The sequence below is a fragment of the Vitis riparia genome, chromosome 6, assembly GCF_004353265.1.
Source record: "Vitis riparia cultivar Riparia Gloire de Montpellier isolate 1030 chromosome 6, EGFV_Vit.rip_1.0, whole genome shotgun sequence".
Lineage (NCBI taxonomy): Eukaryota > Viridiplantae > Streptophyta > Magnoliopsida > Vitales > Vitaceae > Vitis > Vitis riparia.
In genome coordinates, this window is record NC_048436.1 from 15,631,839 (window position 1) to 15,735,831 (window position 103,993).

At 34.4% G+C, this 103,993-nt stretch overlaps 10 protein-coding genes across 14 annotated transcripts; 4 read left to right on the top strand and 6 right to left on the bottom strand.

Annotated features, from left to right (window-relative positions):
- The first annotated feature begins 20,965 nt into the window (after positions 1 to 20,965).
- LOC117915711 (vacuolar cation/proton exchanger 3-like) lies at positions 20,966 to 24,189 on the top strand. The gene is made up of 11 exons (XM_034831346.1): positions 20,966 to 21,329; positions 21,490 to 21,557; positions 21,664 to 21,692; positions 21,964 to 22,160; positions 22,256 to 22,468; positions 22,586 to 22,705; positions 22,836 to 22,952; positions 23,038 to 23,091; positions 23,178 to 23,294; positions 23,393 to 23,486; positions 23,582 to 24,189. Exons 1-11 carry the CDS (start codon positions 21,060 to 21,062, stop codon positions 23,641 to 23,643), a joined length of 1,341 nt encoding a protein of 446 aa, XP_034687237.1. The 5' UTR covers positions 20,966 to 21,059; the 3' UTR covers positions 23,644 to 24,189.
- Positions 24,190 to 26,252: 2,063 nt separating this feature from the next.
- On the top strand, positions 26,253 to 27,670 carry LOC117916078 ((S)-8-oxocitronellyl enol synthase CYC2). Its single transcript, XM_034831899.1, has one exon. It carries the CDS (start codon positions 26,308 to 26,310, stop codon positions 27,430 to 27,432), a length of 1,125 nt encoding a protein of 374 aa, XP_034687790.1. The 5' UTR covers positions 26,253 to 26,307; the 3' UTR covers positions 27,433 to 27,670.
- Positions 27,671 to 27,695: 25 nt separating this feature from the next.
- Positions 27,696 to 41,940, bottom strand: LOC117916074 (ABC transporter G family member 31). Of its 3 annotated transcripts, XM_034831894.1 has the most exons (24): positions 41,582 to 41,940; positions 41,086 to 41,206; positions 40,708 to 40,796; positions 40,477 to 40,561; positions 37,412 to 37,574; positions 36,426 to 36,502; positions 36,203 to 36,347; positions 35,228 to 35,529; positions 34,877 to 35,158; positions 33,931 to 34,247; positions 33,665 to 33,825; positions 33,489 to 33,592; positions 33,177 to 33,333; positions 32,997 to 33,044; positions 32,735 to 32,847; positions 32,307 to 32,639; positions 31,917 to 32,207; positions 31,736 to 31,819; positions 30,746 to 30,879; positions 30,398 to 30,625; positions 29,592 to 29,763; positions 29,414 to 29,501; positions 28,540 to 28,706; positions 27,696 to 28,211 (listed from the first exon to the last, which is right to left on the bottom strand). In XM_034831894.1, the coding sequence occupies exons 1-24, from the start codon at positions 41,905 to 41,907 to the stop codon at positions 27,945 to 27,947; spliced, it is 4,254 nt and encodes a 1,417-aa protein (XP_034687785.1). In that variant the 5' UTR covers positions 41,908 to 41,940; the 3' UTR covers positions 27,696 to 27,944. The 3 variants fall into 3 exon arrangements, with proteins under 3 accessions (XP_034687785.1, XP_034687784.1, XP_034687783.1); XM_034831893.1 differs by having other exon boundaries at positions 33,000 to 33,044; positions 33,665 to 34,247; XM_034831892.1 differs by having other exon boundaries at positions 33,665 to 34,247.
- Positions 41,941 to 54,745: 12,805 nt separating this feature from the next.
- Positions 54,746 to 60,342, bottom strand: LOC117916075 (protein DAMAGED DNA-BINDING 2). The gene is made up of 11 exons (XM_034831896.1): positions 59,899 to 60,342; positions 59,716 to 59,806; positions 59,249 to 59,376; positions 58,872 to 58,994; positions 58,672 to 58,760; positions 58,421 to 58,541; positions 57,632 to 57,723; positions 56,924 to 57,053; positions 56,435 to 56,683; positions 56,142 to 56,338; positions 54,746 to 55,373 (listed from the first exon to the last, which is right to left on the bottom strand). Exons 1-11 carry the CDS (start codon positions 60,130 to 60,132, stop codon positions 55,148 to 55,150), a joined length of 1,680 nt encoding a protein of 559 aa, XP_034687787.1. The 5' UTR covers positions 60,133 to 60,342; the 3' UTR covers positions 54,746 to 55,147.
- Positions 60,343 to 60,452: 110 nt separating this feature from the next.
- On the top strand, positions 60,453 to 62,961 carry LOC117916079 (dehydrodolichyl diphosphate synthase 2). The gene is made up of 3 exons (XM_034831900.1): positions 60,453 to 60,932; positions 61,032 to 61,099; positions 62,237 to 62,961. Exons 1-3 carry the CDS (start codon positions 60,510 to 60,512, stop codon positions 62,679 to 62,681), a joined length of 936 nt encoding a protein of 311 aa, XP_034687791.1. The 5' UTR covers positions 60,453 to 60,509; the 3' UTR covers positions 62,682 to 62,961.
- A 55-nt stretch (positions 62,962 to 63,016) lies between these two features.
- On the top strand, positions 63,017 to 67,579 carry LOC117916080 (E3 ubiquitin-protein ligase AIRP2). 2 transcript variants are annotated; one of them, XM_034831902.1, is made up of 6 exons: positions 63,017 to 63,101; positions 63,634 to 63,699; positions 65,938 to 66,088; positions 66,219 to 66,285; positions 66,432 to 66,669; positions 67,251 to 67,579. In XM_034831902.1, the coding sequence occupies exons 3-6, from the start codon at positions 65,981 to 65,983 to the stop codon at positions 67,459 to 67,461; spliced, it is 624 nt and encodes a 207-aa protein (XP_034687793.1). In that variant the 5' UTR covers positions 63,017 to 63,101; positions 63,634 to 63,699; positions 65,938 to 65,980; the 3' UTR covers positions 67,462 to 67,579. The 2 variants fall into 2 exon arrangements, with proteins under 2 accessions (XP_034687793.1, XP_034687792.1); XM_034831901.1 differs by lacking the exons at positions 63,017 to 63,101; positions 63,634 to 63,699 and adding an exon at positions 64,596 to 65,097.
- A 137-nt stretch (positions 67,580 to 67,716) lies between these two features.
- LOC117916077 (ammonium transporter 1 member 3) lies at positions 67,717 to 69,469 on the bottom strand. Its single transcript, XM_034831898.1, has one exon. The coding sequence runs from the start codon at positions 69,304 to 69,306 to the stop codon at positions 67,909 to 67,911; it is 1,398 nt and encodes a 465-aa protein (XP_034687789.1). The 5' UTR covers positions 69,307 to 69,469; the 3' UTR covers positions 67,717 to 67,908.
- Positions 69,470 to 69,964: 495 nt separating this feature from the next.
- Positions 69,965 to 75,266, bottom strand: LOC117916076 (non-specific phospholipase C1). The gene is made up of 3 exons (XM_034831897.1): positions 74,026 to 75,266; positions 71,211 to 71,387; positions 69,965 to 70,627 (listed from the first exon to the last, which is right to left on the bottom strand). Exons 1-3 carry the CDS (start codon positions 75,122 to 75,124, stop codon positions 70,305 to 70,307), a joined length of 1,599 nt encoding a protein of 532 aa, XP_034687788.1. The 5' UTR covers positions 75,125 to 75,266; the 3' UTR covers positions 69,965 to 70,304.
- Positions 75,267 to 75,802: 536 nt separating this feature from the next.
- LOC117916376 (villin-1) lies at positions 75,803 to 91,886 on the bottom strand. 2 transcript variants are annotated; one of them, XM_034832340.1, is made up of 23 exons: positions 91,441 to 91,884; positions 91,102 to 91,197; positions 90,440 to 90,539; positions 90,121 to 90,189; positions 87,333 to 87,569; positions 86,824 to 87,001; positions 86,615 to 86,747; positions 86,031 to 86,196; positions 84,838 to 84,988; positions 84,629 to 84,714; positions 84,379 to 84,534; positions 84,209 to 84,277; positions 82,189 to 82,257; positions 81,924 to 82,061; positions 81,104 to 81,232; positions 80,844 to 80,991; positions 80,683 to 80,693; positions 79,226 to 79,366; positions 78,599 to 78,724; positions 78,083 to 78,145; positions 77,185 to 77,404; positions 76,411 to 76,592; positions 75,803 to 76,171 (listed from the first exon to the last, which is right to left on the bottom strand). In XM_034832340.1, the coding sequence occupies exons 2-23, from the start codon at positions 91,140 to 91,142 to the stop codon at positions 76,058 to 76,060; spliced, it is 2,727 nt and encodes a 908-aa protein (XP_034688231.1). In that variant the 5' UTR covers positions 91,143 to 91,197; positions 91,441 to 91,884; the 3' UTR covers positions 75,803 to 76,057. The 2 variants fall into 2 exon arrangements, with proteins under 2 accessions (XP_034688231.1, XP_034688232.1); XM_034832341.1 differs by lacking the exon at positions 78,083 to 78,145 and having other exon boundaries at positions 91,441 to 91,886.
- Positions 91,887 to 99,847: 7,961 nt separating this feature from the next.
- Positions 99,848 to 101,872, bottom strand: LOC117915659 (2-methylbutanal oxime monooxygenase-like). The gene is made up of 2 exons (XM_034831282.1): positions 100,795 to 101,872; positions 99,848 to 100,669 (listed from the first exon to the last, which is right to left on the bottom strand). The coding sequence occupies exons 1-2, from the start codon at positions 101,737 to 101,739 to the stop codon at positions 100,040 to 100,042; spliced, it is 1,575 nt and encodes a 524-aa protein (XP_034687173.1). The 5' UTR covers positions 101,740 to 101,872; the 3' UTR covers positions 99,848 to 100,039.
- Between the last annotated feature and the right edge of the window lie 2,121 nt (positions 101,873 to 103,993).

Below are 103,993 nucleotides of genomic sequence, written 5' to 3' on the forward strand. Positions count from 1 at the left end.
GAAAGTTTTTTTTGTTACTTAGTATTAGAACCTAATGAGTAAATATAAATCAATAATAATTCAATCCAAACCCAGTTACTAAAGTTTGATGGAAAAAATAATTTTAAAATTTGGAGGATTTTTGCATTTATTGTTTGAGTATCAAGATATTTGGGTAGTCGTAAATCCAAATTTGTGATACAATTTGATGAAAGAAAGATGTGAAGCTTTGTCTTTGCATCTATCAATTATTAAAATTACTTATTTTTGGAAGAAAAAAAAAATTTGAAAATGCAACTACAACATAAGGTGCATGAGATATTATTGGAGCTAATATATATGGTTAACCCAAAGGTTCTTCTAATTTTGTTTTGATGATAATAAATCATGATTAAGTTATTAATTGGTTTGAATTATAAAGAATTTTAGGTGTTAATTTGGAAATTTATCAAATGATCAGAAACATATGTAAGATGAATGCATGAGTGCACTTAGGATTTACATATCATTTCATACATATTTGAAAAACTCGGTTTATGCTTTAAATTTATATTTCCATCAAAATCCAAGATCTATTAAATGAACCTTAGGCAAAACGTTTCAAAATTGATATATAATTTTACCTAAAGACCTTGCCTAAGTGATATAAGCAAAAAGACCAGAAAATATAGGTTTTCGGGCAAAAAATGATGAACTGGTTGAGGCATTGGCCAAACCGGCTCAACCGATTAGGGTATCGGTTGATCAGTTACCCCTTCCCGGTTGAGGTTCGGTCAAGAGATGCAAAAAACACACTCTTTCTCCCAGTAGCATTTCTTTCCCGATCGAGGGTAATAGTCACCTGCCAAGCATTAAATGCTCAAACGACTAGTGAATGGGTCGACTCCCAGCTTGATTGGTCGAGGCTACTTTTTGGTTTTTTTGGTTCCGATGTTAGAAACCTATAAATAGAGAGCTTTACTTTATTTATGAGCAAAAGAATACTTGCATTTATTTGTTTACCTACTTGTTCTTACCTTAAAAACTCATTTTTTTCTTGGTGCATTAAATTTTCATTTGCATATTTTTTAGTGCACATTTGTGATTCATCTTAGCCTTGAGTTGTATTTGAGTCATTGTTGAGCTAGATTAAGAGACTTAAACTTATTATTTGAGTGATAAAGTCTTCAAGTGAGTTGAGACTTAAAGAAATTGTGTAAGAGTCCATTGGAACTGGAATCAAAGTGTAAAGGTGATTAGAAGTTTGGTTGAACCTTCAAGTTAGTGGAACCCTCACTCGATTAGGAGCTTGAGGAGAGTGGACGTAGGTAAGGAAGTGTCAAACCATTATAAGATCTGAGTTTGATTTCTTTAACCTTATCTCTTTATATTTGCTCATCTTGTACTTAAATTTGTTGTGTTTAAAAATAATTTTTTAAATCCCAATTCACCCCCCTTTTGGGTGTTTTTCTCTTTAAAGATTAACCTTTATTTTCTTTTTTATATATTTATATAATATGATTTTTGCGATATAGAAAGCTCATATATCCTAATTATGGATTTAACATATATTTTGAGTTTAATTTCAAGTTTTAAACATGAAAATGATGCAATATGAATTTGATATTTAAGACTTGTGGAATATGAGAAGACCTAATTAAGGGCAAAAAGAGTGTCATAGGCATGAAAGATAAGCAATCAATGTTATGGAGAGAGTTAAAGAGCAAAAAAAAATATAAAAAAGAAGGTTGAAGGCTATAACTTAAAGTTTGACATAAGAATTGGAATTCAAAATCTAATAGTAATACATATATTTACTTTGAGGTGAATTCTTGGGTACTTATTGATATCATTTTGGGTTAAGCTATATATCTTTTTAAAGTTCAGGAAATCAAAGAGTCCAACGCTCTAAACGATCTATATCAAAGCTAAAATGAAGAAGTTATGATCGGTTGAAATCAACTAGGCAAAATAGACACATATTTCAAATTCAAAATTCTCAAAATATTGTTGATTTGAAGATGTTGGTACATTAAAATATATAGTTTAAGATTAACAATTTTATTCTATTCATTCTTGCTTAGGATTAATTTAGACTATGTGTAGACCCCTGTGAAGGTGAGGGCCCGGAGGAGAGTTTTAACTTCATTTTTTTCATTTTTCCATTGCATCTTTTTTTAAAGAGTGGGGGCCCCCCCTCTCTAAGCATGGAACCCGGCTACCTTGGACGTTTGGTGAAGGAGAGTGGGCAGCCATGCTGGTAGGTGAACGAAGCCATGCTGTTGACTGATGAACAGGGAAGCAAGTAGTGACTTGCTGAGGAGAACAAAGAGAGATTTTTATCGGGGCAGAGAAGAGAGAGAGGAGGAGATATTTTCGAGGGAGGAGAGCAGGTGCTAGCTTTCCGGATCTGGGCAGGAAAAAAAGGAGAACAGAGAAAGATTTTTATCTAAAGGGGGAGGGCAGGCAACGGAAGAAGAAAGAGGCAGGGGAAGCACCTTGAAAGAAGAAGACTCAGGTATCATTTCTATAGGCTGGTTCTTCCATATTCATGCCATTTTTATTGCATTTTCTATGCATGAGGAGGTCTTTGTTTTGATGTCTAAATGTACGTATTGATGATTTTCATCTACTTTTATGGAATTTGAGCTCCCTTGCATCGACTCTATGTTTGATCTCTAACCCGTTCAATGAGCTTTGTTTTTGGATTTATATGCGGCACTGACGACCATGCCTGGTTTTCTTTTGGAAATCTATTTGAAATTCATTATGCCCACAGCTCTATCCAGCTTCCTCATTGTTCACCTATTCTTTAAACCCATCACTTACCACTTTTGCATGGCCACGCATGGCCATGCATGGCTGCATCTTGCTCATCCCACGCTCATGCCCATTTCTTCCCATCCATATTCATACCCATGTAAACGAAGCTCCATGCAAATGCCATGAGACACCCAGTCATGATGTTTTTAAGCATGTCGTGAGTCTCTTGCTGCCTTTTAGGAAGTGGAATGAGGCTCTACATGGTGATTTGTGTGTTGTCGAGTGTACATGGGCTACGGGCTGTTGCTTTAATGGAGAAATGGGGCTTCGTTCTCTGTCTTCCAGAAGAGGCCACTCACTAAGGACATAAGAAAGTTTAAATAAACTATGATGAAAAGTCAATGGTGGCATGGTATTTCTCATAAGTGGCAGGCACTTCAAGTTTTCTTTTTGAATAAATTAGTGACTGTTGCATGCCCAGTTGTGGTCTCATGTGGTGGATTTTATTATTATTTTTCTTATTACTATTTTTACCCTTTTTTTGTTTTTGTTTTTTTTTTTTTACGTGTCACGTTTGGTGTCAAATGTCTTATTTCCGTAAATTCTTTTTAAATGATTCTTAAAATCCCGATTTCACGAAAAATCCCATTTCTATTCCAATTTTCAAATAATCGCTAAAAATTTCATTCTCAAATAATTTTCTGAAATTCCGATTTTTCAATTTAATTTTTAAATTTTCGTTTTTCTTTCTAAATAATTCTTTAAAATTTCCAACTTCCGAATTTAATTTCCAATTCCAAAAGTTCCAATATTCACATTAATTTATTTAATCATTATTATCTCATTTATTTATTCTAAAATTCCATTTTAAAATCAATTCTTTGAAATTTCTGACTTTCGATTTTAATTTCCAATTCCAAAAATTCAAATATTCACATTAATTTGTTTAATCATTATTACTTTATTTATTTATTCTAAAACTCCAAAAATTTTCGACTTTCAAATTTAATTTCTAATTTCAAAAATTCCAATATTCCCATTCATTTATTTTATAATTATTTTCATCTTTATTATTTTTTTTCATTTATTTATTTATTTTAAAATTCCATTTTTAAACTTTTTTTTCCCCAAAAACCCTAATTTCCGAACTTAATTTTCAGATTCCAAAATTTCAATTCCCTTCAAATTTAATTCCCGAAATTCTTATTCCTAACTCCCAAAATCCCAATTTTCTTTAAATAACTTTCGAGACTCCAATTTTTCAAATGAATTTCAAAAATCCGATTTTCTCTCAAATAGCTTAATTCCATTCTGGTTTTCAAACAATTTTCTGCTCCTCTTGTCTTTAATAAGCAGGAACGAATTTTCCGTAATTCCGAATAATGGAATTTATGGGATTAATTCATGCAATATAAATCGGGCTTTGGTGGGGGCCCAACATATGTGATTTCCTTATGATTGATTGATTGTTTGCTTGATTTAATTGCCATGCATGATCGATTTTATTCTGCTCTATGACATGCTCGAAATTATTCTTTAATGCTAACCTCACTTCTTGATAGTGTTTTATGGATCACTGCCCAGGTACGCATCCACACCCGCTCGGGTCATTTTCTGTATGCATGTTTAGATTCTCACATGTGCATGATCACTCTGAGTATTCATTGATTCCCTCATCAATTGCCATGATTGCTTCATTTTATTAGTAGAGACCCAACTTTAGGGACTTAAAGGGGTGCTACGGTTTTTACCGTACCTTCCCGATAAGTAACCTGACCCCCGAACCCGATCCGGTTTTTCTTTTTTATTTTGTCTACCCTTTTAAAAATAAAACAAAAATAAGTGGCGACTCCAAGTCATTTTTGAATAAATAAAATCATAATTTTTCAAATAAAAATCGAGCTTGTCATCGAGTGGGGAAACGCATGAGCCGAAATGCGGGGTCCACAAAATGGCGACTCCACTAGGGATCTGTAGAGGGTCAAGCTTGAACTTAGGATGAAGCAAACGTGGCGATTGATGAGTCGATTAGTGAGTACCTGTCTCTTGATTGCACATGGGGAGTTTTTGATGCATGCTTGGATATTGTGTTGTGACATTGATATGATTGATTATCTTGATTGGGACTTAGGATGTCGTTTTTTTTTTTCCGCGCTTCACTACTAGATTAGTTTGGTACATTGACATGCCGATTATCATAGATTGCTCATCTTGTTTTGCTTGGTATAGCGATTCTATTTCTTCCTGATTATTCTGCTCACTACACATACATAGACTCACTATTGTACATCGTTTGACTTGCCATGATTGTTTTGATCGCCTTGCACATATGGATTCGTTATTGTATATCGTTTGATTTGACATGTCGATTCTTTGGCTTATATATTCTCTTGATCGTCTTTGAGCATGATATTTGTATCACTTTTTCATCCGATTGTCATATCTTGTATGTGTGCATGAGTGATATATCTTGTACTCTGCCTGACTGCATGTCGCATGACTGCCCTTCTTTTGCTTGATTGCATGCTGCTTGTCTATGTGGGTCGCACTTCTATCCCCTTACCTCCCAATCTCTTGGTTTTCGGTCATTCTTTTCATCCTGGTTCTCACTATTGCAAGTGTGAGACCTTCTGTGTGCTTGCTCTCTAACCGAGCCAGAGATTAGGAGTAGGGTCTAGCGACGGGCTATATCGATGTACGAGAGCATTCTGGAGGAGAGCGACACTTTGATGTCAATTGGAGTCCGATCATTGAAGACCTGTATAACCTTGAGCTAGGTTTCATGGATAGTTGTGCGACCAGTGTGTTTCCTCTTCTGCTTAAGATTCCTAGGGTTTTCGGATGCACCCACACCACTCACTGTGCACTTTAGTCGATTACTGAGCGTTGAGAGTTTCAAGAGATTTCACCATAAGACCCCCCCTGAGATGTCGAGGTAGTGCATGTGTGGAGATGATGACCACCTTGCATGGAAGCGCCCCGTCTCTTCGGAGGCGTGCAGAGGGTTGCGTACCGCGGGAAGGTACGATTGCTGCTGCTAGGGATATTGTAAAGTCCACTCATATCCATTTAGAGCCACCTTGACCTCGTAGGTTGAGCCATAGATCCTTCGATTAGGACTCCCTCCCTATACGTGGGTGCATCTGAGGGCCTTCAGAGCCTCTTTAGTTACAGTTCGGATCCGATATTCCCTCCTTTTAGTCTCCAGTTGAGAGTGCTCGGAGATCGGTATGAGTTTGAGTATCGGTTGGATCACCTTTCGTCTCGTCGCTCTAGATTATGCTTTTTACTCGAGGAGTTTATCATGTTTTCTCCCTAGGGCTTTCGTTCTCATTTCTTGGCTCGACCCCCCCTCTTCACTTGGTTGTCACTCACTCGATACTTTGGGATATGTTCATTGATCATCTTTTTACACTGTGCGCTCATCACGGGCTCAGTACCTCATCATTTGTTTGATCCTTGATTCAATTTTTGACTCGATGCTCATATTTTCATTACGGAAAGGTGAAAGGCACGTTTTCATGTTCACACTTTTTTTCGAGAGAGTCGCCTTGATCACCTTATTATTTTTCTCTTATGGAGCTCGAGTTGAAGATTGATTCAAGGATATGTGGTTATAGATGGAGTATTGATCTCGTGATAGCGTGTTTTTTTTTTTCACACCTCTTTTATCTCGGATTATCGATAGGAATTCTCTGGTCACATTTGTAGCCATCTCACAGTGGACATCTTTATGACTCTAGAGTTCTCGTCATATATCCAGATTTTGGATTGCCATCACAGGATCGTATTTCATATGATGTATTGTGTTTTTGATTTGAGACATATTTTCACTTATGCATCATGATCACTTTGGCCTGACCTATCAAGGAGGATATTGAGCCTATTGACCTAGGATTAGGAGATCGACCTAGGGAGTTCGAGACTGTGACCCATTTCACCTTTCGTTCAGAGCAGTACCATATCCATATCCATATCCTGACTTTTCAGACTTGATGACTTATCCATTTCGGACTTGACATGACACCATCCCCTGATACCACTATATGACCTAGTCATCCTCGTTCTCCTTAGCATATTACGTTACCATTGCCTACTCTTTCCATCATTTCCTTGATCTGATCGGGTAGTGTCCGAGATGGTTTGACATGAGATGAGCTCTAGAAGATGATAGATGGATTATGATGAGAGAGTGGCTTGATTGCTTGATGATATTGTTGAGACAGAGGGGTTATCATGGATCATCCAGATTTGAGTCATTGCACATGACTTCAGAGAGTCAGGATGATTAGAGATGGTGATTTTATGAGACGGTGGCGAGTGGCTTATGATGATGGAGTGAGGTGATTATCAGAGGACATTGACGGTTATCACAGAGCATCAGTGAGAGCTTTCGCATGATTTCAGAAGAGTCGCCACGACTATGTTGGATGGATGCCAGTCTTTAGTATTGGCCATGTGAGATCTCGAAAGCACGATGTTTGAGGTTTTGGTCAAAGGATGGGTGACCATCATTTCATGAGCCTATTTACTTTATCACCCTCACATATAGAGTTATCCGTTGCTAGCCCTTTGAGCCTCACACGAGCACATAACCTTTTCTTTCATCACCTCATTTACCTATTACACCGGGTTGGGGACCCTGTAGTGCTTGCATGCTATGATGGGATACGTCATGAGTTCCAGACCTGATATACATATTCAGGCCTCATTCTTCACTCTTCACTGTGATATTTTCCACTTGGACATCATTTCATCATTTTTTTTTTTCTGATATCACATATCGCCACTTGTGATATTCGTTCTCTGCCCTTTCTTTCATTATTGCTTACTCGACATTATCCGTGTTTCACCTTGAGTGGTAGTTTTCACACGTCACTGCATGGAGGATTGTCACGTTCCTCCCCCGTTCGCCTTATGGGCAGTGGTTCAGAGATGTTATTTTGAGAGGTTATTTTGAGAGGTTGTCTTGTTAGTGAGGATTCATGTTACATTCGTATGTGGAGAGGGTTTGATTATTTGGGTATGTATTTTCATGGGTTTGATCATTTGGGCATGTATTTTCATGGGAGTTCATTCATTATTGATCAGAGTATGCGTAAAAAAAAAAAATGCATTGTTCATTTTCTCATTCTCCATTGGGCATGTGTATGGACGTGTCGGTCTGCTTCATTGAGTTCATGTGTTAGAGAGAGTTCGTATGAGAGCTTATTTCTGGGATTTCATCTTGATGTATATTTTGGGTGAGAGTATGAGTCATCCATTCGATTTTTGTGAGAGAGACGAGCGACTTTTCTTTAGTATCTCTGGATCCTTGTTCTATCCATCATTCCATCTATTTCGGATGTGATTGCTTTCTATGCTTTGATGCAGGTTGACCATCACTCATTTTTCTATCTCTTTGTTTTCTTGTATCCTTATTTTATCCCTCCATTCCACTCTACCTCATCTGATCTCATTCTTTTCTCATTATGCTTTATGTCTGACTTGGGATTGGTACACACACATCATACTCGTTCATTCGATGTGACCACTCATTTATCATCATTTTTCGTGTGGGGACCCTTAGGTCCGGGACTCATGACGTTTTCTACACATTGCATCTCATGCACGAGGGGTATGGGGGATTATATCATTGGGATCTTTGAGCCTAGTTTCCTTTCTTTTCTTTCACCCTATTACCTTGGCCTACGTTACGTCCCGTGTCTGAAGACCACCCTGAGGCCATTACTTCACACATTGTGTTTGACAGCTCACACGTGGGCAATACTTGAGCTTGGTCGGAGATTATTTCTCGATGCATGATGGATGAGGAGTCGAGGTGATGGATTACACTAGGGCATACCCCTCTTATCAGTGATGGATTTTTGGAGGCGCCGTTATCTGCACTGGGGCATACCCCCCTCATCGATGACGTTTTCTTTCGGGATGATGCTTTACACTGAGGCATAGTCAGTTTGTTTCTTCTCGTGGATTATGATAGATTAGCAGTTGTGGGATGACCCTACACTGGGGGCGTAGTCGTTTCAGAGAGCGCTTTTATTATAGATACAGTCACTCTACTTATTGATGGTTGATTTTTGAGATCACGATTTATTTTGAGGCATAACCCTCTCATCGGTGATGGACTTTGATTTATCTTGGAGCATAGTCATTTCAGATGGTTTATACCGGGGCATAGCCAGTTCATTCGTACTCATAGAGCTCGAGGATTCTGATTCATATGGATTATGTTGAGATGTTTCCATTTTTGGCGTCAGGAGTGGAGATCGATTGATTTATTGATATGCACTATGCGTGGTCCTTTTCAGCAGTTGTTGACTTGGATGCATTGATTTACACTGGGGCATAGCCGGGATGGAGGCATTTTTCATTGGAGCATAGCCACCCTATTTGGATCCTTTACACTGGGGCATGTCCATCTTTTGGAGGGAGATCAGATTGGTTCTTGACATTGGAGCATCTGACGAGTGATATGGAGATCATTGGATTATTTCATGTCATCCTCATTGCATACTGGGGCATAGCCGCCTAGTTGGATGTTTTGACATCGAGATTTGACTTCCTGTTTATGATTACTGCTTTTCGATGGATTATGGAGCTCTTGATACCTCGGGTTTAGTCTTCTCGGCATACTTGGATGATCTCGGATACATACCTTTCATCTCATACTCAGTTATTTCACCCTGGATACTTTCATGCCTCCTATCATACCAGAGCCTGATCATCACCTTCTTTTATCCTACACATCCCACCGTGACACATGACCTCACCATTTTCTAGATTATGAGGAGATGTAGATCAATCCTCGATCACCTTGGTTGTGTTTTCATGCATCTTTTGGACTTTAGGTTCAACATCTTCCATGATAGCAGGGCTTGACAGATTGCCGATTTATTAGTGATGATGTTTTCATTTTGATAGTTGGCATGTTGAGTATTGTTTTGTTTACTCTTTGCATTTTGAGCACTGATCACTATTGTTGTTATTCACCAGTTAGTTTTGTTTTGTCAGCATGGTGTCACGATATATGGTCCTGTTTGGCATTACCTATCTGAGGTTGGACATTTTCATTACATGATGGATGAACATATTTCATAGTACAGTAGTTTTGAGGCATTTTGCATCTCTGTCTGTCCATCATGGCATATTGGGGCATACCCCCTCCGCTCAGAGCACCAGACCTTTCAGTAGGATTCATTCACCTTCTGATCCAACTATTAACCCCTGCGAGTTGCATACTGGGGCATACCCTCCTTCCCTGGATCACTAGACCTTCCATAGGTTTCATTCACTTTTCGATCTAGTTGTTGACACCTGTGAGTCACATACTGGGGCATACCCCCTTCCCTGAGAACACCGGACCTTTCACAGGTTTCATTCACCTTCTGATTCAATTATTAACCCCTGCGAGTTGCATACTGGGGCATACCCTCCTTCTCTGGGATCATCGAACCTTTCACAGACCTCATCATCTTTTCGATCTAGTTGTTGACCCCTGTGAGTCACATACTGGGGCATATCTCCCTTCCCTAGGATCATTGGACCTTTCATAGGTCTCATTCACTTTTTGGTCTAGTTGTTGACCCTCACCGTTACATACTGGGGCATACCCTCCTTTTCTAGCCTTCTTTAGGATCATCGGACCTTTCACTTGCTTCATTATCTTTTAACCTAGTTGTCGATCCTCATGAGTTGTCATACTTGGGCATATCCCCTCCTTCTGAATTTGCTTGCATCGTTATCCTGGATATCCTTTGGCTTTGTGCCACTTGATTAGATCACCATCATGTCAGTTTAGTTTTTGGGCCGCACCTATATCGATCAGCCATCTCTTTGTCATGACAGTTCAGTTTCTGAGACCGCACCTATATCGATCGGTCATTATCATGTCTGTTTGTGTTTCTGGGACCGCACCTATATCGATTGACCATCTCCTTGTCATGTCAGTTCAGTTTCTGGGACCGCACCTATATCGATCGGTTATTATCGTGTCAGTTTGAGTCGGGGCCGCACCTATATCGATCGGCCATCTCCTTGTCATGACAGTTCAGTTTCTGGGACCACACCTATATCGATCGGTCATTATCGTGTCAGTCTGAGTCGAGGCCGCACCTATATCGATCGACCATCTCATTGTCATGTCAGTTCAGTTTCTCGGACTGCACCTATATCGATCGGTCATTATCGTGTCAGTTTGAGTCGGGGCCGCACCTATATTGATCGGTCATCTCATTGTCATGTCAGTTCAGTTTCTAGGACCGCACCTATATCGATCAGTCATTATCGTGTCAGTTTGAGTCGGGACCGCACCTATATCGATCGGCCATCTCCTTGTCATGACAGTTTAGTTTCTGGGACCACACCTATATCGATCGGTCATTGTCGTGTCAGTCTGAGTCGGGGCCGCACCTATATCGATCGGCCATCTCCTTGTCATGACAGTTCAGTTTCTAGGACCGCACCTATATCGATCGGTTATTGTCGTGTCAGTCTGAGTCGGGGCCGCACCCATATCGATCGACCATCTCATTGTCATGTCAGTTCAGTTTCTGGGACCGCGCCTATATCGATCGGTCATTATCGTGTTAGTTTGAGTCGGGGCCGCACCTATATTGATCGGTCATCTCATTGTCATGTCAGTTCAGTTTCTAGGACCGCACCTATATCGATCAGTCATTATCGTGTCAGTTTGAGTCGGGACCGCACCTATATCGATCGGCCATCTCCTTGTCATGACAGTTCAGTTTCTGGGACCACACCTATATCGATCGGTCATTGTCGTGTCAGTCTGAGTCGGGGCCGCACCTATATCGATCGGCCATCTCCTTGTCATGACAGTTCAGTTTCTAGGACCGCACCTATATCGATCGGTTATTATCGTGTCAGTTTGAGTCGGGGCCGCACCTATATCGATCGACCATCTCCTTGTCATGTTTGTTTGTGTTTCTGGGACCGCACCTATATTGATCGGTCATCATCTTATCAGTTCGAGTCGGGGCCGCACCTATATCGATCGACCATCTCCTTGTCATGTCAGTTCAGTTTCTGGGACCGCACCTATATCGATCGGTCATTTTCATTCATCGTGTCAGTTCGAGTTCTGTTTGAGTCGGGGCCGCACCCATATCGATCAGCCATTTTCCTATCAGTTTGTGTTTAGTTTGAGTCGGGACCACACCCATATAGATCGGTCATTCATTCTTCCTATCAGGTCAGTTCAACGTCCAGGTCTTTGTTTCAGTTTGACATTCAGAGTCACTTTCCTCACCTGGCTACTCTGGAGCTTATTGCTTATTCATCAAGCTCTTCTAGATTTCCCCTTTCACTACACATGGCATAGTCCTTTGAGATCACGAGACGTACTTTTGTCATGTTGTTAGGCATTCTACACCTATCATTCTCATGTAGGTCACATAGGGAGTCTCCTTTGGACACATTCTTTCTCGTACTTTAAGGTGGTTCGACCGTTACTCATCTTTGACATCGATCTTTGAGTCACTCTCGGAGACGTTTTAGAGGGAGTCTGGGTCCTTAGTGTGACTTCAGAGACATTTTGAGATATCATTTTCCTTTAGGGTTAGAGCATTTGTTCATTTGTTGGCTTGAGTGAGTTCTGGTTTCACTCGTGTCCTTTTGGAGGTCTCCTTTGTTCTTCGGTAGAGTTCACTTCATTCCACTCACTATTCACACTTTCTTTTCACTTCAGTGTTCATATTCCTTACACTCGTGAACTCTACCGAAGAGAGACATATTTGTAGACCCCTATGAAGGTGAGGGCCCGGGGGAGAGTTTTAACTTCATTTTTTTCATTTTTCCATTGCATCTTTTTTTTAAAGAGTGGGAGGGCCCCCTCTCTAGGCATGGAACCCGACTACCTTGGACGTTTGGCGAAGGAGAGTGGGCAGCCATGCTGGTAGGTGAACAAAGCCATGCTGCTGATTGATGAACAGGGAAGCAAGTAGTGACTTGCTGAGGAGAACAAAGAGAGATTTTTATCGGGGCAGAGAAGAGAGAGATGAGGAGATATTTTCGAGGGAGGAGAGCAGGTGCTAGCTTTCCGGATCTGGGCAGGAAAAAAAGGAGAACAGAGAAAGATTTTTATCTAAGGGGGGAGGGCAGGCAACGAAAGAAGAAAGAGGCAGGGGAAGCACCTTGAAAGAAGAAGACTCAGGTATCATTTCTATAGGCTGGTTCTTCCATATTCATGCCATTTTTATTGCATTTTCTATGCATGAGGAGGTCTTTGTTTTGATGTCTGAATGTACGTATTGATGATTTTCATCTACTTTTATGGAATTTGAGCTCCCTTACATCGACTCTATGTTTGATCTCTAACCCGTTCAATGAGCTCTGTTTTTGGATTTATATGCGGCACTGACGACCATGCCTGGTTTTCTTTTGGAAATCTGTTTGAAATTCATTATGCCCACAGCTCTATCCAGCTTCCTCATTGTTCACCTATCCTTTAAACCCATCACTTACCACTTTTGCATGGCCATGCATGGCTGCATCTTGCTCATCCCACGCTCATGCCCATTTCTTCCCATCCATATTCATACCCATGTAAACGAAGCTCCATGCAAATGCCATGAGACACCCAGTCATGATGTTTTTAAGCATGTCGCGAGTTTCTTGCTGCCTTTTAGGAAGTGGAATGAGGCTCTACATGGTGATTTGTGTGCTGCCGAGTGTACATGGGCTGCGGGCTGTTGCTTTAATGGAGAAATGGGGCTTCGTTCTCTGTCTTCCAGAAGAGGCCACTCACTAAGGACATAAGAAAGTTTAAATAAACTATGATGAAAAGTCAATGGTGGCATGGTATTTCTCATAAGTGGCAGGCACTTCAAGTTTTCTTTTTGAATAAATTAGTGACTGTTGCATGCCCAGTTGTGGTCTCATGTGGTGGATTTTATTATTATTTTTCTTATTACTATTTTTACCCTTTTTTTGTTTTTTTTTTTTTTTTTTTACGTGTCACGTTTGGTGTCAAATGTCTTATTTCCGTAAATTCTTTTTAAATGATTCTTAAAATCCCGATTTCACGAAAAATCCCATTTCTATTCCAATTTTCAAATAATCGCTAAAATTTCATTCTCAAATAATTTTCTGAAATTCCGATTTTTCAATTTAATTTTTAAATTTTCGTTTTTCTTTCTAAATAATTCTTTAAAATTTCCAACTTCCGAATTTAATTTCCAATTCCAAAAGTTCCAATATTCACATTAATTTATTTAATCATTATTATCTCATTTATTTATTCTAAAATTCCATTTTAAAATCAATTCTTTGAAATTTCTGACTTTCGATTTTAATTTCCAATTCCAAAAATTCAAATATTCACATTAATTTGTTTAATCATTATTACTTTATTTATTTATTCTAAAACTCCAAAAATTTTCGACTTTCAAATTTAATTTCTAATTTCAAAAATTCCAATATTCCCATTCATTTATTTAATAATTATTTTCATCTTTATTATTATTTTTTTCATTTATTTATTTATTTTAAAATTTCATTTTTAAACTTTTTTTTTTCCCAAAAACCCTAATTTTCGAACTTAATTTTCAGATTCCAAAATTCCAATTCCCTTCAAATTTAATTCCTGAAATTCTTATTCCTAACTCCCAAAATCCCAATTTTCTTTAAATAACTTTCAAGACTCCAATTTTTCAAATGAATTTCAAAAATCCGATTTTCTCTCAAATAGCTTAATTCCATTCTGGTCTTCAAACAATTTTCTGCTCCTCTTGTCTTTAATAAGTAGGAACGAATTTTCCGTAATTCCGAATAATGGAATTTATGGGATTAATTCATGCAATATAAATCAGGCTTTGGTGGGGGCCCAACATATGTGATTTCCTTATGATTGATTGATTGATTGTTTGCTTGATTTAATTGCCATGCATGATCAATTTTATTATACTCTATGACATGCTCGAAATTATTCCTTAATTGTGCGCTAACCTCACTTCTTGATAGCGCTTTATGGATCATTGCCCAGGTACGCATCCACACCCGCTCGGGTCATTTTCTGTATGCATGTTTAGATTCTCACATGTGCATGATCACTCTGAGTATTCATTGATTCCTTCATCAATTGCCATGATTGCTTCATTTTATTAGTAGAGACCCAACTTTAGGGACTTAAAGGGGTGCTACGGTTTTTACCGTAGCTTCCCGATAAGTAACCTGACCCCTGAACTCGATCCGGTTTTTCGTAGACCACATTTTCCAAATAAGGAGTTACGCTTAGGGTTTTTCTTTCTTATTTTGTTTACCCTTTTAAAAATAAAACAAAAATAAGTGGCGACTCCAAGTCATTTTTGAATAAATAAAATCATAATTTTTCAAATAAAAATCGAGCTTGCCATCGAGTGGGGAAACGTATGAGCCGAAATGCGGGGTCCACACTGTGATATACCCTATATTAAAGATTAGAAGTTAATATATGATCAATTTGCATAAGTATAGAAATGCTTAAAAAAGGCAAACTGGTATTTGATAACACATGGTTTGGACTAAGGTTTTTAAAGCCAAGCTCATTTTTAAAAAATCTCCTCAAACACTCGCATAGAGATCCCAATCTTAATTCGTGAATAATTTAATTTCCATATCTTAATAGATTTTATTTTAAAAATCTTAATTTGAGTACACTAGGTATTTGACCCTACAAATATCATACTAAAAATGATTTTGAGCTTTGGATCCGAATATTGAGATAACTTAATTTGGCATCCCATTCTCAAAACTCTCAAAAATAAATTCATGATTTATTTTTTATTGATATATTTAAGTTATATATATTATTTAGTGGTATATATGATTGAGGGTGGGGAATAGGATCCTATCCCTGCCCTGGTTCAAGTATGTTTAACTTTTCATATCTTCTGCTTTGATCTCGATTATCATGCCCTTATCCCTGTCCTATAAAAAGCTTTTAGGAAATTGGTTTACCTAACATTTTGGCATCACAAAGTCTTGGTTGTTGAAAGACGTGTGACATGTGTGGCTCTCTCCATGTGCTAAGATGGGTGTTGCCAAGCATGATCTTGCTTGTGCATCACTTGACCCAATTTTCTAACTCTCAGAAAATTGTTTTCCATATGGTGATTTGGATTGTGAGATGAGAAAACAAAATGGAATACTTTCATATGTGGGCCCACAAAAAGAAAAAAAAAAAAAAAAAAGATATTTTGACATGGTTGGATGATCAAATGTGATTAAAAAAAAAAATGGTTACAAAAATTCTTGCTCTCCCTCTCAAATAGGATCGAACTCTGATTTTTTCTTTCTTCTTAAAAATGAAATCCGAAATCATAAGCGGGTTAAAACACATCAAGGGCCCTTGACATCTCCTATGGAGCGAATAGGATTGATTCAAAGTTTAGAATCTACCAGAGATATCATAACTAAAACTTTGAAATTGTGCTTGGGCAATTGTACGAGTCGAACCAAATGGAGAGTAGGGAGACCTCAACAAGAGGGGAAAAGCAATTTAGAGAAAAAGGCAGCAAAAGGAAGGGCAAGGTACAAAAGAACCAGACAGGATTACAAAAGAAAAGCCTAACAACTAAAAGGGCAAGTATTACATACTTGCATTAGGTTTTCAGCCAGACTCAACTAGGAAAACACAATGCTACACCTTCATCTCTGCAGTGCCACTGAACTTCAAGCTGGCCTAAAACAGGAGGAGCTTTCAAAAGGAAGGGATGCTTTGACTTCAACACTAACAGAAGAGAGAAAAGAAAATCAAAGCCTCAACCTACATCCAAGCAGAAGATGATCAGTAATGCAAAGAACCCCATTCTTATTTCTCTCCACCCACAAGACAGAAACATTAGGCACTTATATTATGTGGCAATGCTATATGCCTTCACACAACAAGACCTGGAAAGAAAGAAAAACAGAAAATAAGTTCCTGGACTATGGATTACTGTAATTTATCTTAGTCATAGGTATATATATATATATAAACTCTGACTAGCTTCCTTGTAATTGGTAGTATTAGGCGGTTCTCGAGTCAATAATAATTACAAGGTATCAAAGGTGACGGAGGCTAAGTAGCAGGTGCGTTGTGGAAGAGGATGCCACTGAATTAGTCTCATTTCCTCAACAGATTTAATTAATTTGAAGCAGGCACTACTCCCATTATTTTATTTTCTTCCTTCTTGCTGTTTGTCTTATGGTTATGATTGTTTTTGTCTTCCTCTCTTCCACCCATTTTTTCCCCTCATCATTTCTCATCAAAAGCTTGAGCTAAGTTGTTGAGCAGTTCCATTTTCTGTCATTTTCTTAGCAAAACCATGATGGCCAATAAAGACACAAAAAACTTAACCTCAAGCTATATCAGTAGTGCAAAAATAAAGAGAGGAAACCATATAAAATAATCAGAAAAACAAGCACCTCTCCTTCAAATCTCTGAAACAAGAGCCACTTCTGTTGAAGATCAATGTGTATGGGTCCAGTTGACTCTGACTCATTACAGAAGAAGATACCATATCCGATCTTTGTCCCTCTCCTGCATAGATATTAGCAGTACTGTTTTAGCCTCTGCCAATCAAACCCACTACCTTTGAACTCCTCAAAACTTTCAGATTTTTCATCCTATGGAGCCCAACAAAACATTAAAATCAACCCATGATCAGATCTTATACACGGAAAGAGACATGGATGAACCTCTAGCTATCATTTTCTTGGGGCTGCTGCAGCAAAAAATCATTCTGAGATGCTACTTTACCCAAACAAATAGCTGGTTTTTCTACTTTTTTTTTCCCAAGTTGATTAATAGAATTGTTTCCTCCAGAACCTGAATATGAATTGGGGAAACTGTAAGATCATCAAATAATGAAAAAATAAATAAAAATTCCAATGTCATACAACTATACAAGTTGAGGTACAAGATTTTAATTTGATGAAAATGACTCAATTTTATTGCTTGATGTGTATCATGAAAGCTTCATTCCAACTTCCCACTAACCACTTATGAAAACCAAAATATAACAAATAAACTAGAAAATATATCATTCATCTAACAACCCCAAAATGATTTTAATCTACATTATTTATAAATTGGGTAAAGACTACTTGGTCTTCTACAACAAAATGTGGTAATTAAACAAATTAATGTCTTTAGTTTTATAAATAATTAAAATTTATAACACTTCATGTCAAGCATGGCTCACAACACATTGAAGCAATGAATTAAAAATGGTTTGTTTGGCCTCATTAATCCTTAATTCTAGACATGGTTTATCCAGAGTCCTCCCTCATATGATATTTTTTGTTTATTCTCTCGTAAAATACATTCGATCATTTATTATTGTACGTAAATATCGTCTATTCAAAGTCATTAAAGCTTTAAAAAGCGTTGTGGAGAAGTTACCGCTCATATATTAATATCAAAAACTTCTCCTTGGATCATATGATACAAACATGCATGTTCCCCCAACTTTATTAACATCAACTTCTCAATCTTAAATCTAGTCTTGATACATTTTTATTATGATTAACTATCTTGTAAACCTCCTTCAATAGTCCAAGACTATGTCAAGCCTATGTTAAGGGGAAATGATTAGTGGGATTAGAGGCAGCGTATCCAATAAGGAATGAGCCCTGTTGGGGCTTGTAAGGTTGCTAACTGTATGAGTTTTGGAAGGAGGTGGAGAGCAACAGTGGAGTGTGAGGAAACTTCTTCCAACCTTCTTACTTATTAGAAAGTCAGACCAATCAGATTTCTCTTCTCCTCTTCTACTTCTTGTCCTTTTTCTCAAATTAAATCCCCATAAAAATGCCAACCGTCTGATTCTCTCCTGGGAATGCCCTGAAAATTCCAGGAAATTTCTAACTTTTTTTTTAGAGTAGAATATGCTCCTTCCTCAACTCTCATTTCTTCTGTTGTTTTGATTATCACTTGGAAGTACAACTACGAAATGATGTATTGAATCTTGTCAGAACAAAGAGAAAATCATTTGGATATACCTAGTTTTGATTTTCTCTAGCTTCGACCCTTGGAATAAGGCTATTGGGCCACACCCACTGCAACAAAAACTCTATTTTCCTAAGATTTTATGTGAAATTAATTTAATTGAGTATAAAAAGAAAAAAGGAAAAAGAATTAATTCACTTGAGAAGTGATTCTAAAGTTTAATGTTGATGGCCCAAATGCTCCAGTTGGAAGAAGATATTTTTTCAGAAAATTTATGTAAATATAAATAAAATAAAATAAAAATTAGATGTTGGGTCTTAATCTTTTGGCTTTATTATTTTGAATTTGGTTGTATAAATGCAAGTGTATGCAAGTCATGGCCATTGGAGTTAGCCAAATGTCAACTCCTGAAATAATTGGTAATAATTACTATCATATATTCAAAACATATAACATGACCAAGTTTTTTGTATTTTTTATTTTGGATAATGTGGACGAAGTGCTACTGTTCATGTAATAGTTCTTAATATTAAAGTATTATTTAAAAGAAATATATTGAAGAGGTATCACTGTTTTGCCCTTGTATTCAATCCATTATTTATCAAAGATTAAAAAGGGTGTTATCTTGTTTAATTTAAATGAAGTGGTTGGTATTGTTTGTAGAACACTTTTCTTCTAAAAATACTTAAATTGTAGAGAATAATAGAAATTGAAATTGGTGAATTAATTTTAAAGTGATGGTTTTACTCGCACTGTTTTGAACAAAAGTATTTTTTCTAAAAGCATTTTTAAGAGAATTAATTGTCTAGTATTTCTTTAGAAAATATTACAAGTGATCCCTAATATGATTTTTCAATTTTTTTTAAATTTTATTAAACACTTATTTTTAAAAACATTTCACAATGTTTTTATTCAAAGTATTTTTAGTTAAAATATTTTTTCTAAATATGTTTTTAGAAGAATCACTTGTCAATTTTTTTTTAAAAAAACATTATAAGTGATTTTTTGGATTTTTAAAAGCATTTTTAAAATTTTATGAAACACTTATTTTTTGAAAAAAAAAAAATCTTAAAATCATTATCAAACAAACTTTTATACTAATTCATGAACCATTTATCTTAAGATTAAATTATTAAAAATGAAAATACACTTATAAAAATAACTTAAAATGATGTCTCGTAGTGTTTTTATTAAAAGTGTTTTCTCTTAAAATGTTTTTAAAAGAATCACTTATAAAATGTTTTTTCAAAGCACTACAAATATTTTTTTTAATATTATAAGTAATTTTTCAGATTTTAAAAGATGTTTTCTAAATTTTACCAAATACTTATTTATTTTTCATAAATACTTTTTAAAATTAAAATCACTCCCTAAAATCAATAACAAATCAACCCTTTAAAAATCTCTTTAGCACTTGCTGAAAAATATATATAAAGGAAAAACCTTTATGATAGAAACAACCTTTTTACTTAGGATTTTTTAAAATAAACTTTTTATTTTATTTTTTTATTTCTTGTGGCTTGAAGTAGAAGTTGAAACTGAAAAAGTAATATTAGTATGGAAATTAAAAGTTTCATCATATCAAATAATTTTTCACTTCAATTAAAAAGGTCTTAACAAACATTATCTATATATTAAACATCTTTTAAAGTTAGAAGCACTTTCCTAAACGTTTTAACAGAAATTACTTGTATGTTAAACATCTTTTAAAGTTAGAAGCACTTTCCTAAACGTTTTAACAGAGATTACTTGTATGTTAAACATCTTTTAAAGTTAGAAGAACTTTCCTAAAGTTGCCTAAGCAACAAAAAAAAGCTCATATTAGGTTTACAGTTATGTTTTTACCTTCTTAGAAATCAATCCAAATTAGGAAAATTTAACTTTACCTATCCTCAACAGTGTTTTAAATGATTAAAAAAAAATAGTCTTCAAATAATCATGTCAAATAATGCTTTGAAAGCAATTCATTTCATCAAAAGGGTCATAAAAATTGTACCACTTGTACATGATGTCATATTAGATGGTAGTAACCATGATCTGTACAAGTTATTAACCCATTTAGGAATGAATTAACCTTATTCAGAAGTGATAACAAGTGATTTGAGTTATGGTTTCCGTTAGACTTAATCACAGATGATGAAAAACGGCCACAACTTAGGTAATTTCACCATGCATTAAATCTCAAGTATGTGTTAGCCTCATTGAAGAAAGCGTACAACGAGTGAAGATTCCAGGAAACTGCCTAGACTCACTCACCAACCTTGTCCTATATATGTATAACCTCCTGCCTAACCTTCCATAGTGGACAGAGAAAGAGAAAAGATCACACTTGCTTCCTCGCACAAGCTTCCCACTTCCATAGGGGAAGAAGAAGAAGAGGAGGAGGAAGAAGAAGAGGAAGCCACTGTCAATGGATTCACAAGAGGTATGGAACTTGGAGAATGGTGAGGTAAAGGGGTTGAGCAACAAGGATGGACCACATTTAATAAGAAACGCCCACACCATGTCCTCTTCATCCTTACGTAAGAGGTCGGATCCGATGCTTCTCCCCAAGGTTAGATGCCGAGTCCTCAGACAATTCCTCAACAATCTTCAAGAGGTCATCCTTGGGACCAAGCTTTGTCTGCTCTTCCCAGCCATTCCTTTAGCAGTCTTAGCGAAGTGTTACCAATTTGGAAGAGTAAGTTCCATTTCTTTTTTTGATCAATTCCGGCCGGGAAACAAGGGTTGTTGCCTTGGTGGTCGATTTTCCAAATTTTCCTTTAATTTGATGCAAGTTTTCTTTCTTCTTTCTGTTTGATTTTACGTTTTTTTTTTTCTCTCTTTTTGACGTCAAACAGCCTTGGATTTTTGCTCTGAGTTTAATGGGGCTGACACCGCTAGCTGAACGTGTCAGCTTTCTAACTGAGTGAGTCTGCATGTTTATCAGAAGAAGTTCATTCATAAAGTGTGACATCTCAGTATCTTTTTCTGACACTTTCTTCTTTTTCATTTTCCTATCTTACAAAACCCAGACAGATAGCATACTTCACTGGTCCAACAGGTATTTTATTTATTTTTTGAATTTCACCCCTTTATATATTTGGTCTATTGGAGGTAGTGGATGAGCTAGTGGCCTTGAGAAATTGCCACATGGTAGTAGAAAATAGAGCACATAGTGCAGTTTGGCAAAGCCATTTGTGTCTATAACACGAAAGGTGGTGGTGGGGTACGGGTGCGGTGGTGGGTGGGTGGTTGGGCGGTGGATCAAATGCAAAACATATAGCTTACTTGTATTTTGAAATTTGATTTTGGGTTTGGATTTGGATTTGCAGTTGGAGGACTTCTCAATGCAACATGTGGTAATGCAACAGAACTGATAATAGCCCTATTTGCCCTTCACCAAAAGAAAATCCTTGTGTTGAAATACTCTCTTCTGGGTTCCATTCTCTCCAACCTCCTCCTTGTTCTTGGGACCTCTCTCTTGTTTGGAGGCTTGGCTAACCTAAAAAAGGAGCAACTTTATGATAGAGTAAGAACACCCATTAATTAGTTCTCTCTTCAGCTAAGTATCTGTAATTACATATACATACATTGAAAAATGATAATTTTTCTTTCAACAAACAGAAACAAGCTGATGTGAACTCGCTGCTTCTACTGCTGGGATTGCTATGCCATGTGCTTCCTTTGATGTTCAAATACGCTGCATGGACAGACACATTCACGGCCATTTCCACTCTTCAGTTCTCAAGAGCCAGCAGCATTTTGATGCTTACAACATATGTTGCATACCTCATCTTCCAGCTCAAAACCCACCGCCAACTTTTCGAATCACAAGAGGTGATCAATTCTTAATACAAACAAGTTTTCATCACTGCAGATTGTTGAACACTAAACCCTAGGAGTGTGTTATGTGTATATATGTAGCTAACTGATTTAGGGTTATGAAATGATCAGGAAGATGAAGATGGTGATGATGAAAAGGCTCTGATTGGATTCTGGAGTGCATTTAGCTGGTTGGTTGGCATGACAGTTATCATAGCACTGTTATCTGAGTATGTTGTGGGCACAATTGAGGTACATAGGTCTTCGAATCTTCCTTAACAATTCTATTTCTTCTCAGCATAAATCTATATTGTTCTTAATTATCAGAGATACCTATAACTCTATATTAGTTAACATGCATTTCCATCGTCATCTCAATTAGGCTGCCTCGGATTCCTGGGGCGTTTCTGTTAGCTTTATCAGCATTATTTTGCTGCCAATAGTGGGAAATGCTGCAGAACATGCTGGGTCAATCATATTTGCTTTCAAAAACAAGTTGGTATGTCGTTAAACTATAAAAATATTCCACTTTTTAGGTTAAGCTGCATTCGTTTTGCCTCAAAATTATTCTGGGTATTGTGTAGGACATATCTTTGGGGGTTGCTTTGGGGTCTGCAACACAGATTTCCATGTTTGTGGTGAGATTTTGAAGAAACCATACTAAAAAATCCATGGTTCTTATTCAGTATTCTGATTAATTATACTTAAATCATTATCTTTTCAGGTTCCACTCTGTGTGATCGTGGCTTGGATCATGGGGGTTGCTATGGATCTTGATTTCAGTCTCCTTGAAACCGGCTCTCTCGCCTTCGCCATCATTATCACAGCCTTCGCTTTGCAGGTTAATTTTTTCATAACCTAATCTCCCTTTTCATGTGCAATTCCATGGCACCTTCTTCCTCCTACTCGACCCCACTACAAATTTTGTGTTATTTTCAGGATGGAACTTCACATTACATGAAAGGAGTGGTTCTTTCTCTTTGCTACATAGTAATAGCTGCATGCTTTTTTGTTCATAAAAATCCAAGTATCCGTAAGTCCCTTACCAGCAAACTCCTACACTAGGGAATTCAGATTCACTTGTTTGTACTAATAACTAATCCTAAGTTTGGGAAATTTTGGTGATAGATCAATCAACTACTGACAGCTTGAGAGTGGTCCAATCATCGACCGGAGTCCTGACTGCTTAACAGGCTTGGCTTGGCCTTTGCAGTTCTCCATGAAATAAAGAATGCTGCATCAAGCAGATTCATTTGTTTTTTATTCATTGAAATAGGCATCTGCAATTGAGAAGTACTGGAAAATTGTTTACATCCATTTTGATTTAAGGTGTAGTAAGAGAGCACAAGTTAATTATAGTGCAGAAGCCATCAAAATGGAGAGGGTATGGTATGTAGAAGATGGGAACCCTTGGAGAGTTGGAGAAAAAAAAACACAGAACTTCCCATTGAAGATGTTTGTATATAACCCTCTGTTTATATGTATTAATTGTCTTTGTAATTGGGTTTTTGCTTTTGGTGGTGGCAAAGAGAGCCCTCTGGATTTTCTCTGTGGCTGGTTTTTAGTTTGGATGTATGCTAAGAGTTGAGGTTAATCTGTAACTTTTGCTGAGCCAGAGAAGTTGCCATTACTTCATCTAATGTAATTATAGCCAATAATGTAAAGCTCTGTGGACACCCAGAGCTTTACTCCTCTACTAAATAAAATCTCTCAACCATTAATGGAGCTTTATTGCATTCTCCTCTTTGAAGTTTTTGACTTGTTTCCTTCTCCACTTCAAAAATAAATAAATAAATAAATAACATAAAGATATTTAATTACAAGTTATGTAAGCAAATATATGGAGTATTCGTCTCATGCCCCATTAACAAGTCATCTAATTTTTTGGGCAAATATTTATAGGAATGGAGTTGTTCATTACATGTGTCCATGGAAAAACTTGAATCAATGAAAAGTGTGCAAATGAAAATAAGACTAGATTTACTTTTAGGAGTTATGGATTGATAGGATGCTTGGCAAAACAATTTAATAACTTAATATGAATTAATAATATGATTTAAATTATTAAATAAAATATATATGTGTGGTGAAATAACTTAATTAATGTCAGTAACTTAAAATTATAAACAAATTTTAAGTATTAAATTAAAATAATTAACTTATTCAAAATTATTAATCTTTTTTATTCTATTTGCCCACATCTAGTGGAACTTCATATTCTTGAGTTATTTTATGCGTTTATAAAACTTATAATATGAATAAATTTATTATTTAAAATTAATGACAATAAATGTTAATTAAATTTAATGAAGATGGATATCATAATATGCTAATTTGATTTTTTTTTAAAGTTATTTTTATAAAAAAAATCTTAATATTCAAGTAATGAGTTTTAAGTCAAGAACTTAAAGATAATTCAAATTTAAATCAACTTAAATAATTAAATATTAAGTTTTATTGACCATTATAAATTAATAGAACACAAGAGCTCTAATTGAAGGGGTAGGTTTAACTTGAGTGTCTTTAGGCCTATTTCCAATTGGTGGTTAAAAATGGTTTTATGTTTTAAAAAGTTTTTAATTTCAAAAACATGTTTTACAATCTTTTATTTGGAAAGGGTTTTGAAGTTTTATTTTGAAATTAAGGTGGTTCTAAAAAAAGAAATTTGATTAAGAGTGCATTAATTTGACAATATATTTTTTTTCTAAGTGTTCTTAATGAAAGAGTTTTATTTAAAAGTATTTTTATAAGAATCCTCTATTAACTACCTTTTTAAAACCTTACAAGTGATTTTATAACTAATTAAATTTCTAAATTTAATGAAATACCTAATTTTTATTTTTTATTTTTTTGTCTAGAAATACTTTTTAAAATGCTATCAAACTTACTCTAACTTGTTTGATTTTCAACAAATAAATTATCCCTTGTTTATATTGGATAGTAAACTTCAATCGGGAACTTTCTAAATATTATAATTAAATTTAATTTTTAAAAAGTTAGGGAGTATATTTTATTTTTAAGTAATTATTTTTTATTTCTATTTTAGAGTTGATAAGTCTTATAAGGTTTCTATATTTTATTATTAAAAGTTTCTACAAAATGTAAGCATATGGAAATAGTAATATTTGAAAAAGAGAATAATGGAGTACAATAAAGTTTTAATTTTTCTTAATTTTATCTTCCTTTGTAATTATTTGTAGTCTTTTGTTAACGAAACTAGTTCAATAAATTGGTATTAACTATCAAAGCTCCCACCCTCGTGTTCAACAAATTGTAATTTTTATATTAAGTTTTTTGAAATAAAAATATTCTTAAAGATTACTTTTAGAACTACAAGGAAAAATAGGCCATAGGGTCTTTATACCCCCATACCTATATCACGGATCCATGATTTGTGGTTTGCATGAAGGGGAACGTGTCTTAGTACCCTACATGCAGGACATCCATTCTTATTATAATCGCTACACATACCCTAACGCCAGCACAGGAACGGCTGGTCAGCAGCACAACAGCCTTTTAACTACTGTGGGCTGTCCTAATTCAACGATAAACAGGAATATAAAAAGGAGAGCATTTTTAAATAAGAATTCCACCCATCTTTGTGACAGCTAGCCGCCTGCATCTTGCCATTAAATTATTAACTTAGGAGGCCAAGGTTCGTCCATTCCCAGAAATTCTCTCTCAAAACAAGGCCATTCTTGCTGCTATTTTTTATTTTATTTTTTTTGGGTAGTAGGTGTTGAACCCCTTTAAAAGACTGTTAGAGGATCACATTGCTACACACAAATACACATCCTCTTCTACATGGCCTGGAACTGATCAAGCCTAAGTATCTGAGGTGTTTTTTTGTGTTAATGGCCCTTGAAGCAGCCGGGGCTAACCATGTTGCCATCATCTTCGGAGTTACTGGGCTTGTTGGGAAGGAACTGGCCAGGATCCTAGCGTCGAAAAAGACATGGAAAGTTTATGGAGTGGCGCGGAAACCCGGGATCATATCCTTCCGGGATCAACATCCCGACTGCCATTTCATCTCATGTGACCTGCTAAACCCTTTGGAGGCTCAACAGAAGTTCTCTTCGCTACGAGACGTGACCCATGTGTTTTGGGTCACTTGGGCTAGCCAGTTTCCACTGGATAGCGAAGAGTGTTGTGAGCAGAACAAGGCCATGATGGGGAATGCCTTGAATGCTCTACTCCCCGTAGCCGAGAAGTTAAGGCATGTTTCCCTTCAGACAGGGACTAAGCATTATGTATCGCTGCAAGGGCCTTTTGATAAAGGAGAGGTTTGTTACTATGATGAGGAGAGCCCAAGAGCGAGCGGAGGTAATAATTTTTACTACGCTCTTGAGGATCTGCTCAGGGAGAGACTCGCTGGTAAGGTGGCTTGGTCGGTGCACCGGCCTGGTCTGATAATGGGCAGTTCTCAGAGGACTCTGTTCAACTTCATGGGCAGTTTGTGTGTGTACGGAGCCATTTGTAAGCATCTGAATCTTCCCTTTGTGTTTGGAGGGACAAGGGAGAGTTGGGAAGAGGCTTACGTTGATGGCTCCGATGCCCGGTTAGTAGCGGAACAGCACATTTGGGCAGCCACCAATGAGGAAATATACCCCACCGATGGCCAAGCGTTCAACGCCATCAATGGTACGGGTTTCACTTGGAAGGAGATATGGCCGGCTGTTGGATTGAAGCTGGGTGTGGAAGTTCCTCAAGACATGTTCTCGGAGGAGTTTTCGTTGTTGGAAGCCATGGCCGACAAGGAAGGAGTTTGGAAAGAGATTGTTTTGAAAGCGGGGCTGCTTCAGACAGAGATGAGAGACCTGGCTAATTGGGCATTCATGGACATGTTGTTCCGGTGCCCTGTGAAAATGCTGGGAACCCGAGACAAAGCCGATGGGCTTGGTTTCACAGTGAGGTATCAGACACTGGATTCAATCTTGTATTGGATAGATTTCATGAGAAAAGAGAAACTGATACCTTAGAGAGTTTAGACATGCATTTGGACAGAAAGGAAAAGGAAAGTGTGCTGCACAACAAACTTAAAAGTAATGTGGACAGGATGCCTTGTTTTCCGCACAAGCGCCTCCTCTTTTCCCCTCAATGGTGGGATGTGATAGGAGTTAACTGTATTACGTGATTAGCTAGCCAGTATCATTGTCCTTCTGTGTATTCGATATTTGAATATTGTGATTGTGGATGGCTCAGCTCCAACCAATATTATCCCCAGAAGCAACAAGAAAGAAAATGCAATAAAAGAAATCAAATTTATTGCGGTGATGATGGAACAGAGTTGTTAACTCTCACGGTGAATCCAATTGCGTTACACAAGATGCAGCAAAAAACTCACTACTACTGTATTAATTAAATTTCTAACGCTATCCCAACATCCGATATCTCCTTGAAGCTACAACAACATCATATTCTCTACCAGCTAGCAATCGACTTCCTTTTACTATGATGACGGTGTATTCGAGATATGAGAGGAGCTTCCAATCTATCTTTTCTGGAAGTTGAGAACCTTGACAGAGATGGCAAAGACACTAAAGAATAAGACAGAAAAGCAGATAAGCACAACTGCTGAAACTCCGATCATTCCAGGACCAAAGCCAAGCCGGTCATTCAAATACTTATTCACGGCACCCTTAAATCCAGGTCCTATTGTTATCTCTGTCACATCACCAAGTTGAGAGCTGATAATTCCCCGTAGCGTCCATGCAACTGGGCAGATGTAGTAGAACCAGATCCACCATCCCGGGATACGCTGAAAAAAGTAATGAATAAGATCACGTAAGTTTGGTCAATAGAGAAAAACAATTAATTCTTCAAAAAATTCATCATCTACATTTAAATGGGGTATGCAGCCAGGCTGTCGAAACTCGTGGTCTGTGGTCTGTTCAATAGTTTGAGCAGAGTACTGCTGGTGTGGCCATTGATTCAAGCAATGACAATTAAATTAAATAGTTTGTGTTATATACAATCATTTTTATTAGGATCTGGAAGGAGGCCTGCCTGTTGCTTGAAACAGTTGTTGATTTAGACCAGGTTCCCAAGCCATGATTTGGTGTATGAAGAAAAAAAAAATTACTTACTGGTTTGGGAATAAGAAAGCCTGAGAGGAGATTCCATAATGAGTAAAAGGCAGAAGAAACTACGGCTGCCAATTGTTGATTTGGTGTGAGGCCAACAGCCATCATCCCGTAAAAGGTGAAGTAGGAGAAGGTGAGGAACATGAACACAAGATATAGAAAAAATTTTCCTGTAACACAAATTTAACAAATGGCATTAGAATAACCAGATGTGCTTCCTTCATTATAACTTACTATCTTACAGAGGAAAAAAAGAAAAGAAAAGAAAAGAAAAAGAAAACATTGTTAGACATCAATAATCATTCTTCTAAGAAATTGCATGCATAGGTGGTATTAGAGTCTCAAATGAAGTTTGAACATATGGAAAAAGGAAATGGTGTTCTTTGCTTCTGCTTAAGATGGAATACCATGGAGAAAGGCTAATGAAATTTCCAGATTATAAATCTTGCCACATCCTTTTATTTAAATTTCCATCCATATCTAATCTCTATTATATAAAGTTGCATATTTCTGTGCAAAAATAAAGTGTACTCCAAAGCAAAAACTGAAAAGACATTTATCAAGCAATAAGAAGCTAATAAAACTTTTCCTGTCAAAAACCATGTCACTCTCCAGGTTGCATTATCTTAAACAGGCTGAGACTTCCCTAGTAACTGAGCAAAGGGATTTCAACTTCCGTTTGAAGGTTAGTGTACATTCTAAGATTTTTGAGAATGCCACAAGATTTTTCCTATAAGCTTCTTTTGAAACAATTTCTCAGGATAATATCATATTGTCACTAGCATTGATCGTGCGCAAAGAACAACACAGTAAAGAGAAACAGTCACAAATATGAAACCAATGTGCCACAAAGCAGGTCAAGAGTTTAGAATCTTACTGGCTGTCCTTTCAAAGTTGATCATGAAAAACGTTATGACTCCAAAAACTATTGTCTGCAATATCGTGTATGGAATCTCCACAAGACCCTGTTGACACAGAAATAAAAGTAATCCATCACCTCCACTGCCTATAAGAAATGTAATTAGCCAAATTTTATGCATTGTGAAGACGATTACCTGTGCTGCTGCATAAGGAAAAGGAGAGTACATTCCAGCTGCTCTCTCTCTATAGAAAACCGTTCTCTCAACTGAAACTATTGGCTGTACTGAAGCAGAATTATTAACTCCGACAAACAAGCATGAAGCATAAAGAGCTCCCATAACCATAACTAAACTTTGCGTTGAATCCCTGCAGAACATTTATATATTGAAAGTTAACATATCAAGAAAAAGAAGACTATGAAAATCTAGTTTAAATGTAATACTCATAAACCATTGGCACGGTTAGCTGTCTTAAAGAAAGTATAAGCATTCTATATATATTTTTAACCAATGGTACCAAGGTAAAAGCTAGAACTAACCTTGGGATAGTTTAGCCATGACTAGGACCAAGGTCCAATATCCAGATAAAACAATGCTATGAGCAAGAAATTTCTTACTTTTCTAATACATAACATTGCTGAAGCAGGTCTCCTTAAGTGCTATATATGAATACGTCTTATCTTAGTAGTTAATGTCTGGTTCCAAAAAGCAAAATGTTTAAAATCATGCACTGGAGACCTAGGATTCAGTCATGTAAAAGCTTATAGATTCCAAGTGACTGATATGATTCTTCTGCCTGACTAAAGTACATTTTCAGAGATAGAAGGTCAATGACTTATCAACTCTGAGAGAAAGAGGAACAAAAGAAAATTTATACAAAAAAAACTCTTACTTGAAAGAGCAAGAAACAATGGATAACAGACTGCAACTGAGAAGAATCTAAATGTAAACATTGTTTCAGAGTTGATCCCCAAAGGCGATAGAGGACAAAGGAATATTACCTTTTGGAACCAACATCCCAAAAAACTGAACCAAATATCAGCGCACTTATTGTACTAAATAATATCTTGACAGCATTGTACTCTGGACTCCTCCAATACACAAGATTTTGTTTCCAAAGGCAAGTCCGGAATTGGGTTATGGCATCTTGTGAATACGTGGTAGGAAAATGCAATGGCTCAGAGCCAGGAGGTGGAACACTGAAACTCTTAATGGCAGCTTCGACCTCCCTGCAACAAGGAGGTTAAGACATTCAGTCTTGCATATTAAAAAGGAAAATAGATGTCATAAGCAACCAAGAACACAGAAAAATCAGCAGGAAGTTGCTAGCATGGATCACAACACGTCACCTGAAATTCTCGGAATTTCTGTACAAGTCTGCAAAGTCTTCACCAATTCTCTCCTCAGCAGCTGGTGTAGTGATCTCAAGCATCCAAGTTGCTGGATTGTAACCATCAGGAATAGGAGGGATTCCACTAATTCCCTGTGCAAGGAAAAGGCAAATGAGACAAGTTTCTCATCCATAAACAATAAAATGAAATAAGTCATTCATCTGGCCATTAAATAAATTATTAAAATTATTGAATTTCCATCAAATATCTATACAGTAGTGACAAGGAATACGCAGGAAAACCTGCAGTTTTGCAATTATGCACATTGCTAAGTTCAACTAACATAAACACTCTAAAAGTAGAATTACTGCTAGTAAGATAAAATTTTGCAACAGAAAGATCAGCCTGATACCATGACGTGGAAAATTTACTGCAAAATGCTAAATCAAATTTCTGCATATATACCAAAATTCATCTATTTGTGCATGATACCCTTTGTCACATTCATGCAGAAAGTGCATATTAAGACAGAACACTCAATACTTCAATTTTCTTAATGGTGATTGTATCTACATATCAACAAGACTTCCCTACCAGCTCCTCTCAGTGCAACCTGTACATTTTGTGTGTTCTGCAGCCTTTCTTCTTTAATATTTACAGAGTTTTTCTCTGAACAATACCTAGGAGACCCAGCCTCATACCTGTTATTTATTTATTTATTTATTTATTTCTCTAAGTGGTGCATTGGCCAACTGAATGAGAATAAACATGCATAAAGAACTATGGTATGACTGCATTAGGTCTATTTTAACGCTGTTCTTGTGAATTCAAAGATATCGCATCATCATGGTAAGATGTCTAGAAAGGTGGCTTGTAAATTGCAAGCCTCATAGAATACTCAGGGCTTGAGGGTACAACTTTAGTTTCAGTTAATTAATGATCTTTCTTCTCTGCGACAAGAAGGATCGCAATGAATGAAGAACTGAATTAAGGTAAACGCAATGATACCTGAAAATAGTCTATCAGATTCTGTGATTGGTTGCCAAGCTTCCCTCCATAGATAACTCGCCCTCCTCGTTTCATGAGAAGTAGCTGCATGTTGAAGCCTCAGTTACGCCTTGAAAAATTATCATATATTATCTAGTTCTCAAAATAGTGTCAGATGGTTCAAGAAAAGTGATCTGCTAACCGCATCAAATGCTTCAAATATATCAATACTTGGTTGATGAATGGTGCAGACTACTGTTCTTCCAGTATCAACTGTATTACGAACAGTTCGCATCACAATGGCTGCTGCTCTTGCATCAAGTCCAGATGTGGGTTCATCCATAAAGATTATAGAAGGATTTGCAACAAGCTCTACTGCAATTGTTAATCGTTTCCTTTGCTCGGTTGATAAACCAGTACTACCAGGCATTCCAACCAAAGCATGCCTTAGAACATCAAGCTCTATTAGGTTCATCACTTGGTCGACAAACTCCTGAAGTTCATGGTAGTAAATTAATGTCAAGAATAAAGAGAAACAAGTAAACAGGGATATATATATATATATAAAATTAAGAGTTGTGCAGTAACTAACAAGTTTTTGCTCCTTGCTGACTTCTTTTGGAAGGCGGAGAACGGCAGAGAACCAGAGGGACTCCTCAACTGTTACTTGAGGAGAATGTATATCATTTTGTTCAACATAACCAGAAACTCTGGCAAAAGTGCGCTGCTGTTTGGGATAGCCGGATATCATAATATCCCCTTCTATATATCCACCAGTTTTCCTACCAGCAAGCACATCCATCAAAGTGGTCTTCCCGGCACCACTTGACCCAACTAATGCCGTAAGAACACCCGGTGAAAATATTCCACTGACATTTGACAATAGTTGCAACCTCTTTTCTGGTATACCTTTTGCCGTCATTTCCTGGGGAACTCAGAAGAAATATCTTGTTTATATTAGTTGATAGCTAGAAATTATAAAGAGAAAAAGAAAGAAAGAAAACAAAATCTCAAACACACCTTCGGCATATCAACAAAGTAATTGACATTATGGAAAGTCATTGTCAATGGTTGAAATGGGAGACTCATTCCCTTCTTTTTACTTCCTTCCTCAGCAGCTTTCGGTTTACCTCCTACCGTAAAATCAGGTGATAATTCATGTGAGAAAGGTATTTGTATAACTATTTTCTTTCCTTTTATAAGATATTCGGTTATCAGATCTTTTATGACGTATTTATAGAATATTTCAAAGAGAAGGGGGAAAAGAAAAGGAATGACTGCCCACCATCCTCGTCATCAGTTCGAAGCACTGCCTGGGCTGATGTAAGAGCTGTGATCGATGAGCAGAAGAAAAAGACACTTAGTTTCATTAATACTTGAAATACTGAACAAGGATTTAAATAAGAGTTCAGCAACAAACTTAAACATGAGTAAGCAAAACACGAAAGTTTTTCAGACTCACGGTTGAGGTAAGCCAAGGCCAAAGTCAACAAGTAATTGAAAAGAACCGAGTAAGCTAGTAAAACGCAAACTCCAAGCCAATACCAGTAATCATGAGTGGGTAACTTATGCGCCTGAAGAACGTTATGCCCGATTGTGTCATTTGAAAGAACAGATCTCTGCAAAATGGCAGTTTTTCACACTGTAAGTATAATTGTTAATATTCATTCACAATATCGTTACGAAGATATGTCTTGTGGTTGTCATAGATCATTGAAATATATGAAATAATGGAGAACCGATTGAAGTACATTCATTAACATAAAGAGCACACCTTCATCCACCTTGTGGCAGTGAATTCATTTACAGAAATTCCACGTTGCCCGTAGGACAGCGGTGACAGCCAAAAAGCCCAAACCCACCATTTCTTAATCAAGGCTGAAAGAAGAAAATCCAATCACTAAAGATAACCTAATTAAAGACTATCAAATGAAAATTACTGAAGCCTACCTTTTGGAATAAGGAATCCACCCAACAAGAGTACAACTAGCAGCGCAAATGAGCAAACTGTATTGGCAACAATCATATCTCGTGCAGAAGCAGCCATCACCCTGAAGAGACCCAGTGCCATTTGGTGCGTTGAAAAGAGTACAAACAAGAAACGAAAAAACCTGAAAACATTCAAGAGAAGATAATGAGAAAAAAGGGAAATTAAGAAAGAAAAGTGGGAAATATGACTAAGAGCTACAAGGATAAAGTGGATAAACAGGTGATACCTCCCAGCAGATGGAGCGAAACCGACTGGATAGTACACAACACAAGACCATATAACAGACTCAATAACAGAGTAAGGTAAACGAAGGATCCAACTAGCCACAGACCATGCCCATGCAGGATGAAAATAGTTATCTCTTTGCTTGTAAAAGATTGGGAGTCGTGCTATCATAATGGGTAACTCAGAAAATCCATTGAACATCATGTGCACCAGCCCGAAAAACAGGCAAGAAAGGTACAGTTCTCCATCTGCCTCATTTCTTGGATGTATTCTTGTTCGCAAATACATCGTGCATGTGATTAATCCAACAAATGCAACCTTCAAAGAAAAACAGAAATATGTGAACTAGAACACTGATGAAACTTCAAAGAAAAATTTTAAGATGACAGACAATACAGGTTCTATGCACTTTGAGCAGATTTCCAAAACATTCATCAAATGTCTTTTCAAAGAATTAACAACATTTCAGATTTCACAGAGCAAATATAAAATATCCATATCAAGTACCAGGTACATAAGAAATTTTAGAGTTTTTGTAGTAGGGAATAAAGCTGAAAAGTTTATCCATGTATACACGGTTAAAGAGTCTATTGTAAGCAGAAGGAAACTAGCATAGTTGACCTAGAAAAGCAGGAAACTGAGAAGGATTACTTATACAATAAAAGGAGAGAGAAGAGGATTAATTAGCAAATAAAAGGAGAAAACAATGTTGTAGAAACTCCCTAGGAAAACTAGTTGACTGGAAAAAAATCATACCATGTCATCAAAAAGTTCATAATCGGTTTCCCATTTTCATCCCTTACGATTACCATTATAATGTTTCTTCCATATGCTCCCCAGAAGAGCATGGAGAACCTTAATAATTAACAACAGATTGAAGGTCGAGAAAGAAGCCCAGCGAAAAAAGGACAATAAAAGAAGCAAAGAAGTTACATGGAAGAGCTTACCTGGCATGTTCTAAAAATATAAAGAAAACGATGCCTGCTGAGCAGTAAAAGTTCTCGGGCAAAGCATGCTCTAAACAGCTCTGATTTTGATGTTGCAAACCGTGTCTTGGACAGAGCTGCGGGATGGCTGTCAGATTTATTAAATGGAGTAGAAAGAGTGGATTGCATAGACGATCCAAATCTGGAAGCCTTAAATGCTTCTGCAATTTTTGGAACAGGAAGGTAAACATATGGCCTTGAAGGATCAGACCAGTACTGTTCTTGATCCTTTTTAGAGGTGACCTGGAAATATAACAGTTAGGTGAGAACCTGACAAAACATCAAATTAAAGAGTATCTCTAAGAAAAATACCTCTTGAAGAAAATCAGCAACACCCTTACGGGGCGGTAATCGAAAACCTAATGACTCAAAAAACTCTAACACTTCCGCTCGGGGACCTTGATACACAATGTGTCCTTCTGATAATAGCAACAGATCATCAAACAGATCAAACGTTTCTGGGGCAGGCTGAAGCAGAGCCATTAGCACCGTGCTGTCCATTTGATGAACAAAATTCCCAATGCATTTAACAATTTGGAATGTTGTAGAGCTATCAAGCCCAGTAGATATTTCATCCATAAAAAGGGTTTTCCTCGGGCCTACAATCATTTCACCTACAAAAAAGGCCAAAAGTTTATAATTTGATGACAGCATATACCACCGATCTCAAATAATTGAAATTTCTGTCTTTCTCAATTTAAACTAAACCCTACAAACCATATATTCATTTAAGAGGGCTTGTTTTGGGCCCATTAGATTGTGGTATGGACAGTGTCGTGTGTCTCTATCAGGGGCACCTACATGGGTCTGCCATACCCATAGTAATGCATGGTACTAATGACTCAGTAATGATGGCTCTTTGTTTTTATGTTATTGTGACATGATTCCTTCTTTAGTTGTGGGTATTCTGGGAGCTATTCATGCGCAATGGATCTTGATGTTGCTCAAGGAACTGACATGTTCAATCAGTTGGGGCAAGCTTCTCTAATTTAGATGCATAAAAACGATCCAGTCTGTTAGGATATGAGTCCGTAATGTAAACCAGGCTACTAAAAACCAACAGGATTTGCATAAATTTCAGCATTTAGAATATAGGAATAACTGGCAACAATTAATCAAAATTTTTGCTCTGTTATTCCAATAAATTCCAACTAAACGTAGAATAATTCCCTCCTAGTCCTCAAAGCTAATCATGGACAATTATTACAATCTAAAGTGAAAATTATAAGTGGTATCAAATCGACGAACTCCATGGATGAATAAATATTAGTTGAGTGAGAGAAAGACCTGTTGTAACTCTTCTTTTTTGACCACCTGAAACGCCCCTAAGCATATCATTACCGACTATCGTCTCTGAGCATACATCAAGACCAAGCACTTTCAAGACATAATCTGTGGAAATACTGTGGCTTCTACCACCAAAAGCTGATGCCTGTGCAATTAAATTTGTTTCAAGAATATAATTAGATGAGAGAGAGAGAGAGAGAGTAGGTGAGTTTAAAATGATAACCTTCATAAAAGCATCAATTTCTGGACTTGGACGAATGTCTCTTTCCTTCTCCAAACGGGCAAGATCAGTCATATATCCTACAAATAAAATGAGAAAACCAATAAAAGGAATTCGAAAGTAAATCTTAGTGTGTGTATTGTAGTTATAAACTCAACATGAATACACAAAATATTTACACATGTTAGCCAGAGACAATCAAGCAAAATGTGCTCAAGAGAAGGAAAGAACTTTCAAACATCCAGCATTTATATGAAAAGTTTAAGCAGCAATGTGATGTTAAATACCAATTAAAAACCACTAAAAGAACCTTATGGAATGGCATTCAAACGTAGATCACATTAAACAACATAAGAAAATTGCACAGAAGCTCTACATCATGTTTAGAAATAAGTACTTGTCTGAAAAGGTCCAGTTGGGAAAAATTCCCCAAGATCTTTTCTCTCAATGAATGGTATTCACTCTCAAATTCTAACTACTCAAATCCCTTTATTTTCATTAAAAAAAACTTATATCATGTTTCTAAAAATTGAGCAAAAGAAAACATCCCATATAGCTTCAGAATCGAAGTCATGAAGACAAACTCGGGGGAAATGGTAAACCCTGATGGAAATTGAGTGAAGTGGGAAAGAGCTAGGGGTTTTAGTAAACTGGAGCGGGCTTAAGATCTATTATAAACCTGTTCACAACATGTTTACAACTGGTCCGAGTATATTCATAAAGGAAGGAACAGCTTCACTGCCAAAATGTCTTCCCACATGCAATTAATATAACTTCTTGAGTGCAGTAACATTGTATAATCATTTGTCTCTCCAGTGAAACCAAAAGTTATTATCAGGACCATAACATAGCCCCAATATGTTGAAAAACAACACTGAAAATATATGAGACTCAAAATTTGATAATAAAAAATAAAACAAATTGTGACACAAAATCAAATTATAATTTAATTAAAGCTTTTACATAATAAAAAAGTTGAAGAAACAAACCTGCAAAACCTTCATTTGCACCTTGGCATCTCGCCGCAAAGTCCAAAGTTTCACGTACTGTTAGCTCGGCAATGTGATTGTCTGTTTGGCTCGTGTATGCAGATGTCCTTTGAATGCAAAATTCATTAAATGTATGGCCATTGTATGTAATTCTTCCACTTTTCTGAAACCATAATGCTAAATTAGTATTAAGAGGGAGCATAAGATGGGAATAGTCTGCTTTCATTAAAATATCCACTTTTCTTAAATTGAAGTTTTATTAAGAGGAACCCAACTCTGGCAATCAGTGGCCATTTTAAGGAAAGAAAATTACCTGTATGTTGGTATTCCAACGGTTGTCTAGCATCTATTTTCCTATGCTACTTTGTTACAATGGCAATGCACCCTGATAAAGAATAATTTGGTACTTATTTTTGTAGTATTAAGTGAGTATTTGGTAAACTAACTTAATAATTTAAAGTGATTTAATAACTTAATTTAAGTCATTAAAAATAAATTAAGTATGTTTGGTAAAATAACTTAATCGCATAACTTAAAATTAAAAATAACTTTTAAGTAATAAATAAAAATAATTAATTTATTCTTAAATCTACAGTTTCATTTTACTTTTTTTTTTATCACATATTGCCCTAATTATAATTTATAAGGATAAATATATCAATTTTATCAAACAACGATAATTCTTAAACTAAAAATTAAGTAATAAGTTTTAAGTTAACGTCCTAAGTTTAATTTAACTTAAAGTTAATTTAAGTTATTAAGAAATAAATATTAAATTTTATCAAACATCTACTAAAAATAAATTTTAAATTTAAGCTTTTTTGGTTTTGTCATTTCAGAATATATATTCTACATAAGCTTGAAGGTAATACCTCATTTGGGCCCTTCAACCATTTGTCAGGAATTATCCTTGATTTTGGTTGTCGGACTAATTTTGACTTATTCTAAATTCATAGTCAATTCTTCGGAATTTATATCTACCTAGATTGTGTGTATTTAACTTGTGTTAAGATCATGTTTGGATGGTTAAATATAACATGAGATAGAATAACATATTTTATTCCATATTTATTGGTAATTGCATATTTATATGTAATAACATATTGTAATCACATATACCATATACATATTTTATTGGTCATAGGATGGAAAAAGTTATCTATTATTTATTTTATTTTATGTTTAACTAAATATAGGATAGAATAAGTAGTGGAAAATATTATTCTTCCTCTTTTTATATCTCTCTTATACCGTATATGTTAATTCTACATTGAAATTAAAAAATTAAATATTTAGTTAAAAATGAAGAATTAAAAAATATTTATAAAATATATTATAAAGGAATACTAATATATATATATATATATATATATATATATATATATAATATAAAAGGAAATGTTTTGTACAATAAAAACTCAAATTTATAAAATATAAATTTCAAGTAACTATATAAAAATAAATAGTATTTTATACACTTTTTGATCAAATGTGCTACTTTTTAATGATATAAGAATTATCCTTAATCATCCTAAATACTAACTTTTAACATGTGAATACATGAAACTTAAATTATTTTTAAAAGGTTTCTATTTTGTAATTATTTTTACATGAATGTATAAAAACACATTTTTTTTCTACATATAAAATATTTTTACATATAAAAATATATAATATAATTTTTTTTTATTTATTAACCTTCACCTGTTTTGTAATAAATTTTTATTAGGTAAAAAAAAATGAAAAATAGGTTTTGACTCACTAATATGAAAATATATAGAAAAAAGAACTTCAAATTTTTTAAATTAGTATTATTTTCATCTATTTGAAATTTATGTACTTTTTAATAAGTCATCTAATTATTCTCTAAAATGTCCATTTTATTTATCATATCATCAACATCAATTGATAACTAAATTCTTTAACGAAAATATTTCCCTTCTTTTCAGATCATTTATTTATTTATTCATTTATTATTATTATTATTATTATTATTATTATTATTATTATTATTTGAGATTTTTTTTCCTCTAGAAATAAATACCTCTTAGAGGAAAAATTGAGACTTTTTTTTTTTTCCATGAACAAACATCCCATGAGGTAGTTTGAAGAGCATGACGTTAGAAGTAGTGAAAAGAAAATCCAAATAAAATAATAATAATAATAAAAGGAAGGGAAACATTTATGTGAAGGAGTTTAATTGTTAATTGATATTTGATATTGATGACATGATAACGGCAAAGAATATTTAAGGAATAATAAGATGATTAATTAAAAAATACATATATTTTAAATTATTTTTAAATGATTGAAGATAATATTTATTTTAAAAAAAATTTTATATATTTTTATATTAATGAATTAAAACTCACTTTTCCCAAAAAAAAAAAAAAAGGGAGAATTATGTTTTGGGGGTAGATGGGCCCCAAAATTAATAAAAGGTCCATATAACTCTTAAAATTGAGTTGAAGGATATGAAATAGTAACGGACAAATATACCCTTTAACAACACATATAAAATATTTTATAAAATTAAGTTAAATAAATTTTTTTCAATATTTTTTTTTTCAAAAATACTAAATTAAATAAAAGTGGTTTTCAAAAATATTAAATTAAATAAAACTATTTAAAAAAAATATTAAAATAAATAATTTTTTTAAATATTAAATTAAATAAATTTATTTAAAAAATATTAAATTAAATAAAAGTATTTTTTAAAAATATTAAATTACATAAAAGTATTTTTAAAAAATATTAAATTAAATAAAAATATTTTTAAAAAATATTAAATTAAATAAAAGTATTTTTCAAAAATATTAATTTTTTTTCTCAAAATTGGAAATACTGAAGGATAATATCCTTCAACTCAATTTCCATACTTTCATTGAGTCTTGAGCTCAATTTGAAGAGTTACACGGATCTTTTGTTAATTTGGGGGCCCATCTACCCCAAAACATAATTCTCCCAAAAAAATATTGAGAGACCACATTTAATATGGTTGTAAAATAGGTAGGTATTGAAACCTACATTATGTTCTGGTTAATATAATTGTACCAATAACTCACCTTTAAGTTACCAGCCAGCTTCCCTGAAAGAGCTAAAAGCAAGGTGGATTTCCCAGCGCCTGGAGGCCCCAAGAGCAATGTCATCCTGACAAGACAGATGATATGAATTATAAATTTATAACCTAAACGATCATTGATCCAAAAGACACTTCAACTTTTAACGAAAAATGTTAGTAAGTGATCTCGTGTATTCTGAATTCATGATGACTATAGGGTGAATAATTATATTACCTTCCTGGTTTGACAACACCACTGATGCTGTTCAAGATGGTTAAGGAATATCTCTTAGGACGAAAAAGCCCCACAGTGGTAAGAAGATTCTGATGGAAATAAAAAAATATATATAATTAATTAAATAATAATTACATCATATGCTTAAATTGCGTTTGAAGTTATTTTAAAAAGTGTTTCCAATCTTTCTATTACTTAAAAAGTTTTTATTTTTTAAAATCCCCATCAAACATAATTTTGAAAAAGTTTTTTATATTTTTAATATTTGAAATTTTTTATTATTTAAAATACTAAAAAAACTAGAAACGTTTTCTAAAATTATCCCAAAAAGCATTCTTAAAGAAATCACAAATGAGTGGAGAATGAGAATGTTCTGACCTCCATGAGGTTAAGAGTAAAATTCACCAAAGTAGGCAAAGCTCTTGAGCCGGTTTGCACATCCGCCGAGATATGCAAATCCTCAAACCTTACTTCAACCTTAGGCACCTCCAGTCCAACCCTTTTTTGAGATTCAAAGTGAAAACAAATCCATTAGATAAAGAAAAATGATAATCGAATAAAGATTACATAACCTGTAGATTAAAATCGCGATGCCTATCAATCTCATCCTTCTGGATAAACGAGAGAAAACAGAAGGTTTTGTTTCACCATGTTTTCTGAAATTTATTTTTAAAAGTGAAAAACAAGAAACAGTTTTTTAAAAATAAGTTTTAGAGAATATGGTCGGTCTATGTCTTCCTTTTGTTTTTTAAAAACTATAAAAATAATTCTTATTTATTTTCTTCAAAAAAAAAAAAAAAACTGTTTTTAAATCGTTCGCGCTCTTCATCTCCATTCCTTCACCTACGCACTCTCATCGCTTTCACGGTCTTACCTATCCAACCGCTCCTTGATGGCGGAGAGCAACTTGAAGTTATCCTGCTCGGTGGTGGCGAAAGCCTTCTTCACCACCAGTTGCCGATTCAACCGATCGAGCTTCCTCACATCAATCGTGTCCGTCCTTTGTTCTCCCTCCGCCTCCGAGGCCGACCTCTTCATCAGCGCAAAGTTTGTCCTCTTCTGCGACGGCAACCTCAAGATCGCCTCCCACATCAGCTCATCCTCGTCCGCCTCCACTTCCTCTCTCCTCGACCGCGAGAAACTGTCGTTCCTCGACCCCATCTCGAACTCGAAGTACTCGCTCCCGTTCGAAGCCGCCATGGTTTCTCTCTGGCGCTCTCTCTCACAGGAAACTCTCTCTGATCAGGGAGTCTGGATATAAAAGTAGTGGGAAGGGGGTCTGACTCTCAGCTATTTAGGCTGAGGACACGGATGAGACGCGCTGGCTGATGTCCCGCGAATTTTGAAGATGTGTGGATTGACGAAATTGTCCCTCTCTAGTTATACTTACGTTGTAACACTCTCCTCCCCGATAGACTGGTCAGCAACCGTCTTCATTTGTCCTCTTCTCTCGCTCACACTCTTTTCTCTTGTGGTCTCTCCATGGACACGTGTCAAACAAGGGTCATTTGGGTCTTCGATTGTCAAATGCAAATGCAAATATTTTTCTAAATTCTTTCTTTTCTTCTGTGTTTTTTTTCCTAAAATTTTGGTTTTATTTATATATTTTTATGCGGAAATTTGTTACTAACAAAGTGAACCACGTAAAATTCGGGTAAATTGATTGTTTTTAATATTAATTTTTTTAATTTAATGGTTAAAAGTAGAAATAGCTTTTAAGGTTGTTTTTAGGTAGAAGCAAAATTATAATTATAATTTAAAGTATACAAAACGTCAATCGGGGCAAAATCGTCAATTCATACATGAGTTTGCATTGAGAATTAATTAATTTGATTTTGACCTTTAGAGTCATCGATTCTTAGAATCGCTTTTAATCCAAAAAGCGTTTTTAAATAAAAATAAAATATTTGATAAAATTTAAAAAAAATGAAAAAAAATGAAAAATCAAATGTGTTTAATAATAATGTTAAGAAGTGTTTTTAATTTTTTTTAATATTTGAAAAATAAAAATTTTTAAATATTAAAAAATTAATAAATATTTTATAAAATTATTACTAAACACATTTTTAATTATTTTATTTAATATTTATACCAGTATTTTAAAAAGAGTTTTTATAAAGTAAATATTCACTTCTTTTTTTTCCCTCAAACTCCTTTAAGGATTTTATTACTTATTTATCATTAACTTTAAATTTTATTATTTTATTAAAATTGTATTTTTGTTGATATAATAAGTAAATGTTTTTTTTTTTTACCAAAAAAAATAGATATTAATTTTGATTTTGAGATTTTATCATTTAATATGATATTTACGAAATTTTTATTCATGTAAATATTTTAAGCAGGTCTAGAGAGTAAAAATTCTTTTTTTTTTCATAAAAATTCTCTTTAAAATTTTATTACTTATTTTATTTACATCACATTAACTTTATATTTTATCATTTTATCAAATTTGTGTTTTATTGATACTATGAGTAAATGTTTAATTTGTTTTTTTTTTTTCTTTTTTTCCTTTTTTTAGAAACCTTCTTTAAAATTTACCAAAACATCACTAGATCACGTGTCTTGTAAAGATGGACATCAAATGCTAAAGCCTTTGCCAAATATCATTGGATCACACGTGTTTTGTAAATATCACATCAAATGCTAAATCTTTATAATATAAAGTTACTGAAACGTTGAATAATCATGGTATCAAAAAAGTTGGATAAACAGTCAATCAAACAAACCATGATATTATTAGTAAACCAGCTATTTCGCCGATATATCCTTGATATATAGGATATCTATCGATAGTGATATAAAATTCGGATTCAACTAATATTTTAAAGTGTAAGCATAGATTGAAAGATCGGTTTTTATGCATGATATTTCGCCGATATATCAGAGGTCCCGAAAAGATATTGAGCACAGATTATCGAACAAGAGGAATTTAAAAAAAAACATTGAAAAAATCATCGAAATATTGACGATATATCAGTTCAGAATGATAAAATTGAAAAAATCATCGCGCAATATATCAGTTTGGAATGATAAATTGGCCAAAAATCGTGAGTGGAGGGAGCAGCGAAGGAAGCCTGTCAAAATACAAGAGATATATTGATGATATATCGGATATATTGGCTCGATATATTTGGGAAATATCATTTTTTTGAAAGTTTTTAAAATATATATATATATATTTATAATTTATTTATTTATTTTTATTTTAAATCTATATTATCATTTTATTTTTAACTATTTTTTATATTTATCTCATTAATACTATTTTTAAAAATTACTATTACTTCATTTTTTTTATCCGTTTAATTTTATTTAATTTTAAATGTTTTATTTTAAAATATTAAAAATATAATTTTACTCAAAAATTGCTATAATATAAAAAAATTAATGAAGTCCTGATATTCTATAAATTAAAATTAATTTAATAAGATAAATTAGTAATAATTTTAATTATTTAAATAAATTAATTTTAATAGAAAAATTATCACTTGTAATAAATTTTTAGGAATCAAATCTCAAATAAAATATTTTATATCAATCAATTTAAATTTTCATTTAAAATGTAATAAAATATGTTTTAATAAAAGTATTTTAATTTTTAAAATAAATGAATATAAATATATTAAAGGAATTTATGCTAATTTTTTATAAAATTTTGATAAATATTATATGTACGATTAAAGATAATATTTATCAATTTTTTATAAAAAATTAGTATTACTTATTTTTTTATTTTTATTTTTATTTTTTGATTTTTTTCATGTATTCTTGTGAATTTTGAATAATTTTTCTCTTATTAATATTTATTTGATATTTTTTAGTGGCGATGTATAACTGTATTTATGGATATTTTAATCATTAAGCTTATGGTGATAACAAACTCATGGGGGCGAGACTACTGACATGGAAGAAACTGGTAGGTCCACGTCTCACCCACGTAAGACGGTAAGAGTTTGAGGCACACAAACCAGATGCCTAAATGTCCCCATTCTCCACCATTCCTATGTCTGGCCCTTGTACCCATGTTGCCTTGTTGAATGCCTTCTGGGTTCATCGAACCAACATATTAATATTATTTTATAAATATTATTTTTAGTTTTTCTTTTTTAATGGTAAATTTAATTTATAATAAAAAATTATATGCCATATGCCGTAAGGATAGATAATGTTAAAAGTTATATTTATTCTTTGTATTTCTTAAAAAAAAAAAATGCATATCCAAAATTTTAAAATATTATTCTATATTTCTAGATATTTTATCTATATTTCACTAATTTTTCATGTTTCAATCAATCAGATTATTTCACCATTTTTTCATGTTTCAATTGATATTTTCGGATATTTTACCGATATTTCATTGATTTTTTTTTTGTTAAATAAATTAATCCTAATGATTTTATTTTTACATTTAATTTAATTTATTATCATTATTTATTTGATAACATTAAATATATTTAAATTAAAATATATCATAATTTTAATATTAAATTTATTTTAAAATTGGACATGTTATAATGATATTATTGTAAAATAATATATAATGTAACTTAATAATAAATGTACATTTATAAAATTTATATTTTTTTTATGGACATAGAAGATATTATTATCATATATGACAAATTATATATATCAAAATTTTTAAAAATAAATAACTTTAAAATATCTATTTTTATTTCTTATATAACATTTTAGAATTTTTCTAAATATTTTTAGAATTTTTATTAACTTTTATATTATCATATTTTGTGTCAAAATATTTACCTAAATATCTCTGATATATTCATAAAATTGAAATACCAATATATCCGTAGTTACCAATATTTTCATCCTTAATTATATAAAATTTATATATTATTAAAATTGATAAAATATTAAAATTATATATAAATAAATAAAAATTTTTAATTATTTATTTTTATTCACATTTCATTAAACCATTTGATTCATATTTCTTAATTTTATAATTTTATCATTTGGTTTGTATGTAAAATCCTAGAGGGATAATTATAATTAAGGGCTACTTCAACCAGATAATGGATTTAAGGTCTAAATATTTAATATAATTGATGCTAAGAATATGAAATTTGAAAGACAAAAGTACCTTGATGAAGGAAAATTGGAAAAGTGAATGGGTTTGTGGCCCCACCCTTCTTTAACTTTTATATATTTTTTTATTTTTTTATTTATTTACTTTTACTCTTTTACTCTTCCTTTTGATCTCTAAGTATCACGTTTATTTTACTTTTTTAATTTCTTTTCTAAAATATTTTAATATTTTTTTATTTTACTTTTTATTAAAAAAATTTGAGGAAAGCACAATATCTTTTTAATTTTTAATTTTTTAATTTAATTTAATTTTTATATTTTATAATTGAATAAGTTAAATGTTAAGTAAAAACAAATATTTTCTATAATTTGAATTTATTTTTAATTTCATTTTCTCATTTTATTTTATTATTAATAATATAACATTTTAGTAATTTTGTTAAAAGTAATTAATAAAACTTTCATTAAAATTTAATATTAATAATAACATTTAAAAAATGTAATTTTCATATATTTGAAAGAGAGCAATAACAGTTTATATATATAGATTTTTTTGTATATATTTTAGAATTTTCATACAATATATATTGTTATTATATGAAATAAAAAACCATGTTGAAATCATTTAAAAAAATAATTTAAAGTTATATATTGAAATAAACTTTTCGAATCAAGATTTCATTTTGCACGTTGGCTTAAAAATTTTTAAGATTTTAAAAAATAAATCACTAGAGAATAAAAGCCTAAAGAAAAAAAAAAAACAAAACAACTAGGGTGCATTGTAGATGATACAACATAGTCACAATATAAATTCATTCTATACAATTTCCATGTATTTGGATGGTTTAAGCATTATATATATAAATCATATCCTTTAACTTAATTATAAATATTTGTTAACTTTTGGATTGGATTTTATATCTTTTATGGACCTTAGATCCATTATTGGTTTTATTTGTCCCTAAAGCATAATTGTCTTAATTCTAAATAATTTTTATATACTATTGTACAGTTTACTATGAAACCCATAAACTCCTTAAAAAAAAAAAAAGGAAAAAGGGAAAAAAGAAAAAAAGAAAAAAAGAAAAAAAACACATTTGAAGATGAAAATAAATCCATAAATAAAGTGGATGAAGGAGAAGGTAGAAAAAAATAAATCCAAAGTATTGAAAAATCTTTTATCTCATGTTGTTAAAGATCCAAAGAAATATAAATAATTTAGATATTTATCCTTAATTTAATTATTAATATTTATTTATTTATTATTAGTTTGAATTATAGTAGACTATAGAGTTTTAATTAGAGTAAAAGTCAATTATTAGTTTGAATTAGAATAGGAGATATAGTTTGAATTATAACAGAAATCAATTATATTTGTATGTAAATATTCATGATCAAAAGGATGTTATTTCTACATTTACAAAAAGAATTAGATGTTATTTTTTTTATTTAATTCTATCAATAATCAAAAGGATTCAGGTTTTGGCTTGGCCTCCATAGGCTTGGGAAACCTCCTTACTTTTGCCTCTTGCATACCACCACATAACATGGTTTTGTAAATTAAACTTAAATATATAGGATAATTGATAATGAAAGTTGGATAATTGGAAATATAAGACCATCTTCTATTCTAAATTTTGAGAGTAAATTGGAAATATTATAAGTTTTTAAAAAATATTATAAAAAAATAATAAGAATATAGAAAATACTTTAAGAACTTCTATATTAAAGATAAATACACAATACTTAGAAATTAAAAAAAAAATTGAGAAAATGGTTTTCCATCTGTCAAACATAATAATTAACTATTATTTTAAAAAATGTTGTCAAATAATTAATAATATTCCTTTTAATCTCAAAGAGTTTCTAATAAAAGTAAAAGAAAATAAAAAGTATAAGAAATTTTTACTTTATAAATATTAAATACAGATTCAGGACATTTATATATACTATAGTTGAATACGTGTGGTGCACTAATGTCAATGATGTTGGTTTCACAATTCAAATACTACTTATATTTATTTTTATATTCACCATAACTTTGGAGATAAAATTCATAAAATATTTATGATTTAATATTTCAAAGAAAAACTATTTAGTTTATTATGTTAGATAAAAGTTGAATTCACATATGAATTTATTTTTATTTTTTATAGTGATCAACAATTTTTAATTCAAATAAATTTTTTTAACTCAAAATTATTATGGTAACTCTAGCAAATTTGAAGAATTTCATTTAATGTTTGAAAAGATTTTTTTAAGAGTAATAATTTTTTTTTTTCATTATGTTTAATAAAAGCCCACATGTGAATTTATTATTGATACTCATTTTACTTCTAGTCTTTTGCTTATTACTATTGCAAAATTTTTATCATGGTAATTCTAAAGATCAAATTTTTAAATATTAACAATTTAATATTTGAAAATTAATTTGAGTTATTAATTTTTAACAATTAATAATGATTGGTATCATATTTTTTAATCATTCTCAATGAAATCACTTTTTTTTTTTTATTATTCTAATAAGAATTTTGAATTTTATTTATTCTTAATAATTATTTGAAAATTAAATTTACAAGTTGTATGGTGAATCCCTTGGATAGAAAGAAATAACGTCTTTAAAGACAATGAGTGAATTATTTTTTACTAATGAAATAATTTAAATTAATTTTAAGAGTTGTCTATATATATTTATTATTAAAAAATAATAAGTTAATGGTAAGTTATTTACTTTAAACAATTTATAAATAACTTAAAATTAAATAAAATAATATATAAGATGAAAATTTTAAAATATGATATTAATTAATATATATAATACTTGTAAATAAATAAATCAAAGGACAATTGTGTTTTAGACTCGGTTGGGCCCAAAAATTAAGATTTGGCTCATAAAAGTTACATAATTGATGAGAAGGATATAAAATGTGAAAAGACCAATATACCCTTCAAAACTATTTTAAGTATTTTCTATCACAATGTTTGATAAAAAAATTTATCTTAATTTTTTTTAATAATTATTTTAAAATTTTATTATTTTTAGAAAACTATTTAAATATATATATATATATATATATATTCAAAAAATATATTATTTTAAAAAATATATTATTTAAAAATAATAATTTTGACATGTTTTTAGTTATTTTTTACATACATAGTTTTAAATATATATATATATATATATATATTTCAAGATGTTTGATTTTTAAATAATAATAATTTATTTTTATTTTTTTGGAAAAGGGTGTATTTTTTTTTTCAAATCACTAAATTAAATTAAATTTTATTGAGATTTACAAAATGAATAAAATTTAAATAAATTTTTTTTTCATAATTAATAAAGGTCTGTAAACCCCTTTTGAAGTGAGGAGGGTCCGGGAAGAACTTTTTTCTCCTTTTCATGACATTTGTGGAAGAAAGGGGGGGACCTCCATGCACGAGAGAACCCGGACATGCAATTGGCTAGAGGCAAGGCTGCCCATGAGGGTGGTTGGGAGCTCCCATACTTGCTGATGAGGGAATATGAGAGTGGGTTAGGGAGGAGATATTTTTTGGAGGAAAAAAAGGATAGCGGAAGGGGGGGGGGGGGGGGGGGGGGGGTTGGTTTTTCTGGAGGAAAAAAAGAAAAACGAGCCTGGAGAAAGGAAGAGAGGAAACGCAAGAGAAGGAGAAGGGAGACCGCTCAGGTTAGATTACTTTTGTATCCTAGGTTCTCCATTTTTTTTTATTCATTTTGTTCTATTTTCAGGCATATCTCACTTCTTCCTGATATTTAGATGTTTCCGGATTATTTAACGCGTTAAATTTGCTCCTCATTTCATGAATTGCTTGGTCCCTGTTTTGGTTCCCATACGAATTATATGATAGCCATGCATGTTGCCACCTTTTCTCTCTCTTTCGCTTCCTCTTCCTTCTCCTCTCCATGCATCTTCTCTCTGGTGGCACGAAGCATGCAGCGTTTCCAGGCGGAGGGGCAAGTTGAAGGAGATGATGCCTTGGGCTTGCCCATGATGAGAATTGATTTGGGCTTAAGTTAAAGCACCCAGCCCAAGTTGATGTTAAGATGATGCCTTGAGCTTGCCCATGATGAGAATTGATTTGGGCTTAAGTTGGAGCCCAGGCCCAAGCTTTGATGGTGATGGTGCCTTGGGCTTAAGTTGGAGCCCAGACCCAAGATTTTATGGTGATGGTGTCTTGGGCTTAAGTTGGAGCCCAACCCAAGTTGCTGATGAAAGGCCCCTTTGCTCCCTATGCTAGCCATCTCCATGGCCCAAGTCCATGTTTGAGTTAGCCCATTTGGCTACATTATGTCTAAACAAGTTTTTAAATCTCTAACCTTAGTAAATTATTAACTTATTCATGCTTTTTTATTATTATTATTTATTCTTATTTTTATCTTATTTTATCTTCACCAATTTAGTTAGCTCAACTTAAAGATAATTAAAAGATAAATTATTATTGTTAATTATATTTTTATCTTGGAGTTTACACTATTCAATTTCACTAGTTTAAACATTATGATTGTCAACTATTATTATTATTTCGTACGTATCTATTTATCATCTTTTAAAATCTCACCCATCAAAGTTAAATTCTAATTCATCAAAAACTCCACATCTTAATCTAATCTTTCGATAATTCGTTTAAATCTCATTTTCATCAATCAAGAATTATTATCACATATTATCTAACTATTTAAAGTCTAGAGCTTTCAAAGAAATCAGGTGTCTTAATAATTAGTTCAAATCTCATTATCATCCATTAGAGTTAGTATCCCATATTTATTTACTACTTTAAAATCCAACCCTTCAGAAATCCGATGTCCTAACTTAATTTTCAAACCCCTAAAAATTCCACTATTTTTTTTATTCCGTTTTAAATGATTATTTTCGTTAATTAGTATTATCATCCTATGTTAGTTTATTTACCCAAAATCCAATCTTTTTAAAAGATCCAACGTCATAATTTAATTTTCAATCCTAAAATTCTACTATTTGTCTAAATGTTACTTTCTTTAATTTGAATTAGTATCCTATATTCATTTACTTATTTAAAGTCTAATCCTTCGAAAATCCCACGTCTTAACTTAATTTTTCAATAATTCGTTTAAATCTTATTTTCATAAATCGAATCTTTATCCCGTATTTATTAGTTATCCGAAGTCTAACTTCAAATATTCGTTTAAAACTTATGTTCATTAATTGGAATTATTATCTTATATTCATCTATCCATCTAGCCTAAAACTTCAAAAATCCTCTGTCTTAATTTAGTTTTTCAGTAATTCATTTAAATCTTATTTTTATCAATCAGGATTATTATCTCATATTCATCTATTTATTTAAAACCTAGTTCTTCAAAAATCTCTTGTCTTAATTCAATTTTTCAATCCTAAAAATTCTACAATTTGTCTAAATTTTATCCTCATCAATTAGAATCATTATTCCATATCTATTCAAAGTCCAATCTTCCGAAAACCGTGTCTTAATTCAATTTTCAATCCCAAAAATTCCAGTATTAGTCTAAATGTCATTTTTGTTAATTAGGATTCTTGTTTCATACCTATTTATTTATATAAGGTCCAATTCTTCAAAAATCCAATTTCTAAATTAAAACTTCAATCCCAAAAATTCTACTATCCATCTTTATTCTCTTAAATATTATTCTCGTTAATTAGTATTATAATCTCATACCTACCTATTTATTCAAAGTCATATCCTTTAAAAATCCAACGCCCTAATTCAAATTCTTAATTAGAAAAATTCCACTATTCTTTTTTTATTCGTTTAAACATTATTTTTGCTAATTAGTATCATTATTCCATATTTATTTATTTATTTATTTCAATCATTAAAATTCAATTCTTCAAAACCGGATTTCCAAATTTAACCTTGAGACTAAAAAATTCCACCATTCACTTTTATTCATTCAAATATCATCTTTGTTATCATTGTTATAAATTCCACGTTTACTTATTTATTTTTTCTAAAAATTCCAATAATTAGAGTCCAATTATTCAAAGATCCGACTTTCAAACTTAATTTTCAAAATCCCACTATTCACTTTCATCCGTTCAAATATCACTTTCGTCAAAATCCGATTTTCCAATTTAATTTTTAATCTCACAAACCCCACTATTAACTATTCATCCGTCCAAATATCGTTTCGATTAATTAATAACATTGTTCCATATTTACCCATTTATTTCTCTTAAAAATCTAAATCATTAAAGTCTAATTCTTCAAAATTCCAATTTCTAAATTTAGCTATATAAAATTCCAAGTGTCCTATCTCCGAACTTAATTTTCAGTTCCTAATGTTCCGATTACCGTATTTATCCAGTCACTCATTTGTTATCATCATTATTTTTATTACCATTTTATTTGTTCATTTCTAAAAAGTCCGCCTTCAAATGATTTTCGAGATTTCCAATTTTCATAAATCAACTTTCATAATTTCTACTTCTCAATTAATTTACGATTCTGATCTCTTTCAAAATTCAACTCCCAAAGTCTCAATTTTTGCAACTTAATATTTCTTTAAAATCCCAAACCCTTAAATCGTTTTCAAAATTCCAACCTCTTTCAAATTCAATTTCTAAAAATTCTCATTCTCACATTCAATCTCTAAAAGTCTAATCTCCAAATAAACTCTAAAACTCCAATTTTCTAGTGATCTTCGAGATTCCAATTTTTCAATTAAATTTCAAAAATCTAATTTTTCAATTAAATTTCAAAAATCTAATTTTCTCCTGAATAGTTTTAATTCCGCTCTGGCTTTCAAACAATCTTCTGCTTCTCTTGACTTTAATAAGCAAGAACGAATTTTTCGTAATTTTGAATAATGGAATTTATGAGATTAATTCATACAATATAAATTGGGCTTTGGTGGGGGCCCAACATATGTGATTTCCTTATGATTCATTGATTGTTTGTTTGATTTAATTGTCATGCATGATTGATTTTATTCTGCTCTATGACATGCTCGAAATTATTCCTTAATTGTGTGTTAACCTCACTTCTTGATAGTGCTTTATGGATCACTGCCCAGGTACGCATCCACATCTGCTCAGGTCATTCTCTGTATGCATGTTTAGATTCTCACATGTGCATGATCACTCTGAGTATTCATTGATTCTCTCATCAATTGTCATGATTGCTTCATTTTATTAGTAGAGACCCGACTTTAGGGACTTAGAGGGGTGCTACGGTCTTTACAGTACCTTCCCGATAAGTAACCTGACCCCCGAGCCTAATTCGGTTTTTCACAGACCACATTTTCCAAAATAAGGAGTCACACTTAGGGTTTTATTTCTTATTTTGTTTACCCTTTTAAAAATAAAACAAAAATAAGTGGGACTCCAAGTCATTTTCTTAATCTATAAAAACCATTTTTCAAATTAAAATCGAGCTCACCATCGAGTGGAAAACGCATGAGTCGAAATGCGGGGTCCATAAGGTCATTTTTGAAAAGATAAAAAATTCATATCATTCTTCTTAATTTTCACACTTTTTCTAAGTCTTAGGTTTAAATGGTGAACTTATATGAACCAAAATTTAATTTTTTGGTCCAACTAGGTCCAAAACACAATTCTCCCATAAATCAAATATATTATATTAAAGTATAATATATTGTAATATATTATAATAATAATATAAGAATGTCTTTTACATTTCTTTAAATAATTTTTATTTTTTTATAATTAAGTGATTAACTTAGTTTCTATATCTATCTTATGGGTCATCTATATATATATATATATATATATTAAATTATCTAAACTTTTAGGTTCATTACTATTTCATTTTCATTTAAAGACTATAAATTGAAATTATTTTGAAAATTCTATATATATGAAATAAAAAAATATTTTGGTCTCCATTTTAAAATTAATTATCTATAAAAATTTGCTATCTCCATAATATATCAATAATTTAGTTAAAATTTTGATATTCATCAATAAATGTATCAAATATAATAATATATTAACCTATAATATTATATTAACAGATAATAAATGGTAATATATTATAATAATAGATGTTAAATTGTAATATATTATAATAAGATAAGATTATCTTTTAATTTTTTTTAAAATTTATATATATATTTTTTACAATTTTCTAGACTTTTAGTCATAAATTTATTATGATAACTTTAAAAACTTAAAATATTAAAAATTAATGTATCATTACCTTTTTTTTTTAAGGTAACATGAATAGTTGAATTTATTATTTTAAATATACAAAAATTTTAAAAATTATATTTTAATTGATTAAATAAGATAATTTAAATTAAATTTGGAAGTTTTAAGAGTAGTTTATGGATAAATTATTTTCAAACATTTTAAATTTAACTAAACACCTATTTTTTTTTTTTTTTAGTTTTTTTACTACTTCAAATAAATTTTTTAGAATCATTATCTAAATCAAGTTTTTCTATTTCAAAAAAAAAAAATAATGATAATTTCTTTAAAAGATAAATTTTAACAAAGAATGAATCATTATATCAATCAAGTTTTTATTTATTTATTTTTTAAATAATGATAATTTTTCTTGTAAAGAAATAATATCTAAATTAATTTATAAATTATCCAAAAACATTATCTGAATTAAATATATATAATAATGATAATATATAAACGCATATAATAAAAATGATAAAACTATATATATATATACATATATATATCACTTTTTTAAAAAAGAATTTAATAACAAATGACATATTTTTAATATTATCTTAATGAAAAATTAAAAAAAAAAAATGTAAAATCTTATTTGTTTCTTCTTAAAGGCATTAACCAAACTGATGTAAATTTTTTTTTTATTGAATTTAAAAAAGAATTTTAAAAATGGAAGAATAATAAAATATAATAAAACTTATTTAAAGGTTCTCAGACATTTTCGAAGCCCAAGGATGACTTTGGCAAGGTGGAACTTCTGGGAAAGAAAAAAGTTGATTTAATATGAAAAAAAGGTTGCGTGAAGGAGAAAAGTTATTCTAACTAAAAGTAGAGAGAGAGAGACAGAGAGGATTCTATCCAACAAGCTAAAGAACTATTATACAATTTAAAAGACTATCTTGACAACCCGCAGTACGTGTGAACAAGACCCTGAAACAGAAAGTGCTGAATAAATAAAATGGAAAAAGGAGAAAAGAAAGAGAGTGAGAGAAGTCCAAAAGGCCACATGTTCCGTCTGCTGCTTCCATCCATGATGAAGAAGAGTAAGCTTCCAGCCAAAAAAAACAAAATGGGCAGAGCAAGGTTTCTATCTGTACAAAAGGTTGGCAAATCCAGGCTCTCTAAATGTGAGCCCCAAAACAGATGGTGTAGGAGGCCGATGTATGATCTTGGAAATGAGTTAGGCATTTGTGTTCATTAGCTTAGCGTTTCGTTCTAAGACTTTTGGGAGTTGGTTTTGATCCGAGTTTCTTTGACTTGAAGTTTTTACCCTTGGAGCTGAATGTGCCATCGTCAGAATCATTGTCACTATCAACACCCCCAAATTTCCGTCTGCTTTTCTTCTCACTTCCACAAAGAACAATCTTCTTTTCATCCTTCTGTTGTACAGGCTCAGACTTGTCCTTGGGCCTCCAGATGAAAAGAGACCTGAGAGAATGAAATTGGTGAACTACATATTTGAACCCATATCAACAAATGAAAGAAGCAGTTGCCATGTAGGGGAACAGACAGCCAAACACACTCTCTATTACTGGCCTAATATGCCATATCGTACATGTCTGGCACAGACTTCACTCCTACAGAGCCCATCATTGTGTTAACTGGGAAAAAAGGATGAAAAATAAGGCCCTGTTGATAGCCACTAGGTTCCGGTGCACTACTAAACCAAGACCTCTAATTAAACTCTCATAAAAAATATTTTTCTTTTCCAACTACAGGGGTTCCACACAGATCTTTTCTTTTTGCTTGAATTTTCTACCATAGTTCATTATCAAAAGCTTGGTTAGATAATAAATTGTGGAGGTATATAATACAAGGTTATTAACAGGAACCAGAAGGAAAAGAAACAATCTAATTCAAGGTGCCTAAAGAAAAACACTGTTCTTTGGAGTAGCAGTTACCTACCAAAACAGACAATATGGAGAAATTAGAACCAGGGTTAAATTCAAATTTATAATGGCTTTTAGGGAAGATGGGAAGATGATTGGCAAAGTCTTTTCTAAAAGGAGTGTCTGCTAAGTGCTTTCTTAAATTGGTTGAAAAGATTATTTGGCTTCAGTTCTTCTAAAAAGACACATCTGCTAAATGCATTCTTAAATAGCATGAGAAATGGTAAAGTTCTGAAATTCAAATGGCAGCCCCAAATCAAACTTTTGACACCATCATGGGATAAGTTGAGGTGAGCAGAGTTCAAACCTTGAACTGCCAGATGCCAGAACATCATCTCGTGGATGTAGCTTGTTCACAGGACTGATAGTTGTGATGTTTGGATCCATGACCTCAGCAACCAGTTGCCCAGTGCTGATGTCTATGAAATCAATGGGATGCAAGGCAGCTCCATTATAATTTTCACTTATGTAACGACCAACAACCACAAGGGACTCCGCCGGGTCCTGCATCAGAAAGCATATAAGAAGATTTGAAACAAAAATAGAAGCACTCAAAAAATTTAAAAATAAATATTTTTAACACAACATAAACAGCATTACCTTTGGATCCCATTCAGCACGAAAAGGAGTCAAATGTCGATTGAAATCATGACTATGTACAATTTCTCTACTTGGGGAGTTCAAATTGCCAAAGATAGAATCCCATACACGAATACGGTTATCTTGAGATGTAGTAAGAATTTTGCAACCGGACTGCGGAGAGAAATATGCAGCATTAACAACACGGCCATGTGGAAGGTTGTGAAGAGAAGATCCAGCTTCTAATCGCCGCATATCCCATATACGAGCCTGAGAAGGAAAACCATTCCATGTTTATGACTGTTGTAAACAACAAACTAAAAAGAACAGTGTTACAGGATGACATGCCACTTGAGCTTGTCTTCATACAATCTATTGATTTTCTTCAAACCAACAATAGTAACAAAGACAATTACTCCAGTATTAGTAATGGTATCAGTAACAGTTACTCAACAGTTACAACATCAGTGGCAAGAAATTCAAATAGCTAAGCAAATTATGAAAGCTTACAAAGTGATCATTGCCACAACTCAAAAGAAGCTCTGGTTGAAGAGGATTGCAGTGAAGCCCAACGACTTTGCTACCTTTCTTATGGATCAAAATAGCCTCCCCAGTTTGGTTGTTGGAGCGGGTATCCACCCTATACATGCCACAAGAGCAGAATTTAACCAAATTTGTTTTTAGTACATGTTCTGTTAAGCTGTAGTAAGTTGCTTGCAGTAGACAGATTATAAGTTCTACATGTCAGTTCTAAACGTCTAGCACAGCAGTGTACTATGACGACAAACAAACAAGGACTATATGATCTTCTAATCATCCTATTAGAATAAAGTTGTTAAAATTTGGGCCACAAGCATTATTCATACAGAAGGAATTAGATGATCAGAATTACCTAGAAATGATCTTGGCTTATCTCATCCCCCAATATTGGCCTATCAATTAAATAATTCAAGTGCAGACATTTCCTTAGAACAGTTGATTAGTTACCTACATACCATTTATTTCACTTAGTGTATATTTCTGATTGTTCCAATACCATTTCTGTAAGCATGCATGATAGAAGATAAACTTTGCACAGGGGAATTGTTATAAATGGTAACAATTGGTTAGTAAGTGGGTAAACGTTGTGATACTGCCAGTATCTTTTGTTTCTTAATTTCTTCTTTCAATATACCACTTCATTTGTAATAATAAGTCTTCAGCAAGAGAAATACTTACAAGTAGAGAAATCCAAAGTTATCTGCAACAAGCACAAGACCTTTCTCTGAGTTAATATCCATGCCATAGAGCATCCTCCAAGTGCTTGGGCCCTAGAGGCAAACCATATTGTAAGTCATACTAGGATGAAAAATGTCAATATCAGTTCATTGTATAAACATTAAACTTTTGCATCCTCCCACCCCAATGATTGCAAGTAATGCAACTAATAGGAAGAAATATAGGTTAAGATTAAATAATTCAATATTTCAGATATGCTGAGATTCATTAAAAAATAATGTACTTTTAGCACACAAGGATTCAAAAACTAAGTCAGTCCACAAATTTTACATAAAGATTCAAATGACTCAATTAATATAATTGAATAAAGGGGGGCGGACATACTGCACAAATGGTAGGCTAATTATCTAAACAGATAGGATTGGAATTTCACCCTCCACATGACATGGGGAGTTGTTAACTTTCTATCTGATCCTCAGTTTTAAACAGACTTCTAATGGCTGAATACAATAAGTGATAACCCAGTGATATTTTTTGAAAAAGAAAAGGTAATACTGCTTCAAAGTTCTGAAACTCCTTATCTTAATACAATAGCACAAGGTACTTGAAGAATCATGATTTGGGAGTTTTATGCAGCATAAAATTTTAGAGAACCACAAATTTGATGGAAAGTCTGATCTAAGAGCTGATTGAGTGGTTGAAAATCATTTGAGGCACTTGATAATTTGAATATCACACCACAAGGCAGACTTTATGAACATTTATAAGAAAGATGAGGATGAGAATTACCTCCCACCCATTAGGGTTAAGGTTCATCAAAGATGATGAAATTCCAGTCTCCAAGTCTGTGCAACTGATGGTTCCATCTGAGGATGCAGCATATATTGTTTCATCATTTGTTGGTTTGAACCTGCAAGAATTTAAATAATGATCACCCTTCTGCCTGAGGAATTAGATACAGATACATATCGATTTTCATCCAGAGATGCATACAAACAAATAGATGTAAAAGGCCATAACATGATAAGGAACTAACTCACCTCATGTTATTAAGTATACAGTGGTGTATGTTTCCATAAACTGTCTTTTCATGAACTTTATTGTAATCCCAGATTCCAAGTTGCCCTTTCTTTTAAAATGAAACAGAAACGAGAGAGCAAGTGTCAATATCAAGAAACATACACCCTTAGCCAACAAATACCTGAATCAATTGTTTGCATATAAGCTAGAGGAAATTGACCTTGTCTCCTGATAAAAGAATGTTATTGTTTGTTGGGTGGAACTCCAGGCATGTGACCCGCCTACTGTGATATCTAATAACTGCACAATCCACTTGATCGGGGATGATAAAGGCCGTTCTGATCTATTGACAGGTAACAATGAAGAAATATATACATCTCAGTCAACATAACAGAATCTCCACAGTAGATCACTATATGATGGTACAGCATTGTGAAGATTCAAAAAGCTCCAGAATAGCACAAACATCAAACAAATAACTCATCTTCATAGTTAACATGTACTGATATCTTAAACATAAGAAACACCCTTTTCAATAAAATAACAAAAAAATATCTGCTACCACATAAATAAGCATGATAGACAGGGTGGGCTTACCGCAGGAATATCAGGTTGAAGCTGCCGTCTGAAAACATAATCCAAAGAACTCCTAGTATTTCTATTGGGTGCTGGGATGACACCATGCTCAGTTGCCACTTTGTGTGGGCAAGTCATTGTAGTGTGGCCTTCAATTCCCAAAACCAACATAGCAAAACACGTAATTAACTTCAATTTTTTTTTGATAGGTAATAATTAACATCACACAATCTAAAAAAAAAAAAAAATACTAAAAAAGAAGTGAAAGGAAGAAATAAGTTCAATTCAATTCATTAACAAATCCAACCATCGGCATACAATACAGAAAGGAAATTGAAAAAAAACCAAGCAAAAGCATTATGCCAAGCAACTCGTGTGTGTTAACAAAATCTGGCAGCATTTCGTTGTATCATCATCAATGCAATTAAATACCCAATAAATTCAATTCAGCCCGTAGATAAAACACAACGAAACCGTACAAAAATTACCAGGCATCTTGCAGAGAAAGCAGGGCTTCATTGGGCAGTCTATGTAAGTAGCTCCCTTGAATCCTGCTTCATGACCCTTTCGCTTGCATACCTACACCACCATAATCATGGGGAAAAAAACGAATAAAAAATGCCAAAAAAATTCAAATCCGAAAGGGCAAAGAAAAACAGGGGTAGCCTTACTTTGCAGACTTTCGTGAGAGCAATAGTGATGGGCACTCTCTCTTTCTTCTTTGAACCCAAACCCTCTTCCACGTTCTCTCCATTTTCAACTTCTGCAAGTTCTTCACTCTCTTCTTCTTCTTGCACTTCTGGTTCTGGGTCCTCCTCTTCTTCTGATGATGAACTTTTTTCAGACTCCGTATCTCTCTCAATTACAACTCTAGGAAAAGACCCTCTTCTTGTCCGCGGAGCCATTTCCAGGAACGGAAAAACCAGCGACGAAGTCAGACTAACGCCGTTGAAATCACGGCGGTGAGAGCAACCTCCTTAACCTGAGAGGGCACCCAGATGTTCAATTACTGATTTGTCCTTCTGTTAACCCCCAATCGGTGACATCGATGTATAGGGTTTTCTCAGGATTATAGTGCAATCTCGGGGCTAGTTTCGGCATAACGTTTGTGAACGAGGCGGGAGATGACGTGGATTAATATCGGCCGTGAGAGACGGTGCATGTCTGATCGTACGACACCGTTTTATTGGGTTGGCCTATTTATTTCACTCTACCAGTACAAACGTGGCAACACACAAGGAAGAGAAACATTATCCTAACCCTAGTCCTGAAACTCCTGATAATGCTCTCTTTTCGATTTCCAATTTCAGCTGATAACGCTCGCCATATTCTCAAGTCCAAACACTCTTCTTGTACTTTTCGAAGTAACAGAATCGATTCATTTTCTTTTCCTCCAATCCCAGTTCCCAGATTTCACAAACTTCGCACAGCTAAAACTGATGTAGTTGGGGAAGAAGAAGCAAGAGAAGTAAACGAGAGAGCGGAGGAATTTCCGGACGGTCTTCTTAGAGAACTGATGCCGGAACACGTGGCCGTCATTATGGACGGGAACGTGAGGTGGGCACAGAAGAGGGGTTTGCCGGCGGCGTCGGGTCACCAAGCAGGTGTGAGGTCGTTGAGAGAGCTGGTGGAGCTCTGTTGCAAATGGGGGATCAAAGTTCTCTCGGTTTTCGCATTTTCCTATGATAATTGGTCTCGTTCCGAAGTAAGTTGTGTGTGATATTTCGAGTTCGTATTTGTTTGGTGTTTTTGATTCAGTGATTTTGTGTTGAATTTCGTGACATTTAGCTTGGTTATCGTGCAGGGGGAGGTTGGTTTTCTTATGAGCTTGATCGAAAGAGTGGTCAAAGCTGAGCTGCCCACTTTTGGGAGGTTGGTGATAACTTGCTCCTCCTCTGTACAATATATTATCACTTTGAGGGAGAGATATAAATAGTGCTTAATATGAAACAAATGAAAGATGGTGTGCTTTAAGCTCTGTTTGGATTTTAGAAAAATTAATGGAAAATGTCAAAAATAGCTTGAGAAAGGAGTACATTTGTAAGTGAGCTTCAGTACTTCATTCCTTTACCTTTTGTATACAAAGGGAATGGTGAAAACCAATGGAGTGTGAGTGTGTTTCAAAGGAGATTATTAAAAATGTTGTGGTTTCAGAGAGATAAAACGAGCATATTGAAATGGAGGAGTTGATTTTTTTTCCCCACATTTTCTTAGCAACCAAGCAGAGTGTTGAAGAGAAATCATAGAATAATTGTCCCATAGTGCTTTTTTTTTTTTTTTTCCCCTTTTGTGTAGATAGATAATCTGTTGGCAGGAGGAATTTTAGTCAATGATCTTTACTTATTTTATTAATATATTTATATGTCTCTAGACTTTACCTTTTTGTTTCAAATAGGATCCCCCAACTATGTGGGAGCATATTGCTTTTTCAGGGTCAATGGTTTTTCATTATTCCTTTGGTGTCTGGCAATTGAATTGAACCGTGTACACTTTGTTAACTGTATGCATTCAACAATCAGGAAAAGTTAACACGGAGCTAGTACTAGATTCTCTTCTATAGCTTGAAAATGGATTTGTGAGGGACCTCATCTTTTAGCAAAATTTCTTTTCTTGATGTTGGGTAATCATATACTTGATTGAACTCCACAATAGCAATTGTCCCGTTCCATTTGTCATTCAGAACTCACTCTCTAGATATTAAAGGTTTGTGTCATGCACCATGTGTCATACACTTCTAGAGAGTAAGAGGATTTGTCTTGTCATTTACGTGTACAAACACTTAGTGAATGGCTGATGTTGAATATGGTCAGATGGTGATTGTTTGTGTATTTGTTTAACTGTCATGTTATATACATGTAAGTCCAGGGATTCTTATTTCTAGTGTAGCCATTGGACTGGTGTTGCTGGCAACATCATCATAGTTTTATTGCTATTGAGTTGGTGATCCTGAGGGTGCATGTGTAGAGAAAACATAGATTGAGTTGGTTTCTTGTTTTCTTATTTGAACAGGGAAGGCATTCGAGTGTCCGTGATTGGGGATGTGTCAAAGCTTCCTGAGCAACTACAGAAACTGATAATTGATGTAGAGGAGACCACTAAGGAGAACTCGCGATTACAGTTCATTGTGGCACTTAGCTATAGTGGGCAGCGTGACATACTACAAGCATGCAAAAACATTGGTCACAAAGTAAAGGATGGCCTTATCGAACCGGAAGACATCAACAAAAGCCTAATTGAACAGGAGCTACAAACAAACTGTACTGAATTTCCCTTCCCTGATCTACTTATACGAACTAGTGGCGAACTTAGAGTCAGCAATTTCATGTTGTGGCAAATAGCCTACACTGAACTTTGCTTTTTTAGCACACTGTGGCCTGATTTTGGGAAGGATGAGTTTGTGGAGGCCTTACGTTCTTTTCAGAAAAGGCAGAGACGATATGGTGGGCGAAACTGAGTTTACTAATTACATATAGATCCCCAACTTCTGCTCCATTCATATGGAGAACTTGTATACCATTATATGAAGTTGAATTCCTGAGAATTCACTTATTACACACAGATCCCCAACCTATACTCCATTCATATGGAAAACTTGTACCATTATATGAATCTCATTCTTCAGAAGGGAACTGATCATACCCTGCTTCCAAGTTTTAAGCATGAAGTAGCTTGCCATTTATGTACATACTTTTACTTCATACATGTCTATTCTGTAATGATATAAGCATTCAACACTCTCCTGCTGATGAATTTATTTGTTATTGTTGGTCATCTTGGCAGGGGTAAATCTCCTTTCTTTTCATCCTACTTGCAGACAAAGAGCCATGGATGAGTTTAAATATTCTAAATGTGTTACTGCAGATTATACAACAAGGTGACTTACTACAAGATCCCCATCTACCTGTACTAAAAAAATGTCAGATGGTTGTGTGATTAGTGCGGGTTATTTTTATTTCTTATTCACTTTGTATTAGTGCAGATTCATACAAGATTGCCAGCAAAGGTCTCTCATCTATATCTGTATATATTTAAGACTATTCAGATGGTCGTGCCATAGTGTCCGATCATATGAAGTGACCTATATAGGTTAAAGATGGCAATGAATAATTCAGCAATTTCCAATACTATTGTGACCCTGATTTTAACCTTACGACTTTTCTGCCTGGGTAAAATGGTTGACATTGTGCTTAATGTTGGAACAATTTTGAGTTGATTAGAAAGCCCTTTGACATTAAAAGAGCTTCGTCCTTGTCCACACCAACATTGTCTCCAAGTCCAAATTTCAGATGTTTGGCATGGATTGCTTTACTGAACTATTGGAAAGTGATGTCCTAAACTGTTATACTACAAAGCTTGCCCATGTGCCACTTTTCTAACCAAATGTCTCTATTACCCTCGAACTGCAGATGACACCTGCAGGAGAGGCCACCACAGCCCATCAAATGGAATTTTGGCCCTTCTATCAATAAAATGTAAGTCTTCCTATTTTTTATTTTTCATATTAGTTTCAAAGTGTATTTTGAATATGTGACTTTTTTAGAACTCAATAACCGTAAATTTAAAATGTGGTTTTAAAGTATGTAGCGGTTTCATAAGCCATAATTAGAAGGGTGGCTTGTAATAAGGGAAACAGCTTCTTTGAACCCAAATCCCTTCAGATGTTCCCGCATTTTGTAAACACTGGACCCCGTACAAGAGGAAAAACCCCACCCAAACTCAATAGTTCTAAAGGGCCCTTTTCTTATCCATTGACATCCTTTGATTCTTTTACTAATTCACGAAATTACTATAATACCCTCATAGTGAAAGAGGATGTGTGTAAATTACAAAATGCCTCTCTTCAACTTCCCCACACATCCATAAAAACCTAATTCACCACCTGCTTCCCTTATCGAGGATGGAATGAATAGAAGGGGAGGAGGAAGTGGGAGTCTGGTAGAGGAATGGAAAGAAAGTGAGGGATAGTAGGTGGGGGCAATTCGAGCATTTCACTTATGTTCTTATTTAAAACATAAAATCTCATAAAAAAAATCCCTTTTAAATATTAGCGTGTGAAATATAAGGTGGGTTGAGAGCACTTTCTAGAGTTTGAGGGAAATGTTTTTGGAAATAGTTTTAACAAATAACAAAAGTTTATTTAAGAACATAAAATCTTCTTAATCTGTTTTTATTTCTTAAAAAATAATTTTTGTATACAATATTTTATTTTTAATTATTTTCTAGCTTTGTATAATTATTTTTATAATAATTATAAAAAAAATAAAAAGATATTGTCTGTTTTTAAAAAAATTTTAAAAATTTATATATTTTTTTTTGTTATCAAACATTTTTTTATTTATTTTTATTCTGGATAACAAAAATATGTTTTCAAAAACAAATACACAGCCTTTTGTGTGTTTTGAGGTTGTGGAGGGATTTACGCGGAGTCGGCCGTTGTGGTAATCCAACCTCTAGGTGGGCCATAAAGAAAACGTGGGGCGCCCTTGGAATATGGATTGGAAAAGGAAGCCCAAACGACACTTGCTGTAAGGATAGGAATCATAGGATAAATCCGTAATTAAAGCCCGGGACATTGACTCCACCTTTGTTTCACTCCAATTTGGCTTCTTATAAGAATTTGCAACGGCGTAGAGCCCTGCGTTCAGACGCCTCGCCACGGATTTTGTTCAAGTGGGACAGCCCAAACCACTCCCTCACTCACTTTGCATTTGGAACTCTCTGGGGTTTTAATTTTCTCGGTTTCTTCTTTTTCTTCTTTTCGTTTTCCTTGTTGTATGGAATTCATTTTCCAGGCAAAACAGGGAGATGGGGAAGTCGTTCATTGACTCTCTGAAATTGCTTGAAGCAGATATTCAGCATGCAAATACCCTGTAACTCTCTTTCTCTTAGATTTGATTTTTCATCTTGGTGGCTGAAAAGGGTTTTAAGCTATTGAATTTTTGGTTGTTCGGCACTGAATTCAGTGCGGTTTTTCGTGTTTGTTTTTGGAAACAGAAACATCATAGAAGAAAAGTTTGGAATTTTATGTCGAACGGTGGGTTGGGCTTTTGAAATACTATCTTTTTTCTTTTGGGTGTATGGACTGAAGATGATAGTGATCAAGTTGGTGTGGCGTAATCAACTGCATCTAATTCTGCAGATTTCCCTTTTCTCTTTGTTATTACCAATATTGCTATTGTTTGATAGTCTGTTTTGTCACTCTGTTTTTGCATTCCCCTTTCTCATATTTAAGGCTTGGAATGGTTGTTTTGGTGCCATTCGGCGAAGATTGTTATGGGGCTCTCAGGCAGAGGTGGCCAATCTCCAACTAAAAACGGGGTCTTTTAACCTTATAATATGTGATGCTTTCCTTCAGTTTCCACCTCCCTTTGTCCTATCGAGTATAATGCTATTCTTACTTGCTCATGTTTCTGTATCATCACTGGGTTGGGTAATTTTTCGGGTCAATTTGGATCAGGGTTCTCAATTTAGAACTGTATTGGAGCTTCTAGTGGATTTTTATCTGTCAATTAAAGCACAACATTTTCACGCTCACGATTCTGTCCACCTGCCTTTTTTCTTCTTATACCATGTTCAATTCTTTTTCTTTTGCATGAAGGTCAGCCACTAGTTTTATTTATTGTTTTAGGGAGAAATTTTTTTCCAGATATTTGTTAATCCTGCTTTATGATTCCTTGTTCATTTATTTGCTTCTTGTCTTGCTTTTCCAGTGCTTTGGGTCATCCAAGGGAGAAAGATGGAGCCTGCATTCAAATGAGACTGTCATACTGTCCAGCTGCCCGCTTATTTCTTTTTCTTGTTCAGTGGACTGATTGTAACCTTGCTGGTGCCCTTGGATTGCTGAGAATTCTTATTTATTTGGTATTTTGTTTGTGTTCTTTTCATTTTCATTTTTTTATTTATGTAATAATTTTGCACCGCCTTCCCTGTAAAGTAATTCTGATATAACTTCTTCCTTGTTGATTTGCTGCATTATGTTGGACTTTTACAGACTTACTCCGATGGCAAGACCACCATGTCTATTTATGAAAGGAAAGCAAGCATTAGAGACTTTTATGGTGAGTGAGATTTAGAGAATTCAAGAATCATTTAAGTTTTCTATGAGAATTTGTACTGTTTCTGCACTTGTGATTTTTTGGGTGAGAGAACTTTACCAACTATATTAACAACTTGAGTGCTTACAAGTTTGGTTTTCTACAAACAGCGGTGATATTTCCTTCTTTACTGCAACTTCAAAGAGGGATCACAGATTTGGATGATAGGAAACAGAAAGAGTTATGTGCTAAGAAGTATAAAAGAAGGGATGACGGATTAGAGAAGAGAAAACTCTCCGAAGCTGAACTAGAATGGGAAGAAGACTGTGGTATTTGCATGGAGATGAAAAGCAAAGTTGTATTGCCCAACTGTGGCCATTCATTGTGCTTGATGTGCTATCGGAACTGGTGAGCTCCCTATTTTATTTCTCCAAACATCTTTTGTATACCCTTTAATCTACTTGGTTAGAATGGTTGAATTTAGTCACTTTTTATTTTCCTTTCACCATTTAGAGTTCATACTTTAACATTGATATCTTTCTCCAACATATTATTCCAACTTACCTTAGAAGTATTTGGACCATCTTATGGTAATTGGGTTTTCACTCTTTGATTGAAATAGGGTTGTGGACTATCATCTTTGTGGATTCCATTTCTTTGTGAACTTGTATTGGCATATGGGAAGGAGCATGGTCCTCCTAACCATGGAACTTTTCTTTGGTTGCTACTAGGTCATCCCTCTAGTTTCAAGGGTGGACATTACCTCTATGATTAGTTCATTGCATATTTAAGTTATCCGTCCAGTCTCAAAGATGGGCATTTGTCAGTGGATGCATTATTGATTTAATCACCTCATTATTGCAAATTAGCAAACATCCTTTTGGAATAGAGTAGGATGTTGCTTATGGTTGCGTGTTATTGTTGGTTCAGCCCGTGTTTTTGCCTTTCCTGCTAATGTTCTGATGATGTTCCTTTGGTGTTTGCTGCAGGCGTAATCGGTCTCAGTCATGCCCCTTTTGTCGGGATTGCCTCAAAAGGATGAACTCAGGTGACCTTTGGATATACACAGATAACACTGATATTGTCGATTTAACCTATATCATGAGAGAGAACTTAAAAAGGCTGTTCATGTACATAGATAGATTGCCTCTCGTCATTCCAGATCCTGTATATGTTCCCTATGAGTCTCATCTCGGGTGAGAGCTTATTCATGGGCTCTATGAACAGTCTTTATATAGGAAACCTAGCTGTATATTTGTCCCACGTGAACAATACACAAATTCACATTGGAAACAACAATGCCTCTCTGTTGGCCTCAGGTTTCACTTTTTGTTCCTATTTCAAACAGGTTTATGTAAATCTTTGAAGAGAGCTAGAGACTCATGTCTTTGATTCACTAGGGAGAGTTTTACTTAATCAGAATCACTTGGGATACTTGTTTTAACAAAGTTGAACTTGCAGACAAAGTACATGCCTTCAGCAATGTACTGTTAATGAATGTGGTTTTGCATGGAAGGGCAAAACAATGTTCAATTTGAGGAACTTACAACTTCACTGGAAAAAATGATGAAGAATTTTGGCCAATTTGGCTATTTAGCAGACAATTTTGCAAGCCTTGATAAAAACCTGAAAAACCACACATCATAGTCAAGTTCTCTGATCTTGCAACCTCATGTAGTCCGCATAAAACCGAGGATGACCCTCGTCTGGGTGGGCAACGTAGGCGTAGCCACCATGGCTGGAGATGTCAAGCCCTGCAACCTCCTCCTCAGTGGATATCCTCAATATTTTAAGCTTATGCAGAGCGTAGAAAAGTGGGCCCATTGTGATACTGACCCAGCATATGATCGCCAAAACCTCAACCACCTGGCATCCAATCAAGCCCCAACCCCCACCCATGAACAACCCATATGGTCTCACCACCCCACTCTCCCCTGAATCATAGGCTTGAACCACAAACTCCTCTTTTGCAAACAAGCCAGTGAAGATCAAACCCCAGGCTCCACACCCACCATGCAACTGGGTCGCCTCTAATGGGTCATCAAAGCCGAGTTTCAGGGCCAGGATGTTGAGACCAATCAGGACCCAGGCTGAGAAGAACCCGCATACAATTGCAGCCCATGGCTCGACCACGGAGCAGCCTGATGTGATGGCCACAAACCCACCCAGAACCCCATTGCAAACATCCAGTGCGTCCCAGTGACCCACTATCAGTCGCCGGCCGAACAAGGTAGCAATTCCGGCAGCTGAACCAGCCAGTGTTGTGGTCACTGCTGTGCGGCCCACGGCGGTCCAGTTACCTTGGTCGGTAGTGGTTGGGTAGGAGACGAGGATTTTGTCGAATGAACCTGGGTTGAACCCAAACCACCCGAACCACAGCAAGAATGTGCCAAGCACCACTAGAGTGGCGTTGTGACCTCGCATGGGTACGGGTTTACCAAATGCATCAAACCGCCCGACCCGTGGGCCTTCAATGAAGGCACCCCATAATCCGGCGATTCCGCCCACTAAATGGACAACGCCGCTTCCGGCGAAGTCGATTGCGCCGGAACCAAACAGGAGGTTGCTCGAGCTGGGGCTGAGCCACCCGTTGGAAGACCAGAGCCAGTGGACCACGACAGGATAGACAAAGCCAGTGAGGAAGAAGGAGAAGATCAGATAGGCGCTGAACTGGGTGCGTTCAGCGATGGAGCCGCTGGTGATGCCAGCCACGGCTATGGCGAAAGCCCACTGGTAGAGGAAGTAGCTGTAGTCGTAGGTGGAATTAGGGATGTCTTTGAGAGCGAAATAGTCGGTGCCAATGAAGGGGTTGGAGGCGGAGCCAGAGCCAAAGGCAAAGGCGAAGCCAAAGAAGTAGTAGGAGATGCTGCCGACGACGGCGTCGACCACATTGGTGAGCATGATGTTCATGGCGTTCTTGGCTCGGACTGAGCCAGCACAGAGCATGGCAAACCCAAGCTGCATCACAAAGACCAAGTAAGCTGAAAAGAGAAGATAAACCGTATTGATGGAATCTGTAACACTTGCTTCCCATGAGACCTCCATCACTGTTTGAGAGAGAGAGAGGAAAATGGCTGGTCAATACATTTGAATGGTTGGATAGGTAGGGGATAGAGGAGTAAGGAAGAAGATGGTTGGATAGGTACATTTGAATGGTAGTTAATACTTCTTTTGAACTGTATGTGGACCGGTAAAGCAAGACTCAAAACGGCGTCGTTCTTAGGTTTAGGTTTGAAAGGATTGGTCGAGGCTCGTCCACGGGCCACACGTTCCTGCTAACCTTCTTGCTGTTCTTTCAGACCCAAAAAAAATAAAGAAATAAAAGAATAATAAAATTACCCAAAAAAAGAAAAAATAAAAGAAGAAAAAGCAAAAAGTGAAGAAGATATTACAACTGGTTACAACTTACAAGCAAAATGCTTCCAATTCTAGTAAAAAAAGTATCATTTGGACAAAGGCACTATTTAAATGTTAGGTACCATATTTAAAAGTTAGGTATGCCATTAATTTCTCTAGTCATTCTTCCATTCTTTCCATTAATAAAAAAAAATTAGAACAGATAATTACTTAAGATATCATTATCATTGATTCCTATCATCTTTTCGAATCTGAATCTTATTCATAACCGTAGACTAAGAAAAGCCTGGTTAACGAGGGACATTTTTCTATACCTATATGATCATTTTTCCACGCCTCTCATGGATAGTGGGACAATACAATGACTTTATAAATAAAGAAATGCTTCCCCATAAGCAAGAGAAAAGCTAAAAATTATGCAATGGAACAGCCGAGTCTGAATCAGAAGTGTACCCACTTGATCCAACACAAATGTGTGGAAGAAGTCCCTAATGAGATAGCCATCCATCTCAGTGATTTGAGTATCATGAAAGGCTAGAAGCCCTTTTAATTTTGGGTGTCACTGACCTATCGTTCTGTTTGATAGATGGACCTACTACATACATGAATATAAAGTTTAGAAGAATGATACACGTATAATAGTGGAAGAGCTGGAGCTTGTATATACAGGTATTCCTGAAGTGGAATCATTGGGTTTCTACGTACTTCTTGTAATCTGGCCCCATAGTTCTGCTAGTGAGTGAAGGTCTCATTGTGACAATGGCAGAGTCGTTGGCCCCGGCTCTTAGAGCAGCCTTTCCAGCTTCCAGAAACCTTCTCACTGCATCCTCTGCATACCGGTTGGCTTCACCCACAGTCATGCTTTTGCCAATGTATGGGTAGGTATTCAGGACATAATCACCATTTAGCTGGGATGCAAGCTGGATCAGTTCGACTTGGAATTCAGAGAGGCTCAAATCTTCATTTGGTCCCCGTGGCCTCAGTGGTGTTGTTATCTCCGGAAGTGTTTCTATACAATCAGCCAGGTAACAGAGTTGATCTTGAATATTTGATGATATAGATTAACAGAAAATAAAACAGAACTGTGTGACAAAATAATATCAAATCAAAGCATGTTAACCATGCATCTTAATCTTGGGTCCTTAGTGTCACATCTAGGAGACGTGTACCATTCCAAATCTATTGAGAGATGATTTGACTTTGGAGATTAATAGCCAACAAATTCTGGTGAAAAAATAACCATGGACCATCCTTTCAACAGCTCTGTACGCTATCTATATCATTGACATTAATAGGGTAAAACTAAAACTCTCGTTCCTTTGTAACCTTAGGATTTTATCTCAAATATTATTCTCGCAAAGGATTCAGGATATGATTGCAGATGCCAACTGCAAGATCCGAAGCAAGGACCAAGTAAGGGAATTGGTGAAGAATAACTACTATAACAGTACTTAGATGTGTCAACATCATCTATAATAGGGCACTAAGGTACATATCATGAAGCCTTAGCTAGCAAACTAATATGGAAACTTTTTATAGTCTGTGAACAATATGCAGCTCATTAGGTGCTTATTAAGGGAATTGATATGAACCTGGGCAATCATCACGAGGAGTGTCACGGAAGTAGAAATAATTCTCAAAAGTTCCAGCCCATGCATCCCTCTTAGTCAGGAAATTTGACTTCAGATTGAAAAGCTTCTTTACAGTTGCAGGGATGGAAGAGTGTTCAAACTGTGAATGTGGGGTTGGCCCAGTTGGCTCATGAATCACTGCACCAAACAATAGAGTCAATCTGCAAGTGGGAGGACTCAAATCCAAAAACATAGTAAAAGTAGAACAGTTATGAAGTTACACGGTGAAGTAATTTTCAGAATGTACAAAATATGCATCCCCTGCAAGTTTGGAACTTTAAACAGTACCAATGAAATAGAAGCAGCACCAAAATAATGATCAAAAGAAAACAGCCAGAGATTTTGTTCCTCAACTTGTAATCAAATGGGTGGCAAACTCCTATGCATCATGCCTGAACATGATCCAACCTGATTTTGGAACTGATTTGCTTGCACGAGCCTTGGTCAGTCAAGAAGGTTGGACAAGGGACAATAAATCACTTTGGGTTCAGGTAAAATAGAATGCAGGGTTATACTAGTTGAGCAACCTGGTTGAGTTTTGAGCAGGAACACTGTTTTCACCCAGTTTTCCCAATACATGGGATGGCCCAAAAAAACATAAAGACGTCACACTGGTGATTCACATCTTGGAACACTGACAATAATAACTGATAAAACAACCATGGAAAGGAATTATTTTCATAAGTCTGAGATGAGACTAAAATCTGAAGTTAATTTTCTATGCAACCCTTTCTTCCTTCAATAATTGTTGTTATTGCAAGTTATGGCCAGACAATGGCAGGGATTTTGATGCATGCTCTCCTTCCACTGCTTGGTTCCCTGGGACTTGAATGTAAGACTTATTTTGTGGTGAGCTCAAGGTTGAGGCAGGATTAATTTTGTGAAGAGTATTGACAGCCACATCTTTTTGGAACCCTTTCTCCAGATAGATAATAAGAGGGATGCCAGATACAATTATTTTTCCTCTGCAAGAAATTACAGAGGTTACTTCCTTTTTGGATTTTATGGAAGCTGACACATCTCAACCTGTAATGTTTTTTTTTGTTTTTTGATAAGTACATCTCAACCTGTAATGTTAATGCATGATTGATTCTTAATCTCCAATACCATGCAACTAAAGGGTTACCAAATTTAAGAAACAAGTACAATGTATGTCCCATATGGATAGCATGATGACTCATTTGCAGTCCTTCACAACTAAACCAGACAATAAGAAACCATTAATCACAAGTGCTCAAAGCTAAACTGCAAAATCAATATTAAATGTTCCTTAACTGTCTCACAAATATTATAGCTTACTTAAAGCTACTTTGTTATTACTTCTATTAGACAATCAATTTTCCAAAAAAGTTGAGTTTGTAGGATTTTAGCCCCACAACGTATATCATGCATTCTAACACCCACCCTCTAGATGTGAACTTAATAAATTGAGGAAATAAAGCAGCTTTGTTTAGGCTTAATAAATTGTGAAAACAAACATGTAGTGACATTCAGACATACGACTTCTCCTTACACGAGGCTCTAATACTGTATTAGATAACCAATTTTCCCAAAAGCTTAAGACTATAGGATTTGGGCCTACAATGTATATCAAGCACTATAGGATTCACATCTTGGAACACTGACAATAATAACTGGTAATTCCAAGTAAGGAAGGCATTATGGCAATTGGCAACCAAGGCCACATCAAGACTGAAGGAAAGGCACATACTGGACATGGATTATTTCACCAGGAAGCTGATCTAAGCAAATTAACCTAGAACCCCTTTATAAAGTTGTGAGAACAAACTGCAAATGGTGCTCAATTCAAACAAGTAAGGCTAGGATTTTATTAAGATAACTACTTGAACCCTGTGTTGCACTTCTTCAAACTATTTCCATACCATCAGATGCTCAACCCTTCAGAAGCACGACATAGGGTTCCACCTCCTTAATGGACAGTGCAATTAAACCCAAATCCCAGTGTCAATGGCTGCAAGTCACTCTCTAAACAATTTTCTACCTAATATAGCTGGGTTCCCTACTTCGTTACATGGAACATCCATATAATTCCATCTACTTCCACCATAGTATTCCATTTAAGTCTAGGGGAAACCAGATACTGCTGGCACATCACCATGCAAGATTGTCTGTGCTGTCCAAATGTAGAGGACAAGCAGACAACCTTTTCTCATGGCTTTGCCCCACAAGCATAGTCCTCTGGCATTTCCCTAAAGTGTCGGAGTCTGCTATCAAGCAGCTGAACCTCCACCGAAATTGTTGATCCTTGACAATATTCATACAAAGGGGACCAACTGAAAGTTACTAGAAGTACCCCCAGGAAAATATGGTTACCATAACATTAAGCAAGAGGTTTGGTCTCTTCTGTTATTCCTCCACAGGATTCTACAATCATCTCTCTCCCCACAGCCGCAGACTAAGCCTACCCCGACATGCCATGCATGTAACCTTATACTATATCAAATTCCATTTCACAACCTATACTTAGGAAATCCAAAGGAGCCATTCAATTTACTCTAAACCTAACTGTCTGCCCATCTGATCAAACAAGCACAAGGCCTGCAATATAACTACCGAAGAACCTCACATCTATGAGAAAACCATAATTCTAGAATAAATTACCAGTTTTCTACTAAAAAAAATTGCCATCAAATACTCAATGAGAAATAATATTACCAGGCAAATCACCAAGAAATGCGGCTAATGCATAACTTTAAACCACAATAAAGAAAATAAACCAATAATCAAGAAGCAGTCCAAAGAAAAAAAAACTCACCAGTGCCCTTCTCAATCCATGGTGAGACCAGTATGGTGGGAACCCGAACACCCAACCGATCAAACCGAAAATAAAAAGGATCAGGCCCAATGATCCCATCTGGGTTTGGGACACCAGATACAGGGGTGGGCACATGATCATAGAACCCACCATGCTCATCATATGTGATCAACAATGCCATCTCCTTCCACTGAGGGCTAGAACGCAGAATCTCATAAACCTCCTTCACAAACTTCTGCCCAATGGCCACATCGTGTGATGGGTGATCATCATTCGCCGGAAACTCCTTCACATCGAAGTACCGCTGCTCTATCACCACATAATTCGGAAGCTTACCCCTCTTAGCATGCAATTTGAACTTTAATGCATAGTCATGAAACCTAGTCACGTGCTTCAGCTTCCTCAAGCTCTTGAAGAACAGTGTTGCAGGGATGTTCTGGTAATAAATCCCAAAGGAGAGGTCATTTTCGTCCAACGAATCGAAAATCGTCCTCTGTGGAAACCCATGGATGAGGTCTTTCCGTACATTGCTCGTCGCACCGTGCGACGTCGCTGAGTGGACGTAGAACCGGTTCGGCTGAGTCGACGCCGGAACCGCCGCGAACCAGCGGTCGAACACCGCGAACTCGTTCGCCAGCGCAGTGTAAACCGGCAGAACCGCCGGCTTGAACCCGCTCATAACGGTTTTCGACAAACCCTCACTCATGTTCTTCGCCTGCTGCGCGAACCCGCTCATCGGAGCCGGATTCTGGAACCAATCCCCCGTGCCGAACACCTGTTCACGAATTGCCTGAAACGAGTGGCCTGGGTCGGAGTCCACGAACAGAGCATCATCGGAGACCCAAATTTCTGGCGAGTCTGGGTCAGAGGCGTTAACTCGGTTCGATTCTTTCCCCGTTAGACCATCGATTTCGGGTCGAGCCGATTTGAGCCAACCGAGAACGTGATCGAAGGAGCGATTCTCCATGACCAGTACCACGAGGGTTTTGATGGGGCCATGGATTTTGTATTTTCCGTGTATGTTGAAGTCGAGAGACTCTGAAGAAAAAACCAGGTAGAGGAGGACGACGGCAGCTAAGAGGGCCCGCCTGGAGGCCATGGCATGAGACTATTTGACTGGACGACCGGCGATCAGAGGAAGGGCATAGTGGTCTTTTCGAAGAAAAATAACAGCAGCGAGTTGGTCGTATCACGGTAACGTAGAAGACAACAATTGCCGGCAGGAAACTTTGCTTTGGGTTTGCGAATTTTTTTAAACCTCGATCACTGTGCACGTGGCATCTTCGTGTAACCTTAAACAAGGAATCTCTATCCCTCATGACGAATATCCTTCCTTAGTTTTACTTATTTATTTCTTAAATCTTAATGTAATTTTTTTATTTTAAATACAGGTACTTATATTATATATTTGTTTAAATATTAAATTTTAAAAAAGAGTTATTTATTCCTCTAAAAGCTTATTCATTCCAAATAAGTCAACTATAAATTATATTATTGTAAGTTCAGAAGGATAAAATCTTAGTTATCAAATATTAAATTAATAATATTATATATATAGGATATATCAAATATTAAATTATATTCAAGAGTTAAAAGTGATATTTGTTTTTTAATCAAATAAATAAAATCAAAATATTCGATTTTTTATATTCAACGACCAACATAATTAAAATAAATTTGTTATCACTATGTTCAATTTAAGGTATCAATCCGAATACTTTGATAATAAGTTTGCAATGATGCCAATAGGTGATAATTTTATGGGCATAAAGGCTACTTTGACTCCAAACTCAAGTTCCTTTCATTCATAATCAAGAAGGGTTCATTAAGAACAGTAACAAAAACATGTGTTCCTCAATTTAAGATTAAGACTTCATCATGGATTTGCTCAACAACAAAAAGAGCAAGCCAAGCTTAGAAGTTGGATCAAAAAGTAGACTGCATCTGGGTTTGAGATTGCCCCATTATACCATTCAAGAAGGAAGATCTGTTTATCCCAGTCTCTAAGGGTTTAATCTGGAGGGCACACGCCTTAGAATAGGTGAACGCCTCTCTTTAGCTTGTTCTGTCGCCATTTGGGAAGTTTGTAGAAGGCTGTTTTTGTCATCCCAAATATCTGCTGGAACTCCTCTTCTGACAAATATGCCTGCAAACAACCAAAAATGGAGATATAGCTTTTGTTAAAAGATTGAGCTAGAATCTGAAATTTGTATGGATGGTGAAAGCCATGGCATTCAATCATAGCAACATGTGCATAGTTTTTGGGTACTTGTGATGGCGGCTCATAAGAACAGGGAAAGAATTCAGAAGGCTAGCATGGAGCAAATATTCCTTTGAGGCTGTTCAGAAGACTGAATTGTCTAAAGAGAATATAGCAAGGGATACCTCTCTTTTGGTCACATCTATGCCTGTTGTTACTGGGTCATCAGCCATGACTTTTAAACGCTCATATGGGAAGATTAGCAAGTTAACATCAATCTTAACTCCATCAATCTGATCAAGGCCTACATTCTCAGAAGGGGAGCTTGGCACAACTGCTGCAGGCCGTGGGGGTACTGGTGACCCATCTGCAAAGAAAATATTTCATGAAAGCTAGGTTGGTAATTAATAAAGAAAGAAAAAGGAAAAAGTAAAACACCCATAAGAAAAAAAAAATGGTGTACAAACAGCGAAATAAGTCATCCTCGGAACAATAGTGTTATTGCTGAAAAATGCTCGAGGATGATACCATCCATGCCTCCTCCTTGACCACTAAATCCTCTTTTCTTAAAAAAGGCAAACATGCAACATGATCTTAGTCTACAATTGAGGTGTTCACACTTCCTAACTTGGGATTTGATGAAAAACTGTCCAATTGGACGCCCCAAGCCTCAAGTTTACAGGAATTCATGAATCATATTTACCTAAGCATCAGATTCAAAAGACGCAAACTTAGAAATTTTTTGAAATCTTCCAATTTGAACAACTTTTGGACTCAACTATACACTAGCAGTGATGCTTGTTCCACATATTGAGTAAATAAATTGATTTTCCAGGACCCAACCATTAATTTTCCCATTATTGTAGAGCATGTTCTAGAAAGAGACTAGAAGATGAAGAACACTAATTTCATTGGTTCTGAGTTTCTTCATGGGCAAATTTAAGGATATGTTCCATTACCAGCACTGTCATGATCAGGATAAGATCCTGAAAACAATGATCTTGCAATTGGAGATACACTTGAAATTTGGTGGTTGTCTGAGGACTTCAAATTTGAGCCAGAAACACTGGAGGCAGAAGATACACTTCTTCGCAGCCCATTAGAACTGACCGATCTGCTTCTCAAACTATCTGGGGTATTCTCTGTGGAGCATGCTTTCCATGAATTTCTCAAAGGTACCTGGATGAAACACCATTTACAAGAATTGTAAGTGGAATAAATGTTGAATTGCAGTTGAAGGAGGGAAGAAAAATCCCATGGTTTTATTAGTCTAAAAAATCTAAAATTTTGAGAACATTGGATGCTTCCTCTTTTCACATTAGATGGCTATATTGATTCAATTTTACATATCAACAGGACACTTGTAATGAAAGGTACCATCTCCTTGATGAATAGGTAAGCTTATGCATGAGATAATACTGTTCTTTTCTTCCCTTTCATGTGCTGAGTTAAATGTGGTGATGATGATGAGTGATCTGTTGAACTTATTTGTGGCCTACTCTTTGAAGGAAGGTAACTCTGATCAGTAATTTTAGCTTACTCTAACCATTCAAATGTCTCAAGCTTTTCCAGAGTTAAAGACAAGCAGGTGAAGCCTAAACCCCTTGAGAACGTTTCTTCAGTGAGAAATTCTTAGGAACAAAGCTTGCCCATAGTGGCAAGATGAAAATATCAGTAAGTTATCAATATTCTTGAGCTATTTTGGTGCTTATAATTTGAGTTTTTATTGGTAAGTATGGCATGCTATCAACAGAAGAACTTTCATGCTTCAATTCAAAGAGGAAATCATAAAAAATGAACCTGGGAGAATTTTCAAGATTCAGGTTTTTAGGTGAAAAACTAAGGACACTAACTTACTTCTATCTTTTGTGCTGTTCCCTTCAAAATAGCCAGCCTCCGCTCAAATGAGCTACCATGCATCTACAAGGGCAGAAAATTAGCTCAGAATTGTTCACTTAACTTCATATTACATGCATATCAGTCTAACAATCAGATTTTAAGACAGAAAACATGATTATTTTTTTCCTCTTCTATGCCCCAAGTATCTATGTAAAATAACGTATCTAAATTGGTACTAAACTTCTTCAGAATATCTACAAGAGAGAGGAACAGATTAATCGAGCATCCTTCAGGAGTTGCTGACAAACTTAATTTTTTTCCTGACATGCTTGTTGGTTCTGTTTCTAACAACAGTGCCCCAACCCACACATAACCATACTCATTTTATGTCATGTCTTACAAAAAAACATCACAACAGTGTCCATGTAACAGAGCCTACAATGAAGGGAAAATTAAACACCAAACAAGAAGATATTCAGAGTTCGAAGGAGGTACAGAGAGGTATCATTTCAGGATAGGAAATGGTCCACTTACATTTGCCTTGGAGGAATCCCATTCAAAGAAACGAGTGAAGAATGTTGGTTCATGACCTTCTGTAACAACATATATAGGAGTCTCCAGGGAAAGTCCTTCAACCAGAATGTCTATCTCAAGAAATTTCTGCCAGTTCCAAGGTAAAACTTTAGGACACGGACAAAGTTGCAAAGCATCTCATACACAAAATGCCAAACTACATGTAGGTCTTACATTTCTAGATGATCTCATCCAAGGATATTATGTATTAGTTCCTACAATGTCCATATGGCACACAAAGTATTAAAAAATGTGTGAATGTGTGACTGTATAGAGGCCAAATGCTGGGACACACTAACTATTTCAAAAATAAAAAACTTGGATGCTAAATGAATACACAAAGGCTGTTAAAATGCTTGCATAAAATTTGAATCAGCTGAACAGCACTGTTTAAGGCATATTCATGGAATGGTTCATCTTTGAAATAAACTGAATCAAACATAGGTGTTGAGAATGCATCTGTTGGCCTCACATTGTATACATGTGGGTATTTGTCTGTCTTCACAAATGCAAAGTTTTTTGTCCCAAAAAAAATTATTTTAAGAGAGTTGAAGAATGAAAAATTCAAGATCAGATAACAGTTATTACCAGACCAATCTCAAGAGCTTGTTTCTTTGATCTAACATTTGAATGGCAGCCACACCAAACATAAATTTCTCTGTTGCAATCTAGTATTAACATGTCTTCTGTAGTCAAATCATCCTGTGTGAAGTTGAATATCTCCTTCACCTGAAAATTTTTAAGAGCACATACAAAAGTTTATTTCAGGAACATTCATCAGCCAAATTTCATAAGGAAAAGAGAACTAGTAATTTTGTCCATGATGGTACGACCTCTTCAAACTAAAAGAGAAATGTATAACAATCAATCTTTGACCTTTTTAACTTGAAATTTATAAGAGTGGCATGGAATACTAGAATTTTTTAGTGAAGCAAACTTTAGAATTCAGACCAGTTAGGCATGCTAAATAAAAGATTTGATTTGACAATGAGTCAAGCAGTGCATTGCAGAGAGCATTCAGTTGGACCAAGTTGGGGGGAAAAACAGCATGCTAAATAAAAGATTTGAGTTGACAATGAGCCAAGCAGTGCATTGCAGAGAGCATTCAGTTGGACCAAGTTAGGGGGAAAAACAAAGCAGTTCTCTCTCTCTCTCTCTCTCTCTCTCTCTCTCTTTCTCCATTTTTTCTGCAAAATTTCCATGGTAAGTGTGATTTCAATATTTTTTGGCTCCAAAATAAAATAACTAAGCTTTTCTTTATTTTTCACTATTATTGTCAGTTGTATGTCAATTCACTTCATAAAATAAAATTCCTCAGTTAATCTCCATTGCATATTTCTCTGTATCAGTTCATAATGGCAATTTGGCAGTATAACCAAAATCATGTCGACATGACTTACTAAATCATCTGGTGAATGGTATGAAATTGGGCCAATGATAGAGCCTTAGGTAAAATCCATGGAAGAATCCATTATTCTGTTCGATGGATTTGCAGTTTTTCATAATCGCACCACTAAGTACACACCTAGAAGCACAGACTAGACACACAAATACCACATGGTTCATGCCTCAACTATGAATCGCTCGTATTTCTAACATGTTCAATTTAATTTCTCTTAAACTATATAACATGTCCACACAACTTGCTCTATTTGATGCACAAAGTTTCTAAAAATGCACTGAAGACTGTTTTTCACATCAAGCACTGCCCTACCAATGTTTGAAGAGATATGAAGACAGCCACTTGCTAAAAGTGTGGTTGCCTGTGACTTCTTTGCAAATGTTCGTAAAAAAAATTAAGTTCTAGTATGAATTGAGGACTTGATTTTAGTTTTCTTTGCAACTTTATACAAGAAATTGTTGAATCAATTAATTTTTTGTAGAAGTTTAAGCTATTTATGTACAAGGTGAAGAAGAAAAGAAAGTGTCCGGAAGAAATAATTTCTGCCATAAAACTATCTTAAGGGAAGTTCATATTGAATATCCTAAAGGTACTCCAACTATTGAAATGCATGGATGCCTACAAAAGTGTGTGGGAAGTGTACCTTAAGATCACCTGTGAGCAAAATCGGACCAGTAGCAAAAGAAACACAACCCGCCATTAGATATGTTTTTACAGCCATTTACAGCTGGCATATTCTGAACCAAGACAGAGCCACATTATCTTTTGAGAGAAAAAATTTAAAAGAAAGGGTATTTGGCTCACCATCAGTAAAGGTACATGTAAACAAATGTGGGTCTTCTACATATGCCTTAATCTCCCTTTCCCTTGGATGCTCTGCCTTTCCACCAAGCGCTTTCCAGAAAACATCAGGTTCGCTACCTTCCCTCACTGATATAGGTTGCAATGTTGGCTATAAATGGCATCAAAAGAGAACAAGTACAAAAACAATAAGCATGACAGGAGCTTTCTACAGAATGAAAGAAAAACAGTCAAGTCCACTTTGAAAGGACAGAATCACACACATTTATTAGATCCAGCATTCTGTCAAGAAGATCATGATCTCTAGTTGAGGAGAGGTTCCCAACCCAAGTGAAGATAGATGTTTCGGTTTGTAAGATGAAACAATAGGATGAATTCAGGGAACTTGAAACCTGCAACAGTTTAATTACCTCAATCAATTAATACCAAGATCATAGAGGCCTATGTGATTTTAGACAAAAACCACTAGCTAGAAAGCAAAAGAAGCAGCACTTGCTTGTGATACTAAATTCCAGAACAGATTATGTGGCACTCCATTTTTCCGAATCATAAAAAGAGCATGGTTAAAGGCCTGGGACTTCATGCTAAAATATTCACTTCAACTCCGAAAAAACAAGGCTGTATCACAAAAAAAGAAAAAAAAGAAAAGAGAAAAAGGGACCATAGACTGAAGAACAGTTTAAGACTCCAGAAAATCTAAAATACCACTTTAGAATACATAGCCTTTGAGTCAACAGTTTAAATAACCCATAACATGGAAATCACATTGATCATTATTCTGAAAGGACTGATACAAATTGTGATTTGATTGTTAGCAATTCTATTGGATTGTAGGATGAGTAATTTGCATAAATTGGACATGTTTTGTGATGCCTATCATTCAAAATCAATACACGGCATACTTATTAAATGGTTAGGGTAAATCCATAAGTGATGCTTTGGAAGATAGTATCCACAAAAGTGTCTTTTCCTTTCTTATAACACTATAGTTTTCCTATGATTAGAAAGAAAGTGTGTTGACTAAGTGTTAAAAGTGCAGACACTCACTTTGCTTAGTATCCTAGTTCCTATTTCCCAACTTACTTGATCAACTTGGATGGCTTGCATGTTATTTGGACTCGTTCCCTGAACTCGAAAAAGAGCTGTCTTTTTTTCATCATAAGTTTCGTCTGCAATACCTTTTTCTGCTATAAATCTTTTGTAACGTGTGCTCAGACCTCCCTGCATGAATGTCAAAACAAAACAAGAAGAAGAATGCCCCATGTTTAGTAATAGTTTAGATCGAAGAGAAATGCACTTGACAAGCAAAAAGAAACAAGCTTCTGAGGAAGGTAGGCGAGGTACAAACCTTGAAAACAATTAATGTTTGAAAAATTAAGAAAAATTCAATAGGCTCCTTTTCCTCAATAACTTGACCCTGAAAAATAAAAGAATATGCATTAAAAATATAAAAATCATGCAATTATGTTTGGATCAACTTTTGAGAAGACAAAAGTTCTTCTTTAAGCTTGATATAAGCCTTTATGCCCATTTGACTAATTTTATTCAAAAGAACTCATGACTTGAAAAAGAGCCTAATATGGAAGCTAGGAAAATGTTGTTTCTTGTAAAAGCTCTATTTTGGCTTATGCAAGAAGTTTTTTTTAATAAAACTTTTACAATACCAATATTGCACTTTAAAAATTGTGACTTTGACTTCAACTTCAACTTCTAGCCAAAGCCAAAAACAAGAAGCTATCCCAAACAAGGACTACAGTGCAAGTTAGAAGTCCAAATGTTTATAAGTGGCAAAAAAATTTTATCAATTCATTGCAACTTTATTTCAGGTGTCATGAACCTTCAAAAAATGCTTTGAAAGATGTAGGCGGTAAAAGATATCTTTCTTGAATGCATGAAAAGCACAATACTTTCTTTTCTCATAGGTAATTTTAGCTGAGAAATCAAATAGCAAAGGACCAGGTAAGATTGTCTACATACAAATTGCTAGAAGTTTGCAATCCAAATCCATTGTTTAGGTCAAGTGCTTGTTTTGGTCATTCTGCAAGAGCAGAATTCTGAAGCAAACAGATTTGAGTGTAAAGATTGTTGTGGTAGGTATCTTGATGAACCATGATCAGGTTTTACTGAAACCTTGGGATTTCTGGCCTATGAGTTGAGAGATTAAGACCTGTTGTTGTTAAGGCTTTAGCCCAAGTATTGTAAATCTAGTTCATTCTTGGATAGTAGAATTGTTCTTTTTATTTTTCTGCTGTATTATGCCTGATCATACTGGGCCTGCTGGGGAACACAGATTATTACTTATAATCCTGATAAAGGGCAATGATACATTATCAGAACAGAAAATATATGGGTACTTTTGTTTGGGGGTTCATGATAATGGATACTGTTGTTTTGGGATTACACTGCTAACGGTCATTGGCATTGAGATGTCATGCTGTGTTAAGCATATTACAGACACTGGCAGCCTTTATGCTAATAAATTGAACCTATGAAATGTCTTACTCATAACCAATTTTATCTGTGAAAGTGAACATCATTTCAATTGTTTTTTTCCCTATTTGTACCCAATGCTTATAATTTCATCCATTGGAATTTACTGCTATGGCTTTAAAATAGGATATAACCAAGTGTTCAAATGAATTTAGATAATTGAACAAATTTAGTTGGGAATAAAATTTCATTGACTTGATCTGTACTGGCATGCCTTTGTCCAGGAGTAAAGAAAACAGATTTGTATGACATTTCCTGATTCAAGGAGAGATCAGTAAAATGAAGGAAGCCAACACGTTAATTGTATGGACTGCATAGTGTAAAATATGGAGATTAAATTTCTCCAATGGAGGTAACCTATAGTCTTAGTATAAGAACACACAATGCTCGGGGTTGCAATTGTAAACAGCATAATTACGATATATATATATGAAGGGACAAAAATAATATCTAAAGCTATAGACACATATACTCAAGAATTCTAGGATCAACATAAAGGGGTTTCACTAACCTATTGACTCCGTGCATAACTGATTCAGCATGCAACCTCACTGTTCTAGAAAAGAGAAAAAATAGAATGCTTACTCCACATGCTGGAGAACAGATGTCAAATATGTCCTAAATCTCGGTTCTAGCATTCTAGGAAAGTTCCCTCATCTTTAATGCTTTTCTATTCTGTTTAAATAAAACTATTTGCATTTTTGTGAAAATGAATATCAATGAACTAAGCACTGGCAACCATATGTTCAGGACATATGAATGCTTCAAGATATGCTTGGCTAACATTCAACTTTAGGTAAATCAAAAGTGGTAACTAACATTCTAATACAACATGTTTCAATAGATTGTGCATTTCAGAATGCAAAGAGAAAACTAACCACAACTGAATCTCCCTTCATTGAATCGACAATAGTATTTATACGGGAGATAGCATCAACTCTGTCTTCCTGCAAGCAGGAGAAACTAATGAACAAAGAGAAAAGTGACATGATTATGGAAAAAGAGAAATTTGTTCATAAATTCTCATTAATAAATACACCATGCTTACCATTACAGCCCCACGACCAAGCCATGCATAAAATAAATATTCGTCTCTTCCATTGCCAGGATATTTGTATTGCACAATATAGCAGTCACCACTGAAAAGCTTTGTTTGTTCGGCAACAGGGACAAGGAACAACTCATCATCATTTACACGCCAGACCTGGAATGTTCAGATTGCAGCAACACAGAATATGTATCATAAAAGCTTACAGCCATAATTTCAAGGAACTAGTAATATTGTAGTAAGCAGTTACTTTTAGAGTGCCACTGCAGTCTATAAGAGAATCACAGTCTTCTTCAGGAAGCTCCTTCATGTCATAGCCTTGTTGCTTGAACATTGCTGAAAAAGATATAGAGTAGGAATAAAAAATTAATTCAAGGAAAGAGAAGGCATTAGAATAGATACTGCTAATACTGCAATGGAAAAAAAAAATCGTAAATGTTGTTGCAAAAGTTACTAAACCTGCTACTTTCCCTCGACCTTCTTCATACAGCCTGGGCTCAGCCAATTGAGGCCACACATCAAAATATGACCTAAATATGGCAGTTTCTGATCCTTCGGTTAGGGAAGTTAAATGGCTCCTTGTTGACCTGCCCTGAGATTTGAGGAAATCCTAAAACAAAATAACAGTACTTGAGTCAGAAACAATGCAGCAGAGAACACATGTAGAAAAGCCTGAGTAGCTGCATTCTTCAACAAAAACAACGTTTTATGTACAATAATGTGTCCTCCATGCAATGAACTTCCCAATTGTTTTATGACATCACATTTCCTTCTAATAACAAATATTTGATCTCTCTAACTCCCTTTTAATTTGATTCTTTATTATATAGCAAAGTTCTGTAGAGCCACAGGCACTAAATTTAAAAGAGGAGAAGTGCTTACTATGGATGCTGATATCATGTTGATTACAAACTTAGAAGGAACTCTCACAGGCCCCTGCTTGGCAATACAAACACCGAGTAGTGGACTTCGAATAATATAGAAAATATACCAGATTATTTTGGATATCAATTTTTAAGAGTACGTTTCCTCACTGATACAGCGCCCCAGCATCAAACCATAGGGTAACTACATCAGTGTAGTTATAAGTTCATAACTTGCATATCTTGTTATCAATTCATTAAAAGTTAAACCATATAATAGATACATTAAATTAAATCAATGACCATTCCAACCAAAGAAATAGCTATGATAAAGCTACTAGTAAGATGATGACAAAAAAATAGTAAATGAAAAAATTATAGCCCATATTCCAAATATTAAAGGTGAGAAACATGAATTATATCATGCAATTTAATCCATGAAGAGCCACATTGTTGGTTCAATCATGAGATCTGAATCACTTCTAGTTAATCAGACAACACCCTCTCCAATCCCAACACGCGCGTCCCACCCTCCTTCCCTGCCTCACTTTTTCTCATCCTTTCCACCATTTAGCTACATATTTGAACCATCCCAACAGGCCTACATTTTTATCACCCTAATGGGCTTACTGATGTTTCATGAAGGATCAATTACAAATTCACTCATATAATAATAACATAGATGTAAATTCATATATAATATCTCCACATGTATATGAAGAAGTAAATATACACAAAAAATGTGCATGTGTTTCTGTGTGAGGGAGGAAGGGAAGAGTAAATTCTTACTTCTGCAGCTGAGATTGAAGTTTTCCGTTCTGTAATTGAGGTATTTCTTCCCATCCAAACAAAAATCTCATTGTCACAGTCCAACATGTAGCACTTGTTTGATTCGAGCATTTCTTTGTTCAACATGTTACACACAGTTTGGCATAGTTTTCCTTGGGTAGCTATCCTGTTGATAAGAGAACCTTGAAGCATTCTTAGAGAAAGAAAGGCATCTTGTAAGTTTTACAAGAAAAAAGATTCTTTCTTCGTTTGAAAAAGGAAGTGGATTCCTCCAGAAAAGCAAATCAATCTGAATCAGTAAACAATATTTTCAGAAAAACCAAGGAATCTGAACAGCACAAGCATTTCAACATTTATGAAGATATAAGAAGATAGGATTCCTTGGCACACCAATAAGGATATACTTATACAATGGATAAATTTGGATGCCTGGGAATCTGTTTAGAATGATCTGAAGTCCATTCATCCCAGTCTCAGAAGTAATTGGTTCTATTAACAATGATATGAAAGCAAAGTAATATCCAGGAGCAGGAATAAGAAGAAACCAGCACAGATGTGTATCTGAAACCCAAGGTGAAACTCACCAGAATAGTTTTGCATTTGGAATATCAGGTTGTTTTTGAAGGGAAGGAGGTATGTCTCGAGGAATAGGAGCATAACCACCAAATAAGCCCCAGAATTCCCCAACATCAGGATCACCAACAAATTTTCCATCCTCTGCAACAAGGAATGATAGACATTTGTCAAATTAGTTTCTTACAACAAAGAAAATAAAAGAAGAATAAATTCCAACCTATAGTTGCGACCTCGCACTTCCCATTATGCTTATTCTCTTTGATATACTGAACAACCTCCAGAGCTTTAGCTCTTTCTTGTATGCTGGAGTTACATCCGCTAAAGAGGAAAATTTTTGATGCTGTATCAAGTATGAATACATCATTGTGGTTCAAGGATGACCGAGAAAAGGGAACCTGGTGAGCATCAAAAAACACCACTCAGACCATGGCCCACATGGAGCTAACCAAGTAAAACAGAACCACCTGGAGGTATTTATAAAGAAAGTTGAAGCAATTCAAGGCAGAAAACTCAGACTTGGAATTTAATGCCCTAAGAAAACTGAGTTATGCAAGTTCACTCAGTAGCATCCATCATAAATGATACATGTACAGTTGATTGAGCAACCACTCAATTTTCATCTTGATAAGTGGAACATAAAAATTGCTTGACTTTCCATGTTATAGTTGACTGAATTAATTTATACAACTAAAATATGATGGGTATATCACTTCAAAAAAAGCTTACTTCTTTAACATGAACAACATGATCCCCCTTGCATGTAAACAGGCTGATTTGGTATGTCTCACAATTTAATTCTCCCGGTCCAGAAGAAAATACACCTTCAATGGGTATGATACAAGGTTTAAAGTATGACAAAAACTTCTCAGTTTCCAGACCTTGAATTTCCCTAAATTGCACTGCTTGGGACCCTAGGGCTGCATCTAATTCAAGTGCTTTGTCTGATGCCAGTGCTGAATCCACCTGCCAACAAAAGTAGCAACTAAAACACCCTCCAGTGAAATAAATTATCAAATATAAATTTTAAATTCAAATTTTTATAAATACTAACTCTACTTTGAATATGATAATGTGCATGAAGGTGGGTTGGATTTGTTACACCCTAACATTGACAATTAGAAAAAAAGCCTCATGGTTGGCACCTAACCCATGAGGGCCGACATGTCAAGAAGTTTTTGGCATGGTGGTTGGATTGTGGCCACTAAGCCTTATTCTGGTCATTCCAAGTCATTTGTTGCTAGTTTGAGAAAGGTGGGCACTAAGAGGAATTTTCTTGAACTTTTGACAGACATGGACCAGGCTGCAACATGAGGGAAAATCTTGGACAGCAATGGTGTGCAATGCCATGGCACAGTCTAAGGATGCAGCCAAGGATACCTGGCATGCATCAGCATGGGTGGACGTCCCAGGCAGGGGTAGAAGCTCTAGCAGTGATCACCAACATGTGTGGCAAGCAACTGAAACAACCATAGCCCTTCAATATGAATCGGCAATCCATTAGCATGCCCACACATGCTGTTGTGCAGCACACTTGCTTGCAATGGCATGACCATGTGGCCCCGCTTGGGCAACAGTGTAGCCCCATGCCCAAACATGGGGAAACGTAAGGTCACACTTGAGCAATTAAGTGGTCACACAGCCACACATCAGCATCATGGCATGACCAAAGTTGGCTATAGTTGTATTTTCTTGAAGGAGGTTGGGATATGGGGCCTACAAAAAATAATTATTAGAATTTCTAACATTATTCCTCCTCAATTATGTTGGATGTCTTCTTCTGCCACTTGTGAAATGACTCAAAATGTTCTTTAAGGGGCAGATGGGGTGGTGGTGTGGTGTGTCACTCAAGATGGCATCTAAGGGTTACAAATGATGAGGTGACAGAGACAAGTAGCGGCCACCTTTTAAAGTTTATCAAAGGCGCAAAGGAGCGGGCTCCAAGGCCCAAACTTTAATTCGACATTCTTTGGATGATAATGGGCTTAGTTGGGATCTTATATAATTCAATATGGGTTCAGCCTAGAAAGTACTTTCCAAAAATAAAATTACGGGCCTAGTCAATGGCTACAAGTTACCATTTTCAGTTATTATTATTTTCATTTTCTAATAGTCTTTAATGTGGTTTAGTAGTTAGTCCAAGTTTTGTTATTTTCAAGTTGCATTATTATTATGTGACTAGTTCCAAGGAGTTATAAGTCCCTAGATAAGTTTTATATAGTAGTTGATTTGTCTTTTGAGAGGAATGAATGAATGAATGAATGAATGAATTTCTAGCAGCCACTATTTTCTTTGTGTGATACAAAGAGTACTGGGATGTGAAGCCTAAAGGTTTTTAGGAGTGATTCCTAGGGTACTTTCAATTATACACTACTCTCCTTGCATTTTACTTTTTGTACTGTATCATGAGGCCACAAGGGGCACGTCAAGACACACCAGGGGACATCCTTCAATTGCTTGTTGAGGCATAATAACACTCACTTGCACATGATTCGGGTGCAATGTCATGCTTGTGATGCACCTTGTTGGTACACAGTTGGGGCTGAGACAAGATTTTCCATAGTTGGCATGGCACAAGCACAACAGGGATTCAATCAGTTCAGAGGCATGCAAGCCAGGTGTGAGCTTTGACACATAGCCACACACCCCATGTAAGCAACAGCATATGACATTAGCATGGGCTGAGCAAGTGTTGTTGATGTTGTTCAAATGACAAGCAACCAACTGGGACATGTGGCTTAAGACAAGGCAAGCATCAGCTAAGGGTTGTCTGATGAGTAGTTGAAGGTAGTTTTGGGAAGTTGAAACCACTTAACCATCATACCAGTGACACTCTCCGATTGGCTTCTTTGAATTGAAAAATACTTCTGTAACTGTATGCTACATAGTATTCCAGACCTGGTTTGATCATGACCTACTTTGGCTTTGATGTGAATAAGGCTTGATCAGGGGTCTAGGATGGTCTTGTCTGTATTATCTTTGATAATACAACAAGTTGGGGTTGTTCCTTGTAATCTTGGTGGTGTCCCCAAGATTTCAAAGCCTTTGTTCAAGTGTTGGATGGTTGACTAAGTGGGGACTTAGTCTTCACAAGAAAAAGAAATATATTGTGGATTCAAAACTTCCTAGTGAGAGAACTTGGGAGTTTCTACCCAACACCGAAACGCAAAAATCACTGAATGATGCAACTATTAATGTGATGATCATGACACTTTCTAGTTATCTCATCTTACCACTCCAAACACCCCCACCCAAGGAGAAAAGAACAGATTAAACAATTAACCATTGAGGCAAAACAATTTTCAGACCAACAGACTTCTTAGTCGGGCTTCATCTTTGAATAAGTTCTCTTAGTTGGGAATCTTGTAATCAATTGATTGGTGCATCATAACTGTTATCTTGCATGTACGTTGTTAATCATCATATTATAGAAGCCAATAACAATTCCTCTGCTTTTTCGAATTCTAACCACAGTTTTGAGCATTTCAAATCATAAAATAAAAGGAGGAGATGAAACCTCTTTTGCATCATTTCCCAGCCAATAATGTATGTCATGTTGAGGAGAGCTGCTTTTGAGCAAGACTGTCTGTCACATATAAAACAGAAGCAAAAAGTCAAGTTCATTGCGAAAAAAGGAAAACAAAACAAATAATTTCCTGCTTTAGACTCTCAACATTCAGATCAAAGTCACATCACTAATGAAATAACTTTCTATCAAATAAATATGAAATTAATTTTCTTGAGACACTAAATAGTAATTAAGTCTCTGAGATTGTTGATGACCTGTTAAATAACTTAGTTGGGAATTAAAGAGGTCCAACCTGCCAACGACTTACATTCAGAATTATATATGCACTCCCACTGAAGAATTTCCCATATGAAGATTTTGGGACCGGAACCAACCGTAAGTTCTCAACGCACCAGATTTCTAAACCACTAAACAAATGAAGGGTTAAGGATAAAATAATAACTTTAAATGCCGACACAATGTATACAGAAGAGCCAATGATTACCACTTTCTAGAACAAAATAGCATGAAAATTCGACAACTTGGTAAATAACAACCCCGTATTAAACTATATTGGCACCTAGTGCCTACAAGGTAAGATCCACGACAATCAATTGAATGCCCAATTGTTGTGAATTTCAATAGAACTTTTAACTTAATTGACTGTCAAAAAACAAACTGCTTTTTCTAGGTCAATGGTTTTATTTGCTTCCACAAAACATGCTTCCAGAATAGCAATATCTATCAACATGTAATGTAACATCAGTGTCCATACAGTAGGAACAAACACAAAGCTCTGTTAGTTGAGCAAGTCTTTTCACTTACTTGTCTATATTAGGGTTTAGGTATGTAGTCAACCTCTTCCACATCAAGATCTAGAAAAACTACAGCACAACCCCCCCACCCACCGATAAAAAAAAGAAATGAAAACTGCTGAATGCAATTTACAGTGAATAATAGCCAGAGAAACAAATTCGTCAATAAGGATACGCCTTAACTCCCGCTCCCTGAAATATTGGATCAATTTCCATCTCCTCTTATGCATTTGAAAACCCACAACACATCCCTCAGAACTTGCAATAGCCTCTGCAGTATATGAATCAACAATAATCACAGTCGGCTTACAATGAAGGCCCATTATGCATCAAGAAGAACATTACACTGTGATTGTGATAACAATCGTTTTGAGAAGTTGTGAAAATACTTTACGATGAAAACATACAAATAATCAGAAAATTCCAAATGAAAAAGCATAAAATAACCACGACCCACGTACTGAAAAGACCAAAGCAAAAGACATAGCAGCATAACCCAGTAAGAAAAACTCACCTCTCTCCCTTGTGAGATTTGAAGATTCAACAGTTAGGGGTCTCAACCGAAGCTTGTATGGAGTCGTCGAAAAACAAGAAAGAGAACCCAACTCAGAAATTCAGAATATTCCCAGTTCCTCTCTTGAAAAATAATTATAAAATAAAAAATAAAAAAATCAAAGGGCAATGGATAACATTCAAGAAGAATAAAGAGAGTAGAGATGAAGAGGCAAGGTTGGGACCGAAAGAGAGTCAGAAAGTAAGAAAGAGAGTGGAGTTTGGCTTTGTGGGGGGACCCAGCAAGCCTTTTGTGCTTGACGAAGAGAAAAGGAAAAGAAGCGTGCCCATTGTGCCCCCTTCTGTGCAGGCCGTGACCTTCAACGCCATGTGAGGTGTTTCTCAGTACATGGATTTCCACATTTGCAGACAACTGCAATCTTGATGATGATTGATCACTTATGGAAAAGCTGATTGCCAGATGGTTTGTCCAAATCTTTCTTGTGGATGTATCTATGTCTTGAATTCTGAATACTATAAAAGAAAATATATTAGATTCTAACTAGATTTGATGGTTGATCTAAAAATAATTTTGAAAAAGATTACATTACTTCTTAAAATAAATTACTTCAATTTCTTCTTTTAATCATTATAGGGTTGAAAAATGAAAATGAAACCTTTTTCTGTTCATGTATAACATTTTAACACTCTTGTAACATTTCATGTTGAATGATTTACAAAAGCAGGGAGAGACAAAAAGTAATGAACCTGAGTATGTACTCTTGATTATGAGACTATTTAAAATGTAGCAAATAGGTGGTTAAAGTAGTTGATGCAAGATTTTCAATTAGGAGAGAGATTCAAGCATCATATCTTATAGAGTCTCTCAAAAAGTATGTAGATGTCAAAAGCCATAGCTCTCATGACTGGTTATGAAAGCAATGTGCGATGCTTTTACTCTGGGGAGTTTAATATCAATCAGCATCTACATAATTCCTACATGCTCTCGGGGTAGCACCATATGCTCCTTATCAAATTGCCTCGACCCTATGTTGAGATTAGCGCATCAATGCGCCTTCATTATTTGTCGAAAATACTTCCAATATGACATTTGAAAATTGTGAGAGATGGAGTGCTAAGATTAAGAGATGAATATTATATATATTGTACTTATCTTTCAACTTAAAAAACCTAGTTCTTATATCAAAAACTCAGTAGAATATTTGGAGAGATTTTTCAAAGTTAAAATTATCAAATAATAATAATAATAATAATATATAAGTAAATAAATATGGAAAACAAGCATAAAATAGAAATTTGGAAGAACAACTACTTGAACAACCCCCCTGAGGATGTTTGAATGTCCCAAGCACAACCTTTGAATGTAGGTAGATTCTCCATTTCATATATTTGGTTGTCTTTTTTTTTTTTTTTTCCTCCAAAATTCTATCAGGTGAACATATAATAAACATTCCTCAAGCTCTAATATATCTAATATATATGAACCTCAAATCGAAATTGACTCCAAAGCAACTTGAAATCGACTTTAATCCATAAGACCCTCGGATGCATGGTATATTGAATTTAGTGTAATAATGAAACAAAATTGTCAACCTGATCCATTACATCAACAAAATTTTTCTTTGTTTAATAAAAATTGTCTAAAAATTATTTTGTAAATAAAGTTGCCCCAAAAATTAATTCTTAATAAAATTGTCCAAAAAAAATGTTTCTTTTAAATGAATTCTTTTTTTCCTTAATTAAAATGGGATTAAAAATATTTTTTAGAAATAGAGGATTTAATTTTTTCTTCTTTTTAATTAAAATTTCTTTTGCAAATAAAGTTATGTCTTTTTAAATAATTTGTATAAATAATTTTTTTAAAATGAAAATGAATCAAAATATTTTTGTAAATAAAATTGTAAAAAATCATTATTTTCTAGTAAAAGCAAGTAAAAATAATTTTTGTACCCAAATTAAAATTTTGTAATAAATTATTTTGATACAAGAAGTGTAAATAACCTTTTTGAAAATTGAATACAAATGAAATTGAGAAAATAAATTGATTTTTTTTTTTTTTTTGTGAATGAATAAATTGAAATCATTAATTCAAAATCATTTTTAATAAAATCCTTTGAAATTTCTTGAAAACTATTTTTTTAATATTTTTTTTTGTTCAATAAATCATTTTGCATAATTCTCTTATTATTTATTTTGTGTATTTTTGTAATTAGATTTCATCATTATTTTTGTGTATATTGATTTTCACTATAACTTGTATATACTAATTTGTTTGATTATTTTTCTTGGTATCTATAATTAATTAATTGATTACCACAATTCATTTAATTTGTTTAATAGAGATCATATGTATACGAGCTTAGAGGAGTGGTACGACTTACCACCATATCTTCCTAATAAGTAACCTCACCCCCAAACCCAGACTCGGTTTTTCACAGACCTGTTTTTCCTTTAAGAGTTACATTTATGGTTTTTCTTTCTTATTTTGTTTTTTTCTTAAAAAATAAAATAAAAACAAGTACCAACTCCAAGTCTTTTTTAAAAAAAAAAATCAAATTTTCACAAAAAAAAAAAAAAAAAACGAGTCACGTCATCGAGTGGGAACGCACGTGAAAAATGCGGGATCCACAACATGATTTCAATATTTTGCATAAAAATAAATTATCTAAAGATTATAATTCTCTCTCAATTTCATTTTGAGTGTTCAAACCTAAATCATTATCATCAAATATAGGTACTATTTAAGTTATCTATGATTATGTTGAAAGTTTCTTAAACTACTTTGATACTTAATTATATACTTTATTAGTTTTACTCGTGGAAGAATAATCTAGGAAGATCCCTAAATCATATGTTAAATTGAAGTTACTTAGGTTTTCATTATCTCTAAGGAAATAACATTTACTCCAACCTAAAGTAACTGACACAAGGTTTTTTATTAAACCATAATATGGACCCCGCATTTCGGCTCATGCGTTTTCCACTCGATGGTGAGCTTGATTTTTATTTCAAAAATGATTTTTATTTATTAGAAAATGACTTGGAGTCGCCACTTATTTTTGTTTTATTTTAAAAGGGTAAACAAAATAAGAAAGAAAACCCTAAGTGTGACTCCTTATTTTGGAAAATGTGATCTACGAAAAATCGGATCGAGTTCGGGGGTCAGGTTACTTATTGGGAAGGTACGGTAACAACCGTAGCACCCCTCTAAGTCTCTAAAGTCGGGTCTCTACTAATAAAATGAAGCTGGCATGGCAATCAATGAGAAAATCAATGAATACTCGAAGCGATCATGCACATATGAGAATCAAAACATGTATAAAGAATGAACAAAATATGAGTGGATACGTACCTGGTCCTCCAGTCGTGAATGCGCTATCATGAAACAGGATTAGTGAATCACAAATAGATAAAATTATGCGCAAGTCAAGGAACAGAATAAATCAAACAAGCATGGTAAATAAATCAATCAATCAATCAGTCATAAAATCACATATGCGGGGTCCCCACCAAAGCCCGATTGATCTTGCCTGAATTAATCTCGCAAAACCCATTATTTCGGAATTATGAAGATTCATCATTCTTGCTTGTGTAAAAAATAAAAAGAAATAGAACATTATTTAAAAATCGAAGTGGAATTAAAGCTATTCAAGAGAAAACTGGATTTTTGATATTTATTTGGAAATTAGAGTATCGAAAATTATTTGAAGATTGGAGTTTTGAAAAATTAAATTTAAGAATTGGAGTTTTGGATATTAAATTCGAAAGAAATTAGAATTTTGAAAATCGGAAATTAAGTTCAGAAATTGGAATTTTGAATAATTGTTTAAAATGGAATTTCAAAATAAATAACTAAAATAATAATAATTAAATAGATTAATGTGAATTTTGGAATTTTGGAATTAGGAATTAAATCGGGAGTCGGAAATTTTAATGAATTGTTTAAAATGAAATTTTAGAATAAATAAATAAAATAATAATAATTAAATAGATTAATGTGAATGTTGGAATTTTGGAATTAACGGAAGTGGAAACTTTAATGAATTATTTAAAAATGGAATTTTAGAATCAATAAATAAAATAATAATAATTAAATAAATTAATGTGAATATTGGAATTTTCAAAAATAGAAATTTAATTCAGAAAATTTAAGTGAACTGTTTAAAATGGAATTTTAGAATAAATAAATAAAATAAAATAATTAAATAGATTAATGTGAATATTGGAATTTTTGGAATTAGAAATTAAAATCGGAAGTGGAAATTTTAATGAATTGTTTAAAATGGAATTTTAGAATAAATAAAAAAAAATAATAATAATTAAATAAATTAATGTGAATATTGGAATTTTTGGAATTAGAAATTAAATTTGAAAGTCGGAAATTTTAATGAATTGTTTTAGATGAAATTTTAGAATAAAAAAAATAATAATAATACTAATGAAAATAATAAGGATTAAATAAATAAATATGGAAATTGGAATTCTGGAAATTAAAATCGAATTTAGAAATCGGGATTTTGAAGAATTACTTGATGATAGAATTTTAAATAAATAAATAAATAAATAATAACAAGAATAATGATTGAATAAATAAATATGGAAATTAGAATTCTGAAAATTAGGAAATTGAGTTTGGAAATCGGGGTTTTGAGGAATTGCTTGATGATAGAATTTTAAATAAATAAATAAAATAATGATGATTTGAATAAATTGATGTGAGAATTTAAAATTTCAGAAATTGGAATTTAAATTTAGAAATTAGAATTTTGAAAGATTATTTTAAAGATTGAATTTTTAAAAATGAGCAAATGAATAAATAACGATGATTAAATAAATTAATGTGAGAATTAAAATTTCGGAATTTGGAATTTTAAATTTAGAAATCGGAATTTTGAAAGATTATTTAAAGATTGAATTTTAAAAATGAACAAATGAATAAATAACGATGATTAAATAAATTGATGTGAGAATTAAAATTTCAGAATTTGGAATTTTAAATTTATAAATCGGGATTTTGAAGCGTTATTTAAAGATCTGGATTAGGAGAATTATTTAAAAAGATGTAAGTTTTAAATTTAAATAAATAAATAAATGGATAAGGTGATAAAGATAATTACATATAAAAGATCGGAATTTCAGAAATCTGGATTAAATTTAAAAAGCGGAATTTAGGAGAATTATTTAAAGATGTAAATTTTAAATTTAAATAGATAAATAAATGGATAAGGTGATAAAGATAAATACATATAAAAGATCGGAATTTCGGAAATCTGGATTAAATTTAAAAAGCGGAATTTAGGAGAATTATTTAAATATGCAAGTTTTGTAAGTAGGGTTTAGAAATTGGGGTTGAGAAAATTTATTGAGAAATTTATGCTTTAAGGAGGTAAATTATGTATATATAAAAGGCAAATGGGTTAACTTAAAGTGGGTGGGCTTGAAATAGGCATGGGCCAAGGTAAAGTGGGTGGACAGAAGCTTGGACTTGGGCTTCAGCTCTAGCCCATGTCCACTAGTGTGAAACCCAAGCTTTTAATCTTTAACAAAATTTGCCTTCACGCCTGGGTGCCACCTTCCATCTAGGAACCTCCATCATGGATGCCGCAGTCGCCGGAGTTGGGATTGTCCTCGACACCGGCGACATGGAGGCCTTCGTCGTGAGTGTGGGTGACGACACGGAAGACGCTGCACTTGCCGTCCGCGAGGAGGGCGCCATCAGCGCCGGCGTCACGGGGGCCACGCGTGGCTGTCATTGGCGCATTCTGCTGGGAGCTCTGTCATTTGTGTAGCCTTCACGACCAGCATTCATCCCCAGCTCAACTATCTTGGCTTCCACGTCCAGTTTTGCATGCATGGTGATTGGTAGGCATGAAATGGGTGGAGAGTTTGGAGGGAAAATGGGTAAGGATGATGCAAACAAGAAAAACACTACTACAAGTGTCAAAAGAAGACAGAGCCCAACAGATCTCAATAATAAAAAAAAACCAAACAACAGAGAACGAACATGTTAGGACCCTTTCAAAGCAACCTAAAGAAAAGGAAAACATTCAGAATAGTCGTACGACCCTCCTACCCATTCACAGTCAACCTAATGCCCGGAAATGATCAATAGAAAACTGAAGAAAATAACGAATAGAGGGAAACGAGATGGTTGCCGCGTTCATACCTGGATTTCTCCCGTAAGCCAAAAAAATGGTTTCCCCCTTCCTTTCTTCTCTAGCTCCGGCAGCTTGCCTTCCCGCCCAAGCTCTCCAAAACTCTCTCAAGATCCCCTCTCTCATAGATATTTTTCCCCTTTTTCCACCTTTCCCCCACAACCCTCACCTACTCTCTGCCCCTCTCATGTCCCATCTGGCCGCCACCCCCAGCTTGATTTCGGGGTGGTCAGAAGAGTAAACGTAAAATAAAATAAAATATAAAAACACAGTTCGGGGGTCTACACATAGCTAATAATGTGTCTTCTTTGTTTTATGTACGAGTAAAAAACCCTATTAATAGTGTAATAAGAACAGTTAAGGGCCTTTACCCAAAAGTGACAAATGCAACTCATGTGCATGAAGCAAGACAATACGAGTACTCTATTCTTCCTTTTAGCAACTCTATATTGTTGAGGAGTTTTAAATACAAAGATTTGATGCCTAATTCCAAAACTATCATATAAAATATCAAAATCCACGTTATCAAACTTTCTCCTCCTATCACTTCTACTTCATACAATTGAGCATCCCTTCTTATTTTGTATCCTAGAACATATGGTCTTGAAGTGCTCAAAGGCCTTAGATTTTTCTCTAAAAAAATGCAATAACTCATCTACAATGACTAGGACATATTTCTTACCGTCAATGTTTTCAATCCTCACAGGACCCATGTGATCCATATAGAGCAATTGTAGTGGCTAGTAGCCCGGGTTTCCCCTAAAGTCTTGTGAGATCACATAATTTGTGTTAGTGTATTAGATAATTTAAATTAAGCTGATAATTTTGTTTCATTCATTTAGATTTAGAACTCTATGTACTTTTTTTGTGATTTATTCCATTCAAGATTGATACAAAATCAACCTAAGATTAAAAACAAGTGAGTATGGCGGAGTTAAATGGGAATAATGATGTAAAAGGTATAAATTGGACTTATAAAAATTAAGAAGAAAATTAATTCGAAAAAAAATTAAATTGAGAATTTAAAAAGAAATTTTTTTCTAAATAATAAAATTAATTTGAAAAATAATTAAATTGAAAATTTTAAAAAGTGAATCTTTCCAAATCTTTTAAGAAGTTTGAAAAGGAATTTAAATCATGAATTTTAAAAAGAAAATCTTCCCAAATCTTTTTAAACTTAAAATATGAAAATTTTTAAATATTTTTAAAATTCTTAAATTTTTAAATTGTTTTTTTTAGTAAAATATGATTTTTATATTGATTCCAAGTTTATTTGGTTTTCTCTAATATATGCCTATTGTGAGAGTTATCTAAAAAACTTATGTGTCTAAACTTTTAAGTCATTATTTTTTTACACTTAACTCAAAACTTTCAAAAAGTTCATGATTCATTTTTGGAGTTCATGAGAGAGATTCACATTCCTTTTAAGGCATTGAGGATTCATTAAGGAACATAGTGGTGGTGCATCTTAGATATAAGACTAAGGGTAAGTTCCAAGGTGTAAGTTTCAAGGAATAACACTTGTTGGATAAATTTATGTACCTTGTCTTCATAATTAGTGAATTATAATTATGCGGTTTTGACTTGTGGTTTTTAGATATACAAAGATTTTAAGAGAATTTGTAGGTAGTTTTTCATGTAAATCATTATTTCTTGGGGCAATTGAATTTCTCTAATTCATCTCTAATTCGAGAAATTTTAAAAATTAATATTTGAGCTAAAAGGATCTATTCATGTTCCATAAGCAAGATTTAAACTCAACTTGTTTTCAAACCCCATAACTTGTTTTCATTTCATAAAATCTTCACAAATGGAATCATTGGGATCACTTAATTTGGGGTTCCTATTTGCTATAGTGACTTAGTGGTATCTAAATGAACACTATTACACACTAGAAGTAGATTGGGACTTGGATGATAACATAACAATTATCTAAAGTCCAAAACCCAATTAAGATACACATCTTACCCTCCTTAATCATAATTACATTTTTAATTTAAAACACAAAAAGCCATAAATATCTTATGAGCTGTTAGCCTTCTTTCCTTAACATGTCTCAATTATAAAAAATCAGGACTATTTTATTTTACATATGACTTCTGATTTTTCAGCCTAACCATCATAATTTTGTCATAAACTTATATATATTGAATCATCTCATTCTTGATAATTTTTGGTTGGCAATCACGTTCCTTACCAAATACATCCATGCTATAAATATCTGCAAATTGTATCAAATGTCTTATGTAGATGTGACTCAACACTCTTAAGGAGGTTATTTTATTTAATTTTCCCATATCACGACAAACAATCTAGAGGCCATGAAATGAAACTCCCAACTTCCATTAAAGATGGAGAATCTTTTACATAATATGATAATATGATATCCAGCTAAGAGCACTAAAAGGTCAGGCGATGAGAGCATCTCAATAGGCTCCTTTCACGTTACTCCACACAACCATATTTGATCGGTACGAGACAAAGAGGTGTCTTTCTATGGGTGGTAATGCCACCCATCTCTTCCATGTCCATATCTTGTGTCTTCATCCCCATTGGCATCTCCCAGTCAAAGCAGTACAAGAGGTTGGCCAGTGTGAACTCCACAGTGGACACTGCCATGGCTATAGCAGGACAGATCCTTCTGCCAGCCCCAAAAGGCAATAGCTCAAAATGCTGCCCTTTGAAATCGATGTCACTGTCCTCAAACCTCTCTGGGTAAAACTCATCTGGGTTCTTCCAGCTATTGGGGTCTCTTCCAATTGCAAATGCATTAACTAGGATTGTTGTTTGTGGGAAGATGTCGTATGTGCAGCCATTGGCATTGATCTGACAGTGCTGCCTTGTCCGGTGTGGAATCAATAGCGGTGCTGCTGGATGCATTCTAAAAGTTTCCTTGACCACCATTTTCAAGTATTTCAACTTAGCAAGATCGTCTCTGTCCACTTTTGGCTTACTTCCAACACAGCTCCTGACCTCAGCTTGTACCTTCTTCATCACTCTGGGGTTTGCCATGAGCTCAGACATCGCCCACACAATTGTCACTGCACCAGTGTCTGTTCCACCAATAAATGTATTCTGAAAACAACAATTCAGGTGTGAAAATCAACTCAAAAGGAATGAAAACAGAGGAGCAAGAAAGCAGAATTTGTTCCCAACTCAATCAAACAATGATAATTGAGGAAGAAGTATGTGTGTTTTACCAGGAGAATGGCCTTGATATGGTCATTGGTGAGATGAAATGCAAAATTTTCATCTTTTGACAATCCTAACAAAACATCAACAAGGTCTTCATGTTCTGGTTTTGGCCTGGTGGGATCAAGATGTTCATCAACAACCATTTGGAAGTAATTATCAAGGTTACGGAAACACTTATTGTGCCTAGCACGAAGTCCTGTCAAAGCATCTATAATCCACCCAACAGATGGAAAGAAGTCCTCGGCAGAAAAACTATCCAGCATTTTCATGGCCTCAACAAGAACATCTTGAAACTTCTCATTCTTGAACTGCTTTCCTCCATAATTCTTACCAAAAGCAAACATATTGAGGATGCCATCCATAAGAGAAAATATCTTCTCATGGAGGTCAACTGGATTTGGTGAAGCCTCGGAGAGAGAACTGATCAAATGACTAACCTCTACTTCCCACGCATGCCACAATGAGTGTGCCCTTTTCGCGCTTAGAAGCTCAAGAACGAACACTTTCCGCATCGCCCTCCAGTAATCAGAGTACGGTGAGAAGCACATATCCAAGAAATTGTAAGAAAGTCTCTTGGGGCCTTGGGAGGGGGCCCTGCTGCAGCAGTCGATGTCGTGGGTCTTCAACACTTCTTTGGCCATGTCCGCCGATGAGATCAGTAGGGTGGGAATCCTCCCAAGTTGCAGTAACAGGACAGGACCAAATTCCTGGGAAAGTTTCGAGAGGGAGCGGTGAGGCAATTTGCCCAGTTGGTGCAAGTTGCCTATGATGGGAAGCTTTGGAGGGCTTGGAGGAAGCCTAGCAGCTCCTTCAATGCCTTTCTTCTTCCATCTTTGAAGAAGAAACAGGTAGAGGATAGGAAAAGATAGTATGCCGAGGGCGAGAAGCCATTGATTTGCAGATGATTGAGAGAAAAGGAGCAACATGTTTTCTGAAATCTTCATGGTCATTGAGGGATAAGGTGTGCTTTTATTTGGATATATAGAATTCTATTTAGAGGTGAAGATTGAAGACATGCCGTCATCCTTCTAATTTTTCCTCTTCCCGGTAGGCGCACCCTTTGGACTCTTCTTTCTGCAAGCTGGGAATCTAGGACCATCTCTACTGCGCCCTCGTTTTTTACGTAGCCGCCTTCCCTTACCATGTAGGGACGCTATTATCTAATAATTGTATTCAATGAATGAGCTTGATGATGGTGCTATAAATGAATTATATATTGGAATTTAAGTTCATAGGAAGATTAATTTTCTAAGTGTTGAGAGGTGTATTCAAAATGCAATGATCACTATTGTCAAAAGGTAACTTTATTAAAATGGAACCCTCCACATATCCCTAATGGGCTCACGCCGTGTATATATAGGTGTGTGTAGAAGATATATACCACGATGAGGTGTGATGTGCAACTTTGTTGGGACAATTTTTTTGACACTTAATGTTTTAGATATTTATTAGACTGTCATCCTTTCCTCAAATTCATCAAAACCACAACAAAGAATCTATTATTTTAATTGACAACAATAAGGAGAAAATGGTAAAATCAAGGAATTGAAATCAATCTAAAGTTGATCTCAACTAAATGCGCCACGAAATAGGGAAGTTGAAGATACTACGAGAGAGAAAATGCTTAGTATGTGTTTCTAAAAAATATGATGTCTTTCTTTAATATGTATCTATCTTCCCGTGTGGAGTAAAGAAGAGATTTATAATAATTTCTTTATTTATATTAATTTTATCAACTTTTTTCTCCTTTTGTTTTTCTATAAATAATTTTTTTTATTTATATAAAATAAAAAGCATTCCTAAATAATTTCTTAATTACTGTGAATGATTGTAACATTCGTTTTAAAAATTCATTTTTTTCCTCAAAATTAGAATTTTCTCATAGCACATTGGAAAAGTGAAAAATAAAGAAATTATATAGTATAAAATAATTATACTTATTTGAATAAAATAATATATTTAAAAAAAGAAAAAGAAAATTTCAATCACATTATTTTTCCATTTTTATTTTTAATTAAAATAAAAAATATTCATCACAATAAATAATAATAACCATAAAATTAATATTTACTAGATTTAAAATTTAATTTTTAATTTAAAATATGCTTATTTTTTAATTATAATAGATGTCACAACGTTAAGATCTATTTTTTTTTTCAATATTTATAAATGTCTTAACTTTCATACCAATATCAAAGCATGAAAAAAAAAACATCACGGTATAATTTTTTTTTTCCACTTTCCGTGCAATTATTTAACAATTCAAGGTTTTAAATTAAATAATTAGTAATTTAAAATTGTATCAAAGCCTTGAAGATCGAGCCATTTTGAGTTTAGTATATTTATTTCACATGCATCATTTATTTAGGTGGAGTGCAACTTTTAAAGATTGTCAAAGATATCTTGTTGCATTTAAAGAAGACAATCAAAAGCAAACTATCAGTGGATATAAATCATATGCACGTGTTCGAAACACATTTGGATGTGTACCACTCTCTTAGCGACCGGTGAGTCACCCGATCTGCATATCTGAATAATGCATTAATTAAATGTTAGAATATCTAGCTAAAAGTTGAAATCACATGTCCTTGCCACCTTGCCTTGGAATTAATTAAAAAAATATGCATAAAGAGTGATTTGATACATCTATGAAAACACGAATTCTGCTGTTATCACCATACTACAAGGAATTTTAGGTGGTGTTTATTTTTTGGCTGAATAGAAAAAACTAAATATTTTAGTTTTTTCTATTCAGCTACAAGTAACATATTGACATCATCCAATATAGTTAAAATGAACTTGTTATCGATAAGTTCAATTTAATTATCTTGGATAATGTCAATAGGTTACTTTTAGCTGAATAGAAAAAGTTAAAATATTTGGTTTTTTCTATTCAGTCAAAAAACAAACATCACCTTAGTCTATTATTATCACCAAACATGAATTTTTATATTTTGTTCGACTAAACTAATTTTGGTTTTTTTATATTATCATTGATCACTCATAACTTTGCTTTCTCTCTCTCTCTCTCTCTCTCTCTCTCTCTCTCTCTCTCTTTCTCTCTCTCTCTCTCTCTCTCTTTTTTTTCATTTCCCTTTGTTTTCACATTTTTCATCTTGGGCACCTTTCATTGTTTTAATTTTTTTTTTTTTATATTTTGATTTAGTTAAAAGATGAAAATAAAAAAAAGAATTGAAAAAGAAG

Excerpts from the sequence above, each read along its gene's own strand:
- LOC117916074 (XM_034831892.1), bottom strand. The coding sequence starts at position 41,907 with ATGGCGGCTTCGAACGGGAGCGAGTACTTCGAGTTCGAGATGGGGTCG. Across the intron at positions 36,348-36,425 it reads AAATTGATGCTTTTATGAAG|GCATCAGCTTTTGGTGGTAG; the intron begins GTTATCATTTTA and ends TTAATTGCACAG. Across the intron at positions 29,764-30,397 it reads TGGGATGTTGGTTCCAAAAG|GGATTCAACGCAAAGTTTAG; the intron begins GTAATATTCCTT and ends AATGTTCTGCAG.
- LOC117916376 (XM_034832340.1), bottom strand. The coding sequence starts at position 91,142 with ATGGAAATTGATCCAATATTTCAGGGAGCGGGAGTTAAGGC. Across the intron at positions 86,748-86,823 it reads GTGCGAGGTCGCAACTATAG|AGGATGGAAAATTTGTTGGT; the intron begins GTTGGAATTTAT and ends TCCTTGTTGCAG. Across the intron at positions 80,992-81,103 it reads GAATGCTGGATCTAATAAAT|CCAACATTGCAACCTATATC; the intron begins GTGTGTGATTCT and ends TGCCATTTATAG.
- LOC117916079 (XM_034831900.1), top strand. The coding sequence starts at position 60,510 with ATGCTCTCTTTTCGATTTCCAATTTCAGCTGATAACGCTCGCCATATT. Across the intron at positions 60,933-61,031 it reads ATAATTGGTCTCGTTCCGAA|GGGGAGGTTGGTTTTCTTAT; the intron begins GTAAGTTGTGTG and ends GTTATCGTGCAG. Across the intron at positions 61,100-62,236 it reads GAGCTGCCCACTTTTGGGAG|GGAAGGCATTCGAGTGTCCG; the intron begins GTTGGTGATAAC and ends TTATTTGAACAG.
- LOC117916080 (XM_034831901.1), top strand. The coding sequence starts at position 65,033 with ATGGGGAAGTCGTTCATTGACTCTCTGAAATTGCTTGAAGCAGATATT. Across the intron at positions 66,089-66,218 it reads TGAGAATTCTTATTTATTTG|ACTTACTCCGATGGCAAGAC; the intron begins GTATTTTGTTTG and ends GGACTTTTACAG. Across the intron at positions 66,670-67,250 it reads TTGATGTGCTATCGGAACTG|GCGTAATCGGTCTCAGTCAT; the intron begins GTGAGCTCCCTA and ends TGTTTGCTGCAG.
- LOC117916078 (XM_034831899.1), top strand. The coding sequence starts at position 26,308 with ATGGCCCTTGAAGCAGCCGGGGCTAACCATGTTGCCATCATCTTCGGA.
- LOC117915659 (XM_034831282.1), bottom strand. The coding sequence starts at position 101,739 with ATGACCATGAAGATTTCAGAAAACATGTTGCTCCTTTTCTCTCAATCA. Across the intron at positions 100,670-100,794 it reads ATATCAAGGCCATTCTCCTG|AATACATTTATTGGTGGAAC; the intron begins GTAAAACACACA and ends TGTTGTTTTCAG.
- LOC117916075 (XM_034831896.1), bottom strand. The coding sequence starts at position 60,132 with ATGGCTCCGCGGACAAGAAGAGGGTCTTTTCCTAGAGTTGTAATTGAG. Across the intron at positions 58,542-58,671 it reads TGTATACTTAATAACATGAG|GTTCAAACCAACAAATGATG; the intron begins GTGAGTTAGTTC and ends AAATTCTTGCAG. Across the intron at positions 56,339-56,434 it reads GTGCTGAATGGGATCCAAAG|GACCCGGCGGAGTCCCTTGT; the intron begins GTAATGCTGTTT and ends TTTCTGATGCAG.
- LOC117915711 (XM_034831346.1), top strand. The coding sequence starts at position 21,060 with ATGGATTCACAAGAGGTATGGAACTTGGAGAATGGTGAGGTAAAGGGG. Across the intron at positions 22,161-22,255 it reads AGGAGCAACTTTATGATAGA|AAACAAGCTGATGTGAACTC; the intron begins GTAAGAACACCC and ends TTCAACAAACAG. Across the intron at positions 23,295-23,392 it reads TCACAGCCTTCGCTTTGCAG|GATGGAACTTCACATTACAT; the intron begins GTTAATTTTTTC and ends TGTTATTTTCAG.
- LOC117916076 (XM_034831897.1), bottom strand. The coding sequence starts at position 75,124 with ATGGCCTCCAGGCGGGCCCTCTTAGCTGCCGTCGTCCTCCTCTACCTG. Across the intron at positions 71,388-74,025 it reads ATGGATTGAGAAGGGCACTG|TGATTCATGAGCCAACTGGG; the intron begins GTGAGTTTTTTT and ends TGTTTGGTGCAG. Across the intron at positions 70,628-71,210 it reads TCCTCGTGATGATTGCCCAG|AAACACTTCCGGAGATAACA; the intron begins GTTCATATCAAT and ends CTGATTGTATAG.
- LOC117916077 (XM_034831898.1), bottom strand. The coding sequence starts at position 69,306 with ATGGAGGTCTCATGGGAAGCAAGTGTTACAGATTCCATCAATACGGTT.